This window comes from Schistocerca americana, chromosome 10, assembly GCF_021461395.2.
Source record: "Schistocerca americana isolate TAMUIC-IGC-003095 chromosome 10, iqSchAmer2.1, whole genome shotgun sequence".
Lineage (NCBI taxonomy): Eukaryota > Metazoa > Arthropoda > Insecta > Orthoptera > Acrididae > Schistocerca > Schistocerca americana.
This window is the reverse complement of record NC_060128.1, coordinates 104852101-104996279: the sequence shown is the minus strand read 5'-3', so window position 1 is coordinate 104996279 and position 144179 is coordinate 104852101. Positions and strand designations below refer to the sequence as shown.

General features: G+C 45.3%; 1 protein-coding gene across 1 annotated transcript; it reads left to right on the top strand.

Annotated features, from left to right (window-relative positions):
- Window positions 1-49135: 49135 nt before the first annotated feature.
- Window positions 49136-143975, top strand: LOC124552278 (adenylate cyclase, terminal-differentiation specific-like). The gene is made up of 4 exons (XM_047126556.1): window positions 49136-49222; window positions 90456-90734; window positions 143081-143856; window positions 143954-143975. Exons 1-4 carry the CDS (start codon window positions 49136-49138, stop codon window positions 143973-143975), a joined length of 1164 nt encoding a protein of 387 aa, XP_046982512.1.
- The last annotated feature ends 204 nt before the right edge of the window (window positions 143976-144179 follow it).

The window sequence follows — 144179 nt, the reverse complement described above, 5'->3', positions numbered from 1 at the left end:
AAAAAAAAATAGAATTGTAAAATGTGGCTGGTTGCTGTGGTCTTCTCTGTAAGAGTCAACCTATAAATTTGAACATTTTTTTTATTATTACATATCGTTTTTAATCACAGACTGATGTGATCAGTGCAAGACTAACTCTTGTGGACTGATAACAATCGTGCACAAAATGTAACTGTAGATACAGGCGTTCTTCAGTCTTAGTGCTGAAGATGACCACTGTGTTTTGAGATCAATAAGCAAAAATAATAAAAATAATAATAATGAAAAACCTGTTTCACGTTTACACGACCTGTTCTGTACGAGTTCGTACACAGTGGTAAGGAGAGATGGGCTGCCGAGTGACGGTAGGAAAGCTGGACGGCTGACTTGCCAGCGGACCTGCGATCTCTTTTAGGCAACACTCGGACGAATGTGGTTAAAGTTTTCAAGTTCTGTGCCCTGTCAAATGTTTTTACAAAGATTTTAGGGACTGGATTTTAATTTGCTCACTGTGTGACAAGCTCTCCCATATTTTATGTAAGTGGCCAGCCAATAACAATTTCCTGTGACATTCTTGTTGTGTCTAGACCAGACAGCCTAGACACAATGAGAGGAAGCCGAAAGGCACGCCCTTAAACTCACGCAGGCTGGCGTGAGGTCTGAAACAGGATACGTAATGAATGCTATAAAGAAAAGTACGTAGCTTCTGAAATACTTAACTTTAATCCATAATTGTAGAGCATCGCTCTTGATGATACATGCTTCATATAATAAATATCAATTGAATACGGCGCCTTGCTAGGTCGTAGCAATTGACTTAGCTGAAGGCTATGCTAACTATCTTCTCGGCAAATGAGAGAGTCTTCGTCAGTGTAGCATCGCTAGCAAAGTCGGCTGTACAACTGGGGCGAGTGCTAGGACGTCTCTCTAGACCTGCCGTGTGGTGGCGCTCGGTCTGCAATTACTGACAGTGGCGACACGCGGGTCCGTCGTATACTAGCGGACCGCGGCCGATTTAAAGTCTACCACCTAGCAAGTGTGGTGTCTGGCGGCGACACCACAATTCTAGTTGCTATGTTTCCCCTTTCCTTAGGTTTTACTTTCTTATGTAGCATTTCCCTTCTTTTCCTGCTTTGTTTGAGTGTGTGCTTTAGTTTTCTTAGGTCTGTCCACATTCGTTCCTTTTAATGTGTGTCAGGGCGCTGATGACCTCGATGTTGAGCGCCCATAAGCCCCAACACACCACCACCACCACCAGCAGAAATGATAAATGAACAAGTCAACACGGTAGGCAAAAGATTTGCTTAAAAAACCAACAAAAACAGTCTCGTTCGCTTTTTCAGATTTTTTTTCTGTTAGCAACCGGTTTCGCCCCATTCCTCAGACCATCTTCCGGCTTTTCCCCTCTGCAATACAGTAAAAATACACAGGGTGTTTCAAAAAGAATATACGTATTACAAAGTATTATTTTGTCCGAACTATCGATCGCTGCGTCTCGACTCGGCTTTTGGAGAAACGAATACATAGTCTAGCTTATACTACACTACTGGCCATTAAAATTGCTACACCAAGAAGAAACGCAGATGATAAACGGGTATTCATTGGACAAATATATTATACTAGAACTGACATGTGATTACATTTTCACGCAATTTGAGTGCATAGATCCTGTGAAATCAGTACCCAGAACAACCACCTCTGGCCGTAATAACGGCCTTGATACGCCTGGGCATTGAGTCATACAGAGCTTGGATGGCGTGTACAGGTACAGCTGCCCATGCAGCTTCAACATGATACCACAGTTCAAGAGCAGTGACTGGCGTATTGTGATGAGCCAGTTGCTCGGCCACCATTGACCAGACGTTTTCTGTTGGTGAGAGATCTGGAGAATGTGCTGGCCAGGACAGCAGTCGAAAATTTTCTGTATCTAGAAAGGCCCGTACAGGACCTGCAACATGGGGTCGTGCATTATCCTGCTGAAATGTAGGGTTTCACAGGGATCGAATGAAGGGTAGAGCCACGGTTCGTAACACATCTGAAATTGTAACGTCAACTGTTCAAAGTGCCGTCAATACGAACAAGGGGTGACCGAGACATATAACCAATGGCACCCCATACCATCACGCCGGGTGATACGCCAGTATGGCGATGATGAATACACGCTTCCAATGTGCGTTCGCCGCGATGTAGCCAAACACGGATGAGACCATCATGATGCTGTAAACAGAACCTGGATTCATCCAAAAAAATGACGTTTTGCCATTCGTGCACCCAGGTTCGTCGTCGAGTACACCATCGCAAGCGCTCTTGTCTGTGATGCAGCGTCAAGCGTAACCGCAGCCACGGTCTCCGAGCTGATAGTCCATGCTGCTGCAAACGTCGTCGAACTGTTCGTGCACATGGTTGTTGTCTTGCAAACGTTCCCATCTGACTCAGGGATCCAGACGTGGCTGCACGATCCGTTACAGCCATGCGGATAAGATGCCTGTCATCTCGACTTCTAGTGATACGAGGCCGTTGGGATCCAGCAAGGCGTTCCGTATTACCCTCCTGAACCCAGCGATTCCATATTCTGCTAACAGTCATTGGATCTCGATCAACGCGAGCAGCAATGTCGCGATACGATAAACCGCAATCGCGATAGGCTACAATCCGACCTTTGTCAAAGTCGGAAACGTGATGGTACGCATTTCTCCTCCTTACACGAGGCATCACAACAACGTTTCACCAGGCAACGCCGGTCAACTGCTGTTTGTGTATGAGAAATCGACTGGAAACTTTCTTTTTGTCAGTAGGTTGTAGGTGTCGCCACCGACGCCAACCTTGTGTGAATGCTCTGAAAAGCTAATCATTTGCATATCAGAGCATCTTGTTCCTGTCGGTTAAATTTCGCGTCTGCAGCACGTCCTCTTCGTGGTGTAGCAATTTTAATGGACAATAGTGTAGTAGCCACTAGATGTCAGTTGTTTTTTGTTCTGCTTGGTAACGGTCATGTTTGAAATGGCTACTCCGCAGCAGAAATCACTTTGTTTTCTCGAGTTTGCGAAGTGCAATTCCGTGATTGCATTGCAAAGACCAAACTGATCCTCCGAATGGATGGAACATTCGGAGATGGTACTGACAGTTTCCAGATACAGGATGTGTATGTAAAGGAAAGAGTCCGGGCCGCCCTCGTGTTGCTGAAAAAAATGTTGCACGAATTCAAACCGCTTTCCAACGTAGTCGTTCAAAATCAGCTCATCCTGCCTGCCTACAACAACAATTTGGTGTGTTTTGAGACGTCGGTTGGTTATGAAGCCGTAGAAGTTACAGCTGTTACAAGCTCTGCGTCCTGATCAGAAATGCAAACGGGTCACTTGCCAGCAACTACACCAACATGCATGATGTTTGTTTCGTCTCATCAGTGCATTCTGGAGTACCACATTCGTTTCCGGGCGGGAAGGAGCGCAGGTCCCCGGCACAAATCCGCCCGGCGGTCTTGTGTCGAGGTCCGGTGAGCCGGCCAGTCTGTGGATGGTTTTTAGGCGGTTTTCCATCTGCCTCGGCAAATGCCGGCTGGTTCCCCTTATTCCGCCTCAGCTACACTATGTCGGCGATTGCTGCGCAAACAAGTTCTCCACGTACGCGTACACCACCATTACTCTACCACACAAACATAGGGGTTACACTCGTCTGGAGCGAGACGTTCCCTGGGGGTGCACCGGGGGCCGAACCGCACAATAACCCTGGGTTCGGTGTGGGGCGGCGGAGGGGTGAAGTGGACTGCGGTAGTCGTCGTGGGGTTGTGGACCACTGCAAAAAACTGGTGATTTCTCAAACTGGGGAACAATCAAGAACGGGGTGCCGCAAGGTTCGGTCTTGGGTCCTCTGCTGTTCTTAATATATACTAATGACTTGCCATTCTATATTCACGAAGATGCAAAGCTGGGACTTTTTGCTGCTGATACAAGTGTAGCTATCACACCCGACAGACAAGAATTAACTGGTGAAATTGTAAACGATGATTTTTCAGAAAATCATTAAGTGGTTCTCTGCAAATGGGATTTCATTAAACTCTGACAAAACACAGTATATACAGTTCCACACAGTAAATGGAATGACCCCATGAATAAATATAGACTTTGATCAGAAATCGGTAGCTAAGGTAGAATATTCAAAATTTCTAGGTGTATGCATTGATGAGGGGTTGAACTGGAAAAAACACACTGAGGATCTGCTGAAACGTTTGAGTTCAGCTACTTATGCTATTAGGGTCATTGCATATTTTCGCGATATACATCTGAGAAAATTAGCTTACCACGCCTATTTTCATTCTCTGCTTTCGTATGGGATCATATTCTGGGGTAACTCATCAATGAGTAAAAGAGTGTTCATTGCACAAAAGCGTGTAACCAGAATAATTGCTGGAGCTCATCCAAGATCATACTGCAGACACTTATTTAAAGAGCTAGAAATCTTCACTGTAGCCTCACATTATATATATTCACTTATGAAATTTGTTATTAACAATCCGAACGAATTCAAAAGTAATAGCAGTTTACATGGCTACAACACCAGGAGAAAGGATGATATTCACTACTCAAGGTTAAATCTAACTTTGGCTCAGAAGGGGGTAAATTATGCTGCCACAAAAGTCTTTGGTCACTTACCAAATAGCATCAAAAGTCTGACAGATAACCATATAGCATTTAAAAGGAAATTAAAAGAATTTCTTAATGGCTACTCCTTCTACTCATTAGATGAATTTTTGGATATAGTAAGTGGGTAATTTCCCAACCTCCACAACAAAAAAAGTTTTAAGTTAAGACATCTTGCTGCACACCTTGAGCTGCACATAGAAATATTTAATCACCAGACTTGTATTTGGGTGTTTAGCCCATCACCAGTGCCATCTTGTATGGAGGACATATAAATAAATGTATACGTATTGATGTCTATAACATAAGGAACATTTATAACAAAAATTGAAATTCTTTGTGGAAAGACAGCTGAGTGGTCTGATGTGTGGCACATATACACATGCAACATAATACAGTATTTCCACTAGCTTTCAAACTCTTGCTCTTTTTCTAGCAAAAGAACACACTTTCACACGCACAAGGAAGCGCACTCCCATGGCCATGATGAACCTGATTAGTGATTATCATTTTTTGAGAGCATCTACACCTACATAATACTACACAAGCCACTGTATAGTCCATGTAAAGTGTACTGTACTGTAATGTATCACTTTGTTGTGAAATTATGTGTTGCACGAGCATTTACCAAATCAACAAATAACAATTACCACTATGAAAAGTTTATTTAGGTAAAAAATTGGTATAGCCTGGTGTTTGGATATGCGTTTTATTTATTTGCGTGTATTCTGGAATGGATGGACACAGTGTATCTGCATGATAGGAACCTTACTACGTTTTCAGTACCTGCTGGTTGGGTGGTTTATTCTGTGTCATCGGGCTCAGCTTTGAAGAAGAATAACCATGACAATCCCAATTATGTCATGTGGACAAAAGAAAAAGTGCTGTTTGTATATTCAGTTGATATCTGTTAACTAAGACACAGTTTAGGACATAGTCAATATTAAAGTGTTTGTGGTTTTCCAAATAATGAACCAACATTTTTACATGTGGTCATTGTAAATGCCATTACAGTACGCAGCACATTGTTTGTGAGAAGCTTCATATTTATTTCGAGAATTTGGGTGTTGGAGTGTAACTATTACCTTCCAGCAATAATTGCAGAACTTTGAGAAATGAAGTCCAGTCGGGAGGAATTTGTGGCTGTGAAGAAATAACAAGGCGAGCAGATTTGGAAAATAGGAAATTGTACCTCGTGACTCAGCTGTACCTCGCCAGTCATTAGAATGACAAAGAAACAGCGGAACATCTCAGCACCTTGTGCCACTACTACTGATTTCCTTTCCAATTCCACCTGCAAATGGAGCAAGGGAAGAATGGCTGTCCATATGCCTCCTTATGAGCCCTAATTTCTCGTATCTTCATGCTCCTTACACGAAATGTATGTTGACAGTAGTATGTCGCTCTGCAGTCAGCTTCAGATGTCAGTGGTCTAAATTTCCTCAATAGTGTTTCATTAAAAGAATGTCATTTTCCCTCCAAGGATTCCCATTAGCATTCACAAACTATCTCTTTAATACTTGCGTGTTGGTCAAATGTACAGGTAACAAACACTCAAAATTACTTTGATGTCTTCCTTTAATCTGACCTGGTTGGCATCTCAAACATTAGTATTCTATATGCAGTCTCCTTTATAGATGAGCTACACTTTCCTAAACTTCTCTCAGTAGATCAAGTCAACCATTAGCTTTCCCTGCTACCATCATGTGTTTGCTCCGTTTCATATCGCTTTGCAACATTACGCACAGATATTTAATTGACCAGTCTACCTGATGGGAGGCCCTAGCCTCACGCGCATTTAATGTTGTCAACACAACTGTGTCAAACAGCACACTACTACTGTATTCAAACATTACAGGATTGTTTTTACTACTCCTCTGCATTAGATAAAAAAAAATATATAATTTTTTTTTACCTAGCTGCCTTTCACCACACCAACTAGCAATTCTGTCTGTCTTCCTGTATCCTCCTACAGTCACTAGACAAATACACCTTCCTATACACACAGCTTCATCAACAAACAGCTGCAGATTGCTGCTCATCCTGTCCATCAGATCACTTATGTTTCCAGAGAACAAGAGCAGTCAGTGGGGCACTGCTGGCAATATCCTTGTCTCTGATGAACACTCAGATTTAAGAAGTCTCCTAGGCACATGCACATGTGGGAACCTATTCCTTTGCTTGTATCCTTGTTAACAGCCTGCAGTGGGGCACTGTTTCAAATGCTTTCCAGAAATCTAGGAACATGAAATCTACATGTTGCCCTTCATTCATGGTCCACAGTATGCCACGTGAGAAAAGGGGAAGCCAAGTTTCGGATGAGTGATGCTTTCTATATCCCTGATAAGGAGTATGTTCAAGAATTCTGCTGAAAACCGATATTAGGGATATTTGTCTCTAATTTTGCGGTCTGTCCTTTACTCTTCTTTTGTACAGAAGTCAGCAGTGCTTTTTTGCAGTCACTTGCAACTTTGTTCTGGATGTGTTGGGTCTGAACACTATGGGACTTAACATCGGAGGTCATCAGTCCCCTAGAACTTAGAACTACTTAAACCTAACTAACCTAAGAACATCACACACGTCCATGCCCCAGGCAGGATTCGAACCTGCGACCGTAGCGGCCGCGCGGTTCCAGACCGTAGCGCCTAGAACCGCTCGGCCACTTCGGCCGGCTCTGGATGTGTGATTAATCATAAATGCAAGATAAATAAGAAGCCAATGTCGTAGAGCACTCTTGGGAAAACTGAAATGGTATTCCATCCAGAAGTGGCAACTTATTTCTTTTCAACTCTTTCAGTTACTTCCCTATCTTTTAGTTACTTCCCTACGCCAGGGATGCCTATCACTAAACCCCCTACATAGGGGTCTGAGCGACAGTTAAACAACAGTATGTGTAACTGATGCATTCAGTCTGAAAGTTAAAATTTCAGCTTTCCTTTTGCCGTCTTCTACTGGCACACCAGAATGGTAGACTAATGACTGGATGGAAGCCTTTGACCTGCTTAGAGTTTTACGCAGGACAAAAAATTTCTTGGGTTCTCAGCAAGATCTACCACTAAGGTATGATGGTATAAGTTGTTGTATACGAGGTGCATTCAAGTTCTAAGGCCTCCGATTTTTTTTCTAATTAACTACTCACCCGAAATCGATGAAACTGGCGTTACTTCTCGACGTAATTGTCCTGCAGACGCACACATTTTTCACAACGCTGACGCCATGGTTCCATGGCAGCGGCGAAGGCTTCTTTAGGAGTCTGTTTTGACCACTGGAAAATCGCTGAGGCGATAGCAGCACGGCTGGTGAATGTGCGGCCACGGAGAGTGTCTTTCATTGTTGGAAAAAGCCAAAAGTCACTAGGAGCCAGGTCAGGTGAGTAGGGAGCATGAGGAATCACTTCAAAGTTGTTATCACGAAGAAACTGTTGCGTAACGTTAGCTCGATGTGCGGGTGCGTTGTCTTGGTGAAACAGCACACGCGCAGCCTTTCCCGGACGTTTTTGTTGCAGTGCAGGAAGGAATTTGTTCTTCAAAACATTTTCATAGGATGCACCTGTTACCGTAGTGCCCTTTGGAACGCAATGGGTAAGGATTACGCCCTCGCTGTCCCAGAACGTGGACACCATCATTTTTTCAGCACTGGCGGTTACCCGAAATTCTTTTGGTGGCGGTGAATCTGTGTGCTTCCATTGAGCTGACTGGCGCTTTGTTTCTGGATTGAAAAATGGCATCCACGTCTCATCCATTGTCACAACCGACGAAAAGAAAGTCCCATTCGTGCTGTCGTTGCGCATCAACATTGCTCGGCAACATGCCACACGGGCAGCCGTGTGGTCGTCTGTCAACATTCGTGGCACCCACCTGGATGACACTTTTCGTATTTTCAGGTCGTCATGCAGGATTGTGTGCACAGAACCCACAGAAATGCCAACTCTGGAGGCGATCTGTTCAACAGTCATTCGGCGATCCCCCAAAACAATTCTCTCCACTTTCTCGATCGTGTCGTCAGACCGGCTTGTGCGAGCCCGAGGTTGTTTCGGTTTGTTGTCACACGATGTTCTGCCTTCATTAAACTGTCACACCCACAAACGCACTTTCGACACATCCATAACTCCATCACCACATGCCTCCTTCAACTGTCGATGAATTTCAGTTGGTTTCACACCACGCAAATTCAGAAAACGAATGATTGCACGCTGTTCAATTAAGGAAAACGTCGCCATTTTAAGTATTTAAAACAGTTCTCATTCTCGCCGCTGGCGGTAAAATTCCATCTGCTGTACGGTGCTGCCATCTCTGGGTCGTATTGACAATGAACGCGGCCTCATTTTAAAACAATGCGCATGTTTCTATCTCTTTCCAGTCCGGAGAAAAAAAATCGGAGGCCTTAGAACTTGAATGCACCTCATACTTTGCACATCAATATTTTTATAGACACACAAATGTATACTTACTTTTGTCTAATGTAATATCTTGTATAGACACCTTTTGTTAACCTGACACGTTCCACATCATTACGAAGTGTCGTATTCATGATCTATGGAACAAGTACTAATCTAATCTAAACCGCGGCTGCGGCGGGGGCAGAGCCTCTCCGTCGTTTATAGGTCCTCGGTTAACATAACATAACATAACATAACCACATTCGTTCGGAAGATTAGCGTGATTCGCCGTCTTGCAATGTAGGACGCGACCTAGCTGATAGCTTGAGCCCACCGTCTTGGGGTGATGATGCAGGGGAGTGGCAGCAGGTAATCTCGCGGTTGACTTGGCGGCGATGCGGTGGATATGAGGCGGCACCCCGCCTCCTTCGAGATTGCTGCCGATGGGGCCGGCTCACTCAGACACGCGTGGGTAGCTGTCGAAATGGAGCGTGCGTTTCCTGATATCACCCCCTCGCTGCCGCTACAGTACGGCGCTAGCTGCATCCGTAGCGACAATCGATGGTCTTCCCACCCTCTTCACAATCCCGCCATTACGTTTCTACATTGCATCGCATCCCCTCCATCAAGAACAGACATCGTAGAAACGTTACAGCGAAACTGGAATCTGCTTCTCGCCGTCGTAGATACAGATTCTGTAATTTTCCTTTCCTTTCACTGATGACGAGGACAGCTGTCTCCAGCGAATGACATCATTTCACCTTGAAATTTGTGCGGCCCCGGTTTGCCGCCGCGGTAGCTCAGCGTGTTCGGTCAGAGGGTTAGCTGCCCTCTGTAATAAAAAAAAACTGAGTTAATGGATCAACAACGAACTTAAACGGATGTATTACGACGTCCGCCCCGAGAAGATGCAACGAACAAAAGCTTACAAAATGAGATTAAAAGAAAAAAACTTGTTAACAAAAAAAAATTGTAGATGAGTGATCAGCGCGACAGAATGTCAATCCTCAGGAGTCCGCAGCTCGTGGTCGTGCGGTAGCGTTCTCGCTTCCCACGCCCGGGTTCCCGGGTTCGATTCCCGGCGGGGTCAGGGATTTTCTCTGCCTCGTGATGGCTGGGTGTTGTGTGCTGTCCTTAGGTTAGGTAGGTTTAAGTAGTTCTAAGTTCTAGGGGACTGATGACCATAGATGTTAAGTCCCATAGTGCTCAGAGCCATTTGAACCATTTTTTGAATCCTCAGGACCCGGGTTTGGTTCCCGGCTAGGTCGGAGATTTTCTCCGCTCAGCGACTGGGTGTTGTGTTGTCCTAATCATTTCATCCCCATCGACGCGCAAGTCGCCGAAGTGGCGTCAAATCGAAAGACTTGCACCCGGCGAACGGTCTACACGACATCTGCCTTGAAATTTCATTCCATTCCTCTAACCTTCTATTATTTTCGTCATTGATTCTGCGCTCTGTCTACAAGTTGAGCAATAGAGGAGATACTATGTACCCCGACCTAACTATGTATACAGGGCGAATCACGTAAAAATTGCACCACCAACTTTGCGGTAATGGGAAGTGCTATTGAGATGCAGTTCTGACAGAATGCATTCATAGTTACGGGCTCCTATTGTTAGCATATCAACAGAGTGTAATAATACTGCGAACTTGTACTTTTTGTACAAACATACACTTTTTAAATGGAACAATGCTTGTTGACGCTAACAAACTAAAAGTGGGGTTTTCTAAAGTTTTCTCGCTTATAATCTCACGAAGTAGTACAGCAAAAACAGATTGTCGCATATCATTTTCTTTGCGGTAGAACTTTAGTATCAAGCGTGACTTTTTATTTATTAAACTTTACTACTACTTCTATTGCCTACGAATATTGCAGCAATGTCCTCTTATACCACTGAAGGTCGCTGCAGTTATGTCATAGTACGACTTTTTAGCCTAGAAAAGAAAGTGTGAGTGAATAATCGTAAACTAAAGAAATCACTATCATTTGGTTTTACAACATCAACCGTAAAAGTTTTGCATGATTAATGTGAAATATTTTAGACATTCAACACGTGCAGTAATCAGACAGCTGAACGCGTTTATTCAAAGAGTCCGGTTCCTTTAGGTTGGCGCTGAGCACTATGGGACTTCACTTCTAAGGTCATCAGTCCCCTAGAACTTCGAACTACTTAAACCTAACTAACCTAAGGACATCACACACATCCATGCCCCAGGCAAGATTCGAACCTGCGACCGTAGCGGTCGCGCGGTTCCAGACTGTAGCGCCTAGAACCGCTCGGCCACCCCGGCCGGCGTTCGTTAAGGAAACCGAGGTGGGAGCGTTTATTGGTTGAATATACACTACGTGACCAAAAGTATCTGGAGACCCCCAAAAATTTAGGTTTTTCATATTACCTGCATTGTGCTGCCACCTACTGCCAGGTACTCCATATCAGTGACTTCAGTAGTCATTGGACATCGTGAGAGAGCAGAATGGGGCGCTCCACAGAACCCACGGACTTCGAACGTGGTCAGGTGATTGGGTGTCACTTGTGTCATACGTCTGCACGCGAGATTTGCACACTCCTAAACATCTGTAGGTCCACTGTCTCCGATGTGATAGTGAAGTGGAAACGTGAAGGGACACGTACAGAACAAAGCCATACAGGCTGACCTCGTCTGTTGACTTACAGAGACTGCCGACAGTTGAAGAGGGCCGTAATGTGTAATAGGCAGACATCTATCCAGACCATCACACAGGAATTCCAAACTGCATCAGGATGCACTGCAAGTACTATGACAGTTAGACGGGGGGAGAGAAAACTTGGAGTCCATGGTCGAGCGGCTGTTCATAAGCCACACATCGCGCCGGTAAATGCCGAATGACACCTTGCTTGGTGTAAGGAGCGCAAACATTAGACGATTGAACAGGGGAAAAACGTTGTATGGAAAGACGTATCACGGTGCACAATGTGGCGATGTGACGGCAGAGTGTGGGTATGGCGAATTCCTTGTGAACGTCATCTGCCAGCGTGTGTAGTGCCAACAGTAAAATTCGGAGGCGGGGGTGTTATGGTGTGGTCGTGTTATTCATGGAGGGGACTTGCACCCCTTGTTTTGCGTGGCACTATCACAGCGCAGGCCTACATTGATGTTTTAAGTACTTTTTTGCTTCCCACTATTGAAGATCAATTCGGAAATGGCGACTGCATCTTTCAACACGATCGAGCACCTGTTTATAACGCACGGCCTGTGGCGGAGTGGTTACTCGACAATAACATCTTTGTAATGGACTGAGTCCTTACCTGAATGCTATAGAACACCTTTGGGATGTTTTGGAACGCCGAATTCTTGCCAGGCCTCAAAGACCGACATCGATAACTCTTCTCAGTGCAGCAGTCCGTGAAGAATGGGCTACAATTCCCCAAGAAAACTTCCAGCACCTGATTGAACGTACGCCTGCGAGAGTGGAAGCTGTCATCAAGGCTAAGGGTGGCCCAACACCATACTGAATTCCAGAGTTACCAATGGAGAACACCGACGAACTTGCCAGTCATTTTCAGCCAGGTGTTCCAATGGCTCTGAGCACTATGGGACTTAACTTCTGAGATCATCAGTCCCCTAGAACTTAAAACAACTTAAACCTAGGTAACCTAAGGACATCACACACATCCACGCCCGAGGCAGGATTCGAACCTGCGACCGTAGCGGTCGCGCGGTTCCAGACTCTAGCGCCTAGAACCGCTCGGCCACACCGGCGGCCAGCCAGGTTTCCTGATACTTTTGATCACATAGTGTAAGCTCGGTATCGCTACTGTTTGTGGGTGTCACGTGACGGGTGTCAGAAAGTTGTAGTGTGCAGTGGACACGTCCTGTATGAGAGACATGGATCTCTAAGAGGTACCGTGCGGTGGGCCGCTAAGTGAGTGGGACGGACGTGTGGCGGTGGTTTCGCGGGGGAGCGAGGGGGGAGGGGTTAAGGGGGGGAGAGCCGGCACTTGCGGCTGCTAGACTTGCAGATGCGTCGCGACCCAGTTCAGAGGCGAGACGCATACACACGTCAGCTGGCCTAATAGCGAACTCGCCAGCCGGACTCAAGGTGTGGACGCGCTCTAGTGGCCGGGTCACCGCCTGCTCAAACAGCCACACCTGAACGCTGACACAATACCAACTTTGACTTGCCTTTTCTTTATTTAATTACACGTCCAAGAACTGAGTTGAGGAGCAAATCTCCAAGGTCGCGGAACGTGTCAGCGTATGAAATTACAAAATAAAAGTAATAACAGACAAAAATAAAAATGTTTATGAACCAAAAAAAGTCAGACCATAAGTTTAAGTATACGCAATCATGTTAATTTTTCAAGTTACTTCTCGACAGAATAACACAAGGGAAACTCTTCAGTTTCGATTTGAAAGCGCGTGGATTACTGCTAATATTTTTGAATTCTTGTGGTAGTTTACTGAATATGGATGCAGCAGTATACTACACACATTTCTGCACAAGAGTTAAGGAAGTCCGATGCAAATGCAGGTTTGATTTCTGCCGAATATTAACCGAGTGAAAGCTGCTTATTGGCTCTGATCACTATGGGACTTAACATCTGTGGTCATCAGTCCCCTAGAACTTAGAACTACATAAACCTAACTAACCTAAGGACATCACACACATCCATGCCCGAGGCAGGATTCGAAACTGCGACCGTAGCGGTCACGCGGTTCCAGACTGAAGCGCCTAGAACCGCACGGCCACACCGGCCGGCGCGAAAGCTGCTTATCCTTAGGAATAAACTAATATTGGTAACAAGAAGCGACAGTAAAGAATATATATATTGAGAGGCCAATGTCAGACTACCCAGTCTAGTGAACAGGGGTCGACAAGAGGTTCGCGAACTTACACCACTTATTGTCCGATCTGCCCATTTCTGAGCTAAAAATATTTTTTAGAATGGGAAGAGTTACCTGAAAATATAATGTCATACGACATAAGCGAATTAAAGCGAGCAAAGTAGACGAATTTTCGTGTCGAACGATCACTTAGTTCAGATACCGTTACCGTTCGAATAGTAAAAATGGCAGTGTAAAGTCTTTGAACAGGATTCTGAACGTGGGCTTTTCAATGACAGTTTACTATTTATCTGAACACCTATAAAATCGGAACTGCTTAGTTTCACTAATCATATACCCATTCTGTGAAATTAAAACGACGAGTTTTGTTGAATTGTGTGTTAGAAACTGTAAAAACTGAGTCTTACAGTGATTTAGCGTCAATTTATATTCTACAAGCCATGAACTGCACTATCTGAAACCGAGACAATGTTGCACACAACATCCTTTACTACCAAGCCAGTGTCATCAGCAAACAGAAATATTTCAATAATTTTTTCATAATGTGCGGCCACAGTCATACATTTCTTTAAAGTCAGTACCGCCATTAGACTGTTTTTTATTTGCAGTGTTACATTTACACGATCATGATTTCGGCTTTAAAGTGCCATTATCAGGTGTTTTAATGTCATACAGTGCCTAAGATGGCATACTGCCGTATTTAAAATACACTATTAGACAAATTGTCTAAGGGTCAAAAATGACGCTTAAACAACGTGTCTAATGGTGTATTTTAAATACGGCAGTATGCCATCTTAGGCACTGTATGACATTGAAACACTTGGTAATGGCACTTTAAAGCCGAAATCATGATCGTGTAAATGTAACACTGCAAATGATAAACAGTCTAATGGCGGTACTGACTTTAAAGAGAAATATTTTAGGGTTAACCCTTAATACTAGAAGGCATACCATTTATATAAATAAGGGACAGGAGTGGCTCTCACACTGATCCCTGGGACACCCCCCACTTGACCGTACTCCACTCAGACCCCACATATTAGCCATTCACAACATTGTGAAATATGACCTTCTGCTGTCAGTTGATAAAGTAAGCGGTGTACCAATTGTGAGTTACTCCCACCACTACGTAATGGTCCTACTTCTCGAGCAATATTTTGCGATCAACACAATCAAACGCCTTCGTTAAATCAAAAAATATGCCTAGCGCTCGAAACTGTTTGTTTAATCCATCCAGTACCTCACAGAGAAAAGAGAATATAGCAATTTTGAGTTGTTAAACGACTTCTAAAAACGAACTGTTCATTTGATACCAAATTGCTCTTGTATTGGTTCGTTGTTCCGACCATCATCACTAACCCACCCATCTTTGTTGTTGTGGTCTACAGTCCTGAGACTGGTTTGATGCAGCTCTCCATGCTACTCTATCCTGTGCAAGCTTCTTTGTGGTGTCACCGCCAGACACCACACTTGCTAGGTGGTAGCCTTTAAATCGGCCGCGGTCCGTTAGTATACGTCGGACCCGCGTGTCGCCACTATCAGTGATTGCAGACCGAGCGCCGCCACACGGCAGGTCTAGAGAGACTTCCCAGTTGTACAGCCGACTTTGCTAGCGATGGTTCACTGACCAAATACGCTCTCATTTGCCGAGACGATAGTTAGCATAGCCTTCAGCTACGTCATTTGCTACGACCTAGCAAGGCGCCATTACCAGTTACTATTGATGCTGTAAAACATGTACCGTCAAGAGCGATGTTCATAATTATGGATTAAAGTTAAGTATTCCAGCTCCTACGTACGTTTTTTGTTAGTCTCATTTCCTTGACCAGTTCCAGACCTCACGCCAGCCTGCGTGAGCTAAAACGCGTGCCTTTCGGCTTCCTCTCATAGTGGGTTGGCTCTCTTGCCAATCCACAACATTCTTCATCTCCCAGGACCTACTGCAACCTACCTCCTTCTGAATCTGCTTAGTGTATTCATCTCTTGGTCTCCCTCTACGATTTTTACCCTCCACGCTGCCCTCCAACACTAAATTGGTGATCCCTCGATGTCTCAGAACATGTCCTACCAACCGATCCCTTCTTCTAGTCAAGTTGTGCCACAAGCTTCTCTTCTCCCCAATTCTATTCAATACCTCCTCATTAGTTATGTGATCTACCCATCTAATCTTCAGCATTCTTCTGTAGCACCACATTTCGAAAGCTTCTATTCTCCTCTTGTGTAAACTATTTATCGTCCACGTTTCACTTCCATACATGGCCACACTCCATAGAAATACTTTCAGAAACGACTTCCTACAATTTAAATCTATACTCGATGTTAACAAAGTTTTGTTCTTCAGAAACGCTTTCCTTGCCATTGCCAGTCTACATTTTATATCCTCTCTACTTCGACCATCATCAGTTATATTGCTCCCCAAATAGCAAATCTCCTTTACTACTTTAAGTGTCTCATTTCCTAATCTAATTCCCTCAGCACCACCCAACTTAATTCGACTACATTCCATTAGCCTCGTTTTGCTTTTGTCGTTGTTCTTCTTATATCCTGCTTTCAAGACACTGTCCATTCCGTTCAACTGCTCTTCCAAATCCTTTGCTGTCTCTGACAGAATTACAATGTCATCGACGAACCTCAAAGTTTTTATTTCTTCTCCATGGATTTTAATAACTACTCCGAATTTTTCTTTTGTTTCCTTTACTGCTTGCTCAATATACAGATTGAATAACATCGGGGGCAGGCTACAACCCTGTCTCACTCCTTTCCCAACCACTGCTTACTGCTTCCCTTTCATGCCCCTCGACTCTTATAACTGCCATCTGGTTTCTGTACAAATTGTAAATAGCCTTTCGCTCCCTGTATTTTACCCCTGCCACCTTCAGAATTTGAAAGAGAGTATTCCAGTTAACATTGTCAAAAGCTTTCTCTAAGTCTACAAATGCTAGAAACGTAGGTTTGCCTTTTCTTAATCTTTCTTCTAAGATAAGTCGTAAGGTTAGTATTGCCTCACGTGTTCCAACATTCCTACGGAATCGAAACTGATCTTCCCCTAGGTCGGCTTCTACCAGTTTTTCCATTCGTCTGTAAAGAATTCGCGTTAGTATTTTGCAGCTGTGAGTTATTAAACTGATAGTTCGGTAATTTTCACATCTGTCAACACCTGCTTTCTTTGGGATTGGAATTATTATACTCTTCTTGAAGTGTGAGGGAATTTCGCCTGTCTCATACATCTTGCTCACCAGATGGTAGAGTTTTGTCAGGACTGGCTCTCCCAAGGCTGTCAGTAGTTCTAATGGAATGTTGTCTACTCCAGGGGCCTTGTTTCGACTCAGGTCTTTCAGTGCTCTGTCAAACCCTGCACGTAGTATCATATTTCCAATTTCATCTTCACGCTGCTAAATACTGCATTTTCGGGCAACAACAAAGTTATTAAGTGTCAGGTGTCATTAGAGCACAGTTAATAAAGTCATTTCATGTAATAAGGAATAAACTAGGCACTCATCTTTTCGCGTTTCCTACGCTGGTCTAGTAAAATCATGGCTCAATCGACGAAAATCTAGGTGGTAATGATTCCAAGCCCGGATGCAAAGAGGTCTAGGTTTTATTCAGCTATATTCAAAAGTTTTGTAGATGCGCTTCACAAACCATTCTTGAAGATTAAACCTTTCAAAGTTAGCACAATAGTGATGTAAAAAAAAAATAATCAGCACTCCGAATTTAAGTTACACTACCTTTTTATTGCTTTTGTTGCAATATCACGTAACACACAAAACATCACTTCACAATACAAAACATACTTTAAAACATCTTCCTCACAGTCACTGTTAAAGTTCACATTTTATAAGCTGACTGCGTTATGCGTCTTTCCAACATGACGTCCGAGACTTGACCTTCTCAAGGTCCGACTCTCTAACAACTGAACAACTAACTAACTATCGCTTACGCTCCCAAAAATCAGAGTTACAAGTACGTCAAAGATCATAGTGACAAAAGAAAAAAATACACATAAGAATAATATCATTGCAATATAAACATATCGGTGTATCAAAAGCGAAATCAAATCTGAATGTTGTCTCAGAAATATGTCAACTACTTTGCAGAAACACAGTAGAATATAGCTGGTATCGAGAGGTTCAGGTGAGGTGTCAGTCCACCCTTGTCCGCCGATGGGCGGGGGACTGCCAGCTCGGATGGACACGTTACGCGTTACGCGGTCTGAGCACAGCACAGTTGACGCGCTCACGGGCGGGCAGTGGCTGGTCACGCCACGTGGGGGCCGCCGCTCAATACCCGGCGCCGCCACGTCACTTCCGCTGCACTGACCACACCAGCGCCTGCGGTTGCGCCCGTATATGCACCGGCGGCGCGGTTCTCCCACCCCCCACACCCACCCCCAGCCCAGCACGCCGTGAAAGGCGCAGTGCACACACACACACACACACACACACACACACACACACACACAGAGGTCGCATCTCGCACGTCTGGCGTCGACAGGGGGTGGGCCAAAATCTACATCTACATCTACATTTATACTCCGCAAGCCACCCAACGGTGTGTGGCGGAGGGCACTTTACGTGCCACTGTCATTACCTCCCTTTCCTGTTCCAGTCGCGTATGGTTCGCCGGAAGAACGACTGTCTGAAAGCCTCCGTGCGCGCTCTAATCTCTCTAATTTTACATTTGTGATCTCCTCGGGAGGTATTAGTAGGGGGAAGCAATATATTCGATACCTCATCCAGAAACGCACCCTCTCGAAACCTGGCGAGCAAGCTACACCGCGATGCAGAGCGCCTCTCTTGCAGAGTCTGCCACTTGAGTTTGTTAAACATCTCCGTAATGCTTGAGCTGGCTTTGGCCGGCAGATATCAGCAGTCATGCAAATCTGGTATCCGACTTTCGGGAAGTACACGGTGGCCCATTGATCGTGACCGGGCCAAATATCTCGCGAAATAGGTGTCAACCGAAAAAACTACAAAGAACCAAACTCGTCTAGCTTGAAGGAGGAAACCAGATGGCGCTATGGTTGGCCCGCTAGATGGCGCTGCCATAGGTCAAACGGATATCAACTGCGCTTTCTTAAGTAGGAACCCCCATTTTTTATTACATACTAATGTAGTACGTAAAGAAATATGAATGTTTTACTTGGACCACTTTTTTCGCTTCATGATAGATAGCGCTCTAATAGTCACAAACATATGGCTCACAATTTTAGACGAACAGTTGGTAACAGGTAGGTTTTTTAAATTAAAATACAGACCGTAGGTACGTTTGAACATTTTATTTCGGTTGTTCCAATATGATACATGTACCTTTGTGAACTTATCATTTCTGACAACGCATGCTGTTACAGCGTGATTACCTGTAAACACCACATTAATGCAATAAATGCTCAAAATGATGTCCGTCAATCTCAGTGCATTTGGCAATACGTGTAACGACATTCCTCTCAACAGCGAGTAGTTCGCCTTCCGTAATGTTGGCACATGCATTGACAATACGCTGACGCATGTTGTCAGGCGTTGTCGGTAGATCACGATGGCAAATATCCTTCAACGTTTCCCACAGAAAGAAATCCGGGGATGTCAGATTCCGTGAACGTGCGGGCCACGGTATGGTGCTTCGACGACCAATCCACCTGTCATGAAACATGCTATTCAATACCGCTTCAACCGCACGCGACCTATGTGCCGGACATCCATCATGCTGGAAGTACATCGCCATTCTGTCATGGAGTGAAACATGTTGTAGTAACATCGGTAGAACATTACGTAGGAAATCAGCATACATTGCACCATTTAGATTGCCATCGATGAAATGGGGGCCAATTATCCTTCCTCCCATAATGCCGCACCATACATTAACCCGCCAAGATCGCTGATGCTCCACTTGTCGTAGCCATCGTGGATTTTCCGTTGCCCAGAAGTGCATATTATGCTGGTTTACGTTACCGCTCTTGGTGAATGACGCTTCGTCGCTAAATAGAACGCGTGCAAAAAATCTGTCATCGTCCCGTAATTTCTCTTGTGCCCAGTGGCAGAACTGTACACGACGTTCAAAGTCGTCGCCATGCAATTCCTGGTGCATAGAAATATGGTACGGGTGCAATCGATGTTGATGTAGCATTGTCAACACCGACGTTTTTGCGATTCCCGATTCTCGCGCAGTTTGTCTGCCACAGATGTGCGGATTAGCCGCGACAGCAGCTAAAACACCTACTTGGGCATCATCATTTGTTGCAGATCGTGGTTGACGTTTCACATGCGGCTGAACACTTCCTGTTTCCTTGAATAACGTAACTATCCGGCGAACGGTCCGGACACTTGGATGATGTCGTCCAGGATACCGAGCAGCATACATAGCACACGGCCGTTGGGCATTTTGATTACAGTAGCCATACATCAACACGATATCGACCTTTTCCGCAACTGGTAAACGGTCCATTTTAACACGGGTAATGAAATGTCGTGTGGCTAGGGCCTCCCGTCCGGTAGACCGTTCGCCTGGTGCAGGTCTTTCGATTTGACGCCACTTCGGCGGCTTGCGCGTCGATGGTGATGAAATGATGATGATTAGGACAACACAACACCCAGTCCCTGAGCGGAGAAAATCTCCGACCCAGCCGAGAATCGAACCCGGGCCCTTAGGATTGACATTCCGTCACGCTGACCACTCAGCTACCGGGGGCGGACTTAACACGGGTAATGTATCACGAAGCAAATACCGTCCGCACAGGCGGAATTTTACGTGATACCACGTACTTATACGTTTGTGACTATTACAGCGCCATCTATCAGAAAGCGAAAAAAGTGGTCCATTAAAACATTCATATTTCTTTACGTACTACACGAATATGCAATAAAAAATGGGGGTTCCTATGCAATGAAACGCAGTTGATATCCGTTTGACCAATGGCAGCGCCATCTAGCGGGCCAACCATAGCGCCATCTGGTTTCGCCCTTCAAGGTAGACGAGTTTCGTTCTTTGTAGCTTTTTCGGTTTATGCTTATTTCGTGAGATATTTGGCCCGGTCACGATCAATGGACCACCCTGTAAAGGCGAGAACATACTCCCCAGTTGCATTGACACAGTACGGGTCTAATGACAGTGTGCCGGTTATGGTGATAAAGCGCAGAAATAATGTAAATCGCAGTAGTAACAATATTGCGGAAGTTGCAGAAATCGCGGAGGGATACAATTCGTTAACTGCTATTCACAACTGCGACAAATCACAGTTACCGGAAAGTAGCATTCACAGGAATCAGTGATGTCGGAAATCGCAGTTTAGCCCATTCCTAGTGCAGTGGCTCGCCACGGCAGGCAGGTGGGGTGCGCGTCACCAGCTCTGCCCTCCCTCTTCCAGACACCGACGGCGCACAGCTGGAGGTAACGGATGGCGGGAAGCTTCCCCCGCAGCCCGCGAGGGGCGCTGTCTTCGCTGATGGATGCCGCAAGTTGGCCGCTCAAAACTCCACGGAGCGCAAAACTCCCGCCATCCGTCCGTGTCGCGCTCCTCCGGGGCCACAATTTATACGAGTGGGTCCCTCTGCTGCGTCATTTAATTTAATCCGCCGTCGGAAGCCAGCTCCCAATTTGTAACTGCCAGCTTAGTGCTTCGTGATCACGTGCTTCGTAACCGGACTGCTCACATAACACAGACACGCTGCGACAACTACTGTAATCGATGTGACAAACTTCTTCAAATAGCTGTGTGTAGCCTGGGCTCGTACGTTGCGCAGTTTTGCGCTGTTTGGAGGCTGACTTGTGTTCCTATTGACAACAGTTCTTTTTTTAAATCATTCGCTGCAAATGTAGACTCGTAGACTCGGAATGTTTCACACTGTCCCGACAATAGCACGCGAAGAGCCGGTTAGGTTCACCATTTCCGAGATGTTCATTCAAAGGCGCTGGACCGAAGCAATCTACCCTTTGGCAAAGTAGCTTACATCGTTTCTCCACTTGTTGTGGTATGCGTACTGTAAGACCTTCAGTACACACGCCATCAGATTATTTGACTTGTCGCTCTAACGAAGTAGGCGAGTGTCAGCAATATGTCTCTTGGTTTTATCGTGGCGTGTTTATCTTCTGCCGTTAGGTCAGACGATAGAAATGCCACTTGCACGCTTAGAGTAGCAGATTGACGGTGACCAACTTTAAACAGAACTTGATTAATTTTCACACACATTTATTAAAGTAATAACAAGCATAAAAATTACTTAACTTGGTTCTGGATGCTATTTGCAATTGACAATCTGAAGTTCCTTTAGTATTGGTACGTTAATCTTATTCTCACAAATATCTCTGATACTTGACAAAAGTGTCTATACATTTATCTTAATGGCTATGTACAGGAATATGGTAATCTTATTAGGTGCAGACTGAAACTTGACTATGGACTGGTACAGACAAATGTAGAACTCGTACAGACTGATGCAGACAAATGCAGACTGACTAATCGGAGGTCTGTACACTCGTTATAATACTTCGCGCGTTCAGGTATCACTGCGCAAGTGTGATCCGCGAGGAGAAAAGGTTCTACGTTAGCAGCTATCTCATTGGCTGCATTACATATTAATACGTGGATCGGCGGAAGCAGAATTTGGTCCGTCCCTATGGCAGCGCCATCTCATAGTGCGGAGACGGACGAACGCTGCGCCTGCACTGTTGTGCTTAGTGGGGCGCGCTCTAGTGGGAAAGTTGTGTACGCACTGACTACGCGGAACTATGTACACAACTCTTGTGGACCATATCTTCGCTGGAAACGTTGTCTATTTCCCTCTACTGCGCTTGTACAGGGCAGTACAGCTGCCCCTACTGCTGGGTTTTGCGCAGCCTGCAACACATTCAAATACCACATATAAAATTTTCATATTTAGCTGCTCGCTACATGCTAACTACAACACGTGTTTTTTAAGTACCGTTTTGAAATTAAAAAACGACGTGCTAAGATAAGAATTTTATTTTTACAGTAAAGCCTGTACCTTAATCTACTTTTCTACATAATTTCCGTCAATATTGAGGCACTTGTTATATCGTTGTACCAGTTTTTGAATACTCTCCTCATACAAGTCTGCCGCCTGACTTGTTAACCACTGCATCACCACTGTTTTGACTTCGTCATCATCCTGAAGACTCTGACAGCCCAGGTGTTTCTTCAAGTGCAGGAACAGATGGTAGTCACTGGGCGCAAGATCGGGGCTGTACGGAGGATGATCTAGAGTTTACCATCCAAAAGATGTGACGAGATCTTAGGTCTGATTCGTCACATGCGGACGGGCATTGTCTTGCAGCAGAACGATGCCCTTGCTCGACTTCCATGGACTGTTGCTTTGATTCTAGTGTGACGTAGGCCACCAATGTTTCATTTGGCTTAAGAAATCATCGCCGTCGTTGTTGTACCGCTCAAGGAAAGTCCTTGCACCGTCTAAACGTTTGGTTTTGTGCACATCCGTCAACATTTTCGGTACCCAACGTGCGCACAATTTTCGGTAATTCAAGTGCTGGGTCACAATGCCATACAAAACACTACGAGAAACATTAGGAAAGTCATCCCGCAAGGAGGAAATGGTAAAGCGTCTGTTTTCTCTCACCCTATTGTCCACTTCCTGCACCAAACTTTCATTAACGACCGAAGGACGCCCACTCCTTTGTTAATCGTGCAAATTTGTGCGGCCATCTTTCAATGCTCTCACCCACTTTCTTGCCATTCCATCACCCATAATGTTTTCTCCGTAAACTGCGCAGATCTCACGATGAATATCGATCGCTTTTAGGCCATTAGCACTAAGAAATCTTATAACAGCCCGTACTTCACAGTCGGCGGGTCTCACTATTATCGGAGGCATCTCAAACACTCAGTACACAACGTAAACAAGGAAGAATCAGACTGTAATGGCGTCAGTGCGTAGATTAAGGTACAGGCTTTCATGTAAAAATAAAATGATTGAGATATCTTAGCACGTCTTTTTTTAATTTCAAAACAGTACTTAGCCGGCCGAAGTGGCCGTGCGGTTAAAGGCGCTGCAGTCTGGAACCGCAAGACCGCTACGGTCGCAGGTTCGAATCCTGCCTCGGGCATGGATGTTTGTGATGTCCTTAGGTTAGTTAGGTTTAACTAGTTCTAAGTTCTAGGGGACTAATAACCTCAGCAGTTGAGTCCCATAGTGCTCAGAGCCATTTGAACCAAAACAGTACTTACTTAAAAAACACACCTCGTATTAACCCTAAAGAAAAAATGAACAGGATATTTATGTAAGAAATGTAATTTAATTAAAGTTTCCACTAGGGTAAGTTTTCGCTTGAGGCCATTGGTTACGAGTTACTAAAGAAAAACGTGTTTGAAGGTCCATTTTGTACATATTCCTTGAATAATTGGCAAACTACGGCCTCCAGTGGAAACGTTTCCTAATACAAAATTTAACTACATTCTTCTTCTTTTGCTACTGCCTTCGCCCTGCAGTTTTCGCAGGGTCGGCAGGGTTACAATCGGAATTGGCAAGGTTAATGTGAAGGGGTGGCCAGATGCCCTTCCTGCCGCCACCCAGTTCCCCCGGGACGGAGTCAGTGTACCCAGCTGTTCGCATCTAGTGAAATCCATGAAATAGTGCGAATGCGTTTCAAATGTCTGTGAGTCGGGTAACTGAGGTGGAATGGGGACCAGCCCGGTATTCATGTAGTGGGATGTGGAAAACCGCCTAAAAACCACATCGAGGCTGGCCGCGACACCGGCCCCTCGTCGTTAATCCGTCGGGTGGCGTGCCTACCGAAGTCGGGGAAGCAGAGCGTTAGTGCTCTCGGCTAACCTGGGAAGTCACAAAATGTAACTACATTAAATTTACTATAAAATGGCCTGTTCATATTTTCTGTAGGAGTAATAGTTTGCACGTAGCGAGCAAAAGAGTATCAAAATCTGGTTTTTGGAGGCGTTGAGGGCTGCCCAAAACCCAGCAGTAGTGGCAGCTGCGTCACCCTACACTGCTCTGCAGAATTTAAGAAGAACACAGGTGTAGCAAAATAACACATTGACTGCTCTGTGGAAATGCACGGAAGTGCGGGAGCAACCACCCAGATACATTATCGAACATGATCGTTTTGGTGATACAAGTGTTATGGTGTGGGGAAGCAAAGCGTTGCACGGATGTACCCACCCCAAAGTGGCTCAATGTGGTGCATTAATTGGCCAGTGTTATTCTGACACCGTGCCCCTTCCCCAACTGCGTTGAAATCTGGTCTCGCAGGATAGAGCAGATCAGGTTATGGCTGTGGAGGGGGCCGTAATCACTTACTGTCAGTTTCACGAAACACACAAACTTTTGTTTTCCTAAGAATCACTCACAGCTTCACTTCTGCCAGCTGTGACGACGGAGCGTAAGTCATATTTGGGTAGCTCAGACGGCATAGCACTTGCTCGCGAAAGGCAAAGGTCCCGAGTTCGAGTGTCGGTCCGGCACAGTTTTAATCTATCTTCTGGTAAACCTTCCGGGATGTAAGGTCGTGGTCCATGAAACTCTTCAGCTCCTAACGTTTCGTCCAGAGCTGCGCTGGACATCTTCAGAGGGGCGTTTCTCCTCCGGTGAGTCTTGCCGACTGACGGGTCGGACGTCTGAGAGCGACTTATGTATCGTAGAAAGTGGGCGTGACCAGAGTTACACGTGACATGCAGAGATAACCTTTGTCAGAGATAAAACTTAACTATCGATCGTAATCTCGTCACGGATAAAACTGTCTAGCAATTCTGTAGTGCTGCTGTCCAAATATCACTAAGTTTCATGGTATCTTCTTTCCGATTAAAATTATCCCTATGTTTATATATTTCAATTGCTTCTCTACAAAGCCGTGGGTAATAGTTCGTCGTCGTAGATAAAATTTTTGTTTCGGAAAACTTCACTTGATGATTTCCTGGCTGAAAAGCGTGTTCTGCTACAGCCGATTTATCTGTTTTTCCTAATCGGCAAAGACTTCTGTGTTCTTTTAGCCGTGTATTTACGCTTCTTTTTGTTGTTCCAACATAAACTTTACCACATGTACATGGGATTTTATATACGCCACTGGCTGATAGAGGAGCGCGTTCATCTTTTACAGACCGAAGAACGTGACAAATTTTCTTCGTTGGTCTAAAAACAGGTCTAATATCATGTTTACTTAAAATCTTTCCAATCTGATCCGTTACTTTCTTTATAAAAGGGAGAGAGACTGTATTCTTCCATCGTTTTTCGGACTTGTCCTTAAGCTTTTTGTTGTTTGGGTGCAGAATTCTGCTTACTTCTTTCTTTGAGTAGCCATTTTTCTCAAAAGCGTGCTTCAGATGTTTTAATTCGTCGTCTAGATACTCCGGCGTGCAAATCCGTCTGGCTCTGTCAACGAGACTTGTAATCACACCTCTTTTTTGTTTTGGATGGCGGTTAGAGTTTTTATGTAAGTATCTGTCTGTGTGCGTTATTTTTCTAAAAATCTGTTGTTTCAAGCTTCCATCCGTCTGTCTCATAACTAAAACATCCAAAAACGGTATTTTGTTATAATTTTCTCTCTCCATGGTAAACTTGATTCTTGGATTTATATTATTAAGGTAATCAAAAAATTCGCCTAAGGCTTCTCTACCATGTGGCCAGACCACAAATGTATCGTCTACATACCGATACCAGCGAGATGGTTTCTTATCTGCTTTTTCCAAGGTTTTATCTCTGACAAAGGTTATCTCTGCATGTCACGTGTAACTCTGGTCACGCCCACTTTCTACGATACATAAGTCGCTCTCAGACGTCCGACCCGTCAGTCGGCAAGACTCACCGGAGGAGAAACACCCCTCTGAAGATGTCCAGCGCAGCTCTGGACGAAACGTTAGGAGCTGAAGAGTTTCATGGACCACGACCTTACATCCCGGAAGGTTTACCAGAAGATATTTCATCCGGTCGTGAAAGCCTTCATACAGTTTTAATCTGCCAGGAAGTTACAATGGGTGAATGACCTAAAACTTGCACCACAAATAGTGCCAAAATGGAAAGTGTTATTGATGTATGGTTGCCACAGAATGGATTTTTTAGTGAAGGGCTCGTATTGTTAGCCAATCAACAGATTGTAGTACTTAGAAAGCTTATTTCTTTGTGCAAGCATACACTTTTTTAAATGCAACCATGCCTATAGACATTAACAAACTAAATCCAGGGTAAATTAGAATGTCAGTGAAGTTTGTTAAAGGATTCTACTGCAAGTCGTTTATGTACGAGGGTTGGAACTTAAATAGTGGCCACTATTTATTCACAACCGATACAAAAGATTTACATGTTTGCACCTGTTACTGTCCTTCAAAGTAGTCACCAGCGTTGTGTAAAAGCCGTTGCCACCGATGTGGAAGGCGTGGTATACCTTAGCAGATCCTGTTCTTTTGATGGTGCGAATGGGGCGTAAAGCCTCGTGTGAAGAACACAGTACTTGGTCACATGTTATGTTCACGGACGAGTGCAGGTACAGTCTTGTCGGGTTTTCATCTGTCGTGAACCAGGTACCAGATACCAACCTCTTAATGTCCTTGAAAGGGACCTGTATGGAGGCCGTGTTTTGATGGCGTGAGGTGGGATTGTGATTGGTGCACGTACACCCCTGCATGTCTTTGACAGAGGAACTGCAACAGGTCAGGTGTATCGGGACGTCATTTTGCACCAGTATGTCCGCCTTTTCAGGGGTGCAGTGGGTCCCACCTTCCTCCTGATGAATGATAACGCACGGCCCCACCGAGCTAACATCGTGGAGGAGTACCTTGAAACAGAAGATACCAGGCGAATGGAGTGGCCTGCCTGTTCTCCAGACCTAAACCCCATCGAGCACGTCTGGGATGCTCTCGGCCGACGTATCGCTGCACGTCTCAAAACCCCTACGACACTTCAGGAGCTCCGACAGGCACTGGCGCAAGAATGGGAGGCTATACTCCAGCAGCTGCTCGACCACCTGATCCAGAGTATGCCAACCCGTTGTGCGGCCTGTGATCATATCCCCCATTGATGTCGGGGTACATGCGCAAGAAACAGTGACGTTTTGAAGAACGTGTGTTTCGGGACGGTTTTCTCACCAATACCGTGGACTTACTCATCTGTGTCGTGTGTGTTCCCTATGTGCCTATGCTGTTCGCGCCAGTTTTGTGTAGTGCCACGTTGCGTGGCACCACATTCTGCAGTTATCCTTAATTTATGAGCATGAGTGTAATTTATCCTACTTTTAGTCTGCTGATGTCAATAGGCATTGTTCCATTTAAGAAAGTGTATGTTTACACAGAAAATACGCTTTCTGAGTACTATTACAATTTGGTTATTGGCTGACTGCCAATCCATTCTGTGAAAACCGCACATCAATAGCAGTTTCCATTTCCGCAGTATTTGCGGCGCGAGATTTAGCCTATTCACCCAGTATGTGACTACGCATTGTCCGCCATATGCGGTATAAGACACCATCCTGAAGATTGCCAACGTATGGCCGGATTTGCCACGATTAGAAACGGGCTATGATTGCGTCTGAAAGAAATTTAAAAAATGGATGTAAAATTTAATTCCCCTTATGAAATAAGGAGTGTTGTAGGTGCAGAGTGCATGTACAGAGTCATTAATATTCTGTCTTGTTAATTTCCTTATGAGTGCTCTACTTACGAGATGAGCTGTTACAGTCGGTAGTCAAGGTATACGAGCTACATCGCCCGCACGTAATGGACGATCAAGGTGATGGAGGCGATATAACAGGTGTGGGTGTCCGGTGATGGGACGGAGGGAGGCATTGATGAGCGTTCCTCCCTGACTTGAGGGCCACGCCTACCTCTACCCTCCTACCTTTATTGCCGTCGTCAGAACAGGGCGTAGCCACGAGTAATGTAATGTAGGGCCCCGCTAATGCAGCCGTGACGTCACGCCGAGGACACGCCCTCTCGACGCGTGGCCGAAAACAAACACATCGGCTTCGCTCATTACGTCACGACCTGCCCCCGCTGCAAACCGGTTGCACTTCTCTCCCTTCTCTTCCGTTCACGTCCGAACTGTTCACCGTCCACGTCTCGGTCCCATACAAGACTTCACTCGGGACAAAAACTTTCTGGAAAAACTTCCCGACGCGTGAAGTTATACACCGAAGGACCAAAGAAATCGTACACCTGCCTAACATCGTGCAGGTCCCCGCGAGCACGCAGAAGAACCGCAAAACGATGTGCCATGGACTCGACTAATGTCTGAAGTAGTGCTGGAGGGAACTGACACCATAAATCGTGGAGGTCTGTCCATAAATCCATAAGAGGGTGGAGATCTCTTCTGAACGGCACGTTGCTAGGTATCCCAGATATGTAATGTAATGATAATGTTCACGTCTGGAGGCCAGCGGAAAACTCAGAAGAGTATTCAAAAATGGTTCAAATGGCTCTGAGCACTATGGGACTCAACTGCTGAGGTCATCAGTCCCCTAGAACTTAGAGCTAGTTAAACCTAACTAACCTAAGGACATCACAAACATCCATGCCCGAGGCAGGATTCGAACCTGCGACCGTAGCGGTCTTGCGGTTCCAGACTGCAGCGCCTTTAACCGCACGGCCACTTCGGCCGGCCAGAAGAGTATTCCTGGAGCCACTCTGTAGCAGTGTAAATTAAACTTTTTTGATATCATAATTTTTAAATGGTTGTGGGTAGTTGGGCTTTGTACGTAGATTCCTTACGAAGTTCTGGACTGATCTGAGTCTTCCTCAAATAAAAGCTATCAACTCAGAGGCCATCTGACATAGAGCTACCTGTGCTGTATATTTGCTGAAACTGAATTCGTAATATTTTGATAGGGCATAAGAAGTCTCTTGATCCTATGGACAACGTTTACCATAAGAGTCAACAATGAGGCAAGTTTTCTTGTAGATTTTTGGCCACCAAGTATTGTACCCTTTTCTGTTTTCATGACAACAACGCTACCATTGTACTACCAGCACTCCAGTATGAGGTCAGTCACCTCACTAATACTATGGTACCGTTCGTGGTTCCTTAGTTTTCTCCTGACAGTGCCAAAATTCCTGCACGGTTTTGTTTACAGCAGAAAGGCAACGCACCCAGAATGTGTTTCCTTTGTGCAGTAAATGGTGAGGTACACATGTTGCTAGAGGCGCTTTACTGACTGTGGAAAAGCGATGCACCTACACAGTTGCACTTCTTTGATGCAATGAATCGAATTCAGTAAATTTTGTCCACGTTTCTGTTGTGTATGATTTCGTGCACAATAGTAGGAAAATTGGAGATTTGTGGTAAGGACTATGAGTCCAAACTGGTGAGGTCATAGAAAAAAATGGTTGAAATGGTTCTAAGCACTATGGGACTTAACATCTGACGTCATCAGTCCCCTAGACTTTGAACTACACTACTGGCCATTAAAACTGCTACACCACGAAGATGAAGTGCTACAGACGCGAAATTTAACCGACGGGAAGAAGATGCTTTGATATGCAAATGATTAGCTCTTGAGAGCAATCACACAAGGTTGGCGCCGGTGGCGACACCTACAACGTGCTGACATGAGGAAGCTTTCCAACCGATTTCTCATACACAGACGGCGGTTGACCAGCGTTGCCTGGTGAAACGTTGTTGTGATGCCTCGTGTAAGGAGGAGAAATGCGTACCGCCACGTTTCCGACTTTGATAAAGGTCGGATTGTAGTCTATCGCGATTGCGGTTTATCGTATCGCGACACTGCGGGTCGCGTTGGTCGAGATCCAATGACTGTTAGCAGAATATGGAATCGCTGGGTTCAGGAGGCTAATACGGAACGCCGTGCTGGATCCCAACAGCCTCGTATCACTAGCAGTCGAGATGACAGGCATCTTATCGGCATGGCTGTAACGGATCGTGCAGCTACGTCTCGATCCCTGAGTCAACAGATGGGGACGTTTGCAGGACAACAACCATCTGCACGAACAGTTCGACGACGTTTGCAGCAGCATGGACTATCAGCTCGGAGACTGTGGCTGCGGTTACTCTTGACGCTGCATCACTGACAGGAGCGCCTGCAATAGTGTACTCGACGACGAACCTCGGTGCACGAATGGCAAAACGTCATTTTTTCTGATGAATCCAGATTCTGTGTACAGCATTGCGATGGTCGCATCCGTGTTCGGCGACATCGCGGTGAACGCACATTGGAAGCGTGTATTCGTCATCCCCATACTGGCGTATCACCCGGCCTGATGGTATGGGGTGCCATTGGTTAGGCGTCTCGGTCACCTCTTGTTCGCATTGACGGCACTTTGAACAATGGACGTTACATTTTAGATGTGTTACGAACCGTGGCTCCACCCTTCATTTGATACCTGCGAAACCCTACATTTCAGCGGGATAATGCACGACCGCATGATGCAGGTCCTGTACGGGCCTTTCTGGATACAGAAAATGTTCGACTGCTGCCCTGGCCAGCACGTTCTCCAGATCTCTCACCAACTGAAAACGTCTGGTCAACGGTGGCCGAGCAACTGGCTCGTCACAATACGCCAGTCACTACTCTTGATGAACTGTGGTATCGTGTTGAAGCTGCATGGGCAGCTGCACCTGTACACTCCATCCAAGCCGGGTTTGACTCAATGCCCAGGCGTATCAAGGCCGTTATTACGGCCAGAGGTGGTTGTTCTGGGCACTGATTTCTCAGGATCTATGCACCTAAACTGCGTGAAAATGTAATCACATGTCAGCTGTAGTATAATATATTTGTCCAATGAATACCCGTTTATCATCTGCATTTCTTTTTGGTGTAGGAATTTTAATGGCCAGTAGTGCATTGTACATATAACTGTCTAACTCATTTTTCTTGTGATGAAAACATGTGACAGCTGGCCTGTCAAATTGAACGCCATTTTTTTCATTTTCTTTTCCATACGAAAAATGGCATTAGCCACCCACAAATAGAAGAGAAAACAAACGAAAACGGTCAAGCCCTTCTCAGTGCGCAGCTCGTGGTCGTGCGGTAGCGTTCTCGCTTCCCACGCCCGGGTTCCCGGGTTCGATTCCTGGCGGGGTCAGGGATTTTGTCTGCCTCGTGATGACTGGGTGTTGTCTGAAATCCTTAGGTTAGTTAGGTTTAAGTAGTTCTAAGTTCTAGGGGACTGATGACCATAGACATTAAGTCCCATAGTGCTCCGAGTCATTTGAACCATTTGAACCTTCTCAAGTGATGATCTTTCACAATTGATTTCAATGTACGCCTTTTCTACAGGATTTTCCAAAGATTTTCTTTCAAACATCCGTTCTGCTTGCAATAACAAACACAACAACAAAGAATCAAGCAAACCTTTTTTTTTTTTTTTTTTTTTTATTCCCAAGGCGTTTTCGGTACAGAAGGGTGGGGTTAAGCGTCATCGCTATATGCTCGGTGCGTCGACCGCACCCTTACGTGCGGAGGGGTTGCCGCACCCCGTCGGCGCTGTGGGCCACGCCCTGTGTGCCAGTGTAACCGTGTAGTCGGCTCGGCTCCACCCGATGCGGGCGGGGGTGGCTTTACGGCGCCGTCGCGTGACGCGCTAGGGGGGTGGGGGTGGCAGGTTGCAGCGGGGGTGGGTCGTGTCGTGACGGCGCGCCGTAAACCCCACCCCCGCCGCCGCCCTAATCACCCGAGAGCCAGCAGCCGAGACACCGCGGGACGGGCTCGCGTCGCATGACACCACGTAACGAGCAAACTAGACGCGGCCCAGCTGCTAGAATTGCCTGTGGACGCATCAGCCATCCATCACGCGTTTCTTTAGAGTGCATGCTTCCTCGACGAATTTCGTTGATGAAATCTTGTCGGGTTATCAGCTGAGTCCTGGCAACGTTTCGGCGAATTTCCTACACGTCATCTTCAGGCGAAACGACGACCTTCGCTCATTTCTTTCCATTGTAGCCATTGTACCACCCACTTCTCCGAAAGAACACACGTTGCGCCCACGGCAGCAGAGACTACAATCTGGCGACTATATGAAGTAACGAACTGGACACGAATCGAAACTTCGCCTGAAGATGACGAACAGGAAACTTGTCGCAACGTTGCGACAACATAGCGCAACGACTCGACCGATAACGCTACACGATTTCATTAACTGTGCGTTTCATTCGGGGCCGGCCACGGAGTACTGCACCTCACAGTTGTCGGCTATGCGAGACGATATAGGCCGAGGTTCGACCTCTGTCGGCTTTGGTCGGTCCTACCCGGAAATACTCGCTGCAGCGCGACATTTCGTCTGTTGTTTCGGACATATCCGAAAGAACAGATACTGGGTGTTACAAAAAGTTACGGCTAAACTTTCAGGAAACATTCCTCACACACAAAGAAAGAAAATACACTCCTGGAAATTGAAATAAGAACACCGTGAATTCATTGTCCCAGGAAGGGGAAACTTTGTTGACACATTCCTGGGGTCAGATACATCACATGATCACACTGACAGAACCACAGGCACATAGACACAGGCAACGGAGCATGCACAATGTCGGCACTAGTACAGTGTATATCCACCTTTCGCAGCAATGCAGGCTGCTATTCTCCCATGGAGACGATCGTAGAGATGCTGGATGTAGTCCTGTGGAACGGCTTGCCATGCCATTTCCACCTGGCGCCTCAGTTGGACCAGCGTTCGTGCTGGACGTGCAGACCGCGTGAGACGACGCTTCATCCAGTCCCAAACATGCTCCATGGGGGACAGATCCGGAGATCTAGCTGGCCATGGTAGTTGACTTACACTTTCTAGAGCACGTTGGGTGGCACGGGATACATGCGGACGTGCATTGTCCTGTTGGAACAGCAAGTTCCCTTGCCGGTCTAGGAATGGTAGAACGATGGGTTCTATGACGGTTTGGATGTACCGTGCACTATTCAGTGTCCCCTCGACGATCACCAGTGGTGTACGGCCAGTGTAGGAGATCGCTCCCCACACCATGATGCCGGGTGTTGGCCCTGTGTGCCTCGGTCGTATGCAGTCCTGATTGTGGCGCTCACCTGCACGGCGCCAAACACGCATACGACCATCATTGGCACCAAGGCAGAAGCGACTCTCATCGCTGAAGACGACACGTCTCCATTGGTCCCTCCATTCACGCCTGACGCGACACCACTGGAGGCGGGCTGCACGATGTTGGGGCGTGAGCGGAAGACGGCCTAACGGTGTGCGGGACCGTAGCCCAGCTTCATGGAGACGGTTGCGAATGGTCCTCGCCGATACCCCAGGAGCAACAGTGTCCCTAATTTGCTGGGAAGTGGCGGTGCGGTCCCCTACGGCACTGCGTAGGATCCTACGGTCTTGGCGTGCATCCGTGCGTCGCTGCGGTCCGGTCCCAGGTCGACGGGCACGTGCACCTTCCGCCGACCACTGGCGACAACATCGATGTACTGTGGAGACCTCACGCCCCACGTGTTGAGCAATTCGGCGGTACGTCCACCCGGCCTCCCGCATGCCCACTATACGCCCTCGCTCAAAGTCCGTCAGCTGCACATACGGTTCACGTCCACGCTGTCGCGGCATGCTACCAGTGTTAAAGACTGCGATGGAGCTCCGTATGCCACGGCAAACTGGCTGACACTGACGGCGGCGGTGCACAAATGCTGCGCAGCTAGCGCCATTCGACGGCCAACACCGCGGTTCCTGGTGTGTCCGCTGTGCCGTGCGTGTGATCATTGCTTGTACAGCCCTCTCGCAGTGTCCGGAGCAAGTATGGTGGGTCTGACACACCGGTGTCAATGTGTTCTTTTTTCCATTTCCAGGAGTGTATGTTATGTGGACATGTGTCCGGAAACGCTTATTTTCCATGTTAGAGCTCATTTTATTGCTTCTCTTCAAATCACATTGATCATGGAATGGAAACACACAGCCACAGAACGTACCAGCCTGACTTCAAACACTTTGTTACAGGAAATGTTCAAAATGTCCTCCGTTAGCGAGGATACGTGCATCCACCCTCCGTCGCATGGAATCCCTGATGCGCTGATGCAGCCCTGGAGAATGGCGTATTGTATCACAGCCGTCCACAATACGAGCACGAAGAGTGTCTACATTTGGTACCGGGGTTGCGTAGACAAGAGCTTTCAAATGCCCCTATAAATGAAAGTCAAGAGGGTTGAGGTCAGGAGAGAGTGGATGCCACGGAATTGGTCTGCCTCTACCAATCCATCGGTCACCGAGTCTGTTGTTGAGAAGCGTACGAACAGGAGCTCCATCGTGCATGTAAAGGCACATGTTCTAGCAGCGCAGGTAGAGTATCCCGTATGAAATCATGATAACGTGCTCCATTGAGCGTAGGTGGAAGAAACTAAAATGAGCTCTAACATGGAAATTAAGCGTTTCCGGACACATGTTCACATAACATCTTTTCTTTATTTGTGTATGAGGAATGTTTCCTGAAAGTTTGGCCGTACCTTTTTGTAACACCCTGTATAGTTAAGGCTCACCAGCCATTTGACCATCTTCTCCTGCGCGGATGCACTAACAGTGCCCGAACTCTTACGGGAATCGGCGGTAAAGCCGCGAGTAATTAGTATGATGGCAGGGGCGCTATGAATATAGTGCGGGACAATAAAGTTGTGAATGTGGGTCTCACGGGAGGCGTGCCAGAGATAAGTCCCTGCAGTCGCGCTATTCATCTGTGTCCTCGGTGGCTCAGATAGAACCGGCGCGGTAGCTCAGCTTGCTCGGTCAGAAGGTCAATTTGAAAATTACAAAGATCTTTAAAGGCTTTAGTTAAAAATAAGTGTATACAGTAGGCTTCACTATTAAGAACATCTTTTTTCTTGTACAAATTAACTGTGCTATCCGAAATGACTAAATGCACTAACTTCTTTTTAATAGAAGGCACTCTGTTGCACTGTTTAAAGTTTACGTATGCCTTCACATAATCAGGGATAATGTCTTTATCTAGGCACTGTTGATTAAAGTCAATAGCCATATCTGCTTTCACAATTTTTAATTTGATGTCCATATACCTAGATGCAGCTTTTGATACCTCGGCAGGCAAGAATTTCAGTATTTTAAACATAGCTGCGCAACAGCAACGGTTCCACGTAATAAGATTAAAAACAGCCGACCAGTTGCAAAGGATAAAGTAATCTTTACCCAGGTTTCGATAGATTTAAATCTATCTTCTTCAGAAGGCGGCAGTATTACATTAACATGGAGTGATATGTCATTGTCGTTTTTACAAATATCTGCATAGCTCCATTAGTCCAAATAAAATATGGCCCTGAGAATAGGGTTTGTCAGACAAATAAAAATAAGTACATGGAAGTTGGAGAGCGCATAAGCAAGTTATCTACCCTCTGTAATAAAATAATTGAGTGAACGGATCAATAAAGAACCTAAATGGGTGTCATCAGACGTCCGCCACGAACAAATGCAACTAACAATATAGACCAAAATGAGGATTTAAAAAAAAAATGGATAGAGCGTCTGCCATGTAAGCAGGAGATCCCGGGTTCGGGTCCCGGTCAGGGCACACATTTTCAACTGTTCCCGTTGACTTATATCAACGCCTGTATGCATCTAAGGTATTTCATTTCATTGTAAATACATTTCATCTAATTTATCTAGCGCAGGATAAACAGTGTCCGATGCGCAGTGACCGCCTTTCGTTCAAAGCGCTGGGGGAGTTCGTTCATTTGTTCGAAAGGGAGGGCCAATTAGTGTCTTCCACCTTTCGGCCAGTAGGCGATGACAGAATCGAGGCACGCAAAAAATGGCTCAAATGGTTCTGAGCACTATGGGACTTAACATCTGAGGTCATCAGTCCCCTAGAACGTAGAACTACTTAAACCTAACTAACCTAAGGATATCATACACAACCATGCCCGAGGCAGGATTCGAATCTGCGACCGTAGCGGTCACGCGGTTCCAGACTGTAGCGCCTAGAACTGCTCGGTTACAGCGGCCGGCTCGCGGCACGACTTTGCAGTCTTTCTCAAACGATTTTACATAAACTATATGGTAAAAAAGTTCACTTTTTGTTTGCTTGTAGCTTTACAAATCATGTTCATGATGATGTGTCCATCATTTTGTCAATGGTCATAGTTATTTTTATATTCACACGAATGTAGGCCTCTGCGCGAAATTCGAAGAAGTTTGGACTGAAAAATAGGGGTCGCTATGATTTTTCTGTCTGGTGCATATTACATAATATGTTGTTGCATAAGAAATTCAGCTAACATATCGAATTTTTCTTTAGACTTGGGCATAGGTACCTATTTGTGACCAATCTCGAGAAAATTTATCTGATGTAGCCCACTCAATTGCGATCGGGCTGCGCCAGCGCCAAAGGCAGAGCGAAATATCCACAGCATTCCCCATACTTCATGAACAATTTCAGATATCGAAATGAAGAGGAGAATATGTTGCCATACGGTTATTGTGTAAAACGTCATTATCTACTGTGTTATTCCAGTAACTACTGACTGTTCCGTTGAAAGAATATAATTTTTAGGTGCCATCGATAGCTGGTGAAACGAGAAATGCTATGGGTTTTGGAACAACATACGTGAAGAGGTTTTTTTCATACTGAGGACTCTAACCCCCCCGCCCCCCCCCCCCACCACCACCACTACCGCTTATAATTTTAATTAATATTGTGTTTATACTGGTTGCTGGTGAGGAGGAAAGTTAGTTACTAGTATTTTTTTAATGATCTCATTCATAAGCAGCCATATCACAGTCATCACAGTCTCTTAAGAAAGTTATAATTAAGCTTTACTTGTTTAATCAGAATCGAACTACGACTCTCCTTGTCTGCAGTCTCGATGATTCGAAGCGTTCTGCAATCCTGTGTAAATAAAATGTCCTGGTTTTGTTGCGTTGCGTAGTCAGTCGGGAGACCTCAGATCAAGCGGAAAGTTTGCTTTGATAGAGTTTAATCATCCGATCAAATAATGGAGCTCTTGGATCTTATAATTGCAGGTTCGTTTCCAATTCATCGGAAGTTCCCTTCTGATTACCAACGAAACGACACCTCCGTGCAAATTTCCAATTAGAGAATATATATATATAATGAAATTCCTTGCACACCTTTGGCAACGTCCTTGCCGCAGTGGATACACCGGTTCCCGTGAGATCATCGAAGTTAAGCGGTGTCGGGCGTGGTCAGCACTTGGATGGGTGACCATCCAGACCGCCATGCGCTGTTGCCATTTTTCGGGGTGCACTCAGCCTCGTGATGCCAATTGAGGAGCTGCTCGACCGAATAGTAGCGGCTTCGGTCCAGAATATCATCATAACGTCCGGGAGAGCGGTGTGCTGACCCCACGCCCCTCCTATCCGCATCCTCCTCTTAGGATGACACGGCGGTCGGATCGTCGCTGTAGGCCACTCGTGGCCTGAAGACGGAGTGCTTTTTTTACACACCTTCGATGTAAATGCTCAGTATATATTTTCTTGAGTAGCATGCAATATATTTTCGATCTCTTTCTTCCAGTAATCTCGATAGCAAAATTACAATTATTCAATGCGGCTAATCGGCACGGAGAAGATCCTAGAAGTCCCCCCAACACACCAGAGAGAATATTACAAAGAGTACTTATGCGCTCATGGAATAGTAATAGTACTGTACTACTTTGCGCATCGATTCTGCGAGTATATAGATGGTCAAGCAGGAAACGTAATTCACTCATAGAATTGAGCAGGTATCATTAGTAGAATATAAAGAGAGATTACACGCTCTCCAAACACTCCCTTCTGTTGCGTTCATTGTTATGAAAAGGCGACAGAAAAAGAACACACAAAAGCGACTGTAGTTAAAGTAGTATCTTAATAACGCAGGCACATGAAATACGAAGTGATAATAGCGTTTTATCTGCAAATTTCAAAGGTCACAGCGAGATTTTAGGTTTTCTGCTTGAGAAACTGCGGCGATAAGGCTGTCAGTAAGATTTCGTTAGCTAGTAAATGGCGACTTATATACCAGGCTGGAACTATTTACTCCTCACTTCAAAACAAAGCATTTCAGCGATTTTCCTGAAACTGAGAAATACTGACAGGACTTCCTTACAGGTTATGTGAAGGTCAAGTAACTTTCAGTGCGTCAATTGTATTTTATTTGTTTACACAGCTTTAATCACTGAAGATGAAATGTGGATTAATATCCTCCCACTCGACAAGGCTGGGAATTTCATAGGCGTCAGAATCAACTAGAACGACGGTTACATTTTTCTATTTTTTGCATCATCAGTGTACTCCCGCCGGCCGGAGTGGCCGAGCGGTTCTAGGCGCTACAGTCTGGAACCGCGTGACCGCTGCGGTCGCAGGTTCGAATCCTGCCTCGGGCATGGATGTGTGTGATGTCCTTAGGTTAGTTAGGTTTAAGTAGTTCTAAGGACTGATGCCCTCAGACGTTAAGTCCCATAGTGCTCAGAGCCATTTGAACCAATTGAAAAAAAAATAAAGATGTCCAAATGTGTGTGAAGTCTTACGGGACTTAACTTCTAAGGTTATCAGTCCCTAAGCTTACGCACTACTTAACCTAAATTATCCTAAGGACGAACACACACACCCATGCCCGAGGGAGGACTCGAACCTCCGCCGGGACGAACCATTTGAAGTGTACTCCATTTCAACTTTTGGTAGTTTTTTGAGGAGCCATACATACCCCATAACATTTTTTGTTCAAATTTCAGGCTCACCACTCGTGCTTTTAAGCCGCCATAGCATATTCGTCCACAGTTTTCATATAAGTCTACCCTTTTCATAAATTTTTGCCTTATTCTTCTCAGTTTTTCTACTTCTAAACTTATGGTATCTTATTCTTCACAAAAATATGATCGTAGACCTTTTACATAATACTTGGCGCTCAGGGAACCAAATCTCGAATTTTCATTCAAATAATCTTCAGGAGGACCACTCCATACAATTTTCGTCTTTGTCTGTAATCTCCTATAAACTTAAGCGTGTTTCCTTAGCAGTCAACAGAGATTATTGCGCTCTATTCGCTTCACAGCATAACGTCAACACATTACGCATGGGCCCTATCTACCAAATGGTTCGAATGGCTCTGAGCACTATGGGACTTAACATCTGAGGTCATCATTCCCCTAGAACTTAGAACTACTTAAACCTAACTAACATAAGGATATCACACACATCCATGCCCGGGGCAGAATTCGAACCTCCGATCGTGTCAATCGCGCAGTTCCGGACTGAAGCGCCTAAAACCGCTCGGCCGCCGCGGCCGGCCCATATCTACCGTATCGTCTACTATAAAGGCGAACGTGGGTAGCAGTTCGCTATACGCAAGGCCTCCATTTCCAGGAAATTACGAATGCACAAACGCGGATATGTAATTGTCCTGCTAGAAATCTACGCGCATGCGCAAAATTGAACACAAGTAGCGTATCCAGTGGACACATCTTAAGGCCAACCTCACCATCCTCTTGTTGTTGTTGTTGTGGTCTTCAGTCCTGAGACTGGTTTGATGCAGCTCTCCATGCTACTCTATCCTGTGCAAGCTTCTTCATCTCCCATTGCCTACTGCAACCTACATCCTTCTGTATCTGTTTAGTGTATTCATCTCTTGGTCTCCCTCTACGATTTTTACCCTCCACACTGCCCTCCAATACTAAATTGGTGATCCCTTGATGCCTCAGAACATGTCCTACCAACCGATCCCTTCTTCTAGTCAAGTTGTGCCACAAACTCCTCCCCAATCCTATTCAATACCTCCTCATTAGTTATATGATGTACCCAGCTAATCTTCAGCATTCTTCTGTAGCTCCACATTTCGAAAGCTTCTATTCTCTTCTTGTCCAAACTAGTTATCGTCCATGTTTCACTTCCATACATGGCTACACTCCATGCAAATACTTTCAGAAACGACTTCCTGACACTTAAATCTTAACATACCTGAAATTTTCCTTTCCTCGCGGAGATGGTAAACACGTGTGTTCTGAAGAGAGTGGGGATGGGTGTCGAGGACTGGGTATATATTACAGTTATTTGAGAGTGTTCTTGGCCCTGTGGGTGGTGTTAATTTGTAGGAACGCTAGAGACGTGGGCCAGTAGACGCCCTTACTTGCCGGAACGGCTGGAAGTGCGGCAAAACACGGCGCAGTCGACCCACGTGGTCGCAGCCGGTGTGCCAGTTGTGGCGAGTATTTCCGGACGCCTGACTATCGATCCATCGACCCGCGCCGCCAGAGGCGAGACCCGTAGAGCTGTCGGCCGTGACTGTGTGTGTGGCGGGCTGCCTACGCAGCAAGCAAGAGCCTTCCCGGAACACACGAGCTGGGGTATTTCTAAACCGCCTGCGGCCTTTCCAATTTCTCTTCCTTTCATTCAAAAGTACACACGTACTCTCCGTGCACGCATCTGGGCCAGAGAGTTTGCGACGTAATAGTCATGAGTGGCCTCGGTTCTTTGTCAGTTTGACTCGATTTTGTCAATACTGTAATAACAGGACAGGCGTCTTCATGCCGTGAAATTTAATTTCGCTTCGACCTCTCTTTCTGGGCGCTTCACATTGTCAGGCAGCGTATTTAGAACACTTTAAAAGAAAGGGAATTTTGTGTATATACAAGGTGTAGGCGGGTGGTTTTTTCCACCTTGTAGAAACTCTAGGGATTGATCGATACAGCACAAAAAAGCTCTAATGAACTAACGTCCGCAAATGCATGGTTTACATGCTAGGGACCATTTATTCAATCATACTTTGTTACACAGCCATCGGCCTTGCCGCAATGGTTACACCAGTTCCCGTGAGATCACCCAAGTTAAGCGCTGTCGGGCGTGGTCGGCACTTGGATGGGTGAACATCCAGGCCGCCATGCGCTGTTGCCATTTTTCGGGGTGCACTCAGCCTCGTGATGCCAATTGAGGAACTACTCGACCGATTAGTAGCGGCTTCGGTCAACATCATTACGACCGGGAGAGCGGTGTGCTGAGCCCACGCCCCTCCTATCCCCATCCTCCCCTGAGGATGACACGGCGGTCGGATGGTCCCGATGGGTCACTTGTGGCCTGAAGACGGAGTGGTAAATACTCTGTTACACAGGCTGTGGTCCAATACACCCTGTACCGTGCAGCCACAGATACAGTATTCATGGTTTCCTCGTAGAGGGTGGTACTGTTCCTCATATGTCATGCCCTAGCGCCCTCTCCTGCCATATTAATTGGTAATGCTGTGTCCAGTACAGGTCTCTTGCTGACTCATCTTGTAGTGGATGTAATACAGCGTGGTACACAATGGTTCCGTATTGGAATCGAGAGCTCGCCGACATGGTGTTTACTTACGGAAAGGCAAATGGCAACGGGCGGCGGCCAGAAAGGTTGTGTCAGGAGGCCTATCCCCGCCGACTACAACCACAGAATTCAATGTTTGCAACAGTGTTTCGCCGTTTGTCTAAGAGAGGGTCGTTTCAGGAAGTAAGAAATCGTGAAGGACCTACCTGAAATGTTTGGACACCATGTTGTTGTTGTTGTTGTCTTCAGTCCTGAGACTGGTTTGATGCAGCTCTCCATGCTACCCTATTCTGTGCAAGCTTCTTCATCTCCCAGTACCTACTGCAGCCTACATCCTTCTGAATCTGCTTAGTGTATTCGTCTCTTGGTCTCCCTCTACGATTTTTACCCTCCACGCTGCCCTCCAACACTAAATTGGTGAACCCTCGATGTCTCAGAACATGTCCTACCAACCGATCCCTTCTTTTTGTCAAGTTGTGCCACATACTCCTCTTCTCCCCAATTCTATCCAATACTTCATCATCAGTTATGTGATCTATCCATCTAATCTTCAGCATTCTTCTGTAGCACCACATTTCAATAGCTTCTATTCTCTTCTTGTCCAAACTATTTATCGTCCATTTTTCACTTCCATACATGGCCACACTCCATACAAATACTTTCAGAAACGACTTCCTGACACTTAAATCTATACTCGATGTTAACAAATTTCTCTTCTTCAGTAACGCTTTCCTCGCCATTGCCAGTCTACATTTTATATCCTCTCTACTTCGACCATCATCAGTTATTCTGCTCCCCAAATAGCAAAACTCCTTTACTACTTTAAGTGTCTCATTTTCTAATTTAATTCCCTCAGCATCACCTGACTTAATTCGACCACATTCCATTATCCTCGTTTTGCTTTCAAGACACTGTCCATTCCGTTCAACTGCTCTTCCAAGTCCTTTGCTGCCTCAGATAGAATTACAATGTCGTCGGCGAACCTCAAAGAGTTTTATTTCTTCTCCGTGGATTTTAATACCTACTCCGAATTTTTCTTTTGTTTCCTTTATTGCTTGCTCAATATACAAGTTGAATAACATCGGGGAGAGGCTACAACCCTGTCTCACTCCCTTCCCAACCACTGCTTCCCCTTCATGCCCCTCTTACAACTGCCATCTGGTTTCTGTACAAATTGTAAATAGCCTTTCGCTCCCTGTATTTTACCCCTGCCACCTTTGGATTTTGAAAGAGAGTATTGCAGTCAATATTGTCGAAAGCTTTCTCTAAGTCTACAAATGCTAGAAACGTAGGTTTGCCTTTCCTTAATCTTTCTTCTAAGATAAGTCGTAAGGACAGTATTGCCTCTCGTGTTCCAACATTTCTACGGAATCCAAACTGATCTTCCCCGAGGTCAGCTTCTACCAGTTTTTCCATTCGTCTGTAAATAATTCGCGTTATTATTTTGCAGCTGTGACTTATTGAACTGATAGTTCGGTAATTTTCACATGTCAGCACCTGCTTTCTTTGCGATTGGAATTATTATATTCTTCTTGAAGTCTGAGGGTATTTCGCCTGTCTCATACATCTTGCTCATCAGATGGTAGAGTTTTGTCAGGACTGGCTCTCCGAAGGCCGTCAGTAGTGCTAACGGAATGTTGTCTACTCCCGGGGCCTTGTTTCGACTTTAGGTCTTTCAGTGGGCTGTCAAACTCTTCACGCAGTATCGTATCTCCCATTTCATCTTCATCTACATCCTCTTCCATTTCTATAATATTGTCCTCAAGTACGTGGCCCCTGTATAGACCCTCTATATACTCCTTCCACCTTTCTGCTTTCCTTTCTTTGCTTAGAACTGGGTTTGCAAATGAGCTCTTGATATTCATACAAGTGGTTCTCTTTCCTCCAAAGGTCTATTTACTTTTCCTGTAGGACGCCATACTTGAAGGATAATTTGGTTAACACTGTGGAAGACGACCGCCGTGTCAGTACCAGGCAGTTGGCCCGCCAGTACAGGGTAAGCCAGACGACCGCATGGAGCATTCTCCATGAGAATTGTTACTATCCTTATCACTTACAGCGTGTCCGCGGCTTACAGATACAGACTTTTTTTACTGGTTTCTTCACCATGCAACCACGTTTCAAAGAATTGTGTTATCCATCATATTCATAGAGGCCACCTTTACGGGGAATGGTATGTTCAGCTGTCATAAAACCTTTGTGCGGGATAGCATGCAGAACCCTCATGGTACGGTGAAGAGTGCGGTTTGTGCTTTTACCAGTGGGGGGATGTCTTAGGGGGTTAGTATAATTACATATGTTACTAGCTTGGACCGTGGCGTTACCCATGGTTAAACAGTTATTTATAAATAGATGTTAATGCCGAAACTCACTATTCACGCGTATGCACTATCAGAAAAGCCTTCCCTTGTTATATCTTTAAAAGTACATTATAGGTGAAGCTTATTTACAAAATCATCTACATACAGGTATACGAGGGGAATTCGAAAAGTAAAGGCACATTTGTGAAAAGCTGTACTTATTCTGATGATAGAAAACTGAAACATGCGTTATTTTTCTACGTAACCTCCCTGGACTTCAATGCAGTTTTCCCGACATTGTACGTGTTTTTTTTTTTATTTCATCAGAAAATGCGTTTTTCGGTTGCATCTGTAACCATTTTTGCAACTCAGCAATGACGTCTTCATCACTTTCAAATCTTCTTCCCTGTAGTGCTTCCGTTACGGGTCCAAACGTGTGAAAATCGCTTGGAGCCAGGTCTGGACTGCTATGGTGGATGTTCCAGCACCTCGAATCTCAACTCCTTTATTGCGTCGGCTGTCCGTTTGGCAGAATGTGGGCGAGCGTTATCTTGCTGCAGGATGACACCTCTTCACAGTTTCCCACGACGTTTGGATCTGATTGCAGGTTTTGTTTTCGTACATTTCGTACACATCACATCCCCCATACAATACAGACCTGGCTCTAAAGCCTCGTTTACGCTGGGTCGGCGTCTTGCAACATTGTGGCATGCTACGGAAATGTGGCGTGTGTCGTCTTGTCGTTTAGTTCTAAATGTTTTGAAATGCTTACCTACTACATAACACTTTTTCAAAATTAATAACCGAGCATAATAATAGTATTAATAGTAAGACTGTATTAAAAACTTTCAGTGCTCGGCTCCAAAAATTTAAATTATATATAAAGTTTTACTCCAGTGCATGGGAACTAAACATCCCAGATTGGGATGCATAAACTAAAACCAGAGGAGGGGATGGTCTGATGCAGAGGGGGGGAAATCACCCCCATCCCCCCCCCTCCCCCCGCAAATCGCACACTGGTACAGTGATAGCCAATCATCAGCATCGGTGCAGCCGGAATGTGTGGGCCGGTATAACTGGCGACCGTATTTTGGGACCAGTCTTCCTCCCACGTTGCCCAACACGCCGGAACTATCGGCGTTTCTTGCGGAAGTTTCATAACAGCGCATGCTGTGCGGCACAGTGAAAATCTCATTTAGTAGACCATTGAGATTTCGTCGTTGGCTGTTGCCAGTTAGCCCAGTAATCGCATTAATACTGTTTACTGATGAAGCCACTTACACCCATGCCCGTATCGATAACGCTCGTAACTCACGTCGGTGGTGCGACGGAAGCCCACGTGATCTTCTGGGAGACACATTTTCAAGAACGCTGGTAACAGACAACCAGATGACTAAGCCTTTTGTGATACCGCATTGTCTAAGAGGGCTGCGTTCTCTAGACTTTCGTGAAAATGAGCTCTCAGCACTATCGGAAGAAGTTCGTTTGGCTATAAGCACGGGTGCCTTCTTACAGTATAACGGAGCTCCTGCACCTGGTAGGCGCTAGGTAGCACACATCTAAACCCAACTTCCCCTGGTACAAGGGACGTCGAACAGATGTGCAGAACTATAGACCAATATCTCTAACGTCGATCAGTTGTAGAATTTTGGAACACGTATTATGTTCGAGTATAATGACTTTTATGGACACTAGAAATCTACTCTGTAGGAATCAGCATGGGTTTCGAAAAACACGATCGTGTGAAACCCAACTCGCGCTATTCGTCCACGAGAGGGCCATAGACACGGGTTCACAGGTAGATGCCGTGTTTCTTGACTTCCGCAAGGCGTTCTATACAGTTCCCCACAGTCGCTTAATGAACAAAGTAAGAGCATATGGACTATCAGACCAATTGTGTGATTGGATTGAGGAGTTCCTAGATAACAGAACGCAGCGTGCTATTCTCAATGGAGAGAAGTCTTCCGAAGTAAGAGTGATTTCAGGTGTGCCGCAGGGGAGTGTCGTAGGACCGTTGCTATTCACAATATACATAAATGACCTTGTGGATGACATCGGAAGTTCACTGAGGCTTTTCGCGGATGATGCTGTGGTATATCGAGAGGTTGTAACAATGGAAAATTGTACTGAAATGCAGGAGGATCTCCAACGAATTGACGCATGGTGCAGGGGATGGCAGTTGAATGTCAATGTAGACAAGTGTAATGTGCTGCTAATACATAGAAAGAAAGATCCTTTATCATTTAGCTACAAAATAGCAGGTCAGCAACTGGAAGCAGTTAATTCCATAAATTATGTCGGAGTAGGCATTATGTGTGATTTAAAATTGAATGACCATATAAAACTAATCGTCGGTAAAGCAGATGCCAGACTGAGAGTCATTGGAAGAATCCTAAGGAAATGCAGTCCGAAAACAAAGGAAGTAGGTTACAGTGCACTTGTTCGCCCACTGCTTGAATACTGCTCACCGGTGTGGGATCCGTATCAGATAGGGTTGATAAAAGAGATAGAGAAGATCCGACGGAGAGCAGCGCGCTTCGTTACAGGAGCATTTAGTAATCGCAAGAGAGTCTTGCAGAGTCTTCCAGTCGAAGACTCTGCAAGAGAGGCGCTCAGTAGCTCGGTATGGGCTTTTGTTGAAGTTTCGAGAACCTACCTTCACCGAGGAGTCAAGCAGTGTATTGCTCCCTCCTACTTATATCTCGCGATGAGACCACGAGGATAAAATTAGATTAGACCCCATACAGAGGCATACCGACAATCCTTCTTTCCACGAACAATACGTCAGGTGGCTTGCGGAGCATGGATGTAGATGTAGAAGAAGGATCGGCAGAAATGGTCACCTTTCTTGGTCAACAAGGTTTCCCGACCTTACAGCTGTAGATTTTTTCCTCTTGAGATGCTTGAAAGACGTGATTTACAGTGAATACGTAAACACAAGAAACGAATTGATGATTAGGATTATGAATAGCATTACGTAAAAACCAAAGAGTGGCCATGAATGTTGTTTTACGAAATAACTAATAAATGTTTCGGAAGCGTTCAGTGATAAACAGGAAACAGTATACTACGATATTATAAAAATTTAGGTAGCCAGCGTATGCCTCTGAGTAAAGATACTCTCAAATCTAGAGTGGTAATATGCAGAGCAGATGAAAATAAGGCATTGGTTCAACAACCCAAAACTGAAACCTAGTCAAGACTTTTGCTATAATTCTATGAAGAAACATGGATATTTAAACCTGAGGACACTGAGTTTACGGAACTGAGTTCGAGTCTCGCTACGACACACAGTTTTAATCTGCCAGGTAGTTTCAAGGAAAAAGTTAGACTCTTTGATAAACTAGTTGAGCTGATGGACAAATTCAAGTTCACAAACTGTCATTAAATTAAAACTTTTTTGCAACTCAAATGGCTTTTTCAGCCATTAAAATTTCATGTGCGATATAACCCTCCAAAAAATTAAGCGACCAAAATGCAGAGGGCGGAAAAAATTGTAAAAATCTGAGAAAAGTATATTCTTATTACAAAGAGTTTTATAATTCTATTAAGTAACATTTCAAACTGCTGTTTAATGTGAAGAATATTCCAAAGCAACCTGCAGAAAATCAGTTTTGAAAAAGCTGATTTGTCCGATACTACACGGCCTTTCCCAAACGGCCTTTCCCTACACTTTATATGACAATTATCTTTCTACATTTGTATTATTAGTAGGTATTGACATTGACTGATAACATGTGAAGAAACGATTTTTTCTTTAAGAGTACAGTGCTATTGAAAGCCTTACGTTACAATGAGAATAGCGGGGCAATAACGAAATAGTTTTGAGATTTCGCGACACATATCTGTGGCAACATCTGAAACTTTGGATCCTTGTGTGATTGAACTACGATTAATCGCAAAACATCCATATCGAACTGTAGCAAAAGTTCCGTAACTGTAAGCTCTTGTATCCTATTTATACTAATCAGATGAGAGTGGCTTCTAAGATTAATCAGCGTTAAATGTATGCTCTGTTTAACTCTCACTTTGTTAAACGCTTATTGACACCTAAAATATCGCACTGACTGTGATAAGCCAAAATTCGTCTCCTGTGTGCTGAAAGTGAATTAATTTTAAGTGTCGTGATAAATAAATTGTGATGGTGTATCTCTTAGCGACGTGTTCAGCTGCTTAATCTTACATGCAACACTATAAAAAAATTAACCATATTTTAGAATGCATAGTATTTTGCTCTTGAGAAATAAAAAAATAAGTGCACACGATGTTTGTGATGGATTTAAACATTAATAATCAATGTCTGCACTGTCGTTCATTCATCAAAGGCTACATATATGTAACACATCCATTGCACAGTAGATATATCACTTCATCACATATGTGTGTTATTGCAAAGTAGATAACAAAACACCAAACAACGAATAATTGCAGTGGTTAAACAGCGGGTTATTGAATAAAATAGGACAAATAAATAGCGAAGTAAGATGACAGAAAATCACTAATGATGTAGTTACTAAAATTTAAACATAGTGATGGTAAGCAGGAGTAAAGCCAAACTGGTAATAGATACGTGTCTAAAAGCACGTGTGGACTGCACCTGTGCCGCACCGTATGTGAGAAGCACTTTTTAGAAGACCAGCTCCCGTATTAATTCTGTGTTTCTGTTACTTTTCTTTCCCTTACAGTACAGTTGGGCAAGCTATTTCCGTGCAGGTCTGTTGAGTCAGTGGTGAACAGTAAGTTGTTGAGGGGTAAGAGTTTAGTGTTGTAAAGACAAATAGAAGGGGCAGAGCAGGGAGTGAGGAAGGATCGCGCGCTCGCCGCGGTGAGGGGATTCCCCGAGCAGGCGGCATGGCTGCGCAGCAGCAGGCGGTGCGCGTCGGACAGCCAATGGCGGCTACGCCTGCAGGTGACGTCACGCTGGTCGTTCAGGAGCCGGTAAGCACCAGCCAGCACACTACTCTGCTATGTAGCCAGCACCTACCTCAACACCGTCTGTGGACGCAGATGTCGCACCACTAGAACATCGACTTAGCTCCCTAAGGTTGGGATCGACTTTTCGAATCTATCTATATGGTTTTGTCACAGATGTCACGATGCAGCTATTTACCCTCGTGGGCTCATGTTTGCGAGTGTTCGACAAAATTGAATTTCAAAAATTTTTCATGAACTTCGATAGCACTGAAAATAACACTGATTCCAAAACTGTGCTGTATCCTTGCGGTTAAATATTTGGCTGTTTACCTCAAGATTGTGGGTTCCATTACTGTCAGAAGCAAACTACTTTTTTTAAATCCGTGTTGAAATGAATGTGTTTTTATTTTTATTCAATTAATTGATTTAAATACAATTTTTCTATATTTGGTGCATCATTAAAAATCATTATATCGCACCCCAGCAAGAAAAGTGACATAAGACAAAAAGCAGCAGTTTTTAGTTCGTCACCGAAAAATACGTGTGAAAGTGCCCCAACGTGCGCGAAAAATATAATGGAATTTACTGCCAACAATACTCACTGGAAATTTAAAGGAACCTTATACTATCTCAATATGAGTTTTATAGAATTTATTATTTAAATTGTGATTTCTCAAGTATGACATTTTTGAGTTGAGCCACTGTTCTTGCACAGGGCTGCGATATCAACGTTTCAATCTGCACTCATTTTTTCTCCCTGTCATTCTTTTTTGATCTGGAATCTTTGTCCCTGGCATTTTCATTATTTTTCTTCATCTCTCGTAACATTTAGGCGTTCGAAATTGCTGATCTATAGTTAAAAACCAGAAGAGGAATAATATATTTATATTGGATCTTCAGTTATGTGAAAAACTTACTTGACGTTACAAGAGGGGTATTGTTTTGGATGTCAGTTACCATGCAAACATTTAAAACATAAATTCTTCCTTCACCATAGACAAACTAATGCAGATGGAAGAAGGTCTTACAAATACAACAAAATTCAAGCCAAATGAGAAAAATAAATAAAATTGCACATAAATCTGAAGAAAATGTAAACTAATGATGAGAAGACGTGAAATCGAAGTAAATACGTAAAAATAATTAAAATTACATGGACAGCTATTACAATATAAAAATGAATGGAAAAAATGAGAGCAAACAAAGAAATTTAACACAATGATGAAAATGACGGAGCAGATGATTAGAAATGACGAAAAATTATATTTAGATAAGTTGATGGGATGAAAATAATGATAGCATTAGTTTTGATGAAAATGTAAAAAAAAAAATGTCCATTACTCCTGAGAGGATTCAAATCCACGATCTTCAGCAAATCAACCAGATAAATTAATCACCAGGCTATGGCGCCATTTGGAAATTGTGTTATTTTGAACGTTCCAGTGCATTACGAGAAATTCTGAAAGACTTTTTTGTTAATTACACGCAAACGATGGCCAACCAGAGTGAATAACTGCAAGGTGTGATAGTTCAGACCTTAACCTACGTAAGTGTGTTTGTGGTTTCATAAAGTCATTCCCATACCTGGGTGCCTACCCTTGTAAGTACTAAACGCCTACGTCTCCCAAAACGAATGACCTCATTTTAACAATATATACCTATCAATGACAATATTTTACAAAACAGGAAGAATTTAAAAAATATCCACGTAGGCACAAAGTCTTTTGCTGTGTCATTTATGCTCCACACATTGATACTCGGCCATTGAGACATCCAGCCCGGGACCTGTCACACTTTTTCGTCAACCATCAGTTTTGTAGAGGTACACGTGTCACCATCCATACTCGCTGTTAATGTACGTTATAACCTCCGACAACGTAAATATATAACTGATATAAATTGTATAGGTTATCACCGTCTTTTTCAACTGTAAAGAAAGTTTTACTAACTGAGACTGGTTTCGTTTTATTCTTAAACATCTTCTCTTACATGATATGTTGAATGGAATGAAGAATCTAATGAGTACAGAAAGTGGATTGAGAGTAAATCGAAGACAGACGAAAGTAATGAGAAGTAGCAGAAATGAGAACAGCGAGAAACTTAACATCAGGATTCATGGCCACAAAGTAGATGAAGTTAAGGAATTCTGCTACCTAGGCAGTAAAATAACGAATGACGGACGGAGCATGGAGGACATCAAAAGCAGACTAGCTATGGCAAAAAGGGCATTCCTGGGCAAGAGAAGTCTACTAATATCAAATATCGGCCTTAAAGTGAGGAAGAAATTTCTGACAATGTACGTCTGGAGTACAGCATTGTATGGTGGTGAAACGTAGACCGTGGGAAAACCGGAACAGAAGAGAATCGAAGCATTTGAGATAAGGTACTACAGAGGAATGTTGAAAATTAGGTGGACTGATAAGGTAAGGAATGAGGAGGTTCTGCGCAGAATCGGAGAGGAAACAAATATGTGCAAAACACTGATAAGGAGAAGAGACAGAATGATAGGACATCTGTTAAGACATGAGGGAATGACTTCCATGGTACTAGAGAGAGCTGCAGAGGGCAAAAACTGTAGAGGAAAAGACAGATTGGAATACATCCAGCAAATAATTGAGGACGTAGGTTGCAAGTGCTACTCTGAGATGAAGAAGTTGGCACAGGAGAGGAATTCGTGGCGGGCCGCATCAAACCAATCAGAAGACTGATGAAAAAAAGAAAAAAAGTAGAGAACCTGTCTCTAGTAACATTCTAAATACTCCACTAATGGTTCGTGGATTCGGAATCCTCCGACATGTATAACGTACGCGATATTCGTTAACTACAGCCGTAGCATTACTATCACATCTGCCATAAATAAACACCATATCGGCGTATTCCTCTGTCGTAAATTTGAAAGGCATCCGTATTTCATAAATAATCTACAAACCACAATAGTTACTATGTGGTTTCACTTAAATACATTTGTTATTATGTTCTTTCACTGAGCAATACAGAAAACTGACTCTTTTCTAAGTTAGGAAACATCTGAAACAACTCACTAACAGTTGCCAACAATGAGATAAACATTTCTACTTCCTTAATGGAAAGTAAACAAATTTACTTGTACAATAATCTTGCTTCTCTGGATGTTCTGAAAAGCTACTGCAGATACACGCCTGGGACATGTTTTATTAGATTCGCCAGACTAGTAACAACAAAATAAATGGAAATCGGGCTTTATTTTAACCTCGTACAGTTTTGCGATGGCTTCATCTCAGCGAAGTTGCTGAATTTCAGGCAAAATCTTTCATTAGCCGTAACTCCGTAACTAAACATTTGCGGACCTATGTTTGCATGAACTTTTTCCTTTAGTTTTACTTGTAGAATAACGTATTAAAACATTTGCATATCTTCCTGTGCTGTATTAAACACTCACAGAGAAATAGCAGACGCTCCCACCACTACTAAAACAAACAAAAGACTAACGCATCCCGCAAAAGCAAAACAAAACACGCGAAATGGGGTGACGACAGCGATACTTCTCATCACAGAAACATATATATTTGTAGGTTGGGTTAGTGGTGTTTAACGTCCCGTCGACAACGAGGTCATTAGAGACGGAGCGCAAGCTCGGGTTAGGGAAGGATGGGGAAGGAAATCGGCCGTGCCCTTTCAAAGGAACCATCCCGGCATTTGCCTGAAACGATTTAGGGAAATCACGGAAAACCTAAATCAGGATGGCCGGAGACGGGATTGAACCGTCGTCCTCCCGAATGCGAGTCCAGTGTGCTAACAACTGCGCCACCTCGCTCGGTTATATATATTTGTAGTACAGTGAAAGTGCTGAAAACCCAACATGTACACTTGGGAAAAGAGAAGGAATGCAACAATCAGCTCAAAAAAACTGTTAGTAACGAAGAGAATAAAAACTGTTTAAAGCAGTAAGTAAAGCATGCGAACTGTTCATGATCATAGCAAACAAAATTGTAAGAGAAAGACGCTTTAAAATAGAGCGTAAACCGTCTGATGTTCATAAAACTTTCATTGTAGCGGCGAAGACGGTTATAAACATAGATAATTTGTATATCTGCAACTGCGAGAAGAGACGCCGAAAAACAAAGAAGACAGCTGGTATACTAGTTTCTATGTATATTTCCTGCGTGAACAATATCCCAGTGACCTTCATTCCTGAAAACTGATCGAGTAAATTCCGACACACAAACAACATTCTTCAACTGGTTAAAACTATCATTGACATAGTCGATTAAAACAGCTACAAAGAAAGCACACAAAAACGTAATGAAATGCAAAAGGTACACTTGTACTTAAATTATCATGCACAGTTTGAAAATAACAAATGTATGGTAGAAGATATAATTACCTGTAATGCAATGGGTGTGACTACTTATTGTGGCCGAGTGAAGGCAGTAGAGTGGCGAAAAGCCACAACAAAGTTTGCAGTTATTACAAGCGCGTTTTAATATCTGACTAAACGAAAGCATTTTAGAATGTGTAACAGTATTACTATTTAACTGTCTTAGTCTTAAAAATCTAGACTATACGATGTGCGACAATAAAGTAATGAGACTGATTTTCTTTGCAAGATGTGGCAACCCTGGAGGCTTGCGTAGGCACAATATCTTTGACCTTGGTCTATAAGCTGCTTCTGGTCCAAGCGGCACATCGATGCAACTACTCAGTCCTGCGTTGTGCTGTAATAAGCTAATACGTGTTTGTGTCTATCGTCACAGAAATGGAATCGCACAATATTGCGCAATGGTATGCCATTTCTTTTTGCATTAAAGTGGGTGAAAACGTGAAGACAACTTACGGTAAGCTTCATAAGGGTTTTGGAGAGAAGGTTATCTCAAGAGCTCAAGTTTTTCGTTGGCATAAAATGTTTAGTGAAGGCAGAACGAATGTTGAACATCAAGACTTCAGTGGACGATCTTGCATGCTTGTGTGCTTCTTTGATTTCAAGGGAATTGTTCATAAAGAGTGGGTGCCTCCTGGACAAACAGTTAACTAATATTAGTGCAAAGTAATTTTGTGAAGACTTCGTAAAAGAGTTCTGTGCCAACACTGCTGATAATTGGATTCTGCATCATGATAATGCGCCATCCCATACTGCTCTGTCAGTACAGCAATTTTTAACCTGAAAACAAATTTCAGTACTACCACAGCCACCTTATTCGCCAGATATCGCTCTGTGTGACTTTTTTCTATTTCCAAGAGTCAAAACGGCGGTCAAGGGACACCATTTTCAAACAACACAAGATGTCCAAAAAGCTGTGACGAGAGCCTTGGAGGATATTACAGAAGATGACTTCCACATCAGTGGCAGAAGCGCTGGGAAAAGTGTGTTCAATCAGAAGGGAACTACTATGAAGGAGACAACACTAAACTTGGCTAAAGCGGTACGCAACATTTTTTTTTCACATCAGTCTCATTACTTTTTTGTTCCATCTCGTATACTGATAATGCTATCTGAAAATGACCAAGCATTTAATGCTAACAGTGAGCTATACAGTAGCGTATCAAGTACAAGAATTTGCAGATATCTGTAGCAAAACAAAGATGGTGGAACTGTGTGGGTAAACACATAATTATGTCCAAAATTGTAATGAATGGGAAAGTCGCATAGGAAGTAAGAAATTTAAAAAATCCAAGGTCGAGTGTGTCACGTTAAGCAGAATTTTGAACGTAAGGTAGAGGAATTTTTGATAATAGGTAGTACTATGATGAACACTATAAAGTAAGAAAAGGGGCACTTCTAAAATTTCACAAAACACTTTTACTTCGAGTTGTAATGTACAGAGGTGAAACTTTGTCACACTAACAAGCCAGAGAGTGGAAATGATATTCACCAGAGATGTGGCGGGATACGAAAGACAATACCGGGAGCGCCTGAGGGAAGACTAATAGAGACGTCTTATTCTCCGTCTGTCTGACTGGTAGGGTGGGCAGCTGTCTGCGATTGTCTGCCGATGACGCTCTGGCGTACGGAAAAGTGTCGGCTGTGAGTGATCGGAATTTGAATTTGGTGTGATGAATGGCACCTTGCTATCAGTCTGAGGAAATGTAAGTTAATGCAGATGACTAGGAAAAACAGACGTCTAATGTGCGAATGCAGCACTGCATGGTGCAGGAACGTCGAGTAACTATTTAACAAGGACATCTTGAAACTATCTGTACGGTGATGCATGTTCAGATACCAAGCACCACACACTGGCCCCTTTCACCCTGGTGGGCCCTCATTCACGAGTAATGGACGAAAAGAAAATTCGGAATTTGTGTGATACTCAGGAGCGCTAAAAACGTTGCGTTATATGGTCTGGTTGCGTGGGATAAAGGGGAGCATAATTACTTTACCTGCAGCAGGTTGTGGGTTCGAATTTTATCATGTGCAGTAAGTTTCTTTGTTTTTAAATCTTTATCGAATTCATGTCGATCATTACTTTTATTCCATTAATTGATTTAATTATAATTTTTTAATTCCATCCCTTTGTTACACAATTTTAATCGTAATACCGACTTCCTCATTTTTCCTCCTATCATTCTTTCTCCGCTTGAAATCTCTGTTCGTGTGTTTTTAATTAATTTTATGTATTAATTTCGATTTAATTTCTTTTGCTTCACCGCCCTCTTTTTTCGTCCACATTATTGCGTTCATTACATCTATTTATCATTGTCCTTGAATTTCAAAATGGTTCAAATGGCTCTGAGCACTATGGGACTTAACATCTGAGGTCATCAGTCCCCTAGGACTTAGAACTACTTAAACGTAACTAACCTAAGGACATCACACACCTTCATGACCGAAGCAGGATTCGAACCTGCGACCATAGCGGTCGCGTGGTTCCAGATTGAAGCGCCTAGAACCGCTCGGCCACACCAGCCGGCCCCTTGAATTTCGTTTCACTTATAAACCCGTCTCTCATTAAAATTTTCATCTGCGTTATTTTGTCCATAGTGCAACAGGTATTTAGGTTTTGTTTTAAACATTTGTGTGACGGTTAGCGTGCAAGAAAAATTGTACATCTCGTAACAAAAATACAATTTTCATACCACTGGAAAAATAAGTAGGTTTTTTCGTTTTGTTTTTTAACTGATAGATACTAATTTTCAAATAATTGACTATTATAATAGATAAATATAATGAAATTCATGTTCAAAAAAATTCCGATTGGTAAAAGAATGACATAAAAATGTAAAAGTTGATACAGAGATTAAAATGATGTGACAAATAAACAGAAATAAGAAATTACATTTAAACCAATTAACTAAATAAAAGTAATGATCGAAGTAATTCCGATAAAGGTTTAAAAACAAATAGTGAATGAACCTGAAAAAATTCGAACCAACAGCCTTCTGGAGCTGAAGCTATCATCCTATCCATTTTTTTAAATGAGAGAAAAAGTTAATTATTATAACAGTGTAATAAATAAAAGGAGAAAGGAAAGAAAACCGAGGACGTAGCCGACAAACCAACACCAAGCTCTCATGATATTTGTCAACAGTAGTTTTTATATAGGCTTTTAGATTTTAGTGTTTTTAAATTTTTTTTATATTTCTTATTTTTTTAGTTTTAATTTAGAATCTAAAAGCAGAAAGACAACAAATTCAGATTATATTCTAAATAGCAAAATAAGAAAAATCCCATTGTGAATGCAATGATTGTGTACGCTCATATGTGTATATGTAATTCATCTATACACTGTTTACAATAGAACTGGAGCAAAACAAAACGAACAGGGAAACTAGGAGAGAATAAGCCGAAGCAAACCAGATGGGAACATACATAACAAAGAAAAACACGTGACATCAGAAAAATGAAATTAACCAACAACTTGCTGACGGAAAACAAGATTCATCATGTTGGCGAAGAGGTCTCGGTATAGAGGCATTCGCAAGCATGTCCAATATAGGCTTCCAAACCAGACTCTTCAATGCAACCTTTTTAACTCTGTTGAGTGTCACGCAGAATTTAGGATTTCTTTTTTCGTCAATTTCTCGGAAACGAGGGCCTACCACTGTGAATGCCTGCAGTGAGTGATAGCTGGTATCTTACGTCACGGTATATACAGTTTCAAAACGTCAGTCGGACCGCTGGGGACCTCTCCTTGTGAGCATAATGTTTTAAAGCAACGTGAAATGTCGCTACCGTCCAGGACATCATCGACTCTCCTGCTGTACGTCTCACAGCTGGGCGCGAAGCTAAAGATGGGTATTGAGGCTTTTGCAGGTGGCCACATCAACGTGGGTGGACAATGTAGTTTTCTCCACATAAATCAATAAGTGACGGTACTGATCCCCCATGGTACACAAAACGGGTCAGATCGTTGTTGCAGAAGCAACGAAAAAAGCATGCCAAATTTAAAAGAACGCAAAATCCCCAAGATTGGCAAAGTTTCACAGAAGTTCGAAATACGGCGCGTACTTCAGTGCGAGATGCTTTTAATAACTTCCACAGCGAAATTCTGTCTCGAAATCTGGCAGAAAACGCAAAGAGATTCTGGTCATACACAAAGCACACCAGTGGCAAGACGCAATCAATACCTTCACTGAGCGATAACAACGGCGAAGTCACTGATGACAGTGCCACTAAAGCAGAGTTATTAAACACGGTTTTCCGAAACTCCTTCATCAAAGAAGACGAAGTAAATGTTCCTGAATTCTAATCAAGAACAACTGCCAAGATGAGAAACATAGAAGTAGATATCCTCGGTGTAGCAAAGTAGCTTAAATCACTCAATAAAGGCAAGGCCTCCGGTCCAGATTGTATACCAGTCGGGTTTTTCTCAGAGTATGCTGATACAATAGCTCCATATTTAGCAATTATATACAACCACTCGCTCACAGAAAGATCCGTATCTAAGAACTGGAAAATTTCTGAAGGAGCTAAAAGGGAAGTGGGAGTAATCGGCTGAATTACAGGCCCATATCACTAACGTCGATTTGCAGTAGGGTTTTGGAACATATACTGTATTCGAACATTATGAAGTACCTCGAAGAAAACGATTTATTGACACATAGTCAGCACGGTTTCAGAAAATATCGTTCTTGTCAAACACAACCAGCTCTTTATACTCATGAAGTAATAAGTGCTATCGACAGGGGATGTCAAATTGATTCCATATTTTTAGATTTCCAGAAGGCTTTCGACACCGTTCCTCACAAGCGTCTTCTAACCAAACTGCGTGCGTCTCAGTTGTGAGATTGGATTGTTCATTTCCTGTCAGAAAGGTCACAGTTCGTAGTAATAGACGGAAAGTCATCGAGTAAAACAGAAGTAATATCCCCAAAGAAGTGTTATAGACCCTCTATTGTTCCTTATCTATACTAACGACATAGGAGACAATCTGAGTAGCCGTCCTAGATTGTTTGCAGATGATGCTGTCATTTACCGTCTTGTAAAGTCATCAGATGATCAAAATGATTTAGATAAGATATCTGTATGGTGCGAAAAGTGGCAATTCACCAGGCTACTAAAAGAAATCAGCTAAATTTCGATTACGCGATAAGTCACGCAAATCTGAAGGCTGTAAATTCAACTAAATACTTAGGGATTACAATTACAAATAACCCAAACTGGAACGATCACGTAGATAATACAGGGTGATTCGAAAAGAATACCACAACTTTAGGAATTTAAAACTATGCAACGTCAAAAGGCAGAGCTAAGCACTATCCGTCGGCGAATTAAGGGAGCTATAAAGTTTCATTTAGTTGTACATTTGTTCGCTTGAGGCGCTATTGACTAGGCGTCAGCGTCAGTTGATGCTAAGATGGCGACCGCTCAACAGAAAGCTTTTTGTGTTATTGAGTACGGCAGACGTGAATCGACGACAGTTGTTCAGCGTGCATTTCGAACGAAGTATGGTGTTAAACCTCCTGATAAGTGGTGTATTAAACGTTGGTATAAACAGTTTACAGAGAATGGGTGTTTGTGCAAAGGGAAAAGTTCTGGACGGCCGAAAACGAGTGATGAAAATGTAGCACGCATCCAGCAAGCATTTGTTCGCAGCCCAGGAAAATCGACTCGCAGAGCTAGCAGAGAGCTGCAAATTCCACAATCAACTGTATGGAGAGTCCTACGAAAAAGGTTAGTTATGAAACCTTATCGTCTGAACGTCAACTACCCGAGGCGCCAGGCAGCCCGTGACAGAGCACTTCATCACTGGCCTCCAAGAAGCCCTGATCTTACCCCCTGCGATTTTTTCTTATGGGGGTATGTTAAGGATATGGTGTTTCGGCCACCTCTCCCAGCCACCATTGATGATTTGAAACGAGAAATAACAGCAGCTATCCAAACTGTTACGCCTGATATCCTACAGAGAGTGTGGAACGAGTTGGAGTATCGGGTTGATATTGCTCGAGTGTCTGGAGGGGGCCATATTGAACATCTCTGAACTTGTTTTTGAGTGAAAGAAAACCTTTTTAAATACTCTTTGTAATGATGTATAACAGAAGGTTATATTATGTTTCTTTCATTAAATACACATTTTTAAAGTTGTGGTATTCTTTTTGAATCACCCTGTATCGTGGGTAGAACAAACCAAAGACTGCGATTTATTGGCAGAACACTTAGACGGTGGAACAGATCTACTAAAGAGACTGCTTACACCACGCTTGTCGGCCCCATTCTGGAGTATTGCTGTGAGGTGTGGGAACCACATCCGGTGGGACCGACGGATGACATGGAAAAAGTACAAAGAAGGGCAGCTCGTTTTGTATTATCGCGAAATAGGGGAGATAGTGTCACAGATATTATACGTGAATTGGAGTGTCAATCATTAAAACAAAGGCGTTTTTCGTTGTGACGGAATCTTCTCATGAAATTTCAATCACCAGTTTTCTCCTCCGATTGCGAAAACATTCTGTTGGCACCCACGTGCATAGGGAGATTCAAAATGGTTCAAATGGCTCTGAGCACCATGCGACTTAACTTCTGAGGTCATCAGTCGCCTAGAACTTAGAACCAATCAAACCTAACTAACCTAAGAACGTCACACACATCCATGCCCGAGGGAGGATTCGAACCTGCGACCGTAGCGGTCGCTCGGTTCCAGACTGTAGCGCCTAGAACCGCACGGCCACTCCGGCCGGCTACATAGGGAGAAATGATCATCACGATAAAATAAGAGAAATCAGGGCTCGCAAAGAAATATTTAAGTGCTCGTTTTTCCGGCGTGCCGTTCGAGAGTGGAACGGTAGAGAGACAGCTTGAAGGTGGTTCATTGAATCCTCTACCAGGTACTTTATTGTGAATAGCAGAGTAATCACGTAGATGTAGATGAAATTCATAGAGTTTTCCAAGCATGTGGAAAATCGCTTAAAGTGTCAACTTTTTCTTGAATCCGCTGTAATTTCGTAACATGACTTCAACTCTGAGGAGGATATCAATGACATAATTCGCTGATGACATTGGTATTCTGACTGAAAGTGAAGAAGAACTACATGATCTGCTGGATGGAATGAACAGCCTAATGAGTACAGAATATGGACTGAGAGTAAATAGAAGAAAGAGGAAAGTAATGAGGAGTAGCAGGAATGAGAACAGCGAGAAACTTAACATCACGATTGATGGCCACAGAGTACATGAAGTTAAGGAATTCTGCTACCTAGCTAGCAAAATAAAGAGTGATGGACTGAGCAAAGAGGACATCAAAAGGAGACTAGAACTGGCAAGAAGAGCATCCCTGGCCAAGGGAAGTCTACTACTATCAAATAGAGGCCATAAATTCAGGAACAAATTTCTGAGAATGTACGTTTGGAGCACAGCATTGTATGGTAGTGAAACATGGACTGTGGGAAAACCGGAACGGAAGAGAATCGAAGCATTTCAGATGTGGTGCTGTAGGCGAATGTTGAAAATTAGGTGGACTGATTAGGTGAGGAATGAGGGGCTTGTGTGGAGAATGTGACAGGAAAGGAATATGTGGAAAACAATGACATGGAGAAGAGACAGGATGATAGGGAAATCTGCTAAGAGATGAAGCAAAAACTTCCATGGTACTAGAGGGAGCTGTAGAGGGCAAAAGCTGTAGAGGAAGACAGAGATTGGAACACATGCAGCAAGTAATTGGGGACGTAGGTGGCAAGTGCAACTTTGAGATGAAGAGGTTGGCACAGGTGGGGAACTCCTAGCGGGCCGCATCAAACCAGTCAGAAGAGATATGACAGAAAAAAATCTTTACTACTTTCATTTTCGGTGTTACAGTGTCATTTGTTTTTGTAACTGCTGCCAAGTTGCCCAATTTCTTTTCTTGTCACTTGTTTTGGTATGTGTTTGTGTTTATGTAAAGACCTTTTGTGTGTGTGTGTGTGTGTGTGTGTGTGTGTGTGTGTGTGTGTGTGTACGCGAGTCATCTTGGGAATTTTGGAAAGAGAATGAAAATTTCAGAAAGAATAAATAGAAAGTTCGGGGTTTTCCAGTGTCACTTTAATTCTGTCAGAGACAGCAAAGACAGTTGAATGGAGTTTATAATGTCCAATAAAATAAAATGGGAGTAATGGCCGAATTATATGAGATGATGGTGACTGAATTGGATTAGCTTCAAAATGGTTGAAATGGCTCTGAGTACAATGGGACTGTGGCGCAGTGGTTAGCACACTGGACTCGCATTCGGGAGGACGACGGTTCAATCCCGTCTCGAGCCATCCTGCCAGGCACTTTATTGTAAATAGCAGAGTAATCACGTAGATGTTTACTGGAAGCGTATTACGGAACTCGTATGCTGTGTATACCTGAAATGCTCTTAAATGGAACGAATGAAATGAACGGAGCTAGGTACCTCCACCTGCCCCCCCCCCCCCCTCCGCCCACTATGTTGCTCTGCGACCACGTGGCCAATGCCAGCAAGACTGGCCTTGTGACCTAGATGTCAGGAGCCTTGTCAGCAGACGGTCTCGCGTGCTGTGCTGTTTCACTGCTCACGCGATCACCCTCGGCCGCACAACTCATCCGACACGCTGGTAAATCTTCCTCCCTCCCTCCCTTTCACCCAGACCCAGATCTGCGCCTCCGAGTACACGCACCAGCCCCACTGACATCTCCAGCAGTGTTCGACCGTCGCGACCCTGCACTGTCGTCCCGTGATAGCTGAAGGATCCCAGCACGGTACCTCTGTAATAAAAACAACTGAGTTAATGGATCAACAACGAACTGAAACGGGTGTCTTGCGACGTCTGCCTCGAGCAGATGCAACGAACTGAAACGAACAAAACGAGATTTAAAAAAATAAAATAAAATAAAAATTGGTCAGCGTGGCGGACTGCCGTCCTAAAGGGTCCGGGTTCGATTCCCTTTTGCAACGCGGACTGCTGCGAGACATGAAGGAAGGGAGTCAGTGAGGTTCTGGGAGGTATCGGCAGGGATGTGGGGCCATGAAGACTGCAGTGCCGTGGGCAACTAGGTTTCACGGTTGAAGATCCACGGCGAGAATAACCCAGTCGAGGTGATCCCACAGACCCCAGATTCGGTAGTTTAGTGGCCAGGGGAGAACAGGAAACTCATGCTGATGCCCTTCGAAGCAAGTAGCTACACTGTGAGCTGTGTGACACGCTGCATTGTCCTGCTGGTAGATACCATCGTCCCCACAGACTCCAGATTCGGTAGTTTGGTGGCCAGGGGAGAACGGTAAACTCATACTGGTGCCCTTCGAAGCAAGCAGGCACACTGTGAGCTGTGTGACACGCTGCATATAAATGACCTAGTAGATAGTGTCGGCAGTTCCATGCGGCTTTTCGCGGGTGATGCTGTAGTAGAGAAGTTGCAGCATTAGAAAATTGTACCGAAATGCAGGAAGATATGCAGCGTATAGGCACTTGGTGCAGGGAGTGGCAACTGACCCTTAACATAGACAAATGTAATGTATTGCGAATACATAGAAAGAAGGATCCTTTATTGTATCATTATATGATAGCGGAACAAACACTGGTAGCAGTCACTTCTGTAAAATATCTGGGAGTATGCGTGCGGAACGATTTGAAGTGGAATGATCATATAAAATTAATTGTTGGTAAGGCGGGTGCCAGGTTGAGATTGGCCGGCCGCTGGTGGCCGAGCGGTTCTGGCGCTACAGTCTGGAACCGCGCGACCGCTACGGTCGCAGGTTCGAATTCTGCTTCGGGCATGGATGTGTGTGTTTCCTTAGGTTAGTTAGGTTTAACTAGTTCTAGGGGACTTATGACCTCAGCAGTTGAGTCCCATAGTGCTGAGAGCTAGAGCCAGGTTGAGATTCATTGGGATAGTCCTTAGAAAATGTTGTCCATCAACTAAGGAGGTGGCTTACAAAACACTCGTTCGACCTATACTTGAGTATTGCTCATCAGTGTGGGATCCATACCAGGTCGGGTTGACAGAGGAGATAGAGAAGATCCAAAGAAGAGCGGCGCGTTTCGTCACAGGGTTATTTGGTAAGCCTGATAGCGTTATGGAGATGTTTAGCAAACTCAAGTAGCAGACTCTGCAAGAGAGGCGCTCTGCATCGCGGTGTAGCTTGCTCGCCAGGTTTCGAGAGGGTGCGTTTCTGGATGAGGTATCGAATATATTGCTTCCCCCTACTTATACCTCCCGAGGAGATCACGAAGTTAAAATTAGAGATATTCGAGCGCGCACGGAGGCTTTCAGACAGTCGTTCTTCCCGCGAACCATACGCGACTGGAACAGAAAAGGGAGGTAATGACAGTGGCAGGTAAAGTGCCCTCCACCACACACCGGTGGGTGGCTTGCGGAGTATAAATGTAGATGTAGATGTAGGGGTGGACACGGTCCCCGAGGATTGATGGATACTTGTGTTGACCCACTGTGCCTTCGTGAACGACGAGATCGCCCAGGCAATGCCACGAAAACATTCCCCAGACCGTAGCACTACCTACTCCTGCCTAGTCCTTTCCGACGATTCTTGTAGGCCCTTAGATGCCAACGGCCATCTGTCCGATGGAGCATAAAACGTGATTCATCTGAAAAGGCCACGTGTCGCCACTCAGTGCACGTGCAGATGCTGTACTAGCTTGGAAATTCCACCTTTCGTCGCCGATGAACAGGAGTCAGCATGGGTGCGTGAAGCAGACGCCTGCTGCAGAAGTCCATACTCTGCAACGTTCGCTCAACCGTAGTCGAGGAGACAGTGTTGGTAGCCCCTCAGTTCAACTTGGCCGTCAGTTGCTCAACAGTTGCACGTCTGAAACTTCCTGGCAGATTAAAACACGCGTTTGAGTACCGTGTCTTCAGTAGCAACAGTCAAGCATCGAGGTGTATGTGATGGGTCAATCACCTCGAATGAGAGTGTCCACACGTTCCAAGATTGCAGGAGTCACAGCTTCGTGTGGCCGTCCCACACGCTGGAGATCGATCAGGTTTGCGCTACCTTGTCTGCGATGATGACAGACGCCACGCCCAACGACTCCTCACGCTTTTGTCCACTGCCAGCTCGCCGTAGACAATCTGCAGGCGTCTACGAATATCTGCGATGCTCTGGTTTTCTGTCGAAAGAAACTCTCTGCTCGCAACGCACCTCTGTTACGGACGCCATTTTGAAGGCTACGTGCAGCGCTGCCACCTGTCGGAACTTCATGAAATTATGGAGCTGAAACAGAAATATTCTACGACCCCAGGGAGTGTGCGCTGATATGAAACTTCCTGGCAGATGAAAACTGTGTGCCGGACCGAGACTCGAACTCGGGACCTTTGACTTTCCCGGGCAAGTGCTTTACCATATGAGCTACCCAAGCACGACTCACGCCCCGTCCTCACAGCTTTACTTCCGCCAGTACCTCGTCTCCTACTTCCCAAACTTTACATAAGCTCTCCTGCGAACCTTGCAGAATTAGCACTCCTGGAAGAAAGGATATTGCGGAGACATGGCTTAGCCACAACCTGGGGGATGTTTCCAGAATCAGATTTTCACTCTGCAGCGGAGTGTGTGCTGAAAAGAAACTTCATGCAAGGTTCGCAGGAGAGCTTCTGTGAAGTTTCCGCTCAGGGACTGGGTGTTGTGTTGTCTTCATCATCATTTCATCCCCATACCGAGCGAGGTGGCGCAGTGGTAAGGCACTGGACTCGCATTCTGGAGGAAGACGGTTCAATCCCGCGTCCGGCCATCTTGATTTAGGTTTTCCGAGATTTCCCTAAACCGCTTCAGGCAAATGGCGGGATGGTTCCTACGAAAGGGTAAGGCCGACTTCCTTCCCCATCCTTCCCTACACCGATGAGACCGATGACCACGCTGTCTGGTCTCCTTCCCCAAACAACCAGCCAACCATTTCATCCCAATCCGGCGCGCAGGTCGCCCAGTGTGGCATCGAATGTAACAAGACCTGCACCAAGGCGTACGGACTTGCCTCGTAAGGGGCCTCCCGGCCAACGACGCCAAACGTTCATTTCCATTTCCAATACGAGCTCACCCAGTATCGGACTGGAGTTTTGACTGAATCCAGAATTTTCCAACAAGGGAATAGCGCGTCCTGGAACGCTCAGAACAGCATGAAAATGTCCTTATAATATACACTGAAGAGCCAAAAAAAATGGTACACCTGCCTAGCCGGCCGGGGTGGCCGAGAGGTTCTAGGCGCTACAGTCTGGAACCGCGCGACCGCTACGGTAATGTGTGTGATGTCCTTAGGTTAGTTAGGTTTAAGTAGTTCTAAGTTCTAGGGGACTGATGACCACAGATGTTAAGTCCCATAGTGCTCAGAGCCATTTGAACACCTGTCTAATATCGTGTAGGACCCCTGCGAGCAGGCAGAAGTTCCACAACACGACGTGACATGGACTCGGGTTTATGTTGTTGCAGTCTTTCTCGGCGTATTCCACTGATGAATTCTGCTCGGGTTATCAGCCGAGTGGTGGCGTCGTCTTGTCGCAACGTTTCAATGAGTTTCGTGTCTATCATCTTCGCCAGAGGAAACTCATTGAAACGTTGCGACAAGATGGGTTGTTTGGGGGAAGAGACCAAACTGCGAGGTCATCGGTCTTCAAAATGGTTCAAATGGCTCTGAGCACTGTGGGACTTAACATCTGAGCTCATCAGTTCCCTAGAACTTAGAACTACTTAGACCTAACTAACCTAAGGACATCACACACATCCATGCACGACGCAGGCACGACGCGTAGCGGTCGCGCGGTTCCGGACTGAAGCGCCTAGAGCCGCTCGGCCACAACGGCCGGCGGTCATCGGTCTCATCGGATTAGGGAAGGATGGGGAAGGAAGTCGTCCGGGCCCTTTCAGAGGAACCTTCCCGGCATTCGCCTGGAGCGATTTAGGGAAATCACGGAAAACCTAAATCAGGATGGCCGGACGCGGGATTGAACCGTCGTCCTCCCGAATGCAAGTTCAGTGTGCTAACCACTGCGCCACCTCGCTCGGTACATGGACTCGACTGATGTCTGAAGTAGTGCTGGAGGCAATGGACATCATGAATCCTGCATTGCTGCGCATAAATCCGGAAGAGTACGAGGGGGTGGAAATCTCTTCAGAACAGCACGTTGCAAGGCATCCCAGATATGCTCAATAATGTTCATGTCTGTGGAGTTTGATGGCCAGCGGAAGTGTTTAAACTGAGAGGAGTGTCCTTGGAGCCATAGGCTACCAATTCTGAACGTATGGGATGTCGCATTCTCCTGCTCAAATAGCCCAACTCCGTCGGAATGCGCTATGGACATAAATGGATGCAGGTGATCGGACAGGGTGGTGACGTACGAGTCACCTGTCAGGGTCGTTCTGCATCAGGGTAACACTCATTGCACAAGAGATCAGACGTTTATTGAACTTGGTTTGAGATATTTTAAATGCATAAGGGATAGATAGGGAAATACGGCGCATTTCAGATCTGAAGATGGTCATCATTGATCGAAACCATAAGTCTGACGACAAAAAAAAGAAAATGTGACTATAGACGTAAAGTAAAGGAAATTTGTTCTTTCTATCTTTGGTCCAAGTTTCATGCAGCTCTGTTAGTGGACAGTATCGCATCATGCAAAAGCTACTTTCGTCCTTGTGTTTTGCTCACCGAAATAGAGAAGGGCGGAAAATAACAGTGGTATTAGAACTACCCTCTGCCACATTGGGTTGCGATGTAGATGAAGATGTAGATGTAATATCATGAACAGTACCTCGGCTCTGGCAATCCACACGCCTCGCTGACCTTAACTTGTCCCGACTCTACACACTGCTGTGGAAGTGGGCTTCTTAAGGGGTGTCAAACGGGCCGACTTGGAGCAGGAGAGGCACCACAGGACATTTTAATTTCCACTGTCTATACTTTAAAAAATAAATTCATAAAACTTTGTCAGCATGACCAGGAAGGATTCAGGATTCACACTCAAAGCAGTGGAAGTTCAAAAACATAACAAAATAATTTTTTACGTGTGAAATTTAATCATTTTTTCTACATCCACATCTACATGGATACTCTGCAAATGACATTTAAATGCCTGGCAGAGGGTTCATCGAAGCACCTTCACAATTCTCTATTATTCCAATCTCGTATAGCGCGCGGAGAGAATTAACACCTATATCTTTCTGTACGAGTTCTGATTTCCCTTATTTTATCGTGCTGATCGTTTCTCCCTATGTAGGTGGGTGTCAACAGAAGTTAGTGATTGGAATTTCGTGAGAAGATTCCGTCGCAACGAAAAACGCCTTTCTTTTAATGATTTCCAGCCCAATTATTGTATCATTTCTGTGACACACTCTCCCATATTTCGCGATAATACAAAACGTGCTGCCATTCTTTGAACCTTTTCGATGTATTCCGTCAGTCCTATCTGGTAAGGATCCAACACCACGCATCAGTATCCTAAAAGAGGACGGACAAGCGTAGTGTAGGCCGTCTCCTTAGTAGGTCTGTTACATTTTCCAAGTGTCCTGTCGATAAAACGCAGGTTAGACTTCCCCACAACATTTTCTGTGTGTTCCTTCCGAATTAGGTTGTTCGTAATTGTAATACCTAGGTACGTAGTTCAATTTACGGCTTTTAGATTAGACTGACTTATCGTGTGACCGAAGTTTAAAGAGTTCCTTTCAGCACTCATGTGGATTACCTCACACTTTTCGTTATCTATGGTCAACTGTCACTTTTTGCACCATTCATATATCTTTCCCAAATCGTTTTGCAGTTCGTTTCGATCTTCTGATGATAAACGACAGCGTCATTTGCAAACAACCGAAGAGATTGTCTCCCAAATCGTTTATGTAGATAAGGAACAGCAAAGGGCCTATAGCACTACCTTGGGGAACACCAGAAATCACATGTTTTACTCGGTGACTTTCCATCAATTACTACGAACTGTAACATCTTTGACAGGAAATCACAAATCCAATCACATAACTGAGACGATATTCCATAAGAACGCGATTTCACTACGAGCCGCTTGTGTGGTGCAGTGTCAAAAGCCTTCCGGAAATCCAGAAATACGGAATCGATATGAAATCCCTTGTCAATAGCACTCAACACTTCATGTGAATAAAGAGCTGTTTGTGTTTCACAGGAACGATGATTTCTAAACCCATGTTGACTGTGTGTCAATAGACCGTTTTCTTCTTCGTTTTTCACTTACTATTGGCTGGTTTTGTTGCTACAGGTACACTTTTTGTCATTAGTAACAGAGATTATTCGATTAATATTGCACAGGATACAAACCATACTTACAGGTGTTTGAAGCTCTAGAATTTTCCAAATCTATTAAAAACTGTGGTAAAGATTGAGATAATTAACAATAAAATGGGTTTTTTTCTAAACATCAGGTTTAAAATCTAACAGCTCGTCCATTTTCTCATATCTAAATAAAAACCTGTAAGTATGGTTTGTATGATGTGCGAAGTTCATCGAAGAATCTCTCTTACTTATGACGAAAAGTGTACCTATAGCAATAAATGCGGCCAATAGTAAGTGAAAAAATGATGAAATTTCACATGTAAAAAAGTTATTTTGTTATGTTTTTGAACTTCCACTGCTATGAGTTAATCCTGTATCCTTCCTCGTCATGCTGACAAAGTTTTATGAATTTGTTTGTAAAAGTATAGACAACGGAATTTAAAATGTCCTGTGGTGCCTCTCCTGCTCCAAGTCGGCCAATTTGACGGTCTACACGCCGTAAGTTTTTTCAAAAGCCGTGAAAGAAAAGCTTTTTCGTACAACTTATTTTATTATTTCTCAAATTTTCTCCTTTAAATTGCAGTCTTTTTTCGTATCTGTATCAATGTGTATTAGAATCACGTTTCCCACTTTGGTGTTGGTCTCGCAAAAATGTGGCTTGTCGAGTGGGTCCACAAGTTCTATGTTACAGATAACGTGACAAAAGCACAAGTTGAGTAGACAACTGTGTCAGCAGGCAAGGACCCAGTCACTCCGACGTTACCTGTGATCTATCGTCCAGCGCGGATTCGACAAATCAATTTTTCTGCATGCTCTTCTTATTGCCTCGTGTCAGGGGGTTCACCTGTAATAATTCCAACTGCCCCATACTTCATACACTCGACAGAACGAACTGCTGCGGCGATGTTCTGCATTTAAGTCTGTACACGTGCTGCGAGCTACTGCTGCGCCCTAAGGAAACGTGTACAGATGGGAGGATGGAGTACGTTGGTTATAATCCGCGCCGGCAATGTTATTTTAATGCTGCACCAATAGTGGAAACGCGCTGCAACTTCAGCGAGTGCAGTTGCAAAAATAAAGAACAGAAAATAACACTCTAAATCTCGGATTCCGTCATAACAATCCCCAGAGAAATAATACGAACGCGATCAGAGTAGCGGATGACATACTACTAGGGTGAGATTCTTTTGAACACTATACAAGGTATTTTCGTAAGAGCGTGCAAAAATTTAACAGGACGCAGAGAATGCCCCACCGAACAATTTGAGGTAGGGAGCCTGGGGTTGGAGAAGCCAGCTTAGGGAGATAATAGCAGTAAAATTACATTACAGTCTACTTTTTTAATTACACTACTGGCCATTAAAATTGCTACACCAAGCAGAAATGAGGATTATAAACGGGTATTAATTGGACAAATATATTATTCTAGAACTGACATGTCATTACATTTTCACGCAGTTTGGGTGCATAGATCCAGGTTAATCAGTACCCAGAACAACCACCTCTGGCCGTAATAACGGCCTTGATACGCCCGGGCATTGAGTCAAACAGAGCTTGGATGGTGTGTACAGGTACAGCTGCCCATGCACCTTCAACACGATACCACAGTTCATCAAGAGTAGTGACTGGCGTATTGAGACGAGCCAGTTGCTCGGCCACCATTGCCCAAACGTTTTCAATTGGTGAGATATCTGGAGAATGTGCTGGCCAGGGCAGCAGTCGACCATTTTCTGTAACCAGAAAGGCCCGTACAGGACCTGCAACATACGGTCGCGCATTATCCTGCTGAAATGTAGGGTTTCGCAGGGATCGAATGAAGGGTAGAGCCACGTGTCCTAAGACATCTGAAATGTAACGTCCACTGTTCAAAGTGCCGTCAATGGGAACAAGAGGTGACAGAGACGTGTAACCAAAGGCACCCCATACCATCACGCCGGGTGATACGCCAGTATGGCCATGACGAGTACACGCTTGTAGTGTGCCTCTGTAGGACGCTGATTACGACCGCCAAAGCATTCCCGCAGACCCCCAGTTCACCTCTTCATTACGTAACGACAACATTTATTTATTTATGATTACTGATAGCCCAACTTCTAAGTACAGGGCTATTACAAATGATTGAAGCGATTTCATAAATTCACTGTAGCACCATTCATTGACATATGGTCACGACACACTACAGATACGTACAAAAACTCATAAAGTTTTGTTCGGCTGAAGCCGCACTTCAGGTTTCTGCCGCCAGAGCGCTCGAGGGCGCAGTGAGACAAAATGGCGACAGGAGCCGAGAAAGCGTATGTCGTGCTTGAAATGCACTCACATCAGTCAGTCATAACAGTGCAACGACACTTCAGGACGAAGTTCAACAAAGAGCCACCAACTGCTAACTCCATTCGGCGATGGTATGCGCAGTTTAAAGCTTCTGAATGCCTCTGTAAGGGGAAATCAACGGGCCGGCCTGCAGTGAGCGAAGAAACGGTTGAACGCGTGCGGACAAGTTTCACGCGTAGCCCGCGGAAGTCGACGAATAAAGCAAGCAGGGAGCTAAACGTACCACAGCCGACGGTTTGGAAAATCTTACAGAAAAGGCTGAAGCAGAAGCCTTACCGTTTACAATTGCTACAAGCCCTGACACCCGATGACAAAGTCAAACGCTTTGAATTTTCGGCGCGGTTGCAACAGCTCATGGAAGAGGATGCGTTCAGTGCGAAACTTGCTTTCAGTGATGAAGCAACATTTTTTCTTAATGGTGAAGTGAACAGACACAATGTGCGAATCTGGGCGGTAGAGAATCCTCACGCATTCGTGCAGCAAATTCGCAGTTCACCAAAAGTTAACGTGTTTTGTGCAATCTCACGGTTTAAAGTTTACGGCCCCTCTTTCTTCTGCGAAAAAAAACGTTACAGGACACGAGTATCTGGACATGCTGGAAAATTGGCTCATGCTACAACTGGAGACCGACAGCTCCGACTTCATCTTTCAACAGGATGGTGCTCCACTGCACTTCCATCATGATGTTCGGCATTTCTTAAACAGGAGATTGGAAAACCGATGGATCGGTCGTGGTGGAGATCACGATCAGCAATTCATGACATGGCCTCCACGCTCTCCCGACTTAACCCCATGCGATTTCTTTCTGTGGGGTTATGTGAAAGATTCAGTGTTTAAACCTCCTCTACCAAGAAACGTGCCAGAACTGCGAGCTCGCATCAACGATGCTTTCGAACTCATTGATGGGGACATGCTGCGCCGAGTGTGGGAGGAACTTGATTATCGGCTTGATGTCTGCCGAATCACTAAAGGGGCACATATCGAACATTTGTGAATGCCTAAAAAAACTTTTTGAGTTTTTGTACGTGTGTGCAAAGCATTGTGAAAATATCTCAAATAATAAAGTTATTGTAGAGCTGTGAAGTCGCTTCAATCGTTTGTAATAACCCTGTACTTACGTGGACCATGTGTTAGTGCTACTGATGCTCAGCGTTTAGTGTTGTTACCAGGCATGCCAGGGTATACAGGGTGGTCCATTGATCGTCACCGGGCCAAATATCTCACGAAATAACTATCAAACGAAAAGCTTCAAAGAACGAAACTTGTCTAGCTTGAAGGGGGAAACCAGATGGCGCTATGGTTGGCCCACTAGATGGCGCTGCCATAGGTGAAACGGATATCAACTGCGTTTTTTTAAAAACGAACCCCTATTTTTTATTGCATATTCGTGTATACGTAAAGAAATATGAACGTTTTAGTTGGACCACTTTTTTCGCTTTGTGATAGATGGCACTGTAATAGTCACAAACATATGGCTCACAATTTTAGACAAACAGTCGGTAACAGGTAGGTTTTTTAAATTAAAACTCAGAACGTAGTTATGTTTGAATATTTTATTTCAGTTGTTCCAGTGTGATACATGTACCTTTGTGAACTTATCATTTCTGAGAACGAATGCTGTTACAGCGTGATTACCTGTAAATACCAGATTAATGCAATAAATGCTCATAATGATGTCCGTCAGCCTCAATGCATTTGGCAATAAGTGTAACGACATTCCTCTCAACAGCGAGTAGTTCGCCTTCCGTAATGTTTAGACATGCATTGACAATGCGCTGACGCATGTTGTCAGGCGATGTCGGTGGATCACGATAGCAAATATCCTTCAACTTGCCCCACAGAAAGAAATCCGGGAACGTCAGATACGGTGTTCGTGCGGGCCATGGTATGGTGCTTCGACGACCAATCCACCTGTCATGAAATATGCTTTTCATTGCCGCTTCAACCGCACGCGAGGTATGTGCCGGACATCCATCATGTTGGAAGTACATCGCCATTCTGTCATGCAGTGAAATATCTTGTAGTAACAGCCGACCGCGGTCGTCTCGCGGTTCTATGCGCTCAGTCCGGAGCCGCGTGACTGCTACGGTCGCAGGTTCGAATCCTGCCTCGGGCATGGATGTGTGTGATGTCCTTAGGTTAGTTAGGTTTAAGCAGTTCTAAGTTCTAGGGGACTGATGACCACAGATGTTAAGTCCCATAGTGCTCAGAGCCATTTGAACCAGTTTTTGTAGTAACATCGGAAGAACATTACGTAGAAAATCAGCTTACATTGCACCATTTAGATTTCCATCGATAAAATGAGGGCCAATTATCCTGCCTCCCATAATGCCGCACCATACATTAACCCGCCAATGTCGCTGACGTTCCACTTGTCGCAGCCATCGTGTATTTTCCGTTGCCTAGTAGTGCAACGTTACCGCTGTTGGTGAATGAAGCTTCGCCGCTAAATAGAACGCGCGCAAAAAATCTGTCATCGTCCTGTAATTTCTCTTGTGCCCAGTGGCAGAACTGTACACGACGTTAAAAGTCGTCGCCATGCAATTCCTGGTGCATAGAAATATGGTGCGGGTGCAATCGATGTTTATGTACCATTCTCAACACCGAAGTTTTTGAGATTCCCGATTCTCGCGCAATTTGTCTGCTACTGATGTGCGGATTAGCCGCGACAGCAGCTAAAACAGCGAGCTGGGAATCATCATTTGTTGCAGGTCGTGGTTGACGTTTCACATGTGGCTGAAAGGTTCCTGTTTCCTTAAATAACGTAACTATCTGGCGAACGGTCGTCCAGGATACCGAGCAGCATACATAGCACACGCCCGTGGGGCATTTTGACCACAATAGCCATACATCAACACGATATCGAACTTTTCCGCAATTGGTAAACGGTATATTTCAACACGGGTAATGTATCACGAAGCAAATACCGTCCGCACTGGCGGAATGTTGCGTGATACCACGTACTTATACGTTTGTGACTATTACAGCGCCTTCTGTCAGAAAGCGAAGAAAGTGGTCCAACTAAAACATTCATATTTCTTTATATACTACACGTATATGTAATAAAAAATTGGGGTTCCTTTTTCAAAAAAATGCAGTTGATATTCGTTTGACCTATGGCAGCGCCATCTAGCGGGCCAACCATAGCGCCCTCTGGTTTCCTCCTTCAAGCTAGACAAGTTTCGTTCTTTGTAGTTTTTTCATTTGATGGTTATTTCGTGAGATATTTGGCCCAGTCACTATCAATGGACCATCCTGTATACCGTACCAGGCCTGGTAACAACACTAAACACTGAACAACACTAACAGGATGTGGTGGCTGTTCTACTTGCATATTTCACCGCTAATCATTAATACAACATCTGACACTTTTCACGGTCGATATATATCCTACCAGGCCTGGTAACAACCGTAAACACTGAGCAGCAGCAATTGTAACACATGGTCTACATAAGAACTTAGAAGTTGGGCTATCGGCAAACATAAATAAATGAATATTCTCGCTACATAACGAAGAGGTAAACCGGAGACTTGTGTGAATGCTTTGCCGGTCGTAATCACGCGTCCTACAGAGGTAGGAGAAAGCGCCGGGTGGGTCTAATACTGGCTCCCTTTGTTCGCCGGCTCCCGTCACAGCAGATAAACGGGATTGGATATGGATTGCGCCGTCTCGCGACTGAGGATTTATGCCCCTTATGGATGTGGGCAGGTGGGACGGTTTGTGGTATGGTAGGGGCTGCGTGACACACACCGCTGGGGGCGGGGGGGGGGGGCGGTATTCGCGGGAGGGAGAGAGGGAAGGAGAATTATTGCGTCGGATTGTCTGCGGCGTGGAGGCAGGACCCGCTAAGCAGGGGGAAGCGATATGGCAGCCCGGCATGCCAGCAGGAAAGAAGCGGCCAGCTTTATTGGCAGAGGGCGGAAGCAGAGATTCTAGGTCACAAGGCCACGCGCCCCTGACACATCAGCTAACAGGGTGGGCCCACTCAGTCAACATGGGGAAGCTGTGAAGGGACTTTTCAACAGCATGTAATACACTACTGGCCATTAAAATTGCTACACCAAGAAGAAATGAAGATGATAAACGGGTATTCATTGGACAAATATATTATGCTAGAACTGACATGTGATTACATTTTCACGCAATCTGCGTGCATAAATCCTGAGAAATCAGTACCCAGAACAACAACCTCTGGCCGTAATAACGGCCTCGATACGCCTGGGCATTAAGTCAGCTTGGATGGCGTGTACAGGTACAGCTCCCCATGCAGCTTCAACACGATACCACAGTTCATCAAGAGTACTGACTGGCGTATTGTGACGAGGCAGTTGCTCGACCGCCATTGACCATACGTTTTGAATTGGTGAAAGATCTGGAGAATGTGCTGGCCAGGGCAGCAGTCGAACTTTTTCTGTGTCCAGAAATGCCTGTACAGAAGCTGCAACATGCCGTCGTGCATTATCCTGCTGAATGTAGGGTTTCGCATGGGTCGAATGAAGGGTAGAGCCACGGGTCGTAACACATCTGAAATGTAACGTCCACTGTTCGAAGTGACGTCAATGCGAACAAGAGGTGACCGAGACGTGTAACCAATGACACCCCATACCATCACACCGGGTGATACGCCAGTATGGCGGTGACGAATACACGCTTCCAATGTGGGTTCACTGCGATGTCGCCAAACACGGATGCGACCATCATGAAGCTGTAAACAGAACCTGGATTCATCCGAAAAAATGATGTTTTGCTGTTCGTGCACCCGGGTTCTTTGTTGAATACACCATCGCAGGCGCTCCTGTCTGTGATGCAGCGACAAGGGTAACCGCAGCCATGGTCTCCCAGCTGATAGTCCGTGCTGCTGCAAACTTCTGTGAATGCTGTGAAAAGCTAATCATTTGCATATCACAGCATCTTCTTTCTGTCGGTTAAATTTCGCGTCTGTAGAACGTCATCTTCGTGTTGTAGCAATTTTAATGGCCAGTAGTGTATTTTGGTGACGCCGACCTACATAGGGAGGAACGATCACCATTACAAAATAAGAGAAACTAGAGCTCGCACGGAAAGATATATATGTGTTCGTTCTTTTCGCGCGCTATACGAGGTTGGAATGATAGAGAATTGTAAAGGTGGTCCCATGAGCCCTCTGCCAGGCACTTAAATGTGATTTGCAGAGTATCCATGTGTAGACGTGGACGTAGATGTGTAGATGTTGACATCTGGGGCGATGTATTGGATTTTCGGAAGCATCTGGTGCTTCACACCTGCGGAAACCTGCCAGTAGCTTCTAGAAACAATGCGACGCAGAACAGCTGCCCCTTCCCAAGGTGGACAGACGTGTTGTCAAGACCCGTTTCGCAGGTTTTCGGTGTGCGGTTTCCTCTCCTCGCGTGTCACCTCGTACCTGTACGGCCCTCGGTCGTAACACCCGTGGCGTGGCGTCCCTGCAGCCCTGAGGCAACTCACCAGTCTCGCATGGCAGCGCCGCGTGCATCACAGCCAGATCGCAATCGACGCCTCTCTCTCAGAGATCGATAGCTCGCGGAGGTCGCATTCCAGCGAGCGGCGGTCGATACCTCGTCCCACGCCGCCACCACCCTGCACCACCGTGTCCGCGCGTGTTTGTTGCCGCTGCTGCCAACTCCCACCTCCTTTTATTTATTTATTTACACATCAGGTTCCGTAGGGCCAATATGAGGAGCAAAACTCCAAGGTCATGGAACGTGCCAGTACATGAAATTACAACAAAAAAGTAACGTTGTTGTTGTGGTCTTCTGTCCTGAGACTGGTTTGATGCAGCTCTCCATGCTACTCTGTCCTGTGCAAGCTTCTTCATCTCCCAGTACCTACTGCAACCTACATCCTTCTGAATCTGCTTAGTGTATTCATCTCTTTGTCTCCCTCTGCGATTTTTACCCTCCACGCTGCCCTCCAGTACTGAATTGGTGACCCCTTGCTGCCTCAGAACATATACTACCAACCGATCCCTTCTTCTAGCCAAGTTGTGCCACAAATTTCTCTTCTCTCCAGTTCTATTCAATACCTCCTCATTACTTATGTAAGCTACCCATCTAATCTTCAGCATTGTTCTGTAGCACCACATTTCGAAAGCTTCTATTCTCTTCTTGTCCAAACTATTTATCGTCCACGTTTCACTTCCACACATGGCTACACTCCATACAAATACTTTCAGAAATGACTTCCTGATACTTAAATCTATACTCGATGTTAACAAATTTCTCTTCTCTAGAAACGCTTTCCTTACCATTGCCAGTCTACATTTTATATCCACTCTACTTCGACCAACATCAGTTATTTTGCTCCCCATTTACTACTTTAAGCGTCTCATTCCTTAATCTAATTCCCGCAGCATCACCCGACTTAATTCGACCAAATTCCATTATCCTCGTTTTGCTTTTGTTAATGTTCATCTTATATCCTCCTTTCAAGACACTGTCCATTCCGTTCAACTGCTCTTCCAAGTCCTTTGCTGTCTCTGACAGAATTACAATGTCATCGACGAACCTCGAAGTTTTTATTTCTTTTCCATGGATTTTAATTCCTACTCCGAACTTTTCTTTTGTTTCCTTTACAGTTGTTAGATCGGCTACTGCTGCTACACTGGCAGGTTATCAAGATTTAAGTGAGTTTGAACGTGATGTTATAGTCGGCTCATCTCCGAGGTGGCAGTGAAGTGAGAATTATCCCATACGACCATTTTACGAGTGTGCCGTGAAAATCAGGAATCCGGTAAAACATCAAATCTCCGACATCGCTGCTGGAAAAACATCCTGCAAGGACAGGACCAATGCCGACTGAAGATAATCGATCAATGTGACAGGTGTGCACCCCCCCCCCCCCTCCGCAAATTGCTGCAGATTTCAGTGCTGGGCTATCAACAAGTGTCGAACTATTCAACGAAACATCACCGATTTGGGCTTTCGGAGGCGAAGGCCCACTCGTGTACCCTCGATAACTGCACAACACAAAGCTTTACGCCTCGCTTGGGCCCATCAACACTGACATTGGACTGTTACTGCAGACATGTTGCCTGGTCGGACGGGTCTCGTTTCGATTTGTATTCAGTGGATGGACGTCTAAGGGTATGGAGACAATCACATGAATACATGAACCCTCATGTCAGCAGGGGACCGTTGAAGCTGGTAGAGTAAGGGTATGGAAACAACCGTATGAATCCTTGGACCCTGCTTGTAAGCAGGTGGCAGTTCAGGCTGGTAGAGGCACTATAAGGCTGCGTTCACACTGCCGGCCGGGCCGGGCCGGGCTGACGCGTACTGGCTCGGCTCGTGCCTATCCAGCTCAGGCCGACGTGTAGTGCATTCACACTGCGCGCCGCGCCGAGCCGGGTCGGCGAAATGGGGGAAAATCCACTTCTCCGATTTTCATGTTCTAAAAATTCTTAGCGGTATATAAGACTGCGCCACATCGTTTTATGAACTCATTTTTTCCTTAAAAGCGTTACCTACGTCGTGAAAAAAGAAAAAGTCTACTTTTCGTTTCGCGTGATTTCTTAGTTTCGTAACGCTTCCCAACCGATTTTGAAAAAAGTATGCGGCTAAAAAATCTGATTTTTGTACACGTGCTAGTGTAACATCTTAGCTTCGTATTGAATCATTTATCTTTTCATATTTCTTAACAGTCATTGTGAAATGATGCTCTTTGTCAATGTTGTGCACTTGATTTACAAATCTTGTAGTGAAAAAGTTATGTAGCGGGTAGCTTACTGTTAGATCCGTTTTAGACCATACATTGTTGCGAATGAAATGTAGCTAAAAGTACCAAAAAGTTTTTGAAATGATAATGACACTGATATCTGTCTCTGGTCACAAGTAATGCGAGATATTCAGTGGCGTCAGTGCCGCGTCCGCAAGCCACGGAGTTCGAGCGGTTACAGCTTGGTGTAATGTAGTCATATAATGCAGGACAGAAAAAAACTAATTACTAGTGATCAGTGGTGTAAAACTAATCACAAAAACAAACTGGAGATTTGTGATACGTTTACTGCAGATACTGAAGCGCAATTCTGTAGTCTCGTTGTCTACTTTGACAGAAAAAATAATGGAGAGTTAATGAAACTACTGTACATCGACACAGATGTGCGTTTCATTGTTCTTCATTGTTTTTTTTCCTTCCTTGGCGGGCTGCTCTGCACTGTCAAGGTAATACCCACTCTTTGGCTAAATGGATGTCAGCTGCCGGAGGCCAAATAAATAAATTTTAAAAAATCCCCACCCTTCGACAGCTGACAAGCAAGTCAGTAGAAAACGCAGCTGCAGCCAACAGCTGCTCGCCTTTAGCTAGTCTGTGCTGTCCTGTAGAACAATGTCTTCACTCTTTTATTCGTATTGTTTTGAATCTGCTGTAGCTCGTCGAGTTTTGAAGTACAGAAGAACTAGGAGGTTATGGATTCATCCCATAAATAGCGACAGACATTTAGGAGAGTTTTTTTCTTTACATGAAGAACTTAAAAACTATCCTGAAAAATTTTGTTCATATTACAGAATGAATCATTATACATTTTAGTATGTGCTGCAGAATATTCAAGACAAAATTTCGAATCAGAACACAAATTTAAATGTAAATACGGTAGAGTAAATAAAGGAAATAAAAGTAATTTCTCATGTATCATTATAATAAACGTAATTTTTCGTCACTGATTGTGAAATGTGAGGTAACATCTTAAAATAAAAGACGTGTGCAGTCACACTTGTGATGCCAGCAGAAGGGAGACGTGTGACGCGTGTACTGCAGAAGCTGTAGTGCTGCTCCACAGGCTCGCGCCTGCGGTGGGCTCGCGCCGGCAATATTAAACACTCGGAATGTCGTCGGCTCGGCTCCGGGAGGCTCACGCCGTGTCGGCGCGGCCCGGCCGCCAGTGTGAACACCGCAATTCAAAACCATGTGTTTGATATCGAAGCGGGCGGCGGCCCGGCCAGGCTCGGCTCGGCCCGGCCGGCAGTGTGAACGCAGCCTTAATGGTGTGGGGCGAGTGCAGTTGGTGTGATATGGGACCCCTGATAGGTCTAGGTACGACTCTGACAGGTGACACGAACATAAGCATCCTGTCTGATCTGCATCCACTCATGTCCATTGCGCATTCACACGGACTTGGGCGATTCCAGCAGGACAATGCGACATCCCACACCTCCAGAATTGATGCAGAGTCGCTCCAGGAACACTTTTCTGAGTTTAAACACTTCCGCTGGCCATCAAACTCCCAAGACATGAATATCATTGAGCACATATTGAATTTCTTGCAACGTACTAAAATCATTGGGGGAAGTAGCAACAAAACGACTATTCACGTTGGTCTGTATAATATATGAGTCTGGCGATATACCATCTGACTTCCGGAAAGGCATCATCCACACAATTCCGAAGACGGCAAGAGCTGACAAGTGCGAGAATTACCGCACAATCAGCTTAACAGCTCATGCATCGAAGCTGCTTACAAGAATATTATACAGAAGATTGGAAAAGAAAATTGAGAATGCGCTAGGTGACGATCAGTTTGGCTTTAGGAAAAGTAAAGGGACGAGAGAGGCAATTCTGACGTTACGGCTAATAATGGAAGCAAGGCTAAAGAAAAATGAAGACACTTTCATAGGATTTGTTGACCCGGAAAAAGCGTTCGACAATATAAAATGGTGCAAGCTGTTCGATATTCTGAAAAAAGTAGGGGTAAGCTATAGGGAGAGACGGGTTATATACAATATGTACAACAACCATGAGGGAATAATAAGAGTGGACGATCAAGAACGAAGTGCTCGTATTAAGAAGGGTGTAAGACAAGGCTGTAGCCTTTCGCCCCTACCCTTCAATCTGTTCATCGAGGAAGCAATGATGGAAATAAAAGAAAGGTTCAGGAGTGGAATTAAAATACAAGGTGAAAGAATATCAATGATACGATTCGCTGATGGCATTGCTATCCTGAGTGAAAGCGAAGAAGAATTAAATGATCTGCTGAACGGAATGAACAGTCTAATGAGTACACAGTATGGTTTGAGAGTAAATCGGAGAAAGACGAAGGTAATGAGAAGTAGTAGAAATGAGAACAGCGAGAAACTTAACATCAGGATTCATGGTCACGAAGTCAATGAAGTTAAGGAATTCTGTTACCTAGGCAGTAAAATAACCAATGACGGACGGAGCAAGGAGGACATCAAAAGCAGACTCGCTGTGGCAAAAAAGGCATTTCTGGCGAAGAGAAGTATACTAATATCAAATACCGGCCTTAATTTGAGGAAGAAATTTCTGAGGATGTACGTCTGGAGTACAGCATTGTATGGTAGTGAAACATGGACTGTGGGAAAACCGGAACAGAAGAGAATCGAAGCATTTGAGATGTGGTGCTAAAGACGAATGTTGAAAATTAGGTGGACCGATAAGGTAAGGAATGAGGAGGTTCTACGCAGAATCGGAGAGGAATATGTGGAAAACACTGATAAGGAGAAGGGACAGGATGATAGGACATCTGCTAAGACATGAGGGAATGACTTCCATGGTACTAGAGGGAGCTGTAGAGGGCAAAAACTGTAGAGGAAGACAGAGATTGGAATACGTCAAGCAAATAATTGAGGACGTAGGTTGCAAGTGCTACTCTGAGATGAAGAGGTTAGCACAGGAAAGGAATTTGTGGCGGGCCGCATCAAACCAGTCAGTAGACTGATGACCAAAAAAAAAAAAAAAAAAACTGTTGAGAATAGATCTCCACCTCCTGGTACTCTTATTTATAGACAGCCTTGGAGGATTCATGATGCCAATTCCCTCCAGCAGTACTTCAGACATTATTCGAGTCCATGCCACGTCGTGCAGCGACACTACTGCGTGCTCGCGTGGTCCCTACACGATATTAGGCAGATATACCAGTTTCTTTAGCTCTTCAGAGTAATTCACTTAGCGGGTTTGCTTTGGTAGTGGTAAAGAGATTCCAGAGGAGGAAAGTGACCTCCGAGAAGCCGGCAGTTTTTCAGCCCGCCCACTGTTTCAGCGAAACATTTCAGTTCGGTCGCCACGCCCCCCCCGGACATTCCGCGTAGTGTTGCCTTCGAGGTAGCTTCAGGCCTTCAGGCACACCACTTCTCGGAAGCCAATCGCGACACGTTGCAAGGCGCTCGCTGCAGATGGAGGGTACTACAAAAAGTTCTCCGTCGTTCAACCAAAGACTGCGCATTTTAGCTAAAAAATACACTAAGTATTTTTCCATGCTGGACATGAAGTTTGTTTTTGATTCGGATACACCGAGACACGTTTTGACTTTTTAACACGGCTTCTTCTTTGAGAGCGCTGGAATATTACACGACTTTTCATTTCCACGTACTGTTTTTCACGTTTTAAACAACCCATGTAACAATTTCATAATGAAATGAAGAAGTAATCGCAGTAAAACTTCTACTTCATTATTTGATTTATATTTAGCAATTATATACAACCACTCGCTCACAGGACGGTCCGTACCTAAAGACTGCAGAATTGCTCAAGTAACACCAACAGCCGGCCGAAGTGGCCGTGCGGTTAAAGGCGCTGCAGTCTGGAACCGCGAGACCGCTACGGTCGCAGGTTCGAATCCTGACTCGGGCATGGATGTTTGTGATGTCCTTGGGTTAGTTAGGTTTAACTAGTTCTAAGTTCTAGGGGACTAATGACCTCAGCAGTTGAGTCCCATAGTGCTCAGAGCCATTGAACCATTGAACACCAACACCCAAAAGGGGAAGTCGGAGTAATCCGCTGAATTACAGGCCTATATCACTAACGTCGATTTGCAGTAGGGTTTTGGAACATATACTGTATTCGAACATTATGAAGTACCTCGAAGAAAACTATTTATTGACACATAGTCGGAACGGTATCAGAAAATATCGTTCTTGTGAAATACAACCAGCTCTTTATACTCATGAAGTAGTAAGTGCTATCGACAGGGGATGTCAAATTGATTCCATATTTTTAGATTTCCAGAAGTCTTTCGACATCGTTCCTCACGAGCGTCTTCTAACCAAAGTGCGTGCCTACGTTGTGCGACTGGATTCGTTACTTCCTGTCAGAAAGGTCACAGTTCGTAGTAACAGACGGAAAGTCATCGAGTAAAACAGAAGTAATATCCAGCGTTCCCCAAGGAAGTGTTGTAGGCTCTCTATTGTTCCTGATCTATATTAACGACATAGGAGACAATCTCAGTAGCCGTCTTAGATCGTTTGCAGATGATGCTGTCATTTACCGTCTTGTAAAGTCATCAGATGATCAAAACGACTTGCAAAATGATTTAGATAAGGTATCTGTATGGTGCGAAAAGTGCCAATAACTCTGAATAAGGAAAAGTGTGAAGTTATTCACATGAGTACTAAAAGAAATCAGCTAAATTTCGATTATGCGATAAGTCACACAAATCTGAGGGCTGTAAATTCAACTAAATACTTAGGGATTACACTTACAAATAACCTAAATTGCAACGATCACGTAGATAATATTGTGAGTAGAGCAAACCAAAGACTGCGATTGATTGGCAGAACTCTTAGAAGGTGGAACAGGTCTACTAAAGAGACTGCTTACACCACGCTTGTCCGCCCTATTCTGGAGTACTGCTGTGCGGTGTGGGATCCGCATCAGGTGGGATTGACGGCTGACGTCGAAAAAGTTCAAAGAAGGGCAGCTCGTTTTGTATTATCGCGAAATAGGGGACATACTGTCACAGGCATGATACATGAATTGGAATGGCAACCATTAAAACAAAGGCGTTTTCCGTTGCGACGGGATCTTCTCATGAAATTTCAATCACCAGTTTTCTCCTCCGATTGCGAAAACATTCTGTTGGAACCCAGCTACATAGGGAGAAATGATCATCACGATAAAATAAGAAAAACCAGGGCTCGCACAGAAAAATTTAAGTGCTTGTTTTTCCCGCGAGTCGTTCGAGAGTGGAACGGTAGAGAGACAGCATGAATGTGGTTCATTGAACCCTCTGCCAGGCACTTTATTGTGAAAAGCAGAGTAATCACGTAGATGTAGATGTAAATGAAATTCATAGAGTTTTCCCAGCATGTGGAAAATCGTTTAAAGTGTGAACTTTTCGTGAATCCGCTGTAATTTCGTAACATAACTTCAACTCTGAGGAAGATATCAATGACATAATTCTCAGATGACATTGACATCCTGACTGAAAGTGAAGAAGAACTACATGATCTGCTGAATGGAATGAACAGTCCAATGAGTATAGAATATGGACTGAGAGTAAATCGAAGAAAGAGGAAAGTAATGTGGGGTAGCAGAAATGAGAACAGCGAGAAACTTAACCTCACGATTGATGGCCACAGAGTACATGAAGTTAAGGAATTCTGCTACTCAGCTAGCGAAATAAAGAGAGATGGACGGAGCAAAGAGGACATCAAAAGCAGACTAGAACTGGCAATAAGAGCATTCCTGGCCAAGGGAAGTCTACTAGTATCAAATATAGGCCATAAGTTCAGGAACACATTTCTGAGAATGTACGTTTGGAGCACAACATAGTACGGTAGTGAAAGACGGACTGTGGGAAAACCGAAACAGAATAGAATCGAACCATTTCAGATGTGGTGCTGCAGACGATTGTGGAAAATTAGGTGCAGTGATTAGGTGAGGAAGAGGGGGTTCTGTGGAGAATGTGAGAGGAAAGAAATATGTGGAAACAGTGACATGGAGAAGGGACAGCATGATAGGACATCTGTTAACAGATGAGGGAATCACTTCCATGGTACTAGATGGAGCTGTAGAGGGCAGATACTGTAGAGGAAGACAGAGATTGGAATACATCCAGCAAATGATTGAGGACGTAAGTTGCAAGTACTACTTGTGTATAACATCGGAAGTTCACTGAGGCTTTTTTCGGATGATGCTGTGGTGTATCGAGAGGTTGTAACAATGGAAAATTGTATTGAAATGCAGGAGGATCTGCAACGAATTGACGCATGGTGCAGGGAATTGCAATTGAATCTCAATGTAGACAAGTGTAATGTGCTGCGAATACATAGAAAGAAAGGTCCTTTATCATTTATCTACAATATAGCAGGTCAGCGACTGGAAGCACTTAATTCCATAAATTATCAGGGTGTAGGCATTAGGAGTGATCTAAAATGGAATGACCACGTAAAATTAATCGTCGGTAGAGCAGATGCCAGACTGAGATTCATTGGAAGAAACCTAAGGAAATGCAGTCCGAAAACAAAGGAAGTAGGTTACAGTACACTTGTTCGCCCACTGCTTGAATACTGCCCACTGGTGTGGGATCCGTACCAGATGGGGTTGATAGAGGAAATAGAGAAGATCCAACGGAGAGCAGCGCGCTTCGTTACAGGATCATTTAGTAATCGCGAAAGCGTTACGGAGATGATAGATAAACTCCAGCGGAAGACTCTGCAAGAGAGACGCTCAGTAGCTCGGTACGGGCTTTTGTTGAGGTTTCGAGAACATACCTTCACCGAAGAGTCAAGCAGTATATTGCTCCCTCCTACGTATATCTCGCGAAGAGACCATGAGGATAAAATCAGAGAGATTAGAGCCCACACAGAGGCATACCGACAATCTTTCTTTCCACGGACAAATACGAGACTGGAATAGAAGGGAGAACCGATACAGGTACTCAAGGTACCCTCCGCCACACACCGTCAGGTGGCTTGCGGAGTATGGATGTAGATGTAGATGTAGAACTCTACCATCTAGTGAGCAAGTGCTACTCTTGCTACTCTGAGATGAAGAGGGGAACTCGTGGCGGGCCGCGTCAAAGTAATCAGAAGACTGATGACAGAAAAAAATCTTTACTTCTGTCAAATTCGGTGTTAGAGTGTTATTTGTTTTTGTAACTGCTGCCAAGTTGCCCAGTTTCTTTTCTTATCATTTGTTATGTATGTGTTTATGTAAAGAGCTTCTGTGTGTGTGTGTGTGTGTATATATATATATATAAGTCATCTTGTAAAGTTTGGGAAAAGAATGAAAATTTCAGAAAGAAGAAACAGAAAGCTCGGGCTTTCCCATTGTCACTTTAATTCTGTCAGAGACGAAAAAGGCAGTTGAATGGAGTTTATAATGTCTAAAAAAGTAAAATTAGAGTAATGGTCGAATTAAATGAGATGATGGTGACTGAATTGGATTAGGTTCAAAATGGTTCAAATGGCTCTGAGCAATATGGGACTGAACATCTGAGGTCATCAGTCCCCTAGAACTGATGACCTCAGAACTCGCGCGGCTCCGGACTGAAGCGCCTAGAACCGCCCGGCCACACCGGCCAGCTAATTCGATTAGGTATCGGAGAGTTTTGCTGTCTGGACAAGAAGATAACTATCGATTGACAAAGTGGAGCGAATATAAAATTGGTGCTAGTAGTAAAAAAAAAGGATTGCTGGAAAAGGCGGATTTGCTAAACGCGGATATGGGTTAGAGCGTCGTGGCTCACCGTGGAGGGACAGCTCAACTACTTTTTTAACACATTTTGCGAAAATCATTTATCCGTAGCTGTGAATGAAATAAATGGCTGATGTTTCATTTAAAATAATGAAACTTGGTTTATCTTCTCCTAAATATCTCACCTAAACGCTCGTGTGTACAGCGAAGTATCCGAAAGTTTTTCACAGATTGCTTAGAAACTTAGACACAGCCATGCATTCGAATAGACACGTGTATATACAGGGTGTTCCAGAAGTGATAGTCGATATTCAGTGATGTGACAGGAATGATCATTCGACTCAAAAAAGTCTAGTAAATATGAGTTCTAAAACGCATACCTCGACAGCTATGAGCACTTGTTAATATTTTATAGTGGGAAAACAAATCTCTTCTGCTGCAAGCTGTTTGCTTTCCGTATTTTGGTGAGTGGTAGTATGGACTGAAACAAGAAAAAATTGTCCAGTAAACATACGCTCTAAAATATATACCTTAAAAGTTATGAGCACAGCAAAGATGAACAAGTGCTCATACCTTTGAAGGTATACATTTTTAGAGCACATGTTTGCGGGACATTTTTAATTGCTTTGGTGCGTACTAGCACTTACCAAAATACGGAAAACAAAGAGCTTGCGGTAGGTAAGATATGTTTCACAGTATCGAAGATAAGGAATTGGTCGTAGCTCTTAAGATACGCGTTTTGGAGCCCATTTTTGCATCACTTGTTTCGAATGATCATTCCTATCACATCTCTGAATATTTACCATCACTTCTGAAACGCGCTATATATGGCTCTGAGCACTACGGGACTTAACATCTGAGGTCATCAGTCTCCTAGAACTTAGAGCTACTTAAACCTAACCAACCAAAGGACATCGCACACATCCATGCCCGAGGCAGGATTCGAACCTGCGACCGTAGCGGTCACGCGGTTCCAGACTGAAGCGCCTAGAACCACGCTATATATGAACAGTCGAGTAATATATATAGTCAAGCGCGAAAAAAACTGCTACAGGCATGCGTATTCCAGTACAGACATATGTAAACAGAATATGGCGCTGCTGTGGGCAACTCCTATGTAAGACAACAAGTGTCTGGCGCAGTTGTTAGATCGGTTGCTGCTGCTACAATGACAGGTTATCAAGATTTAAGTGAGTTGAACGTGGTGTTACAGTCGGTGCACGAGCGATGGGTCACAGCATCTCCGAGGGAGCGATGAAGTGGGTATTTTCCCTACTACCATTTCACGAGTGTACCGTGAATATCAGGAATCAGGTAAAAAATCAGATCTCCAACATCGCTGCGGCCGGAAAAAGATCCTGCAAGAATGGGACCAACGGCGACTGAGGAGAATCGTTCAGCTGTGACAGATGTGCAAACCTTGCGCAAATTGCTGAAGATGTTAATGCTGGGCCATCAACAAGTGTCAGCGTGCGAACTGTTCTACAAAACATCATCGATATGGGATTTCGGAGGCGAAGGCCCACTCGTGTAACCTTGATGACAGCACAACACAAAGCTTTACGCCTTCCCTGGACGGTCAAGACCTACAGTGGACTGTAGATGGCTGGAAAACATGTTGCCTGGTCGGACGAGTCTCGTTTCAAAGTGTACCGACCGGATGGACATGTATGGGTATGGAGACAACCTCATGAATTCATGGACCCTGCATGTCAGCGGGGACTGTTCGAGTTGGTGGAGGCTCTGTAACAGTGTGAGGCGTGTGCAGTTGAAGTGACGGGGATCCCTGATAGCCAGCCGGAGTGGCCGAGCGGTTCTAGATGCTTCAGTCTGGAACCGCGCGACTGCTACGGTCGCAGATTCGAATACTGCCTCGGGCATGGATGTGTGTGATGTCCTTAGGTTAGTTAGGTTTAAGTAGTTCTAAGTCTAGAGGACTGATTACCTCAGATGTTAAGTCCCATAGTGCTCAGAGCCATTTTTTTTTATCCCTCATAGTCCAGATTGACAGATGAAACTTACGCAAGCATCCTGTCTGGTCAACTGCGTCCATTGTGCATTCCGACGGATTTGGGCACTTTCAGCAGGACAATGCAACACGCCACAGGTCCAGAATGTCTCTAGGACCACCCTTCTGAGTTTAAACACTTTCGCTGGCCACCAAACTCCCTAGATATCAACGTTATTGAGCGTATCTGGAATGTCTTGTAACGTGTTGTTCAGAAGTGATCTCCACCCCGTTGTATGGACAGCCTTGCTGCATTCATGCTGTCAATTCGCTCCAGCACTCCGTCAGACATTAGTCGGGACCATGCCACGTCGTGCACCGGCACTTCTGCCTGCTCCTGGGGACCGTACACGATATTAGGCAGGTTCTTCAGTGTACGTCTGGTTTTTGTAACTTGCTGACCCTGATAACCCTCCCCAGGGTCGCGCGACCAGTTTATGGCAAGTCGCAGGCGGACCGAGTCTACGCAAAGCCTTCTAGATACAAGGCCTACGCGCAGCAGCCATATTGGCACGTGACGTCACAAACTGTTGGCCATCTTATCTTCAGTCGGCAGTCCTGTTGGCGTGTATGTTGTGTTGAAAGTGTGTGACACGTGAAAGTGACATACATTTCATACTGTACTCGCCTACAGTTCTTCGAAGTATGGGATATCAGTGCTGCGTTCCCTTTTTGCCAGGGAAATTATAAATCCCAAAAAGGCATTGAAGTGCACATGTTTCGCTTTTTCCAACGTGTGAAGTTCAGAAATCGCTGGACTGCAGCTATTCCCAAACAGGAATTTGTGTCTATGCATCATCCAAGGGTATGTAAATTGCAAAAAAATTGTAGCGTGTTATTTGTTTCCAATGCACCACATTTACCAATTGTTTTTAAAAGCAGTTATGTATCATGTACCAGTATCATTTGTTTCTAAATTCTGGACCATTACTGCGAGGTTAACACGAAGCTGGCTGTGAAATGTCTCTCATATTTGCAACTAGTGTCACACAGAGTAGTCATATTAATTAGTGTGACTCGAAAATGTTTAGTATTCCTTATCATTCCTACCAGATTATTGAGTTTCCAGTATATTTATTTGGAAGAGCTAAAGAATGATTTTGTTCAGTTTTGCATATACAGCTATTCGGAAATAATTTCAATTTGAGTAAACTACCTTATAAAATTGCTTTAATGAATTCAGTGTTCGACAGATTAAGCAGTATAGAAAGCATAATTTCGAGGTAAGTGCATTATGATTAAATTAACAGCACTATGTGACACGAATTTAAATCAAGGATATAGGAGAAACAATCTTTCCATGTTTAAGGTTCTAAAGTTCTGGAGAAACAGGGAAATAAAATATGTTTACGGTTTTTTGATTTATTAAACATTATGTCAGGAGGTGCTCCACTTCTTCGAATGATTTGAGTTTCGTGTGAGATGAGCGAATTTTGAAGTGGAGAGGAAAATTTAAGAAAATAACCAGGGAAAGAAATTCTTAAATTCTGTAGGAGCTCCAGCTGTTTTATTTAAAAGCGATAACGTCTGCTTGATGTTGCGTATTGCCGATTTTTTTAACTGCAAGAAAGCGTAGCTCCTGAGGTAACAGACATAATTTAAAATTACAGTTTGTATTCAAGCCTAGGAACGCGATTTAAGGCAAATCGTCAAAATAATTTTACATAGAGGAGCTTTGTTCAGTTACTTTTCGCAATGATGTGAATTTCCATACTTCTATTACAAGGACATGTGGGAGAGGAAAGAAGCACCAGTATCTCTATGCGGTCTCAGCTCTAAAACTTGTAAAGTTCGTATAGCTGCAGAGTGCTTAACAGGAGCGTTCCGATACACACCCGGCCATCAGTATGTGACGTCACAAGTGTGCGCGCAGGCCTGTAGTCTAGGTGGTGATGGTCTACGTCGCTGCGCCGGTCGACCTGTGCTGTATCGACGTGTTTACACAGTAGTTCCGGCGCTGGCTGCCCAAGGCCGCGTGCCGGGATCGACCCACAGACGTGCGGTACGGTACGTGTGTGGCGCGCGCCGCCCGCTGGTTTATTCGCGTCTTATTGCGCTCCGTCCCTGCGGCCATATCTCGGCGTCCCACGGTGCCGGGCTACGCGGCGACGGCGCGACTGCGATGCCATCTCAGGCAGAGGAAAGCGAGGGCGTGCCCACGTGATGGCCCCCTGCTGATAGTCCCGAGATTCCGCGTGCCACCCGCACAGGACTTCAGCACGCCCACGGCCGCGTCCTTATCACTGCAGCGGCAGCGACGATATCCGCTCCCCTTATGTACCGTGCATCGTTTAGCCCATCGACGAGACCCAGAAAATACTAGATACAGGCTCCCCGGTAGATACCATTTTCCTTGAATTCCGGAAGGCGTTTGATACAGTTCCGCACTGTTGCCTGATAAACAAAGTAAGAGCCTACGGAATATCAGACCAGCTGTGTGGTTGGATTTAGGAGTTTTGAGCAAACAGAACACAGCGTGTTGTTCTCAATTGAGAGACGTCTACAGACGTTAAAGTAACCTCTGGCGTGCCACAGGGGAGTGTTATGCTTTTCTCAATATACATAAATGAGCTAGTAGATAGTGTCGGAAGTTCCATGCGGCTTTTCGCGGATGATGCTCTAGTATACAGAGAAGTTGCAGCATTAGAAAGTTGCAGCGAAATGCAGGAATATCTGCAGCGGATAGGCACTTGGTGCAGGCAGTGGCAACTGACCCTTAACATGGACAAATGTAATGTATTGCGAATACATAGAGAGAAGGATCCTTTATTGTATGATTATATGATAGCGGAACAAACATTGGATGCAGTCACTTCTGTAAAATATCAGGGAGTATGCGTACGGAACGATTTGAAGTGGAATGATCATATAAAATTAATTGTTGGTAAAGCGCGTCCCAGGTTGAGATTCATTGCGAGAGTCCTTAGAAAATGTAGTCCATCAACAAAGGAGGTCCCTTACAAAACCTTCGTTCGACCTATACTTGAGTGTTGCTCATCAGTGTGGGATCCGTACCAGGTAGGGTTGACAGAGGAGATAGAGAAGATCCAAAGAAGAGTGGCGCCTTTCGTCACAGGGTTATTTGGTAAGCGTCATAGCGTTACGGAGATGTTTAGCAAACTCAAGTGGCAGACTCTGCAAGAAAGGGGCTCTGCATCGCGGTGTAGCTTGCTCGCCAGGTTTCGAGAGGGTCCGTTTCTGGATGATGTATCGAATATATTGCTTTCCCCTACTTATACCTCCCGAGGAGATCACGAATGTAAAATTAGAGAGATTCGAGCGCGCACGGAGGCTTTCCGGCAGTGGTTCACCCCGCGCACCATTCGCGACTGGAACAGGAAAGGGAGGTAATGACAGTGGCACGTAAAGTGCCCTCCGCCACACACCGTTGGGTGGCTTGCGGAGTATAAATGTAGATGTAGACGTACACGTGACAGATTCAGTAGTAATGGTTGTCACTGGTCGCTTATATCGACCAAATCGTGGCCTACTTTTGAGCACGCTTTTTCAGCAACCCACGACCTCTGAGGGACCGACTAACTACAGGCTTGGGGGGGGGGGGGGGGGGGGTATATCGAGGCGTGCTACACAGTGGTGCGGCAGCTGACGTCATACTGGGTGACAATTGTTGAAGAGCCAAAGAAACTGGTGTTGTTGTTGTTGCCTTCAGTCCAGAGACTGGTTTGATGCAGCTCTCCATATTAATCTATCCTGTGGAAGCTCCTTCATCTCCCAGTACCTACTGCGACCTACATCCTTATGAAACTGCGTAGTGTATTCATCTCTTCGTCTCCCTCTACCATTTTTACCATCCACGCTGCCCTCCAATACTAAATTTGTGATCCCTTGATGCCTCAGGACATGTCCTACCAACCGATCCCTTCTTCTAGTCAAGTTGTGTCACAAACTTCTCTTCTCCCCAATCCTATTCAATACCTCCTCATTAGTTACGTGATCTACCCACCTAATCTTCAACATTCTTCTCTAGCACCACAATTCGAAAGCTTCTATTCTCTTCTTGTCCAAACTATTTATTGTCCATGTTTCACTTCCATACATGGCTACACTCCATACAAATATTTTCAGAAATGACTTCCTGACACTTAAACCTATACTCGATTGTAACAAATTTCAAAGCTTTCCTTGCCATTGCCAATCTACATTTTATATCCTCTCTACTTCGACCATCATCAGTTATGTTCCTCCCCAAATAGCAAAACTCCTTTACTACTTTAAGTGCCTCATTTCCTTTCCCTGAGCATCACCCGACTTAATTCGACTAGATTCCATTATCCTCGTTTTGCTTTTGTTGATGTAGATCTTATATCTTCCTTTCAAGACACTGTCCATTCCGTTCAACTGCTTTTCCAAGTCCTCTGCTGTCTCTGACAGAATTACAATGTCATCAGCGTACCTCAAAATTTTTATTTCTTCTCTCTGGATTTTAATACCTACTCCTAATTTTTCTATTGTTTCCTTTACAGCTTGCTCAATATACAGATTGAATAACATCGGGGAGAGGCTACAACCCTGTCTCACTCCCTTCCCAACCACTGCTTCCCTTTCATGCCCCTCGACTCTTATAACTGCCATCTGGTTTCTGTACAAATTGTAAATAGCCTTTCGCTCCCTGTATTTTACCTCTGCCACCTTTGAAAGAGAGTATTCCAGTCAACCTTGGCAAAAGCTTTCTCTAAGTCTACAAATGCTAGAAACGTAGATTTGCCTTTCCTTAATCTTTCTTCTAAGATAAGTCGTAATGTCAGTATTGCCTCACGTGTTCCATTATTGCTACGGAATCCAAACTGATCTTCCCCTAGGTCGGCTTCTACCAGATTTTCCATTCGTCTGTAAATAATTCGTGTTAGTATTTTGCAGCTGTGGCTTATTAAACTGATAGTTCGGTAATTTTCACATCTGTCAACACCTGATTTCTTTGGGATTGGAATTATTACATTCTTCTTGAAGTCTGAGGGTATTTCGCCTGTCTCATACATCTTGCTCACCAGATGGTAGAGTTTTGTCAGGACTGGCTCTCCCAAGGCCGTCAGTAGTTCCAATGGAATGTTGTCTACTCCCGGGGCCTTGTTTCGACTCAGGTCTTTCAGTGCTCTGTCAAACTTTTCAGGCAGTATCGTATCTCCCATTTCATCTTCATCTACATCCTCTTCCATTTCCATAATATTGTCCTCAAGTACATCGCCTTCGTATAGACCCTCTATATATTCTTTCCACCTTTCTGCTTTCCCCTCTTTGCTTAGAACTGGGTTTCCATCTGAGCTCTTAATACTCATACAAATTGCTCTCTTTCCTCCAAAGGTTTCTTTAATTTTCCTGTAGGCTGTATCTATCTTACCCCTACTGAGATAAGCCTCTACATCCTTACATTTGTCTTCTAACCATGCCTGCTTAGCCATTTTGCACTTCCTGTCGATCTCATTTTTGAGACGTTTGTATTCCTTTTTGCCTGCTTCATTTACTGCATTTTTATATTTTCTCATTTCATCAATTAAATTCAATATATCTTCTGTTACCCAAGGATTTCTACTATCCCTCGTCTTTTTACCTACTTGAACCTCTGCTGCCTTCACTACTTTATCCCTCAGAGCTACACATTCGTCTTCTACTGTATTTCTTTCCCCCATTCCTGTCAATTGTTCCCATTGCTGTCCCTGAAACTCTGTACAACCTCTGGTTTAGTCAGTTTATCCAAATCCCATCTCCTTAAATTCCCACCTTTTTGCAATTTCTTCAGTTTTAATGTACAGTTCATAGCCAATAGATTGTGGTCAGAGTCCACATCTGCCCCTGGAAATGTCCTACAATATAAAACCTGGTTCCTAAATCTCTGTCTTACCATTATATAATCTATCTGATACCTTTTAGTGTCACCAGGATTCTTCCATGTATATAACCTTCTTTTATGATTCTTGAACCAAGTGCTAGCTATGGTTAAGTTATGCTCTGTGCAAAATTCTACCACACGGCTTCCTCTTTCATTTCTTAGCCCCAATCCATATTCACCTACTATGTTTCCTTCTCTCCCTTTGCCTACTGTCGAATTACAGTCACCCATGAATATTAAATTTTCGTCTCCCTTCACTACCTGAATAATTTCTTTTATCTCATCATACATTTCTTCAATTTCTTCGTCATCTGCAGAGCTAGTTGGTATATAAACTTGTGCTACTGTAGTAGGCATGAGCTTCGTGTCTATCTTGGCCACTATAATACGTTCACTATGCTGTTTGTAGTAGCTTACCCGCACTCCTATTTTTATATTCATTATTAAACCTACTCCTGCAATACCCTTATTTGATTTTGTATTTATAATCCTGTATTCACCTGACTAGAAGTCTAGTTCCTCCTGCCACCGAACTTCACTAATTCCCACTATATCTAACTTCAACCTATCCATTTCCCTTTTTAAATTTTCTAACCTACCTGTCCGATTAAGGAATCTGACATTCCACGCTCCGATCCGTAGAACGCCAGTTTTCTCTCTCCTGATAACGACATCCTCCTGAGTAGTCCCCGCCCGGAGATCCGAATGGGGGTCTATTTTACCTCCGGAATATTTTACCCAAGAGGACGCCATCATCATTTAACCATACAGTAAAGTTCCATGCCCTCGGGAAAAATTACGGCTGTAGTTTCCCCTTGCTTTCAGCCGTTCGCAGTACCACAACAGCAAGGCCGTTTTGGTTAGTGTTACAAGGCCAGATCAGTCAATCGTCAAGACTGTTGCCCCTGCAACTACTGAAAAGGCTGCTGCCCCTCTTCAGGAACCACATGTTTGTCTGGCCTCTCAACAGATACCCCTCCGTTGTGGTTGCACCTACGGTACGGCTATCTGTATCGTTGAGGCACGCAAGCCTCCCCACCAACGGCAAGGTGCATGGTTCATGGGGGGGGGAAAAGAAGAAACTGGTACACCTCCGTAATATCGGTTAGCGCCCCTGACAGCACGCCGAAGAACCACAATATGACACGGCATGGACTCGACTAATGTCTGAAGTAGTGCTGGAGGGAATTGGCGCCATGAATCCTACAGCGCTGTCCATAAATACGTAAGAGTAAGAGCTGGTGGAGCCCGCCCGGTTAGCCGAGTGGTCTAACGCAGAGCTTTCCGGGGCAGGAAGGAACGCCTGGCCCCCGGCACGAATCCGCCCGGCGCACTTGTGTCGAGGTCCAGTGTGCTGGCCAGTCTGTGGATGGTTTTTAGGCGGTTTTCCATCTGCCTCGGCGAATGCGGGCTGGTTCCCCTTATTCCGCTTCAGCTATACTACGTCAGCGATTGCTGCTCAAACAAGTTCTCCACGTACGCGTACACCATCGTTACTCTACCACGCAAACATAGGGGTTGTGGACCACTGCGGCTGCGGCGGGAACGGAGCCTCCCCGTCATTTCTATGTCCCCGGTTAACAAAATCTTCAAATTTGAAATCCCTTGTCAATATCAGTCAACACTTCGTGTGAGTAAAGAGTTAGTTGTATTTCACAAGAACGATAAGCTCAGTTGTACTCTGCATTACTTCCAGAGTCGCGGTTTAATAGAAGCATGCGGTTTGGTTTCCAGATATGCGGCCTTATCCGAAAAATGCAACTTTCTACGGTGGTGTGTGGCTGCTCCTAATTTGTCTGCCTTTTGTTGGGCTTTCTAGCGATGAAGTACAGAACTCACAACAGAGACCTGTTCAAAGCTACCGACGTAAGCGCGAGGAATATGTATAATGAGGAATAAGAAGATACATACCCTAAGGGGATACAGGTATACCAACGAATACGATTTTTATGTCTGTGTCCTATGTATTTCTTCGCAGTAAATTCTTTCATCGCTAGCAAAACGGCACGAAATTAATGGTACAGAAAAAACTGACTGTGTCTTTAAAAAGCTTGTGGCAAATGTAAAGAGGACAGCTCATTTCAAATCACAGCATAACGACGAATTCTGTTAGAAATTACGAAATTGTCACATCATTACTTTCAAATTTCGAGCCGTAATACCAACGTCGAAAGAATGTTCACTTTCATAAATGTCCGCAGAACAAAGACACCAATAAAGATTTCGAATTCAAGTAACAATAAAGTTCTTTTTAAAGTGGGTCCAAATGAGAAATATTAATACGTAAATACAGATTATTGGTGTTTCTTTATAAGTCTTATTGAGATAATGCAGTCATTCAGTGTGTCTTGGTTTTCTGCCACACAAAAACAGATGATTGTTGATTTTATTTTATGAAAAACTTTTACTTTATTTTGGCCGAAAATGCGCAGGTGACCCTATTTCTGTTTAAATTAGGTAGTGCGGATTTTAGGGCAAAATTTCCGTCAAAATATGACGCCGAGTCCTGCTTTGCTATTTTTGGACCTGAAAACCGCAACCGCAATACATTTGACGTCACCGATTGGGAGGGCTACCAATGACTGACTTGTTTAGCGCAAACCGCTAGGCTACTCGGTGATTCGGCGTCAAGCCAATGACACACGAACTATTTCGGCTGCTTCTAGATATTCAAATGTTACCTAAAATTTTGACAAAATTATGTTTCTACATCTACATCTACATCCATACTCCGCAAGCCACCTGACGGTGTGTGGCGGAGGGTACCTTGAGTACATCTATCGGTTCTCCCTTCTATTCCAGTCTCGTATTGTTCGTGGAGAGAAGGATTGTCGGTATGCTTATGTGTGGGCTCTAATCTCTCTCATTTTATGCTCATGGTCTCTTCGCGAGACATACGTAGGAGGGAGCAATATACTGCTTGACTCTTCGGTGAAGGTATGTTCTCGAAACTTTAACAAAAGCCCGTACCGAGCTACTGAGCGTCTCTCCTACAGAGTCTTCCACTGGAGTTTATCTATCGTCGTAAATCTTTCGCGGTTACTAAATAATCCTGTAACGAAGCGCGCTGCTCTCCGTTGGATCTTCCCTATCTCTTCTATCAATCCTATCTGGTAAGGATCCCACACTGCTGAGCAGTATTCAAGCAGTGGGCGAACAAGCATACTGTAACCTACTTCCTTTGTTTTCGGATTGCATTTCCTTAGGATTCTTCCAATGAATCTCAGTCTGGCATCTGCTTTACCGACGATCAACTTTATATGATCATTCCATTTTAAATCACTCCTAATGCGTACTCCCAGATAATTTATGGAATTAACTGTTACCAGTTGCTGACCTGCTATATTGTAGCTAAATGATAAGGGATCTATCTTTCTATGTATTCGCAGCACAATACACTTGTCTACATTGAGATTCAATTGCCAATCCCTGCACCGTGCGTCAATTCGCTGCAGATCCTCCTGCATTTCAGTACAATTTTCCATTGTTACAACCTCTCGATACACCACTGCATCATCTGCAAAAAGCCTCAGTGAACTTCCGATGTCATCCACAAGGTCATTTATGTATATTGTGAATAGCAACGGTCCTATGACGCTCCTCTGCGGCACACCTGAAATAACTCTTACTTCGGAAGACTTCTCTCCATTGACATGCTGCGTTCTGTTATCTAGGAACTCTTCAATCTAATCACACAATTGGTCTGATAGTCCATATGCTCTTACTTTGTCCATTAAACGACTGTGGGGGACTGTATCGAACGCCTTGCGGAAGTCAAGAAACACGGCATCTACCCGGGAACCCGTTTCTATGGCTCTCTGAGTCTCGTGGACGAATAGCGCGAGCTGGGTTTGACACGATCGTCTTTTTCGAAACCCATGCTGATTCCTACAGAGTAGATTTCTAGTCTCCAGAAAAGTCATTATACTCGAACATAATACGTGTTCCAAAATTCTACAACTGATCGACGTTAGAGGTATAGGTCTATAGTTCTGCACATCTGTTCTACGTCCCTTCTTGAAAACGGGGATGACCTGTGCCCTTTTCCAATCCTTTGGAACGCTACGCTCTTCTAGAGACCTACGGTACACCGCTGCAAGAAGGGGGGCAAGTTCCTTCGCGTACTCTGTATAAAATCGAACTGGTATCCCGTCAGGTCCAGCGGCCTTCCCTCTTTTGAGCGATTTTAATTGCTTCTCTATCCCTCTGTCGTCTATTTCGATATCTACCATTTTGTCATCTGTGCGACAATCTAGAGAAGGAACTAAAGTGCAGTCTTCCTCTGTGAAACAGCTTTGGAAAAAGACATTTAGTATTTCGGCCTTTAGTTTGTCATCCTCTGTTTCAGTACCATTTTGGTCACAGAGTGTCTGGACATTTTGTTTTGATCCACCTACCGCTTTGACATAAGACCAAAATTTCTTAGGATTTTCTGCCAAGTCAGTACATAGAACTTTACTTTCGAATTCATTGAACGCCTCTCGCATAGCCCTCCTCACACTACATTTCGCTTCGCGTAATTTTTGTTTGTCTGCAAGGCTTTGGCTATGTTTATGTTTGCTGTGAAGTTCCCTTTGCTTCCGCAGCAGTTTTCTAACTCGGTTGTTGTACCACGGTGGCTCTTTTCCATCTCTTACGATCTTGCTTGGCACATACTCATCTAACGCATATTTTGCGATGGTTTTGAACTTTGTCCACTGATCCTCAACACTATCTGTACTTGAGACAAAACTTTCGTGTTGAGCCGTCAGGTACTCTGTAATCTGCTTTTTGTCGCTTTTGCTAAACAGAAAAATCTTCCTACCTTTTTTAATATTTCCATTTACGGCTGAAATCATCGATGCAGTAACCGCTTTATGATCGCTGATTCCCTGTTCTGCGTTAACTGTTTGAAATAGTTCGGGTCTGTTTGTCACCAGAAGGTCTAATATATTATCGCCACGAGTCGGTTCTGTGTTTAACTGCTCAAGGCAGTTTTCAGATAAACCACTTAAAAAAATTTCACTGGATTCTTTGTCCCTGCCACCCGTTATGAACGTTTGAGTCTCCCAGTCTATATCCGGCAAATTAAAATCTCCACCCAGAACTATAACATGGTGGGGAAATCTACTCGAAATATTTTCCAAATTATCCTTTAGGTGCTCAGCCACAACAGCTGCTGAGCCAGGGGGCCCATAGAGACATCCAATTACCACGTCTGAGCCTGCTTTAACCGTGACCTTCACCCAAATTATTTCACATTTCGGATCTCCGTCAATTTCCTTCGATACTATTGCACTTCTTATCGCTATAAACACGCCTCCCCCTTCACTGTCCAGCCTGTCTCTGCGGTATACATTCCAATCTGAGTTTAGGATTTCATTCATGTTTCGTTTGTATAACACATTAGTGCTTTGTTTCACGAAACTTTATTGCTACATTTTGTATGTACAGCTTTCGGGTTTTAAGCCCTTTTTTCAATCCATAGCTGTTTCCAGAGATGGCAACCGAACATAGTTCTCGGCTAGAACCACATTTTGAAGTAACAGTCGCCGTATTTCGTCTCGTGTTTGTTACCCACGGCGATAGCAGTGCACCAAGCGGCCAGCAAGCTAGACTTCTGAACACATCGGATGAGTGCTAATACTAACGTTTATATTGATTTGTAAAATAGTTCTTACAATAGGGAGTCTATGTAGTGCCATAAAAATCGGAATAACTGAAAAATGACATCACGTTTGTCGTTCTTTCGTTTCCCTGGGACCTTGGAAAGTACGAAAGGGTATATTACAGGACAGTTTATTTACGATTCTCTTGTAACATTCAAATTTTTACTGAATAATGCCATTTTCCTTTAATAATAATAAAAATTTGCCAGTAAAAATCAGAAAACCTGATCATTTGCAGAAAGATGTCGTACATCTACACAACACAGCAGAGTTTTGTTCGCTACACTTTCCGTCAGCCAAATCAGTGAATGTGGAACGTGGCAAACCTATAGGGAATGTAAGACGTACATTATTTGACGTACCAAATACGCCGCCACAACTGTAGCTCAAGAAAAAAAACTAAACAGACGTGATAATTAATCGTCTATAGCAAGAAAACTAGTTCTAAACACAGAAGAAAGCAATTCTACAATTATTGCTAAATCTGAGCCACAAACGGCAACTATTTTCAAAATATCCGGTTTTGAAGCAAACATAATTACGTTTTCAAAAAAAAACGTGCATTAGAAAGTTGAGTGAAGTTTAAGAATGGTTGAATCGTTAGACTCTATAAAAAAAATTTTAAGTGTTAAGGAAAGTGCCTGTGATAATAACAACTGACAAAAATATAAATATATGCTTCTCATGCGTGAAATATGTGTTCATATTCTCTTGCTTTCAGCACAATAAACTGGAAATATACACATACTCGAAAGTATTTCTTCATGAACAAGTTGTAGCTTATATCCCTGAATCAGTGCGATTCGGCACTTTTTAAATGTATTTCACGATAATTTACTAACGCGTGGAACGCAAAAATATCACAACAATTTTGTGAATGAGGTAGAAAATAGTGAATAACAAACGTCTTTACGACGCTTGTGACTGTCGGCTTTCTCACCGCTTGGAGCGCTAGTTTCGTTCCATCTGTCAAACGGTAACAACTTTCGCACTGTGAGTTGAACTATGAAATTTACCTAAGTTATCTGTCGACTATTTTGTCACAAGTAGACTTGTATTTTACGATCTTATGATATTCATTAGGACAGTGTTTACTCTAATTACAGAGCGTTCGTAAAGTCGCCGTAACCTGGACTACGGACAAATGATGCAGCTTATGTTGGAAACTTGAAATAAAGTTGGCAGAACACAAGTTGGCAGAACTGTTCTTTCGTATATACTCGATTGTTTTTTTAATCCGTTCTACTGTTGTTCAACATTTAACAATTTCCCACAGTTGATTCAAATTACTGAATGCGATGCGTAGTGTTTAGACATGCAGTTTGTTAAAGTTAAGGTGCTTCTAACTGAAAAGCTTATTTTCTCTAGTTGAAAATGTGTTTTCGGTAACGCGGTTCGTTGACTTATTGAGAAATTTCGAGAGACTGGCTCAGTGTTCGATACCGAACGAACTGGAAGACCGCCTAAACTAAACAAACAGAAGTTTGTGGGAATTTGTTGCTCTCTACAACAGAGGCCACTAGAACCATTTCGTAAGTTAGCACAAGAGAAAAATACCGGGTTTGCAACCGCGTATAAAGCGATTCGACGAACATTGAAATTGATTCCCATTTAAAGCGACGGCGAAGTAAGAACTGAATGGCGCGGATCGTGAAAGACGAATCCGTTCTGCAAATTGTTTACGTCTTTTATTGATCGTTCTTTGTTGTTTCCTTTTCTTCCAGTATTCTTTCATCTGTCTTCTGTTTTTCTTCTTTCTAACCTCAGACCATTTTGAACCAATCTTTTTAGCTAACCTGCCTTGGTGGAATCCTTCTAATTTCAATACTTTTTTTCGAAAGGCTTCTCGGTTGTTTATACCTTCAGTTTTCAGTTTTTATATTGTTTCTTTCTAAATCGTTTTTTACTTCGTTGATCCAACTTGTTGTGGACTACTTACCCCACAAATATTTGAAAATCTTATTAGTTAATTTGCTGTCCTGCATTCTAAATATGTTTCCAAAAACATGAGTCTTCTTTTTCTCATTACGTTTAAAATATTTTCTGTATTTTGGTATATTTCAGTATTACTGCGTAATTACCTTGTGTTGTGTTTTGCGGCCCTAATATTTTCCTTATAATTCGTCTTTCTAGTACTTCTACTTCATATAAATTACAGTTTAATGCCAGGAATTCGATTTCATATAGGCATTCTGGCTTCATATTGTGTTGTAATGCCTTATTTTTGCGTTTTCGGACAGGCACTTTTTATTGTAGAGCTCTTTGGTTTTACCACACGCTCTCCCCATTTTATACAACCTTTCCTCTATTGCATATTTTTCCAAAGCATTTTCTTGTATTGTCTCCCTTAGATATTTGCATTTTTTACCCTCTCTATTTGGTTAATATCTGCTTTCAGAAATTTTTGGAGCATCCTTAACGTTTGTCACAAATTTTGTTTTTTCTGTAGAAATTCTTAAGCCATATCTGCTGGCTATTTCATCCAGCAGATTTACTTGTGTTATGAGACATTTATTTTCTGGAGAATCTGTGAACAGTGAACATTTTTCTTCAGTGCTCCACGATTTCATCGGCCAGCCGAGGCAAGGCGAAACAAACTACTCACGCCTTCGAGAAGACGGCAACTTATGTGCACACAGGTGACAACACTGTGCGTGTACTGGAAGAGTTTTCTGGGGAACGTGTCGTCTCGGATACCTTTGGCTTCTCGCTCACCTGACCCTACACCACGAAACTTTTTTTTCTTTGGGGAGCAGCAAAATCTATGATGATGTAATACAGTTGCCCAAGAAGCACCCTTTGTGACTTGAAAACTGAAACTGCCTATTAATATACATAGACAAACGTCCTCGTTGGTGCTTCACCTTTGATGTTTGTTCTGATGACTGGGAAGTTTCGAACCGTTCTGGCAGATGGCAGAGCCGTAGTACAGCTCAAAATGTCGTCTACATACGACTCACGTTTCAAGCAGCATGCTGTTATTGAATTCTTTTGTGCAGGAAAAGAATCCGTGGTGAACATCCACAAACGTTTGTGTGCAGTGTATGGCAATGCTACAGTTGAGAGGAGTACAGTCTCAGGAAATGCAAAAACATAGCTCCATGATCAGCCACGCACGGGACGTCCTGTCACAGCTACTGCTCCAAATGTACTGAATCGTGCGGATGCCATTATTCGTGCCGACCGGCGCATCACAATTCGACATTTGGCTCTGCAGTTATCGGTCAGCATTGGAAGTGCGTCTGCAATGATCCATACTCTCGGATATTCAAAGAGGTGCTCACGGTGGGTTCCGCGAATGCTCACAGTGGACCACAAGATTCAAAGAAACGCCATTTCATCTGAATTGTTGGAGCGTTTAGAGATCGACAGAGACGCCTTTCTGTTACGTATCGTTACGGGTGACGAAAGATTGGTACACCACTTTGCGCCGGAAACGAAAACGCAGTCCGTGGAGTGGCATCATCCTCATTCACCGCGAAAGAAGGAATTCGAGACAACCCCCTCTGCCAGAAAAGCCACGGTGACGGTATTCTGGGGTAGTGATTGCGTCATTCTCGTGGATGTCATGCCAAAATGGTCAACCATCGATTCGGAGGCGTACGTGAAGACTGAATGAACTCAAGAACCTTTTCCGACATGGTCGATCGGATAAGAATCCAGCAGAAATCTTGCTCCAGCACGATAATGCACGCCCACACACAAGTCTGAGAACCCGGGAACACATCGTCAAATTGGATTGGACATCACTGCCTCATCCATCCTAAAGTCCAGACTTGGCACCCTCAAACTTCCATCTCTTTGGGCTGTTTAAAGATTTTATATGGGAACATACTTTGAAGATGACGAGAGAGTCAGTGATGCAGTGAAAACCTGTCTAGCCCTATAGGACAAGAACTTTTACCAGCAGGCAATATATACTGTTCCACACTGTAAAGCCATAGAATGTGATGGAGGCTACGTAGAAAAATAGCACATGGACAAGACACGTTGATGTATATAGTCACCAAATGCTGACTCTGAGGAAAAATATGTGCTTTACTTTTTGAACTGCCCTCGTATATGGAAAACTAAGAACTGAAATATATTTGTAGCAGCAGTAGTATGGTATTCTGCCTTATGGTAGGTCTTGTCATGGGTTAAGCCTCTTCCACTTTTCTCTGTCCATAGACAGTCTTTTCACTACTGAATATTTGTCCGCTTTGACATTGTCCAGCATTTGATATCTTCTTTTTCCTTTCCCCTTTCTACCTCCACCATTCCTACTATTCCTTCCTTCAATAAACAGTCCCTCCTCAAACAATGTCCAATCCAGTTCCGTTTTCTCTTCCTGATGACTTTCAGCATGTTTCTTTCTTCTCCAACTCTTCTTAAAACTTCTTCATTCCTTACTCGGCCTTCCCATTTCACTTTTTCCATTCTTCTCCATATCTACATGTCTAGTGCCTCCAGTCTTCTTTCATCTTCCTTCCTCAATGTCCAGGTCTCCGCACCATATAAAGCAACGCTCCAGATGTAACATTTGGCAAGTCTTTTCCTCAGATCTTTGTTTAGTGGTCCACAAAGTAATTTCTGTTTCCTCTTGAATCCTTCTTTTGCCATTGCAATTATTTTCCTAATTTCTGTTGAGCAATAGATATCATTCATTATTACACTTCCCAAGTAATTGAAGTTATTCACTTGCTCTGTTTCCTCTCCCCCTATTTTCATACGGCATTTTGTCCCCTTTCCTCCAGTTACCATGCTCTTCGTTTTCTTCTTGTTAATCTTCATTCCATATACTTCTAATTTTGTGTTTAGAGCATCTAACATTTGCTCCATGTCTGTTGCACTCTCAGTCATCATAACCATGTCGTCTGCAAATCTTAAACACTCCACCCTCCGACCCCATATACAAACTCCTCTCCTTCCATCAAAACTTTCACTAATAATTTCCTCCAGATATATATTGAACAGTGTTGGTGATAAACAACAACCTTGGCTTACACCTCTTCGCAGTTCAATTTCTTCAGTCATCACACCTCCTATTCTTACTCTTGCTCTCTGGCTCAAATATAAATTTCTAATTAGCCGTCTATCCCTCCAGTCATCTCCATGTTTCCTTAGGATTTCCATTAGTTTGTCCCATCCGACGCAGTCAAAAGCCTTCTCAAGATCAATGAACACAACATACACCTTCCTTTTCTTCTCCATGTACCTCTCCCCTGTCACTCTCAGTAGCCCAATGGCATATCTCTAGTTCCCACTCCTCGCCTAAGACCAAATTCTTCATCTCCTTTTACGCAATTCAGCTGTCCATATAGCCTTCTGTTGAGCATCCTCAGCAAGACTTTGGCTGCATGCGATATCACGCTCACTGTTCTATGTTCCTCACACTTTTTGCTGTTCTTTTTTTTTCTATAGGTATTAAGATACTTCCTGTAAAGTCCTTTGGCCATTTTCCTGTCATGTATATTTGATTACACAATTCAATCAACTCCCTTTTCCCTTCTTTCTCCAGTGACTTTAGCAGTTCACAGGAATCTCATCACTTCCCATTACCTTTCCATTTTTCATCTCCTTCATAGGATCTTCAATCTCACTAGTTAGTATTGCATTTCCTTTGTCATCATCTGCTACTTTATCTTCTTCTTCTATCCCAAGGTCTTCGCATGTACTATTAAAAAAACACGTTGCAACCAAAAAAACGTCCGCAGCTCGTGGTCTCGCGGTAGCGTTCTCGCTTCCTCAGCACGGGGTCCCGGGTTCGATTCCCGGCGGTGTCAGGGGTTTTTCCTGCCTCGACTGGGTGTTGTTGTGTCGTCTTCATCATCATTCTTCCCCATTACGGTCGGAGTAAGGCAATGGCAAACCACCTCCACTAGGACCTTGCCTAGTAAGCTGGCATGGGACTCCCGCGTCGCTCCCCTACGCTCTGTAAGGAAGTATGGGACTTCATCATCAACAAAAGAACAAGCAAAGATAATCTTTGTCATAGCCTTCTAGACCCATATGCAGTTCGTTCCGTTTGCCTGAACGAAAAATTAACGCACAAAAAAATTCCAGCTTAGAGAAGGCGTGGATCACAGGATAGAAGGAGGGGGTGTGGCAGGCGAAGACGACCAAACAGAGTTCTGTAAGACATGTTTCTGGCCAGAATTCGATTATGAAACTTGGCGACGTTATTCTTAAAGAATCGATCTAATAAATTACACAATAAAAAAGTAGAAATTTTCGCGCTTTTGCGCTACATCTGCCCTTAATGTAAAGACGGGAAGAGCTACGCCCCTACGGCGGCCACAGAAGGTGTTTCGTACAACGGTGGGTCGACGTGAAACGCCGGCAGCTGCAACCGTCCGACTCGGGCCTCATACTTTCCCGCCTCGGGGAATCCCCGCATAAATCACGGTGCTCCTTCCAGCGCGCAGTCGATAGGAGGGGGCAGGCCAGGGGGATTAAGAGCTCTCATTTGCGGGCTGCGCTTTCCGTGCCGCGAGCAATTTGCCTCGTCTTCCGTCCACCCCGGCTCCCATCTCCCGCCCATCTCCTCTCCCTGATGCTCGCATTCCACCAGAATTAGAAATTAAGTGTAGGTTCGATGGCGCAGCGGGAAGCAGGCACGGCAGCTGGCCCTGAGGGCGGAGCTATGGCAACACTGCGCCAATACGTCTGTGTGTGAAAAAGTCGCTGGCATTGTCCCAGGTAGGCCTTCTCTACAATCTTTCTTTCTTTCACTTACGCCATAGTCCCACAGCGATCGCAGGGTCGGCGTGGTTACAACGGATTTGGCAGAGTTAGTGTTAGGGATGGCCGGATGCCCTTCCTGCCGCCACCCCATACCCCCCGGGAATGGAATCAGTGTACCCCAACTGTCTGCGTCGAGTGTAAATCGTGAAATAGTGCGGACGTGGTCCAAATGTCTGCGACGCGTGTAACTGAGCCGGAACGTGGGGACCAGCCCAGTATTTACCTAGCGGGATGTGGAAAACCGCCTAAAAACCACATCCAGGCTGGCCGGCACACCAGTCCTCGTCGATAATCCGCCGGGCGGATTCGACCTGGTGCCAGGAAACAGTGCATTAGTGCGCTCGGCTACCCTGGCAGGTATAGCTCCTCTCTACAATGTACCTCATAAAATATCTACTGGATCCGGAATTGCCCTTATAAAACAAAAATTGCGTGTAGAGGGAAATATAGGATCGAGAAGTGTACAGAGTGCTCTCCATAAGCAATGCGACCAATTTTTTTCTGACGCAACCGTTGCATGGGGGCTTAATTATTAAATGCAATAATTTTTAGTAGCTATATGTTCGGTTACAAAGTCTCGTAACCTGTTGGCCCTGAGTAGTATTAGTACGCAATCTAACTGCATAGAATAACAATAAAGAATGAAAGGAAATTTGCGTTAACACAATTGATTAACTAAGTCCCCAGCAACTACAAAAGCTACGAAACAACAAAGCACAAGTGTAACTGTTCTGTGTGTGGAAGTGTGATTCAACATACACATCTGGCACGGTTCTTCACAATACGACAAGATATTTTAAGCACCATTTACAATGAAGTAATTAAAAAAACCAGAAATACTGTAATTGCATATAGAAACCAGAATTGCAGTCTAATACATGAACACAAGCCAGATGCTTTGTTGACTGAACCTGTGACCAAGAGGCATTGTTATTTACGAAATTTGAAATAAAAAAAATTTTTGTTACCTTCATATATATTGACGAAAAATGCACTGTGACCATTGCAACATCCCCAATCAAACAGCATCTGCTGTCTCGTCCAACAGAACAACTGCACACGACATGCCCTCAACTAATACTGCTATTGACATGCTCTCAACAAGCACTGCCCACGGCAACGTCTGAACTACTACTCCCAAGTGGAGGCGGCAGAATAATACTCTTTGGCACAATCTCTGGCGCTGTGACTCAGTGTAGCCACCTTTCACTGTACACCATAGTGTGTTGTAGCTGGCTGGGCTAAGTGGAGGGGGGAGGGGGTGTTACCTTCAAAACGCTCTTTGTCTCATTCGGCTGCGAGCTGCCGCAGAGTCAGGACGTGCGTTTCCGTCAACCCCGTTTCGAGTTTACGTAACACAGCACAATGGATCATTCTGTAGAGCAATGGTACGCTGTCAAATTTTGCGTTAAACTTGGGAAGTCCGCCACCGAAACGTTTCCATTACTTCGGCATGCCTTTGGGACTGATTGCTTGTCCAAATCACAAGTTTCCCGATGGCACGAGTCGTTCACGGAGGGCCGAGAGGAGATCACCGACGAACCTCGCAGTGGACGGCCGTCAACCGCACGAGTCGACGAAAATGTGACGCGTGTGCGCGACTGAACTCTGACAGACGGCTGAGTCTTCAATTGATAGCACAAACTCTAAACATGTCAAAAACAACCGTTTCCGCAATGTGACCAAAGATTTGAACATAAGAGAAAGGTGTGTGCCAGACTCGTCCCAAAAGTGTTGACAGACGAACGCAAGCACACGCGAGTGCTTTGGTGCCGAGAAATGTTGGAAATGTGTGAAAATGATCCTCATTTTTTAAACTCAGTGATCACTGGTGATGAGTCGTGGATTTTTGAGTACGGCCCTGAGACAAACAGGCAGAGTTCAGAGTGGCGCACCCCACCGTCGCCCTGTCCCAAGAAGACACGCATGAGCAAGTCCAGGATCAAAACCACACTCATTGTCTTCTTTGACGTCAGAGGCGTTGTCCACCACGAATTCGTACCTACCAGGACTACAGTGAACTCAGCTTTCTACTTGGAAGTGCTCAAAAGACTGAAAAGGAGGATCTCGCGCTGCCGAAGGGACATCGAGGACACGTGGGAAGTTCACCACGACAATGCGCCGAGTCACAGTGCCTTCATTGTCAACGACTTCCTGTCCATGACCAAGACCCCATTGGTTCCCCAGCCTCCCTACAGTCCTGACCTGGCTCCCACTGACGTTTTTTTTTATTTCCTCGGTTAAAAGGAGTCGTGAAAGGAAAACATTGGGACACAATAGAAAGCATCCAGGTGCATGTTACATCTGCTCTAAAGGACATTCGGGAAAAGGCATTCCAGAATGCCTTCCAGGCATGGAAGCACCGCCTCCAGAAGTGTATCGACGCAAGAGGGTGCTATTTTGAAAATTTTTGACTATTTGTACGAATATATTCAATAAATGATTTTTTATGAATTTGGTTGCATTACTTATGGAACGCACCTTGTATGTCCACGAATTAGCGTGGTTTTAGAAAGCATCGCTGGTTCGGATGTCAGCTTGCCCTTTTCTCACATGATGTACTGAGAACTGTGGATGAAGAGAAACAGGCAGATTTCATATTTCCAGATTTCCGGAAAGCATTCGACACAGTGCCCCATTGCAATGTATTAACGAAGGTACGAGCATATGGAATAAGTTCACAGATACGTGAGTGGCTAGCAGTCCATCTTCAGGCCACGAGTGGCCTACTGGGACCATCCGACCGCCGTGTCATCCTTGGTGGAGGTTGCAGATGGGAGGGCTGTGGGGTCAGCACACCGCTCTCCCAGTCGTAAAACGGTATTCTTGACCGAAGCCGCTACTATTCGGTGGAGTAGCTCCTCAATTGGCATCACGAGGCTGAGTGTACCCAGAAAAATGGCAGCAGCGCATGGCGGCCAGGATGGTCACCCATCTAAGTACCGACCACGCCCGACAGCGCTTAACTTCGGTGATCTCACGGGAACCGATGTATCCAATGCGGCAAGGCCGTTGCCATGAGTGGTTAGGAGATTTCTTAAGTTATAGAACGCAGTACGTTGTCTTCAACGGCGAGTTTTCATCAGAGACAGGGGTAGAGTCAGGAGTGCCCCAGGGAAGTGTGATAGCACAGCTGTTGTTCTCTGTATACATAAATTATAAGCCGGACGGGGTGGGGAGTAATCTGCAGTTGTTAGCTGTTGACGCCATGGTGTACGGTAAGCTGAGTGATTGCAGGAAAAGATAAGAGGACTTGGACAAAATTTCCAGTTGCTGTGATGAATGGCAGCTAGCCCTAAATGTGGACAAATGTAAGTTAATGCGGATGAGTAGGAAGAGCAAACCTGCAATGTTCTGATACAGTATTACTAGTATCTTGCTTGACACAGTCGAGTCATTTGAATATCTGGGGGTAACGATGCAAAGAAATATCAATTGGAACAAGCATGTGAGAACTGTGGTAGGGAAGGGGAATGGTCGACTTTGGATTATTGGAAGAATTTTGGGAAAGAGTGGTTGACTTGTAAAGGAGACTGCATATAGGACACTGGTGCGATCTATTCTTGAGTACTGCTTGAGTGTTTGGGATCCGAAATCAGGTCGGATCGAAGGAAGACATCAAAGCAATTCAGAGGCAGGCTGCTATAGATTTGTTACCGATAGGACCCGACAACACATGGGTTACGGAGTTGCTTTGGGAACTCAAATGAGAATCCCTGTATGGAACGCGACGTTCTCTTCGAGAAACTGTATTGAGAAAATTTAGAGAACCGACATTTGAAGCTGACTGCAGAACGATTCTACAGTCGCCAATTTACATTGCGCATAAGGACCACGAACAGAAGGAGAAATTGGGGCTCTTACGAAGGCATATAGACATTCCTTTTTTCCCTCGCTCTGTTTCCGAGTGAAACAGGATAGAAAATGACAAGTAGTTGTGCAGTGTACCCTCCGCCACGCACTGTGTGGTGGCTCATGGGGCACCTATGTAGATGCAGTTGTAGATACTATGAGATGGATTCTCTGGTAGCCTAAGTCCTTCCATTAAACGTCCAAGACTGACAGATGAGCTATAACTTTTGTTGAGACCAGACGTTCACTGATACTTTTAGCGAACGCTATGCGTCCTTAAGCATCTACCGGCCCTGAGACGAAGTGATTTTACCCAACTAGTAGGGTCTGCTGATCAGCGATGCTTCATACCACCCAAGCAAGTAAACTGATAGACTGGACTGCTCTTTGACAAGAAAGCGTAATATCGAGGGTCTGTAAGCGAAGAAAGATATTTTAGAAGCACATCAGAAATTTTTGGGGAAGACCCGTTTTATACGCAGCATATGACTGGATTATAGGCAACGCAAAAGGCGCGCGCGCGGACACACACACACACACACTTCATGGCCTGCTGAATGTCGCCGAGAAGCAGCAGCGACGGTTAAGTCTCTAACAAAAGTTGTTCCTGCCATCACGTGATCTACCAACCCTACACATTCAGGGGAAAGACATATACATACTTCCGCGCGATATAATGACACAATAAAGAGTCCATACAATGTAGGCTTCTCAGTAGCCGGGCGACCTCTGAAGATGTCTCCCGCAGCTGGAGACGAAACGTTAGGTGGAAATTTTATACATAGACCACGGCCTCTCAGCCCGGAAATTTCAACTGAAGACGATACAGGGTGTTTCAAAACAGACTTTACAACTTAAAAAATTCATATGAATTTATTGAAAGAAGATATAGAGCTGGGTTTAGTGTTATTCTGTAGGGAAACACGTCAAGTTTTTTTTACCTTAATCTAAAGATGTTGTACGTGGATTCCTTTGGTTATCCTGTGCACATCCCATCGGAAGTCAATTTCTTCCCAAACTTCTGTAGCATTGCAGGTGCAACTCAGTCAGTGGCGGCATAAATTCTTGCTGTAAGTTCAGATAGAGAAGCCGGCGCAGGAGGTACAAACACGATAGCCTCGATGAATCCCCATTTAAAAAAAAAGTCGTGTGGTGTCAGGTCTGGGGAACCTGGGGGCCATGCAATTGACGCATCACGTTCAATCCAATGACCTGGAAAGCGGTCACTGAGAAAATCCCAGACGTTAGCCAGGTAGTGGGGTGGTGCACCATCTTGCATGAAGTAAATATTTCGTTCTTAGTCATCCTCATCGACATGTGGTACCAAAAATTGTTGTTACGTATCCAGGTAAACTATCCCATTGATGGTTCCCTCACGAAAAAGAGGGACTCTACAATTTTTCTTTCTCAGTGCACGAAAAACGTTCAGTTTAGGGCTATCACGAACATGTTGCAATGTTTAATGTGGGTGCTCATTGCCACAAATCCTACAGTTATGTATGTTATCCTTGCCCCTTAAGTAAAGAGTCGGCTCGTCAGAAAAGATGGTTTTGTCCAAAAAATGTTCATCCTCATGTAATCGATTTAACATATTCGCACAGAAGTTCTTGCGAGCAATTTTATCAGTTTCTTGTATTGCTTGTAGGGTCGTCAATATGTATGGTCTGAAATGCAAACGGTTTCTCAACACACGCCAGAGAGTCGTATGCGGTATTTGCAGTTCGCGAGATGCACGCCTGGTCTATTTCGTAGGGCTGTTGACAAAACGTTGTCGCACTCACTCAACGACGTCGTCAGATGTGGTTGGACGACCTGAAGATTTCCCATGTCTTACCGAGCAACCTGTTTCTACACAATATTTATACCACTCATAAATTGTAGGTTCTTGGTACGGAAATTACGCCGAACTGTTGTCGCCGACTTTCGCTTCTTCAAACCAAAACACACAGCTAGCATGCTCAGGTCCAGTGAAGGCAGCCATCTTTAACACAACTGCCACTAGCGCTCCTTACGGTGCGATTAGGCACTGGTGATGTACGCGAGACAAAACTTGATGTATTTCGCTACAAACTGACACTACAATCACCTCTGTAGGTACTATAAATTAACGTATATGAATTTTGAAAGGTATAAAGTCCTTTTTTAAACACCCTGTACTATTCTTCAAACCAATACACACACAATAGCACACTCGGGTCCAGTGAAGCCAGCAATCTTTAACACAACTGCCACTAGCGCTCCTTATGGTGCGATTAGGCACTAGCGACCTACGCGACACAAAATGTGATGTATTTCCCTAAAAATTGACACTACAACCACTGCAGTAGGTACTAAGAATTAATTTTTTTGAAATTTCAAAGTTGTAAAGTCCTTTTTGAAACACCCTGTACTATAGCGCAAACAACGGATAGTTGTTGCGCAATAGTACAGGGTGTTTCAAAAAGGAGCATATGAGGGCCCGCCCGACACCTAATCCCTGAGTGGTGTTTGCGTTTCGACGTTTTCGGAATGTGGCATATGGGAGAGCCATCTTTTCAGAGGTGACCCGTTACTTTTGGGTCCAGAATATTTTTTAGGACGTAGGTCAGTGGGACTGGAGGTTGGTTTTGTGGGTCAGTCGTGATATGTTTGTCGTGAATAGGTCTGCTGACAGATGGCGGCGGTGGCAGGTTTTCTATCTATTCGAAGACGTTGCAGTGCTGAGGCTGTATAGCATGGGCCGATTGTGATGTAAATAGGAGCTGCGCCTGTTTTGTCATGCTAATCACCAGTCGACGCAGCACGTCTCACCCCCCGCCCCCCCCCCTTTCCCCTCCCCCACCCCCGCAGCTGATCTCCAACCGTGGAGTGTCGCTGGGAGTTGGTATGCATATGAGCCATGTAAATGCAGAAGCCGAGATTTCTGCTCGCAGCAGACGACGAGGTTGCTATGCTAATAGGACGTGTGATGTGCTGTGCTGTTTGTCGAAACAGTCTGGAAGCGACGCTGGAGTATCTTGTAACATCCCTGGCCCCTCGCAGTAAGAAGCTTTGTACGGTATGAATCAGTTAAAGCTGTCGTCAGAAATTGCGCCAAGTCAATCGTCTTCCGACCTGATTGATTTCAGTAGCAAAAGATGGACGGAATATGTGCAGATGCGCTGAAGCGCCAAAGAAACTGCTGTTGGCATGAGTGTAAACAGGCACAATACGGCGCTGCGGTCGGCAACGCCTATATAAGACAACAAGTGTCTGGCGCAGATGTTAGTTGGGTTACTGCTGCTACAATGGCAGGTTATCAAGATGTGAGTGAGTTTGAACTTCATGTTATAGTCAGTGCACGAGCGATGGGATACAGCATATCCGAGGTATCAATGAAGTGGGGATTTCCCCGTACGACAATTTCACGAGTGTACAGTGAGGACAATATTATGGAAATGGAAGAGGATGTAAATGAAGATGAAATGGGAGATACGATACTGCCTGAAAAGTTTGACAGAGCACTGAAAGACCTGAGTCGAAACAAGGCCCCGGGAGTAGACAACATTCCATTAGAACTACTGACAGCCTTGGGAGAGCCAGTCTTGACAAAACTCTACCATCTGGTGAGCAAGATGTATGAGACAGGCGAAATACCCTCAGACTTCAAAAAGAATATAATAACTCCAATCCCAAAGAAAGCAGGTGTTGACAGATGTGAAAATTACCGAACTGTCAGTTTAATAAGTCACGGCTGCAAAATACTAACGCGAATTCTTTACAGACGAATGGAAAGACTTGTAGAAGCCGACCTCAGGGAAGATCAGTTTAGATTCAGTAGAAATGTTGCAACACGTGAGGCAATACTGACCCTACGACTTATCTTAGAAGTTAGATTAAGGAAAAGCAAACCTACGTTTCTAGCATTTGTGGACTTAGAGAAAGCTTTTGACAATGTTGACTGGAATAATATCATTCAAATTCTGAAGGTGGGAGGGGTAAAATACAGGGAGCGAAAGGCTATTTACAATCTGTACAGAAACCAGATGGCAGTTATAAGAGTCGAGGGACATGAAAGGGAAGCAGTGGTTGGGAAGGGAGTGAGACAGGGTTGTAGCCTCTCCCCGATGTTATTCAATCTGTATATTGAGCAAGCAGTAAAGGAAACGAAAGAGAAATTCGGAGTAGGTATTAAAATCCATGCAGTAGAAATAAAAACTTTAAGGTTCGCGGATGACATTGTAATTCTGTCAGAGACAGCAAAGGACTTGGAAGAGCAGTTGAACGGAATGGACAGTGTCTTGAAAGGAGGATATAAGATGAACATCAACAAAAGCAACTCGAAGTATGGAGTATTTAAAATGTAGACTGGCAATGGAAAGAAAGGTGTTTCTGAAGAAGAGAAATTTGTTAACATCGAGTGTAGATTTACGTCAGGAAGTCCTTTCTGAAAGTATTTTTATGGAGTGAAGCTACGTATGGAAGTGAAACGGATGATAAATAGTTTAGACAAGAAGAGAATAGAAGCTTTCGAAAAGTGGTGCTACAGAAGGATGCTGAAGATTAGATGGGTAGATCACATAACTAATGAGGAGGTATTGAATAGGATTGGGGAGAAGAGAAGTTTGTGGCACAACTTGACTAGAAGAAGGGATCGGTTGGTAGGACATGTTCTGAGGCATCAAGGGATCACCAATTTAGTATTGGAGGGCAGCGTGGAGGGCAAAAATCGTAGAGGGAGACCAAGAGACGAAAACACTAAACAGATTCAGAAGGATGTAGGCTGCCGTAGGTACTGGGAGATGAAGAAGCTTGCACAGGATAGAGTAGCACAGAGAGCTGCATCAAACCAGTCTCAGGGCTGAAGACCACAACAACAAGATCACCGTGAATATCAGGAACCCGATAAAACATCAAGTCTCAGACATCGCTGCGTCCGGAAAAAGATCCTGCAAGAACGGGACCGACGACGACTGAAGAGAATCGTTCAACGTGAAAGAAGTGCAACTGTTCCGCAAATTGGTGCAGATTTCAGTGCTGGGCCGTCAACAAGTGTCAGCGTGCGAATCACTCGACCAAACATTATCGATATAGGCTTTCGGAGTTGATGGCCGACTCGTGTATACTTGATGAATGCACGATACAAAGCTTTACGCCTCGTCTCGGCCCGTCAACACCGACATTGGACTGTTGATGACTGGAAACAGTCTCTTCTCAAATTGTATAGAGCGGATAGACGTGTACGCGTGCGGAGCCAACTTCATGAAGCCACGGATCCGCAAGTCAGCAGGGGACTGTTCAAGCTGGTGGAGGCTCTGTAATGGTGTGGGACGGGCGTAGTCGGAGTGATATGAGACCCCTGATACGTCTAGATACGACTCTGCCAGATGGTAACACGTACGAAAGCATACTGTCTGATCACCTGCATCCATTCTTGTCCATCGCCCATTCTGACGGACTTCGGCAGTTCCAGCAGGACAATGGGACACCCCACACGTCCAGAGTTGCTACAGAAACACTCTTCTGAGTTTAAATCCGTCCCATGGCCAGCAGACTCCCCAGACATGAGCATTATCTAGCATATCTAGTATGCCTTGCAACGTGCTGATCAGAAGAGATCTCCAGCCTGTCGTACTCTTACGGATTTATGGACTGCCCTACAGGATTCGCGGCGTCAATTCCTTCCAGAACTACACTACACGATATTAGGCAAGTGTACGAGCTTCTTCGAGCCTTCAGTGTAGCTTCACTCCAGTGTACGTTTAATTATTTGAGGTGTTCAGAAAGTTGCTGTGCAGTTACAACGTATGCTGGAAACGATGTCCACGTGCAGCTTTGTAAGTTTGAACCCGCTTAACTGTACTGGAAAACTCTCTCCGCACCTAGGACTGTGATATGTTTTTCACGTACTTTGCCGTCTCCTGGCGTATTTTTGCCTGTGAATATACTTAAAGAAAAGGACTTAATAATTTTCTATAATGTGTGAAAAACATTGACTTATTTCATGGGAAGTGAATCGAGTGAAAGGGACGAAGACAATAAGCATCATTTATTATCTATGTAGACAATGACTAAGAAGACAATACATACTGCGTTAATTTTCATTTGTCTAACAGAAGAGGTTGTACCTTTTCGAGTTGTGCCGCTGACCTACGGTAGGAAGACGCACTCTTCCTACATTTCATATTAAGAGGCCTGTAATAAGTGTAATAATTGTTAATTTATCTAAATCAGAATACAAAACTTTATTTGTTACTATTGAAACCATCTTTTATTTATAGAATAATTCTGTCCTTTTGTGCAGTTAATAGAAGTTTTATTAGTTATGATCTTATGCTATTGTTGTCTACCATTACGGTCGGTACATCTATTTTTGGCAATCACGGTTCTTCCAGTCCAGATATTATTACGATAACTTATTCAGTTTATGCATTTATGATCGTATTAAAGCATATCCGCCATTAGTATCATTTTCTGGCTCAAATTTTGCCGTACTGGGCCACAAATATCGAATATGTTATTTTTCACATAGGCGCCATTGCAAAGAAAGCGGTAACCAAATACGCTTCATGCAGTTAAAATTAACAAACCAGTGTGCTTCTGATAAATTTACATACAAACGAACCATAGGTTTCAACCCCTGAGACGAAAAGAGGTTATGTTCATATATTCTTTTTGGTCCGGTGTGCAATAACGTTATCTGCACGATATCGTAACTTCAATAAAAAGAAATAATTACAATCAATTACTTAGCACACGGAAGTGTTGGGTGTAATCAGTTTGTGTTCACATTTTTACAGTTTAAAAGATTATAGAAAGATCTGTGTTAAAAATAATTAACCATTTTTTTTAAAAGACAGTTTCATCCAACAAGTTACAATTACGCTGCTCACAGATCATTCATTCATTCAGATGTACACACACACGTAGACGATATATACACAAGGGTCGTTCAATAAGTAATGACCCACTATTTTTTCATAGATCATATTTATTGTTAAGAGTAAGAATTTGGTGACAATATACATCAACATGTCGTGTCCTTTCCAATTTTTCTACGTAGAATCACGTTCTATGGCTGTATTCCAACGTTGTGGAAGAGCATGTATTCCCTGCTGGTAGAAGCTCTTGTCCTGTAGGCGTAGCCATGTTTTCACTGCATGACTGACACTCCCGTCATCTTCAGAGTGTGTTCCCCGTAGAGAACCTTTAAGCGGCCCAAAGAGATGGAAGTCCGAAGGTGCATCTTTGAACTGTAGGGTGCATGAGTCAATGATTTAGAACACAATTTTCCCAGGACGTCTAAGTGGCGACGTACTTACAATTTCTTCAAGAAGAAATGCCCCGCTTGCTCGAAGATGTTCCAGTTGCTACCCTATTGTAAATGTGTTTTCAACACGACGGCGCACCTCCACTGTTGTGGCGTAGCAAGACAGCCACGCCACTCGGAAGTAGCCGAAAGGCACGCGTTAAGCTCACGCAGGCGAGAGATCTGAAACAGGATGCGTAATGAATGCTATAAAGTTAGTACGTAGCTTCTGGAATACTTAACTGTAATCCATCCTTGTGGTACATCGCTCTTGACGATACAAGTGAGACTCTTTAGATACAAGGTATGTAAGGCTAATGGCGCCTTGCTAGGTCGTAGCCATTGACTTAGCTGAAGGCTATTCTAACTATCTGCTCGGCAAAGGAGCGAGGCTTCGACAGTGTGCATCGCTAGCTACGTCGTCCGTACAACTGGGGCGAGTGCTCGTCAGTCTCTCGAGACCTGCCTTGTGGTGGCGCTCGGTCTGCGATCCCTGACAGTGGCGACACGCGGGTCCGACATGTACTAATGGACCGCGGCCGATTTAAAGCTACCACCTAGCAAGTGTGGTGTCTGTCGGTGACACCACATCCACATTTCACCAACGTTGTTACTACGCATTTGAATGAACATTTTCCTCGGATTGGTAGTGGTGCTACGCCTTTTCCTAATATCAATTTCGATGTCTGAAAACTATCTGTTGGTTTAATTGAGTATAGCCTATAACCGTCTTGGGTATGTCTTCCTCCTAGACTTTTTCCTCATGATCTTTCTCTCTTCTGTTTCGATATCTTCAAGTTGGTTTCTGTTACGGGTTAGTGTATCACTTGTGTAGAGGATTTCTGGTTTTATTACAGTATTGTACTGTCCACTTTTTGCCCACCTGGACACTGATATTTTGTTGTAGAGGTGTTACGTTAATCCTAATCTTTTTTTAAAATTTCTTGGAGGCGGTGTTGCTGTGAGATTTTTTCAATACCCGTCGGTTCGATTAGCTCTACTAGGTATTTAAAGTATAGGACCCCGTTAATTTTACCATATTTTGTTTTCAAGCTTGCGGTTTCTGTTTTTGAACAAAAGAATTAAGTTCTCTCAAATGAAATTTGTAAACCTACTTTTTCTGTCCATTCATTGAGTATTTCCACTATTTATTACTATTATTGTTATTATTATTACTATTAGTGGCTGTGGCTGTAGTCATTAACAGCCCGAAGTGGTCCAATTTCTGCCAGTTCTGAAGCAAGGAGTGCGGTAATGAAGCGATTTACGAACTAGCCCGCCTGACAGAAAGGATATTGCGTAAACATGGCTTAGCCACAGCCTGGGGGATGTTTCCAGAATGTGAGCTGTGAGGACGGGGCGTGAGTCGTGCTTGGATAGCTCAGATGGTAGAGCACTTGCCCGTGAAAGGCAAAGGTCCCGAGTTCGAGTCTCAGTCTGGGACACAGTTTTAATCTGCCAGGAAGTTTCACATCACCGCACTCTCCGCTGCAGAGTGAAAATCTCATTCCGGAAACATCCCCCAGGCTGTGGCTAAGCCATGTCTCCGCAATATCCTTTCTTTCAGGAGTGATAGTTCTGCAGGGTCCGCAGGAGAGCTTCTGTAAAGTTTGGAAGGCAGAAGTAAAGCTGTGAGGACGGGGCGTCAGTCGTGTTTGGGTAGCTCAGATGGTAGAGCACCTGCCCGTCAAAGGCAAAGGTCCCGAGTTCGAGTCTCAGTCTGGGACACAGTTTTAATCTGCCAGGAAGTTTCACATCAGCGCACTCTCCGCTGCAGAGTGAAAATCTCATTCCGGAAACATCCCCCAGGCTGTGGCTAAGCCATGTCTCCGCAATATCCTTTCTTTCAGGAGTGATAGTTCTGCAGGGTCCGCAGGAGAGCTTCTGTAAAGTTTGGAAGGCAGAAGTAAAGCTGTGAGGACGGGGCGTCAGTCGTGTTTGGGTAGCTCAGATGGTAGAGCACCTGCCCGTCAAAGGCAAAGGTCCCGAGTTCGAGTCTCAGTCTGGGACACAGTTTTAATCTGCCAGGAAGTTTCACATCAGCGCACTCTCCGCTGCAGAGTGAAAATCTCATTCCGGAAACATCCCCCAGGCTGTGGCTAAGCCATGTCTCCGCAATATCCTTTCTTTCAGGAGTGATAGTTCTGCAGGGTCCGCAGGAGAGCTTCTGTAAAGTTTGGAAGGCAGAAGTAAAGCTGTGAGGACGGGGCGTCAGTCGTGTTTGGGTAGCTCAGATGGTAGAGCACCTGCCCGTCAAAGGCAAAGGTCCCGAGTTCGAGTCTCAGTCTGGGACACAGTTTTAATCTGCCAGGAAGTTTCACATCAGCGCACTCTCCGCTGCAGAGTGAAAATCTCATTCCGGAAACATCCCCCAGGCTGTGGCTAAGCCATGTCTCCGCAATATCCTTTCTTTCAGGAGTGATAGTTCTGCAGGGTCCGCAGGAGAGCTTCTGTAAAGTTTGGAAGGCAGAAGTAAAGCTGTGAGGACGGGGCGTCAGTCGTGTTTGGGTAGCTCAGATGGTAGAGCACCTGCCCGTCAAAGGCAAAGGTCCCGAGTTCGAGTCTCAGTCTGGGACACAGTTTTAATCTGCCAGGAAGTTTCACATCACCGCACTCTCCGCTGCAGAGTGAAAATCTCATTCCGGAAACATCCCCCAGGCTGTGGCTAAGCCATGTCTCCGCAATATCCTTTCTTTCAGGAGTGATAGTTCTGCAGGGTCCGCAGGAGAGCTTCTGTAAAGTTTGGAAGGCAGAAGTAAAGCTGTGAGGACGGGGCGTCAGTCGTGTTTGGGTAGCTCAGATGGTAGAGCACCTGCCCGTCAAAGGCAAAGGTCCCGAGTTCGAGTCTCAGTCTGGGACACAGTTTTAATCTGCCAGGAAGTTTCACATCAGCGCACTCTCCGCTGCAGAGTGAAAATCTCATTCCGGAAACATCCCCCAGGCTGTGGCTAAGCCATGTCTCCGCAATATCCTTTCTTTCAGGAGTGATAGTTCTGCAGGATCCGCAGGAGAGCTTCTGTTAAGTTTGGAAGGCAGAAGTAAAGCTGTGAGGACGGGGCGTCAGTCGTGTTTGGGTAGCTCAGATGGTAGAGCACCTGCCCGTCAAAGGCAAAGGTCCCGAGTTCGAGTCTCAGTCTGGGACACAGTTTTAATCTGCCAGGAAGTTTCACATCAGCGCACTCTCCGCTGCAGAGTGAAAATCTCATTCCGGAAACATCCCCCAGGCTGTGGCTAAGCCATGTCTCCGCAATATCCTTTCTTTCAGGAGTGATAGTTCTGCAGGGTCCGCAGGAGAGCTTCTGTAAAGTTTGGAAGGCAGAAGTAAAGCTGTGAGGACGGGGCGTCAGTCGTGTTTGGGTAGCTCAGATGGTAGAGCACCTGCCCGTCAAAGGCAAAGGTCCCGAGTTCGAGTCTCAGTCTGGGACACAGTTTTAATCTGCCAGGAAGTTTCACATCAGCGCACTCTCCGCTGCAGAGTGAAAATCTCATTCCGGAAACATCCCCCAGGCTGTGGCTAAGCCATGTCTCCGCAATATCCTTTCTTTCAGGAGTGATAGTTCTGCAGGGTCCGCAGGAGAGCTTCTGTAAAGTTTGGAAGGCAGAAGTAAAGCTGTGAGGACGGGGCGTCAGTCGTGTTTGGGTAGCTCAGATGGTAGAGCACCTGCCCGTCAAAGGCAAAGGTCCCGAGTTCGAGTCTCAGTCTGGGACACAGTTTTAATCTGCCAGGAAGTTTCACATCAGCGCACTCTCCGCTGCAGAGTGAAAATCTCATTCCGGAAACATCCCCCAGGCTGTGGCTAAGCCATGTCTCCGCAATATCCTTTCTTTCAGGAGTGATAGTTCTGCAGGATCCGCAGGAGAGCTTCTGTTAAGTTTGGAAGGCAGAAGTAAAGCTGTGAGGACGGGGCGTCAGTCGTGTTTGGGTAGCTCAGATGGTAGAGCACCTGCCCGTCAAAGGCAAAGGTCCCGAGTTCGAGTCTCAGTCTGGGACACAGTTTTAATCTGCCAGGAAGTTTCACATCAGCGCACTCTCCGCTGCAGAGTGAAAATCTCATTCCGGAAACATCCCCCAGGCTGTGGCTAAGCCATGTCTCCGCAATATCCTTTCTTTCAGGAGTGATAGTTCTGCAGGGTCCGCAGGAGAGCTTCTGTAAAGTTTGGAAGGCAGAAGTAAAGCTGTGAGGACGGGGCGTCAGTCGTGTTTGGGTAGCTCAGATGGTAGAGCACCTGCCCGTCAAAGGCAAAGGTCCCGAGTTCGAGTCTCAGTCTGGGACACAGTTTTAATCTGCCAGGAAGTTTCACATCAGCGCACTCTCCGCTGCAGAGTGAAAATCTCATTCCGGAAACATCCCCCAGGCTGTGAATAAGCCATGTCTCCGCCATATCCTTTCTTTCAGGAGTGATAGTTCTGCAGGGTTCGCAGGAGAGCTTCTGTAAAGTTTGGAAGGTAGGAGACCAGATACTGGCAGAAGTAAAGCTGTGAGGACGGGGCGTCAGTCGTGTTTGGGTAGCTCAGATGGTAGAGCACCTGCCCGTCAAAGGCAAAGGTCCCGAGTTCGAGTCTCAGTCTGGGACACAGTTTTAATCTGCCAGGAAGTTTCACATCAGCGCACTCTCCGCTGCAGAGTGAAAATCTCATTCCGGAAACATCCCCCAGGCTGTGGCTAAGCCATGTCTCCGCAATATCCTTTCTTTCAGGAGTGATAGTTCTGCAGGGTCCGCAGGAGAGCTTCTGTAAAGTTTGGAAGGCAGAAGTAAAGCTGTGAGGACGGGGCGTCAGTCGTGTTTGGGTAGCTCAGATGGTAGAGCACCTGCCCGTCAAAGGCAAAGGTCCCGAGTTCGAGTCTCAGTCTGGGACACAGTTTTAATCTGCCAGGAAGTTTCACATCAGCGCACTCTCCGCTGCAGAGTGAAAATCTCATTCCGGAAACATCCCCCAGGCTGTGGCTAAGCCATGTCTCCGCAATATCCTTTCTTTCAGGAGTGATAGTTCTGCAGGGTCCGCAGGAGAGCTTCTGTAAAGTTTGGAAGGCAGAAGTAAAGCTGTGAGGACGGGGCGTCAGTCGTGTTTGGGTAGCTCAGATGGTAGAGCACCTGCCCGTCAAAGGCAAAGGTCCCGAGTTCGAGTCTCAGTCTGGGACACAGTTTTAATCTGCCAGGAAGTTTCACATCAGCGCACTCTCCGCTGCAGAGTGAAAATCTCATTCCGGAAACATCCCCCAGGCTGTGGCTAAGCCATGTCTCCGCAATATCCTTTCTTTCAGGAGTGATAGTTCTGCAGGGTCCGCAGGAGAGCTTCTGTAAAGTTTGGAAGGCAGAAGTAAAGCTGTGAGGACGGGGCGTCAGTCGTGTTTGGGTAGCTCAGATGGTAGAGCACCTGCCCGTCAAAGGCAAAGGTCCCGAGTTCGAGTCTCAGTCTGGGACACAGTTTTAATCTGCCAGGAAGTTTCACATCAGCGCACTCTCCGCTGCAGAGTGAAAATCTCATTCCGGAAACATCCCCCAGGCTGTGGCTAAGCCATGTCTCCGCAATATCCTTTCTTTCAGGAGTGATAGTTCTGCAGGGTCCGCAGGAGAGCTTCTGTAAAGTTTGGAAGGCAGAAGTAAAGCTGTGAGGACGGGGCGTCAGTCGTGTTTGGGTAGCTCAGATGGTAGAGCACCTGCCCGTCAAAGGCAAAGGTCCCGAGTTCGAGTCTCAGTCTGGGACACAGTTTTAATCTGCCAGGAAGTTTCACATCAGCGCACTCTCCGCTGCAGAGTGAAAATCTCATTCCGGAAACATCCCCCAGGCTGTGGCTAAGCCATGTCTCCGCAATATCCTTTCTTTCAGGAGTGATAGTTCTGCAGGGTCCGCAGGAGAGCTTCTGTAAAGTTTGGAAGGCAGAAGTAAAGCTGTGAGGACGGGGCGTCAGTCGTGTTTGGGTAGCTCAGATGGTAGAGCACCTGCCCGTCAAAGGCAAAGGTCCCGAGTTCGAGTCTCAGTCTGGGACACAGTTTTAATCTGCCAGGAAGTTTCACATCAGCGCACTCTCCGCTGCAGAGTGAAAATCTCATTCCGGAAACATCCCCAATCTGTGGCTAAGCCATGTCTCCGCAATATCCTTTCTTTCAGGAGTGATAGTTCTGCAGGGTCCGCAGGAGAGCTTCTGTAAAGTTTGGAAGGCAGAAGTAAAGCTGTGAGGACGGGGCGTCAGTCGTGTTTGGGTAGCTCAGATGGTAGAGCACCTGCCCGTCAAAGGCAAAGGTCCCGAGTTCGAGTCTCAGTCTGGGACACAGTTTTAATCTGCCAGGAAGTTTCACATCAGCGCACTCTCCGCTGCAGAGTGAAAATCTCATTCCGGAAACATCCCCCAGGCTGTGGCTAAGCCATGTCTCCGCAATATCCTTTCTTTCAGGAGTGATAGTTCTGCAGGGTCCGCAGGAGAGCTTCTGTAAAGTTTGGAAGGCAGAAGTAAAGCTGTGAGGACGGGGCGTCAGTCGTGTTTGGGTAGCTCAGATGGTAGAGCACCTGCCCGTCAAAGGCAAAGGTCCCGAGTTCGAGTCTCAGTCTGGGACACAGTTTTAATCTGCCAGGAAGTTTCACATCAGCGCACTCTCCGCTGCAGAGTGAAAATCTCATTCCGGAAACATCCCCCAGGCTGTGAATAAGCCATGTCTCCGCCATATCCTTTCTTTCAGGAGTGATAGTTCTGCAGGGTTCGCAGGAGAGCTTCTGTAAAGTTTGGAAGGTAGGAGACCAGATACTGGCAGAAGTAAAGCTGTGAGGACGGGGCGTCAGTCGTGTTTGGGTAGCTCAGATGGTAGAGCACCTGCCCGTCAAAGGCAAAGGTCCCGAGTTCGAGTCTCAGTCTGGGACACAGTTTTAATCTGCCAGGAAGTTTCACATCAGCGCACTCTCCGCTGCAGAGTGAAAATCTCATTCCGGAAACATCCCCCAGGCTGTGGCTAAGCCATGTCTCCGCAATATCCTTTCTTTCAGGAGTGATAGTTCTGCAGGGTCCGCAGGAGAGCTTCTGTAAAGTTTGGAAGGCAGAAGTAAAGCTGTGAGGACGGGGCGTCAGTCGTGTTTGGGTAGCTCAGATGGTAGAGCACCTGCCCGTCAAAGGCAAAGGTCCCGAGTTCGAGTCTCAGTCTGGGACACAGTTTTAATCTGCCAGGAAGTTTCACATCAGCGCACTCTCCGCTGCAGAGTGAAAATCTCATTCCGGAAACATCCCCCAGGCTGTGGCTAAGCCATGTCTCCGCAATATCCTTTCTTTCAGGAGTGATAGTTCTGCAGGGTCCGCAGGAGAGCTTCTGTAAAGTTTGGAAGGCAGAAGTAAAGCTGTGAGGACGGGGCGTCAGTCGTGTTTGGGTAGCTCAGATGGTAGAGCACCTGCCCGTCAAAGGCAAAGGTCCCGAGTTCGAGTCTCAGTCTGGGACACAGTTTTAATCTGCCAGGAAGTTTCACATCAGCGCACTCTCCGCTGCAGAGTGAAAATCTCATTCCGGAAACATCCCCCAGGCTGTGGCTAAGCCATGTCTCCGCAATATCCTTTCTTTGAGGAGTGATAGTTCTGCAGGGTCCGCAGGAGAGCTTCTGTAAAGTTTGGAAGGCAGAAGTAAAGCTGTGAGGACGGGGCGTCAGTCGTGTTTGGGTAGCTCAGATGGTAGAGCACCTGCCCGTCAAAGGCAAAGGTCCCGAGTTCGAGTCTCAGTCTGGGACACAGTTTTAATCTGCCAGGAAGTTTCACATCAGCGCACTCTCCGCTGCAGAGTGAAAATCTCATTCCGGAAACATCCCCCAGGCTGTGGCTAAGCCATGTCTCCGCAATATCCTTTCTTTCAGGAGTGATAGTTCTGCAGGGTCCGCAGGAGAGCTTCTGTAAAGTTTGGAAGGCAGAAGTAAAGCTGTGAGGACGGGGCGTCAGTCGTGTTTGGGTAGCTCAGATGGTAGAGCACCTGCCCGTCAAAGGCAAAGGTCCCGAGTTCGAGTCTCAGTCTGGGACACAGTTTTAATCTGCCAGGAAGTTTCACATCAGCGCACTCTCCGCTGCAGAGTGAAAATCTCATTCCGGAAACATCCCCCAGGCTGTGGCTAAGCCATGTCTCCGCAATATCCTTTCTTTCAGGAGTGATAGTTCTGCAGGGTCCGCAGGAGAGCTTCTGTAAAGTTTGGAAGGCAGAAGTAAAGCTGTGAGGACGGGGCGTCAGTCGTGTTTGGGTAGCTCAGATGGTAGAGCACCTGCCCGTCAAAGGCAAAGGTCCCGAGTTCGAGTCTCAGTCTGGGACACAGTTTTAATCTGCCAGGAAGTTTCACATCAGCGCACTCTCCGCTGCAGAGTGAAAATCTCATTCCGGAAACATCCCCCAATCTGTGGCTAAGCCATGTCTCCGCAATATCCTTTCTTTCAGGAGTGATAGTTCTGCAGGGTCCGCAGGAGAGCTTCTGTAAAGTTTGGAAGGCAGAAGTAAAGCTGTGAGGACGGGGCGTCAGTCGTGTTTGGGTAGCTCAGATGGTAGAGCACCTGCCCGTCAAAGGCAAAGGTCCCGAGTTCGAGTCTCAGTCTGGGACACAGTTTTAATCTGCCAGGAAGTTTCACATCAGCGCACTCTCCGCTGCAGAGTGAAAATCTCATTCCGGAAACATCCCCCAGGCTGTGGCTAAGCCATGTCTCCGCAATATCCTTTCTTTCAGGAGTGATAGTTCTGCAGGGTCCGCAGGAGAGCTTCTGTAAAGTTTGGAAGGCAGAAGTAAAGCTGTGAGGACGGGGCGTCAGTCGTGTTTGGGTAGCTCAGATGGTAGAGCACCTGCCCGTCAAAGGCAAAGGTCCCGAGTTCGAGTCTCAGTCTGGGACACAGTTTTAATCTGCCAGGAAGTTTCACATCAGCGCACTCTCCGCTGCAGAGTGAAAATCTCATTCCGGAAACATCCCCCAGGCTGTGGCTAAGCCATGTCTCCGCAATATCCTTTCTTTCAGGAGTGATAGTTCTGCAGGGTCCGCAGGAGAGCTTCTGTAAAGTTTGGAAGGCAGAAGTAAAGCTGTGAGGACGGGGCGTCAGTCGTGTTTGGGTAGCTCAGATGGTAGAGCACCTGCCCGTCAAAGGCAAAGGTCCCGAGTTCGAGTCTCAGTCTGGGACACAGTTTTAATCTGCCAGGAAGTTTCACATCAGCGCACTCTCCGCTGCAGAGTGAAAATCTCATTCCGGAAACATCCCCCAGGCTGTGGCTAAGCCATGTCTCCGCAATATCCTTTCTTTCAGGAGTGATAGTTCTGCAGGGTCCGCAGGAGAGCTTCTGTAATGTTTGGAAGGCAGAAGTAAAGCTGTGAGGACGGGGCGTCAGTCGTGTTTGGGTAGCTCAGATGGTAGAGCACCTGCCCGTCAAAGGCAAAGGTCCCGAGTTCGAGTCTCAGTCTGGGACACAGTTTTAATCTGCCAGGAAGTTTCACATCAGCGCACTCTCCGCTGCAGAGTGAAAATCTCATTCCGGAAACATCCCCCAGGCTGTGGCTAAGCCATGTCTCCGCAATATCCTTTCTTTCAGGAGTGATAGTTCTGCAGGGTCCGCAGGAGAGCTTCTGTTAAGTTTGGAAGGCAGAAGTAAAGCTGTGAGGACGGGGCGTCAGTCGTGTTTGGGTAGCTCAGATGGTAGAGCACCTGCCCGTCAAAGGCAAAGGTCCCGAGTTCGAGTCTCAGTCTGGGACACAGTTTTAATCTGCCAGGAAGTTTCACATCAGCGCACTCTCCGCTGCAGAGTGAAAATCTCATTCCGGAAACATCCCCCAGGCTGTGGCTAAGCCATGTCTCCGCAATATCCTTTCTTTCAGGAGTGATAGTTCTGCAGGGTCCGCAGGAGAGCTTCTGTAAAGTTTGGAAGGCAGAAGTAAAGCTGTGAGGACGGGGCGTCAGTCGTGTTTGGGTAGCTCAGATGGTAGAGCACCTGCCCGTCAAAGGCAAAGGTCCCGAGTTCGAGTCTCAGTCTGGGACACAGTTTTAATCTGCCAGGAAGTTTCACATCAGCGCACTCTCCGCTGCAGAGTGAAAATCTCATTCCGGAAACATCCCCCAGGCTGTGGCTAAGCCATGTCTCCGCAATATCCTTTCTTTCAGGAGTGATAGTTCTGCAGGGTCCGCAGGAGAGCTTCTGTAAAGTTTGGAAGGCAGAAGTAAAGCTGTGAGGACGGGGCGTCAGTCGTGTTTGGGTAGCTCAGATGGTAGAGCACCTGCCCGTGAAAGGCAAAGGTCCCGAGTTCGAGTCTCAGTCTGGGACACAGTTTTAATCTGCCAGGAAGTTTCACATCAGCGCACTCTCCGCTGCAGAGTGAAAATCTCATTCCGGAAACATCCCCCAGGCTGTGAATAAGCCATGTCTCCGCCATATCCTTTCTTTCAGGAGTGATAGTTCTGCAGGGTTCGCAGGAGAGCTTCTGTAAAGTTTGGAAGGTAGGAGACCAGATACTGGCAGAAGTAAAGCTGTGAGGACGGGGCGTCAGTCGTGTTTGGGTAGCTCAGATGGTAGAGCACCTGCCCGTCAAAGGCAAAGGTCCCGAGTTCGAGTCTCAGTCTGGGACACAGTTTTAATCTGCCAGGAAGTTTCACATCAGCGCACTCTCCGCTGCAGAGTGAAAATCTCATTCTGGAAACATTCCCCAGGCTGTGGCTAAGCCATGTCTCCGCCATATCCTTTCTTTCAGGAGTGATAGTTCTGCAGGGTTCGCAGGAGAGCTTCTGTAAAGTTTGGAAGGTAGGAGACCAGATACTGGCAGAAGTAAAGCTGTGAGGACGGGGCGTCAGACGTGTTTGGGTAGCTCAGATGGTAGAGCACCTGCCCGTCAAAGGCAAAGGTCCCGATTTCGAGTCTCAGTCTGGGACACAGTTTTAATCTGCCAGGAAGTTTCACATCAGCGCACTCTCCGCTGCAGAGTGAAAATCTCATTCTGGAAACATTCCCCAGGCTGTGGCTAAGCCATGTCTCCGCAATATCCTTTCTTTCAGGAGTGATAGTTCTGCAGGGTCCGCAGGAGAGCTTCTGTAAAGTTTGGAAGGCAGAAGTAAAGCTGTGAGGACGGGGCGTCAGTCGTGTTTGGGTAGCTCAGATGGTAGAGCACCTGCCCGTCAAAGGCAAAGGTCCCGAGTTCGAGTCTCAGTCTGGGACACAGTTTTAATCTGCCAGGAAGTTTCACATCAGCGCACTCTCCGCTGCAGAGTGAAAATCTCATTCCGGAAACATCCCCCAGGCTGTGAATAAGCCATGTCTCCGCCATATCCTTTCTTTCAGGAGTGATAGTTCTGCAGGGTTCGCAGGAGAGCTTCTGTAAAGTTTGGAAGGTAGGAGACCAGATACTGGCAGAAGTAAAGCTGTGAGGACGGGGCGTCAGTCGTGTTTGGGTAGCTCAGATGGTAGAGCACCTGCCCGTCAAAGGCAAAGGTCCCGAGTTCGAGTCTCAGTCTGGGACACAGTTTTAATCTGCCAGGAAGTTTCACATCAGCGCACTCTCCGCTGCAGAGTGAAAATCTCATTCCGGAAACATCCCCCAGGCTGTGAATAAGCCATGTCTCCGCCATATCCTTTCTTTCAGGAGTGATAGTTCTGCAGGGTTCGCAGGAGAGCTTCTGTAAAGTTTGGAAGGTAGGAGACCAGATACTGGCAGAAGTAAAGCTGTGAGGACGGGGCGTCAGTCGTGTTTGGGTAGCTCAGATGGTAGAGCACCTGCCCGTCAAAGGCAAAGGTCCCGAGTTCGAGTCTCAGTCTGGGACACAGTTTTAATCTGCCAGGAAGTTTCACATCAGCGCACTCTCCGCTGCAGAGTGAAAATCTCATTCCGGAAACATCCCCCAGGCTGTGAATAAGCCATGTCTCCGCCATATCCTTTCTTTCAGGAGTGATAGTACTGCAGGGTTCGCAGGAGAGCTTCTGTAAAGTTTGGAAGGTAGGAGACCAGATACTGGCAGAAGTAAAGCTGTGAGGACGGGGCGTCAGTCGTGTTTGGGTAGCTCAGATGGTAGAGCACCTGCCCGTCAAAGGCAAAGGTCCCGAGTTCGAGTCTCAGTCTGGGACACAGTTTTAATCTGCCAGGAAGTTTCACATCAGCGCACTCTCCGCTGCAGAGTGAAAATCTCATTCCGGAAACATCCCCCAGGCTGTGAATAAGCCATGTCTCCGCCATATCCTTTCTTTCAGGAGTGATAGTTCTGCAGGGTTCGCAGGAGAGCTTCTGTAAAGTTTGGAAGGTAGGAGACCAGATACTGGCAGAAGTAAAGCTGTGAGGACGGGGCGTCAGTCGTGTTTGGGTAGCTCAGATGGTAGAGCACCTGCCCGTCAAAGGCAAAGGTCCCGAGTTCGAGTCTCAGTCTGGGACACAGTTTTAATCTGCCAGGAAGTTTCACATCAGCGCACTCTCCGCTGCAGAGTGAAAATCTCATTCCGGAAACATCCCCCAGGCTGTGAATAAGCCATGTCTCCGCCATATCCTTTCTTTCAGGAGTGATAGTTCTGCAGGGTTCGCAGGAGAGCTTCTGTAAAGTTTGGAAGGTAGGAGACCAGATACTGGCAGAAGTAAAGCTGTGAGGACGGGGCGTCAGTCGTGTTTGGGTAGCTCAGATGGTAGAGCACCTGCCCGTCAAAGGCAAAGGTCCCGAGTTCGAGTCTCAGTCTGGGACACAGTTTTAATCTGCCAGGAAGTTTCACATCAGCGCACTCTCCGCTGCAGAGTGAAAATCTCATTCCGGAAACATCCCCCAGGCTGTGAATAAGCCATGTCTCCGCCATATCCTTTCTTTCAGGAGTGATAGTTCTGCAGGGTTCGCAGGAGAGCTTCTGTAAAGTTTGGAAGGTAGGAGACCAGATACTGGCAGAAGTAAAGCTGTGAGGACGGGGCGTCAGTCGTGTTTGGGTAGCTCAGATGGTAGAGCACCTGCCCGTCAAAGGCAAAGGTCCCGAGTTCGAGTCTCAGTCTGGGTCACAGTTTTAATCTGCCAGGAAGTTTCACATCAGCGCACTCTCCGCTGCAGAGTGAAAATCTCATTCCGGAAACATCCCCCAGGCTGTGAATAAGCCATGTCTCCGCCATATCCTTTCTTTCAGGAGTGATAGTTCTGCAGGGTTCGCAGGAGAGCTTCTGTAAAGTTTGGAAGGTAGGAGACCAGATACTGGCAGAAGTAAAGCTGTGAGGACGGGGCGTCAGTCGTGTTTGGGTAGCTCAGATGGTAGAGCACTTGCCCGTCAAAGGCAAAGGTCCCGAGTTCGAGTCTCGGTCCGGCACACAGTTTTAATCTGCCAGGGAGTTTCATATCAGCGCAAACTCCGCTGCAGAGTGAAAATCTCATTCTGGAAACATTCCCCAGGCTGTGGCTAAGCCATGTCTCCGCAATATCCTTTCTTTCAGGAGTGATAGTTCTGCAGGGTCCGCAGGAGAGCTTCTGTAAAGTTTGGAAGGCAGAAGTAAAGCTGTGAGGACGGGGCGTCAGTCGTGTTTGGGTAGCTCAGATGGTAGAGCACCTGCCCGTCAAAGGCAAAGGTCCCGAGTTCGAGTCTCAGTCTGGGACACAGTTTTAATCTGCCAGGAAGTTTCACATCAGCGCACTCTCCGCTGCAGAGTGAAAATCTCATTCCGGAAACATCCCCCAGGCTGTGAATAAGCCATGTCTCCGCCATATCCTTTCTTTCAGGAGTGATAGTTCTGCAGGGTTCGCAGGAGAGCTTCTGTAAAGTTTGGAAGGTAGGAGACCAGATACTGGCAGAAGTAAAGCTGTGAGGACGGGGCGTCAGTCATGTTTGGGTAGCTCAGATGGTAGAGCACCTGCCCGTCAAAGGCAAAGGTCCCGAGTTCGAGTCTCAGTCTGGGACACAGTTTTAATCTGCCAGGAAGTTTCACATCAGCGCACTCTCCGCTGCAGAGTGAAAATCTCATTCCGGAAACATCCCCCAGGCTGTGAATAAGCCATGTCTCCGCAATATCCTTTCTTTCAGGAGTGATAGTTCTGCAGGGTCCGCAGGAGAGCTTCTGTAAAGTTTGGAAGGCAGAAGTAAAGCTGTGAGGACGGGGCGTCAGTCGTGTTTGGGTAGCTCAGATGGTAGAGCACCTGCCCGTCAAAGGCAAAGGTCCCGAGTTCGAGTCTCAGTCTGGGACACAGTTTTAATCTGCCAGGAAGTTTCACATCAGCGCACTCTCCGCTGCAGAGTGAAAATCTCATTCCGGAAACACCCCCCAGGCTGTGAATAAGCCATGTCTCCGCCATATCCTTTCTTTCAGGAGTGATAGTTCTGCAGGGTTCGCAGGAGAGCTTCTGTAAAGTTTGGAAGGTAGGAGACCAGATACTGGCAGAAGTAAAGCTGTGAGGACGGGGCGTCAGTCGTGTTTGGGTAGCTCAGATGGTAGAGCACCTGCCCGTCAAAGGCAAAGGTCCCGAGTTCGAGTCTCAGTCTGGGACACAGTTTTAATCTGCCAGGAAGTTTCACATCAGCGCACTCTCCGCTGCAGAGTGAAAATCTCATTCCGGAAACATCCCCCAGGCTGTGAATAAGCCATGTCTCCGCCATATCCTTTCTTTCAGGAGTGATAGTTCTGCAGGGTTCGCAGGAGAGCTTCTGTAAAGTTTGGAAGGTAGGAGACCAGATACTGGCAGAAGTAAAGCTGTGAGGACGGGGCGTCAGTCGTGTTTGGGTAGCTCAGATGGTAGAGCACCTGCCCGTCAAAGGCAAAGGTCCCGAGTTCGAGTCTCAGTCTGGGACACAGTTTTAATCTGCCAGGAAGTTTCACATCAGCGCACTCTCCGCTGCAGAGTGAAAATCTCATTCCGGAAACATCCCCCAGGCTGTGAATAAGCCATGTCTCCGCCATATCCTTTCTTTCAGGAGTGATAGTTCTGCAGGGTTCGCAGGAGAGCTTCTGTAAAGTTTGGAAGGTAGGAGACCAGATACTGGCAGAAGTAAAGCTGTGAGGACGGGGCGTCAGTCGTGTTTGGGTAGCTCAGATGGTAGAGCACTTGCCCGTCAAAGGCAAAGGTCCCGAGTTCGAGTCTCGGTCCGGCACACAGTTTTAATCTGCCAGGGAGTTTCATATCAGCGCAAACTCCGCTGCAGAGTGAAAATCTCATTCTGGAAACATTCCCCAGGCTGTGGCTAAGCCATGTCTCCGCAATATCCTTTCTTTCAGGAGTGATAGTTCTGCAGGGTCCGCAGGAGAGCTTCTGTAAAGTTTGGAAGGCAGAAGTAAAGCTGTGAGGACGGGGCGTCAGTCGTGTTTGGGTAGCTCAGATGGTAGAGCACTTGCCCGTGAAAGGCAAAGGTCCCGAGTTCGAGTCTCGGTCCGGCACACAGTTTTAATCTGCCAGGGAGTTTCATATCAGCGCAAACTCCGCTGCAGAGTGAAAATCTCATTCTGGAAACATTCCCCAGGCTGTGGCTAAGCCATGTCTCCGCAATATCCTTTCTTTCAGGAGTGATAGTTCTGCAGGGTCCGCAGGAGAGCTTCTGTAAAGTTTGGAAGGCAGAAGTAAAGCTGTGAGGACGGGGCGTCAGTCGTGTTTGGGTAGCTCAGATGGTAGAGCACCTGCCCGTCAAAGGCAAAGGTCCCGAGTTCGAGTCTCAGTCTGGGACACAGTTTTAATCTGCCAGGAAGTTTCACATCAGCGCACTCTCCGCTGCAGAGTGAAAATCTCATTCCGGAAACATCCCCCAGGCTGTGAATAAGCCATGTCTCCGCCATATCCTTTCTTTCAGGAGTGATAGTTCTGCAGGGTTCGCAGGAGAGCTTCTGTAAAGTTTGGAAGGTAGGAGACCAGATACTGGTAGAAGTAAAGCTGTGAGGACGGGGCGTCAGTCGTGTTTGGGTAGCTCAGATGGTAGAGCACTTGCCCGTGAAAGGCAAAGGTCCCGAGTTCGAGTCTCGGTCCGGCACACAGTTTTAATCTGCCAGGGAGTTTCATATCAGCGCAAACTCCGCTGCAGAGTGAAAATCTCATTCTGGAAACATTCCCCAGGCTGTGGCTAAGCCATGTCTCCGCAATATCCTTTCTTTCAGGAGTGATAGTTCTGCAGGGTCCGCAGGAGAGCTTCTGTAAAGTTTGGAAGGCAGAAGTAAAGCTGTGAGGACGGGGCGTCAGTCGTGTTTGGGTAGCTCAGATGGTAGAGCACTTGCCCGTGAAAGGCAAAGGTCCCGAGTTCGAGTCTCGGTCTGGCACACAGTTTTAATCTGCCAGGGAGTTTCATATCAGCGCAAACTCCGCTGCAGAGTGAAAATCTCATTCTGGAAACATTCCCCAGGCTGTGCCTAAGCCATGTCTCCGCAATATCCTTTCTTTCAGGAGTGATAGTTCTGCAGGGTCCGCAGGAGAGCTTCTGTAAAGTTTGGAAGGCAGAAGTAAAGCTGTGAGGACGGGGCGTCAGTCGTGTTTGGGTAGCTCAGATGGTAGAGCACTTGCCCGTGAAAGGCAAAGGTCCCGAGTTCGAGTCTCGGTCCGGCACACAGTTTTAATCTGCCAGGGAGTTTCATATCAGCGCAAACTCCGCTGCAGAGTGAAAATCTCATTCTGGAAACATTCCCCAGGCTGTGGCTAAGCCATGTCTCCGCAATATCCTTTCTTTCAGGAGTGATAGTTCTGCAGGGTCCGCAGGAGAGCTTCTGTAAAGTTTGGAAGGCAGAAGTAAAGCTGTGAGGACGGGGCGTCAGTCGTGTTTGGGTAGCTCAGATGGTAGAGCACTTGCCCGTGAAAGGCAAAGGTCCCGAGTTCGAGTCTCGGTCCGGCACACAGTTTTAATCTGCCAGGGAGTTTCATATTCCACGATGTCCCACAACAAATACCGCGCTTTTTCAACCGAAATTGGCCGAGAAGAAAAAATGTGTTGCATTAGTTATTGAAAGCTCCACGCATTTTTGTCCGCAGATTTGAGGGCGGTGCAGGTGAAGCGAAACCGATATACTTTATAGGAGGTATTAAAGCGGTCTAGCCGGACAACAGAATCTGCTGAGTGCAAGCAGCATATACTAGGGTGGTGCTGTTACCGCGACACGGCAGTAGGCGAGCGTGCGATGTGGCGTGATTGATGGTGCCGCCGTATAGCTGGCTGGCCGTGTTGCGTGCGAGTAGACAACAGATTCAGTTTCCGACACGTTGTGGGACACGCACTAGGCTGAGAAAGCGGCAACACCAGCCGCACATGTCTGCTTAGCCGCGTTCCAGGCACGCCCACACGTTCTCATACCACCCACAATACCACTCAAACGGCTGTAAGCACTATGGGACTGAACATCTCAGGTCATCAGTTCCCTAGACTTAGAACTACCTAAACCTAACTAACGTAAGGACATCACACACATCCAAACCCGAGGCAGGATTCGAACCTGCGACCGTAGCAGCAGCGCGGCTCCGGACTGAAGCGCCTAGAACCGCTCGCCCACAGCGGCCGGTCACGATACTACTCTGGAGCGCCAGAGAAACTGGTATCGGAATGCGTATTCAAATACAGAGATATGTGAACAGGCGCTGCGCTCGCCACGCCTATATAGGATGGTCCGTTGATGTGGTTTGACTTTTAGAATGACTCTATACAGGGTGGTCCACTGATAGTGACCGGGCCAAGTATCTCACGAAATAAGCGTCAAACGAAAAAACTACAAAGAACGAAACTCGTCTAGCTTGAAGGGGGAAACCAGATGGCGCTTTTGTTGGCCCGCTAGATGGCGCCACCATAGGTCAAACGGATATCAACTGCGTTTTTATAAAATAGTAACCCACATTTTTTATTACTTATTCGTGTAGTACGTAAAGATATATGGGTGTTTTAGTTGGACCACTTGTTTCGCTTTGTGATGGATGGCGCTGTAATAGTCACAGACATATGGCTCACAATTTTAGACGAACAGTTGGTAACAGGTAGGTTTTTAAAATTAAAATACAGAACGTAGGTACGTTTGAACATTTAATTTCGGTTGTTCCAATATGATACATGTACGTTTCTGAACATCATTTCTGGGAACAGATGCTGTTACAGCGTGATTAGCTGTAAATACCACATTAATGCAATAAATTCTCAAAATGATGTCCGTCAACCTCAATGCATTTGGCAATACGTGTAACGACATTCCTCTCAACAGCGAGTAGTTAGCCTTCCGTAATGTTCGCACATGCATTGACAATGCGCTGACGCATGCTGTCAGATGTTGTCGGTGGATCACGATAGCAATTATCCTTCAACTTTCCCCACAGAAGGAAATCCGGGGACGTCAGATCCGATGAACGTGCGGGCCACGGTATGGTGCTTGGACGATCAATCCACCTGTCATGGAATATGCTATTCAATGCTGCTTCAACCACACGCGACCTTTGTGCTGGACATCCATCATGTTGGAAGTACATCGTCATTCTGTCATGCACTGAAAAACATCTTGTAGTAATATCGGCAGAACATTACGTATGAAATCAGCATACATTGCACCATTTAGATTCCAATCAATAACATGGAGGCCAATTATCCTTCCTCCCATAATGCCGCGCCATACATTAACCCGCCAAGGTCGCTGATGTTCCACTTGTCGCAGCCATCGTGGATTTTCCGTTGCCCAACAGTGCACATTATGCCGGTTTACGTTAGCGCTGTTGGTGAATGATGCTTCATCGCGCCGGCCGCGGTGGTCTCGCGGTTCTAGGCGCGCAGTCCGGAACCGCGCGGCTGCTACGGTCGCAGGTTCGAATCCTGCCTCGGGCATGGATGTGTGTGATGTCCTTAGGTTAGTTAGGTTTAAGTAGTTCTAAGTTCTAGGGGACTGATGACCTCAGCAGTTAAGTCCCATAGTGCTCAGAGCCATTTGAACCATTTTTCTGCTTCATCGCTAAATAGAACGCGTGCAGAAAATCTGTCATGGTCCCGTAATTTCTCTTGTGCCCAGTGGCAGAACTGTACACTACGTTCAAAGTCGTCGCCATGCAATCCCTGGTCCATAGAAACATGGTACGGCTGCAATCGATGTTGATGTAGCATTCTCAACACCGACGATTTTGAGAATCCCGATTCTCGCTGCAGGTCGTGGTTGACGTTTCACATGTGGCTGAACACTTCCTGTTTCCTTAAATAACGTAACTATCCGGCGAACGGTCCGGGCACTTGGATGATGTCGTCCAGGATACCGAGCAGCATACATAGCACACGCCCGTTGGGCATTTTGATCACAATAGCCATACATCAACACGATACCGACCATTTCCGCAAGGCCGGTCGGTGTGGCCGTGCGGTTCTAGGCGCTCCAGTCTGGAACCGCGTGACCGCAACGGTCGCATGTTCGAATCCTGCCTCGGGCATGGATGTGTGTGATGTCCTTAGGTTAGTTAGGTTTAAGCAGTTCTAAGTTCTAGGGGACTGATGACCATAGGTGTTAAGCCCCATAGTGCTCAGAGCCAAACCAAACCTGTTCCGCAATTGGTAAGCGGTCCATTTTAACACGGGTGATGTATCACGAACAAATACCGTCCGCACTGGCGGAATGTTACGTGATACCACGTACTTAAACGTTTGTGACTATTACAGCGCCAAAGCGAAAAAAGTGGTTCAACTAAAACATTCATATTTCTTTACGTACTACACGAATATGTAATAAAAATTGGGGTTCATATTTTTAAAAAACGCAGTTGATATCCGTTTGACTTATGGCAGCGCCATCTAGCAGGCCAACCAAAGCGCCATCTCGTTTCTCCCTTCAAGCTAGACAAGTTTCGTCCTTTGTCGTTTTTTCGTTTGACGGTTATTTCGTGAGATATTTGGCCCGGTCACTAAGAATGGACCACCCCTTTATAAGACCACAAGCGCCTGGCGCGGTTGTTAGATCAGTTACCAATGCTACAATGGCAGGTTATCAAGATTTAAGGTAGTTTGAATGTGGTGTTATAATGGGCGCACGAGCGATGGAACAGAGCAACTCCGAGGTAGCGATGAAGTGCGGATTTTCCCGTACGACCATTTCACGGGGGTACCGAGAATATCAGGAATCCGGTAAAATATCAAATCTCCGACATCGCCGCGGCCAGAAAAAGATCCTGCAAGAACTGGATGAACGACGACTGAGGATAATCGTTCAACAAGACAGAAGTCCAACCCTTCCGCAAACTGCTGCAGATTTCAATGCTGGGCGACCAACATGTGTCAGCGTGCGAACCCTCAGCGAAACATCATCGATTTGGGTTTCGGAGCCGAAGGCCGACTTGTTTACCCTTGATGACTGCACGACACAAAGCTTTATGCCTAGCTTAGGCCTGTCAACACCAACAATGGACTGTTGATGACTGGAAACATGTTGCCTGGTTGGACGAGTCTCGTTTCAAATTGTATCGAGCGGATGCACCTTTGTGGGTGTGGAGACAACCTCATAAACCCATGGATCCTGAATGTCAGCAGGTGACTGTTTAAGCTCGTGGAGGCTCTTTGATGGTGTGTGGCGTGTGCAGTTGCAGTGATATGGCACCTCTGATACGTCTAGATACTTGATAGGCGACACGTACGTAAGCATCCTGTCTGGTCATTTGTATCCATTCATGTCCATTGTGCATTGCGACGGACTTGGGGAATTCCAGCAGCACAATGCGACACCCTAGACGCACAGAATCGCTACACAGTAGCTCCAGGAAGACTCTTCTGAGATTAAACACTTCCGCTGGTCACCGAAGTCCCCAGACGTAAACATTATTGAGCATATCTGGTATGCCTTGGGAAGTGCTGTTCGGAAGAGACCTCTACATCATCGTACTCTTTCGGATTTATGGACAGGTTCAAAAATGGTTCAAATGGCTCTGAGCACTATGGGACTTAACATCTACGGTCATCAGTCCCATAGAACTTAGAACTACTTAAACCCAACTAACCTAATGACATCACACACATCCATGCCAGAGGCAGGATTCGAACATGCGACCGTAGTGGTCGAGCGGTTCGAGACTGAAGCGCCTAGAACCGCTCGGCCACAGCGACCGGCTTATGGACAGGCCTGCAGAAATAATGGTGCCAGTTCCCTCCAGCACTACTTCAGACATTAGTCGAGTCTATTCCACGTCGTGTTGTGGCGCTCACGTGCTCGCGGGGGGCCTACACGATATTAGTCTCTTCGGCACTTCAGTGTACGTAAATTTATGAGGAATGAAGGCATGAGCATGAAATAATGTAATCAATAATTTACTCATGACGTGTACTTGAAAACACTCAAAACAACCTAGTATGTGGGGAATTTGCGGGGAGACGGGAATTTTACCTAGATTTTTGGGTGGCCGAGCGGTTCTAGGCGCTTCAGTTTGGTACCGCGCTGTTGCTGCGGTCGCAGGTTGGAATCCTGCCTCGGGCATGGATGTGTCTGATGTCCTTAGGTTAGCTAGGTTTAAGTAGTTCTACGTCTACGGGACTGATGACCTTAGATGTTAAGTCCCATAGTACTCAGAGCCATTTGAAACATTTTTGTAGATTTTTGGGGAATTTGGTTCAAATGGTTCAAATGGCTCTGAGCACTATGGGACTTTACTTCTAAGGTCATCAGTCCCCTAGAACTTAGAACTACGTAAACCTAACTAGCCTAAGGACATCACACACATCCATGCCCGAGGCAGGATTCGAACCTGCGACCGTAGGGATCGCGCGGTTCCAGACTGAAGCGCCTAGAACCGGTCGGCCACACCGTCCGGCGGGGAATATGGAATACTGGCGTTGACAACGTTGAGTGTAACACACGCAGACAAGGTGCCGTAGACAGCCCAATATGTAGACAATCATTTACCCCTGGCTCAATCTGCGACTGGAATAGGATGGAAATTCGAACGAGGAACCTACCGCCTCGCGTTGTTGATGTGTATGTATGTCGATGTACGACAGGAGATTTGACTACACCGGCGGTGGCGGTTTGCAGCTGTAGCACTCGTGCGGCCGTCAAAACACGTCGTTTTCAGTGCTGCGGGTCACGCCAGTGTTTTATGGCGGTGCTTCCAGAGCCACGAGCAAGTTGGTGCTTTTACACGAGGCGGCGGACCGGCGCTTAAGCCGGGAACTGCGACAATAACTCGACGACTGGGAGACAGGCCATTGTCTTCCATCATTTTCGTCGTCTGTCGCGTGAAGGAGTGCAGAAATCGACTCTAGGCCACGAGCGGGCGACACGCCACACGAAGTGGCTGCAGTACGACGCCATTTCCACATCGACATCTGTATGTATGAGCATGTGTCGTGATCGGCGCACGTACTTCTTACTAATATCAGCCACTTGCCGTCTTGCTCCACTGGGCTGTGACAACTCACTTACGATTCCTTCACTGTTATTTTGTCGCCTTCAGTGCGAGGACCAGTTTTGATGTGGCTGTCCACGCAACGCTATTCCGCCGTGTACGAGCCTCTTAATTTCTGGCAAACTACTGTAGATTGGAATACAGCTGTTGACAAAATATCGATATGTCATACTACGTCAAAAAATACCGGGTGATCAAAAAGTCAGTATAAATTTGAAAAGTGAATAAATCACGGAATAATGTAGATAGAGAGGTAAAAATTGACACACATGCTTGGAATGACATGGCGTTTTATTAGAACAAAAAAAAAAAAAAAGAAAAACAACCCATATTGCCAGACTTGTGAAACATCTCTTGCGCGCGTTCACCTTGCTGCACGGACTAGCAAAGTGCTATGCCCTCCTCAACAGAAACTTCAACCCACATCTGCAGCTTATTTCCCCTCCTTGGATCGTCACTACTGCCGAGGCTATACATCATTGGATTAGCACCCCAGCGTTGGACATTATAAGATCTATAGATCACCTGCACCTGAGGTACAGGGTTGGTGGTGATCAGTTCCTCCTAAGGTCATCGGTCCCTAGACTTACACACTGCTTAATCTAACTTAAACTAACGACAACACACGCACCTATGCCCCAAGGAGGACTCGAACCTTCGACGGGGGAGCCACGCGAACCGTGGCAAGGCGTTTGAGACCAAGCGGCTACCTCGCGCGGCGTATAGGATTTCCCCATTATGCTGTGGTGGTGTAATCGCTAGCATTTCTATCTAGTAAGCAAGGAGACCTGGACTGAAGCCCTGGCTGTAGCACAAATTTTAATTTACCAGGTGATCAAAAAGTCAGTATAAATTTGAAAACTGAATAAAACACAGAATAATGTAGATAGAGAGGTACAAATTGACACACATGCTTGCAATGACATGGTGTTTTATTAGAACCAAAAAAAATGGAAAAGTTCAAAAAATGTCCGACAGATGGCGCTTCATCTGATCAGAACAGCAATAAGTAGCATAACAAAGTAAGACAAAGCAAAGATGATGTTCTTTATAGGAAACGCTCAATATGTCCACCATCATTCCTCAACAATAGCTGTAGTCGAGGAATAATGTTGTGAACAGCACTGTAAAGCATGTCAGGAGTCATGGTGAGGCATTGGCGACGGATGTTGTCTTCCAGCATCCTTAGAGATGTCGGTCGATCACGATACACTTGCGACTTCAGGTAAACCCAAAGCCAGTAATCGCACAGAATGAGGTCCGGGGACCTGGGAGGCCAAGCATGACGAAAGTGGCGGCTGAGCACACGATCATCACCAAACGACGCGCGCAAGAGATCTTTCACGCGTGTAGCAATATGGGGTGGAGCGCCATCCTGCATACACATCGTACGTTCCAGCAGGTGTTTATCAGTCAGGCTGGGGATGATGCGATTCTGTAACATATCGGCGTACCTCTCACCCGTCACGGTAGCAGTTACTGACGTTTTGCTGTCCAGCGCCATCTGTCAGACATTTTGTGAACTTCTTTTTTTTTTTGTTCTAATAAAACCACATGTAATTCCAAGCAGGTGTGTCAGTTTTTATCTCTCTATCTACATTATTCCGTGGTTTATCAAGTTTTCAAATTTATACTGACTTTTTGATCACCCGGTATGTCGATATGTGTCAACGCAATGTTTCTATCGGCATATCACAATTTGATGTGACGATATTTTTATATTATATTTTTTTCACAATTTACGGTAAAAATAGGAAGCTGTTCTTTTAAAATTGTAGTTGTTTGCAGATGACGCTGTCGTTTATAGACTAATAAAGTCATCAGAAGACCAAAACAAACTGCAAAACGATTTACAAAAGATATCTGAATGGTGCGAATAGTGGCAGTTGACCCTAAATAAGGAAAAGTGTGAGGTCATCCACATGAGTGGTAAAAGGAACTCGTTAAACTTCGGTTACACGATAAATCAGTCTAATGTAAAAGCGGTAAATTCAACTAATTGCCTAGATATTACAATAAAGAACAACTTAAATTGGAAGTTTCAGAAAGGGTTCAAATGGCTCTGAGCACTATGGGCCTTAACATCTGAGGTCATCAGTCCCCTAGAACTTAGAACTATTTAAACCTAACTAACCGAAGGACATCACACACATCCATGCCCGAAGCAGGATTAGAACCTGCTACTGTAGCGGTCGCGAGGTTCCAGACTGAAGCGCCTAGAACCGCTCGGCCACTTCGGCCGGCTGTATGGTTTCAAATGCAAACGGCCACCCCTTCCGGCAAATTGGAAGGAACACATATAAAATGTTGTGGGGAAGGAAAACCAAAGGCTGCGTTTTATTGGCAGGACACTTAGAAAATGTAACAGATCTACTAAGGACACTGCCTACACTACGCTTGTCCGTTCTCTTTCAGAATACTGCTGCGGGGTGTGGAATCCTTACCAGATGGTACTGACGGAGTACATCGAAAAAGTTCAAAGAAAGGCAGGACGTTTTGTATTATCGCGCCCGCTACGGTCGCAGATTCGAATCCTGCCTCAGGCATGGTTGTGTGTGATGTCCTTAGGTTAATTAGGTTTAAGTAGTTCTAAGTTCTAGGGGACTGACGACCTCAGAAGTTAAGTCCCATAGTGCTCAGAGCCATTTTTTGAACCAAGCATTCAGAGATCGAACTTTGATGGACCTTGACTCTTCTATTCAATCTCCTGATGTACGCTTTAACATTACACCTGCTCTAAAAGCTAGCTCCACTCCAATGGCTACCAGTGTTCTCATTTCAATTGGCTTCATGACAATTTGGCAGGTTCGAGCAGCACCCACCAGAGAGCAGCCGCAGCAGCAACGACAGCAGCCGCCCACTGCCCCAGCCCCGGGGCCACCACATCACTACCAGCAGCAGCAGCAACAACACCAACAACAGCCGCAGCAGCCAGTTGCAGTCGCAGCGCCCGCCAGCAGCAGTGCGCCTGGTGGCGGGCCGGCGTACTACGGCGTCCAGCAGGTGCGGCGCATCGTCGTCTCCCAGCAGCAGCAGCAGCAGGGCCAGGGCTACCAGTCAGCGCGGCCCCAGCAGTACCAGGGACAACAACAGTACCAGAGCCAGGCAGCGCCGGGGCAGGCGCCCCGATACGTAGCCCCGCCCCAGCAACAACCGGCAAGCCCCAGGCCGCAGCAGCAGCCGCTGCTCAGGAGAATCGACAGCAGGCCACTGCTACTGCCCCAGCAGCAACAGCAACAACAACAACCACAGTACCAACAACAACAACCACAACCACAACAGCAGTACCACTACCCTCAACAACAGCAAGTTTCACATCAGCAACAACAACAACCAACACAACAGTATCAGCAGCAACAACCACAACAAAAATACCAGCAATTGGTGCAACCACCACAACAAAACAAACAGCCACATCAGCAGGGTCAGTTACAACAGCAACAATACCAACCACAACAGTACCATCAGCCTCAGTTGCACCAGTCACAAACACCCCAAGTTCAGCAGCAGCAACAACTACAACAGAATCTTGCCCACCCTCCATCAAACTATCAGACACGACCATTAGGTTTACAACCACAGCAGCAGCAACTGCAACAACAGATTCGGTACATTCCACCACCACAACAACAACAACAGCAGCAGCAGCAGCCACAACAGAGGCTAACAGTCACTACTCCCACACAACCACGTCCTCTCCAGAGACTTCAACAGGTCGTTTATCGACAAGTGATTCAGCAACAGCCTGGAAAACTACAGTTTGCCCAGCAGCAACAGGTGTACCATCAACAGCCACAAGCAACTCAGCAACAACAGCAGATCACCAGTCCCCAACAACCGGCCCTACAGCCTGCGAGGGATGTTCCTGCGCCGCAGAATGCTGCGCCACCCCTGGTGAATGGTGTAATGGGCGGAGAGCACTCCAGACTCCAGCACAACCAGAGTGGTCTCGGCAAACACAGGAGCTTCAGCGTCAGTGGCACCGCGCCACCTCCCTCTGCAGCTGGCTCCCAGCCTGAGGAGGACAGGAGGAGGTCCATAGCAGTCGTCAGTGGTACCCAGGCTCAGCAGCAGAACCCAGGGTCTGCGAGCCAGGGACCGG

What these genes read in the sequence shown, in the direction of transcription:
- LOC124552278 (XM_047126556.1), top strand. Translation starts at nt 49,136, where the DNA reads ATGGCTGCGCAGCAGCAGGCGGTGCGCGTCGGACAGCCAATGGCGGCT. An exon ending in AGGACTTCAGCACGCCCACG is followed by an intron (nt 90,735 to 143,080) that starts GCCGCGTCCTTA and finishes GGCGTCCAGCAG; the next exon opens with GTGCGGCGCATCGTCGTCTC. An exon ending in TTTGCCCAGCAGCAACAGGT is followed by an intron (nt 143,857 to 143,953) that starts GTACCATCAACA and finishes CCTGCGCCGCAG; the next exon opens with AATGCTGCGCCACCCCTGGT.